Source organism: Colletotrichum godetiae (assembly GCF_030913485.1).
Source record: "Colletotrichum godetiae strain CBS 193.32 chromosome Unknown BDP55scaffold_78, whole genome shotgun sequence".
Taxonomy (NCBI): Eukaryota; Fungi; Ascomycota; class Sordariomycetes; order Glomerellales; family Glomerellaceae; genus Colletotrichum; species Colletotrichum godetiae.
This window is the reverse complement of record NW_026851326.1, coordinates 35087-166171: the sequence shown is the minus strand read 5'-3', so window position 1 is coordinate 166171 and position 131085 is coordinate 35087. Positions and strand designations below refer to the sequence as shown.

At 52.7% G+C, this 131085-nt stretch overlaps 39 protein-coding genes and 1 non-coding gene across 40 annotated transcripts in view; 14 read left to right on the top strand and 26 right to left on the bottom strand.

Moving 5' to 3' along the window:
* Positions 1-390, bottom strand: part of BDP55DRAFT_565846 (uncharacterized protein) — a gene marked incomplete at both ends in the record, with an annotated part of 1435 nt that extends 1045 nt beyond the window's left edge. Inside the window, 2 exons of the mRNA XM_060570456.1 lie at positions 1-48; positions 107-390. The exon at positions 1-48 is cut by the window's left edge and continues 1045 nt beyond it. Coding sequence (XP_060422919.1) covers positions 1-48; positions 107-390 — 332 coding nt within the window. The remainder of the gene's footprint in view (positions 49-106) is intronic.
* Positions 391-3492: 3102 nt separating this feature from the next.
* Positions 3493-4376, top strand: BDP55DRAFT_720925 (uncharacterized protein). The gene has a single exon (XM_060578486.1). It carries the CDS (start codon positions 3913-3915, stop codon positions 4342-4344), a length of 432 nt encoding a protein of 143 aa, XP_060422918.1. The 5' UTR covers positions 3493-3912; the 3' UTR covers positions 4345-4376.
* Positions 4377-5971: 1595 nt separating this feature from the next.
* On the top strand, positions 5972-8183 carry BDP55DRAFT_404479 (uncharacterized protein). The gene is made up of 2 exons (XM_060567321.1): positions 5972-7173; positions 7243-8183. The coding sequence occupies exons 1-2, from the start codon at positions 6211-6213 to the stop codon at positions 8119-8121; spliced, it is 1842 nt and encodes a 613-aa protein (XP_060422917.1). The 5' UTR covers positions 5972-6210; the 3' UTR covers positions 8122-8183.
* Positions 8184-8244: 61 nt separating this feature from the next.
* BDP55DRAFT_698591 (Alpha/Beta hydrolase protein) lies at positions 8245-9984 on the bottom strand (the record flags this gene model as incomplete). Its single annotated transcript, XM_060577789.1, has 2 exons — positions 8245-9896; positions 9936-9984. The coding sequence occupies 2 exons, from the start codon at positions 9982-9984 to the stop codon at positions 8245-8247; spliced, it is 1701 nt and encodes a 566-aa protein (XP_060422916.1).
* A 795-nt stretch (positions 9985-10779) lies between these two features.
* BDP55DRAFT_683623 (uncharacterized protein) lies at positions 10780-12852 on the bottom strand. The gene has a single exon (XM_060576346.1). It carries the CDS (start codon positions 12656-12658, stop codon positions 11219-11221), a length of 1440 nt encoding a protein of 479 aa, XP_060422915.1. The 5' UTR covers positions 12659-12852; the 3' UTR covers positions 10780-11218.
* Positions 12853-14587: 1735 nt separating this feature from the next.
* BDP55DRAFT_734377 (ARP2/3 complex ARPC3 subunit) lies at positions 14588-15232 on the top strand (the record flags this gene model as incomplete). Its single annotated transcript, XM_060580202.1, has 2 exons — positions 14588-14998; positions 15053-15232. 2 exons carry the CDS (start codon positions 14588-14590, stop codon positions 15230-15232), a joined length of 591 nt encoding a protein of 196 aa, XP_060422914.1.
* Positions 15233-15485: 253 nt separating this feature from the next.
* On the bottom strand, positions 15486-17399 carry BDP55DRAFT_698588 (Gcd10p family-domain-containing protein; the record flags this gene model as incomplete). Its single annotated transcript, XM_060577788.1, has 3 exons — positions 15486-16040; positions 16067-17252; positions 17314-17399. 3 exons carry the CDS (start codon positions 17397-17399, stop codon positions 15486-15488), a joined length of 1827 nt encoding a protein of 608 aa, XP_060422913.1.
* Positions 17400-17879: 480 nt separating this feature from the next.
* BDP55DRAFT_565805 (dimethylaniline monooxygenase) lies at positions 17880-20213 on the bottom strand (the record flags this gene model as incomplete). The annotated part of the gene is made up of 6 exons (XM_060570454.1): positions 17880-18046; positions 18112-18534; positions 18593-18973; positions 19032-19275; positions 19375-19881; positions 19998-20213. 6 exons carry the CDS (start codon positions 20211-20213, stop codon positions 17880-17882), a joined length of 1938 nt encoding a protein of 645 aa, XP_060422912.1.
* A 1189-nt stretch (positions 20214-21402) lies between these two features.
* Positions 21403-22847, bottom strand: BDP55DRAFT_565882 (uncharacterized protein; the record flags this gene model as incomplete). Its single annotated transcript, XM_060570461.1, has 2 exons — positions 21403-22662; positions 22713-22847. The coding sequence occupies 2 exons, from the start codon at positions 22845-22847 to the stop codon at positions 21403-21405; spliced, it is 1395 nt and encodes a 464-aa protein (XP_060422911.1).
* Positions 22848-23370: 523 nt separating this feature from the next.
* BDP55DRAFT_565768 (tannase and feruloyl esterase) lies at positions 23371-25159 on the bottom strand (the record flags this gene model as incomplete). The annotated part of the gene is made up of 3 exons (XM_060570451.1): positions 23371-23694; positions 23772-24524; positions 24590-25159. 3 exons carry the CDS (start codon positions 25157-25159, stop codon positions 23371-23373), a joined length of 1647 nt encoding a protein of 548 aa, XP_060422910.1.
* Positions 25160-27738: 2579 nt separating this feature from the next.
* BDP55DRAFT_565889 (phosphate transporter) lies at positions 27739-29722 on the bottom strand (the record flags this gene model as incomplete). Its single annotated transcript, XM_060570463.1, has 3 exons — positions 27739-28022; positions 28076-29530; positions 29644-29722. The coding sequence occupies 3 exons, from the start codon at positions 29720-29722 to the stop codon at positions 27739-27741; spliced, it is 1818 nt and encodes a 605-aa protein (XP_060422909.1).
* A 6398-nt stretch (positions 29723-36120) lies between these two features.
* Positions 36121-38456, top strand: BDP55DRAFT_404300 (glucose/galactose transporter). The gene is made up of 5 exons (XM_060567320.1): positions 36121-36437; positions 36498-36585; positions 36786-37355; positions 37409-37740; positions 37800-38456. Exons 1-5 carry the CDS (start codon positions 36293-36295, stop codon positions 38069-38071), a joined length of 1407 nt encoding a protein of 468 aa, XP_060422908.1. The 5' UTR covers positions 36121-36292; the 3' UTR covers positions 38072-38456.
* Positions 38457-44975: 6519 nt separating this feature from the next.
* BDP55DRAFT_734371 (aldo/keto reductase) lies at positions 44976-45902 on the top strand (the record flags this gene model as incomplete). The annotated part of the gene is made up of 1 exon (XM_060580201.1): positions 44976-45902. The coding sequence occupies one exon, from the start codon at positions 44976-44978 to the stop codon at positions 45900-45902; it is 927 nt and encodes a 308-aa protein (XP_060422907.1).
* Positions 45903-46698: 796 nt separating this feature from the next.
* Positions 46699-49354, bottom strand: BDP55DRAFT_404169 (fungal-specific transcription factor domain-containing protein). Its single transcript, XM_060567319.1, has 6 exons — positions 49185-49354; positions 49108-49122; positions 48970-49003; positions 48822-48895; positions 47769-48737; positions 46699-47708 (listed from the first exon to the last, which is right to left on the bottom strand). Exons 1-6 carry the CDS (start codon positions 49229-49231, stop codon positions 46790-46792), a joined length of 2058 nt encoding a protein of 685 aa, XP_060422906.1. The 5' UTR covers positions 49232-49354; the 3' UTR covers positions 46699-46789.
* Positions 49355-50162: 808 nt separating this feature from the next.
* BDP55DRAFT_759273 (uncharacterized protein) lies at positions 50163-52302 on the top strand (the record flags this gene model as incomplete). Its single annotated transcript, XM_060580825.1, has 6 exons — positions 50163-50349; positions 50418-50968; positions 51018-51294; positions 51344-51769; positions 51863-52069; positions 52137-52302. 6 exons carry the CDS (start codon positions 50163-50165, stop codon positions 52271-52273), a joined length of 1785 nt encoding a protein of 594 aa, XP_060422905.1. The 3' UTR covers positions 52274-52302.
* A 157-nt stretch (positions 52303-52459) lies between these two features.
* Positions 52460-54016, bottom strand: BDP55DRAFT_565870 (L-Aspartase-like protein; the record flags this gene model as incomplete). The annotated part of the gene is made up of 3 exons (XM_060570460.1): positions 52460-53089; positions 53149-53657; positions 53719-54016. The coding sequence occupies 3 exons, from the start codon at positions 54014-54016 to the stop codon at positions 52460-52462; spliced, it is 1437 nt and encodes a 478-aa protein (XP_060422904.1).
* A 230-nt stretch (positions 54017-54246) lies between these two features.
* BDP55DRAFT_708422 (major facilitator superfamily domain-containing protein) lies at positions 54247-56414 on the top strand (the record flags this gene model as incomplete). Its single annotated transcript, XM_060578102.1, has 8 exons — positions 54247-54264; positions 54623-54763; positions 54838-54870; positions 54935-55055; positions 55109-55260; positions 55319-55494; positions 55546-55830; positions 55901-56414. The coding sequence occupies 8 exons, from the start codon at positions 54247-54249 to the stop codon at positions 56412-56414; spliced, it is 1440 nt and encodes a 479-aa protein (XP_060422903.1).
* A 1539-nt stretch (positions 56415-57953) lies between these two features.
* BDP55DRAFT_638125 (pectate lyase) lies at positions 57954-59335 on the top strand (the record flags this gene model as incomplete). Its single annotated transcript, XM_060573071.1, has 4 exons — positions 57954-58093; positions 58154-58475; positions 58549-58572; positions 58631-59335. The coding sequence occupies 4 exons, from the start codon at positions 57954-57956 to the stop codon at positions 59333-59335; spliced, it is 1191 nt and encodes a 396-aa protein (XP_060422902.1).
* Positions 59336-59837: 502 nt separating this feature from the next.
* On the bottom strand, positions 59838-62043 carry BDP55DRAFT_565887 (ankyrin repeat-containing domain protein; the record flags this gene model as incomplete). Its single annotated transcript, XM_060570462.1, has 2 exons — positions 59838-61812; positions 61874-62043. 2 exons carry the CDS (start codon positions 62041-62043, stop codon positions 59838-59840), a joined length of 2145 nt encoding a protein of 714 aa, XP_060422901.1.
* A 4096-nt stretch (positions 62044-66139) lies between these two features.
* Positions 66140-66213, bottom strand: BDP55DRAFT_t322. The gene has a single exon. It is a non-coding gene; the product is annotated as a tRNA-Asn (tRNA).
* A 1397-nt stretch (positions 66214-67610) lies between these two features.
* BDP55DRAFT_638123 (uncharacterized protein) lies at positions 67611-68213 on the top strand (the record flags this gene model as incomplete). Its single annotated transcript, XM_060573070.1, has 1 exon — positions 67611-68213. The coding sequence occupies one exon, from the start codon at positions 67611-67613 to the stop codon at positions 68211-68213; it is 603 nt and encodes a 200-aa protein (XP_060422900.1).
* Positions 68214-68829: 616 nt separating this feature from the next.
* BDP55DRAFT_403996 (uncharacterized protein) lies at positions 68830-70850 on the bottom strand. Its single transcript, XM_060567317.1, has 2 exons — positions 69932-70850; positions 68830-69868 (listed from the first exon to the last, which is right to left on the bottom strand). Exons 1-2 carry the CDS (start codon positions 70697-70699, stop codon positions 69038-69040), a joined length of 1599 nt encoding a protein of 532 aa, XP_060422899.1. The 5' UTR covers positions 70700-70850; the 3' UTR covers positions 68830-69037.
* A 1335-nt stretch (positions 70851-72185) lies between these two features.
* Positions 72186-73325, bottom strand: BDP55DRAFT_404050 (ER lumen protein retaining receptor). The gene is made up of 4 exons (XM_060567318.1): positions 73176-73325; positions 73045-73103; positions 72919-72985; positions 72186-72853 (listed from the first exon to the last, which is right to left on the bottom strand). The coding sequence occupies exons 1-4, from the start codon at positions 73198-73200 to the stop codon at positions 72360-72362; spliced, it is 645 nt and encodes a 214-aa protein (XP_060422898.1). The 5' UTR covers positions 73201-73325; the 3' UTR covers positions 72186-72359.
* An 854-nt stretch (positions 73326-74179) lies between these two features.
* Positions 74180-75220, top strand: BDP55DRAFT_565747 (WLM domain-containing protein; the record flags this gene model as incomplete). The annotated part of the gene is made up of 1 exon (XM_060570449.1): positions 74180-75220. One exon carries the CDS (start codon positions 74180-74182, stop codon positions 75218-75220), a length of 1041 nt encoding a protein of 346 aa, XP_060422897.1.
* A 623-nt stretch (positions 75221-75843) lies between these two features.
* On the bottom strand, positions 75844-76729 carry BDP55DRAFT_565786 (LicD family-domain-containing protein; the record flags this gene model as incomplete). The annotated part of the gene is made up of 2 exons (XM_060570452.1): positions 75844-75892; positions 75999-76729. 2 exons carry the CDS (start codon positions 76727-76729, stop codon positions 75844-75846), a joined length of 780 nt encoding a protein of 259 aa, XP_060422896.1.
* Positions 76730-85242: 8513 nt separating this feature from the next.
* On the bottom strand, positions 85243-85735 carry BDP55DRAFT_698573 (bladder cancer-related protein BC10-domain-containing protein; the record flags this gene model as incomplete). Its single annotated transcript, XM_060577787.1, has 2 exons — positions 85243-85657; positions 85719-85735. 2 exons carry the CDS (start codon positions 85733-85735, stop codon positions 85243-85245), a joined length of 432 nt encoding a protein of 143 aa, XP_060422895.1.
* A 1741-nt stretch (positions 85736-87476) lies between these two features.
* Positions 87477-92303, top strand: BDP55DRAFT_734359 (uncharacterized protein; the record flags this gene model as incomplete). The annotated part of the gene is made up of 2 exons (XM_060580200.1): positions 87477-92069; positions 92121-92303. The coding sequence occupies 2 exons, from the start codon at positions 87477-87479 to the stop codon at positions 92301-92303; spliced, it is 4776 nt and encodes a 1591-aa protein (XP_060422894.1).
* A 1602-nt stretch (positions 92304-93905) lies between these two features.
* On the bottom strand, positions 93906-94484 carry BDP55DRAFT_403825 (uncharacterized protein). The gene has a single exon (XM_060567315.1). It carries the CDS (start codon positions 94364-94366, stop codon positions 94016-94018), a length of 351 nt encoding a protein of 116 aa, XP_060422893.1. The 5' UTR covers positions 94367-94484; the 3' UTR covers positions 93906-94015.
* Positions 94389-97070, top strand: BDP55DRAFT_638117 (WD domain-containing protein; the record flags this gene model as incomplete). The annotated part of the gene is made up of 4 exons (XM_060573069.1): positions 94389-94452; positions 94517-94792; positions 94852-96756; positions 96811-97070. 4 exons carry the CDS (start codon positions 94389-94391, stop codon positions 97068-97070), a joined length of 2505 nt encoding a protein of 834 aa, XP_060422892.1.
* A 520-nt stretch (positions 97071-97590) lies between these two features.
* BDP55DRAFT_403875 (DNA repair protein) lies at positions 97591-99188 on the bottom strand. Its single transcript, XM_060567316.1, has 2 exons — positions 98900-99188; positions 97591-98830 (listed from the first exon to the last, which is right to left on the bottom strand). Exons 1-2 carry the CDS (start codon positions 98987-98989, stop codon positions 97724-97726), a joined length of 1197 nt encoding a protein of 398 aa, XP_060422891.1. The 5' UTR covers positions 98990-99188; the 3' UTR covers positions 97591-97723.
* Positions 99189-99645: 457 nt separating this feature from the next.
* Positions 99646-100393, bottom strand: BDP55DRAFT_698569 (phosphate transporter; the record flags this gene model as incomplete). Its single annotated transcript, XM_060577786.1, has 3 exons — positions 99646-100040; positions 100099-100259; positions 100377-100393. The coding sequence occupies 3 exons, from the start codon at positions 100391-100393 to the stop codon at positions 99646-99648; spliced, it is 573 nt and encodes a 190-aa protein (XP_060422890.1).
* Positions 100394-101892: 1499 nt separating this feature from the next.
* On the bottom strand, positions 101893-103085 carry BDP55DRAFT_565851 (cellulase; the record flags this gene model as incomplete). Its single annotated transcript, XM_060570458.1, has 4 exons — positions 101893-102003; positions 102065-102661; positions 102719-102832; positions 102888-103085. 4 exons carry the CDS (start codon positions 103083-103085, stop codon positions 101893-101895), a joined length of 1020 nt encoding a protein of 339 aa, XP_060422889.1.
* Positions 103086-104824: 1739 nt separating this feature from the next.
* BDP55DRAFT_683533 (37S ribosomal protein S19) lies at positions 104825-105507 on the top strand. Its single transcript, XM_060576345.1, has 4 exons — positions 104825-104970; positions 105036-105051; positions 105123-105302; positions 105361-105507. Exons 1-4 carry the CDS (start codon positions 104928-104930, stop codon positions 105392-105394), a joined length of 273 nt encoding a protein of 90 aa, XP_060422888.1. The 5' UTR covers positions 104825-104927; the 3' UTR covers positions 105395-105507.
* BDP55DRAFT_683530 (transcription initiation factor TFIID 23-30kDa subunit-domain-containing protein) lies at positions 105508-106625 on the bottom strand. Its single transcript, XM_060576344.1, has 2 exons — positions 106206-106625; positions 105508-106143 (listed from the first exon to the last, which is right to left on the bottom strand). Exons 1-2 carry the CDS (start codon positions 106416-106418, stop codon positions 105736-105738), a joined length of 621 nt encoding a protein of 206 aa, XP_060422887.1. The 5' UTR covers positions 106419-106625; the 3' UTR covers positions 105508-105735.
* Positions 106626-108023: 1398 nt separating this feature from the next.
* BDP55DRAFT_759233 (major facilitator superfamily domain-containing protein) lies at positions 108024-110023 on the bottom strand. Its single transcript, XM_060580824.1, has 5 exons — positions 109798-110023; positions 109722-109732; positions 109527-109660; positions 108784-109473; positions 108024-108723 (listed from the first exon to the last, which is right to left on the bottom strand). The coding sequence occupies exons 1-5, from the start codon at positions 110014-110016 to the stop codon at positions 108236-108238; spliced, it is 1542 nt and encodes a 513-aa protein (XP_060422886.1). The 5' UTR covers positions 110017-110023; the 3' UTR covers positions 108024-108235.
* A 570-nt stretch (positions 110024-110593) lies between these two features.
* On the bottom strand, positions 110594-112928 carry BDP55DRAFT_638112 (uncharacterized protein; the record flags this gene model as incomplete). Its single annotated transcript, XM_060573068.1, has 3 exons — positions 110594-111324; positions 111382-112277; positions 112327-112928. The coding sequence occupies 3 exons, from the start codon at positions 112926-112928 to the stop codon at positions 110594-110596; spliced, it is 2229 nt and encodes a 742-aa protein (XP_060422885.1).
* Positions 112929-113673: 745 nt separating this feature from the next.
* On the top strand, positions 113674-114830 carry BDP55DRAFT_565756 (Pyruvate/Phosphoenolpyruvate kinase-like domain-containing protein; the record flags this gene model as incomplete). Its single annotated transcript, XM_060570450.1, has 3 exons — positions 113674-114107; positions 114167-114222; positions 114280-114830. The coding sequence occupies 3 exons, from the start codon at positions 113674-113676 to the stop codon at positions 114828-114830; spliced, it is 1041 nt and encodes a 346-aa protein (XP_060422884.1).
* A 385-nt stretch (positions 114831-115215) lies between these two features.
* BDP55DRAFT_683516 (uncharacterized protein) lies at positions 115216-117306 on the bottom strand. The gene is made up of 2 exons (XM_060576343.1): positions 117108-117306; positions 115216-116889 (listed from the first exon to the last, which is right to left on the bottom strand). The coding sequence occupies exons 1-2, from the start codon at positions 117165-117167 to the stop codon at positions 115234-115236; spliced, it is 1716 nt and encodes a 571-aa protein (XP_060422883.1). The 5' UTR covers positions 117168-117306; the 3' UTR covers positions 115216-115233.
* A 204-nt stretch (positions 117307-117510) lies between these two features.
* BDP55DRAFT_683512 (uncharacterized protein) lies at positions 117511-123608 on the bottom strand. The gene has a single exon (XM_060576342.1). The coding sequence runs from the start codon at positions 123454-123456 to the stop codon at positions 117670-117672; it is 5787 nt and encodes a 1928-aa protein (XP_060422882.1). The 5' UTR covers positions 123457-123608; the 3' UTR covers positions 117511-117669.
* A 133-nt stretch (positions 123609-123741) lies between these two features.
* Positions 123742-127344, bottom strand: BDP55DRAFT_565787 (uncharacterized protein; the record flags this gene model as incomplete). The annotated part of the gene is made up of 1 exon (XM_060570453.1): positions 123742-127344. A coding segment is annotated over one exon (3603 nt), but the record flags the coding sequence as incomplete, so codon positions are not given.
* Positions 127345-131085: the final 3741 nt, after the last annotated feature.

Genomic DNA, 131085 nt, shown 5'->3' with positions numbered 1-131085 from the left:
ACCAGTCGTTGGGCGAAGAAGATGTTGACAGCAAAGAGAAGTGCGGCACTGAGCATTGTGTTAGTAAGGAGTTCATTCCGTCCGCGGCTCGGACCACTTGACTTACCCTCCATTCTCAGTGATCAACGCCAGCAACACAACTCCTCGGGTCGACACAATCGACCACGTGATCCGAAAGATGCAAGTGGCTGTTCGGATCATACAGAAGTCGAAGACAATATCCGAAATCAGGAACTTGTGACCGCGTTTGGCGTTCCTCCGGTAGATGCTCAAGTGCACGTACGCACCAAGCATGAATAGCACCATAAACATGATGGTAACCGGCAAATCAACGTTCTTGTTCGGTATACCACCTGGGAACGCACCATTGGCCGGGTCAGGAGGCCCCATAGGAGGACCACCTGGTGGACCAGTCTGGGCTTGCGGATTGAGGGTCGGATTAGGTATGCCTCCCCTCTCTGGTCCCTGAGCACTCATGATAGGGTTGAGGACTGGCGGCGGTGGCGATGAGTTTGAGATGCTTAGAAGTGTCGTTGCTGGAGGTGCTACTGCTGGTGGAGGCGGCTGCGGTGAAGGTGAAGTAGCTGCCAGCTGTGGCGTCGTCTTCGGTGTTGGTGTTGATGGTAATACTAGTGGTGCGGGTATAACTAACGGGGCGGGGATCACAAGAGGCACTGCATTAGGTGCTTGACTTTTAGCCGCAGGAGGAGGCGGAAATGGAAGTCTCGGTGGTTCTCCTTGTTTTGGTGGCGCTGAAGGTTGAACTTGCTTCGGCGGCGATAGAGGCTGGACCTGCTTTGGGGGTGTAGGAGGTTGAACCTGGTTAGGCGGTAAAGGAGGTTGAACTTGCTTGGGTGGTGATGAAGGCTGGACTTGCTTCGGCGGAGACAGAGGCTGTACTTGCTTAGGAGGAGACGGCGGAAGTGCTTGCTTTGGGGGAGGCGGTGGTCTGACAGGTGGTGGCGGTGGTGGTAGAGGAGGTGACGGCGGTCGTACCGTCTGTGTGACAGTGATATATGACGGCGCAGCAGTTCTGACCTGAGTGTAAACGATGTAATTCGTTTCAACAATTACTTGTGGAGGTTGAAGCTGGCCAGCAACTGACGGTACACCCGCTTTCGCTATCGAGGGGTTTTGGGAAGCCAAAGTTGCTAGTGCTACGGCCGGCGCGGCAGGTCTCCGTGGGTTTGAGATTGGTGTTAATGATAACGGTGTTGCTGCTGGCTTTGGTACGGATGCTGCCACCTGTGCTAGTTGAAGTGCTGGTGATGTAGAAGCCTGTGCCGCCTTGACAACTCCCTCTGCGGCCACGAAGTTGAAAGATATGAGAGGAGCAGCGGCAGACAGAAAACCAACAAGACCGGCCATGACTGCTTTTAGAAGTGAGGCACGCTGCCTCTTTTGCTCGAGCCCTGCCGGGTCAGGGGTACGGACGGGAAGTCGGCTTGTGGAGACAGCCAGCGTTGAGAGATGTTGAGAGGGGGGAACAGGCCAGATAGGAAACAACCAAGTATGGATAGACAGTCTCAGGTGAGTCCCTATGTGTAAGAAACCGTATACGGACTTGAGTCAATGGTCGAGGAGGAAAGACTCCCAGGTTGCATTGCGGCTCATATAGTGACGAACTGCATGTATGTAATAGGCAAGCGGGCCTCTAGTGGTAGTAGACCGACCAAGAGAGTGGGCAGTCTGTGTTAGGAAAGACTGACGACGTGCTGCGGAATTCCGGACTTGAAGAGTGCCGCGATGGGCATGCCCAGATAGGGCAGTAGGGCAGTAAGGCTGATGACGGCCAAAGGCGAGGCGTACGCAGATTGGGGTCGTCAATGAACGAGAGCCCGAGTTTTTCGATTCTTGAGACGTGGTAGTTATGACGAAAGGCTGTGCTGGATGATTAGATTCGATATAGTCATTAGGTGCGCTTCGTCCACCGGGTATTCGACTCTTCAAAAGCAGAAAGCAAGTTGCTGGGGTATCTCGATGCAGTGTAGTGTCCCTTCGTTCAACGATGTAACACTTTTTCACGTTTTCTTTTTCGAAAAAGGAGAACTAAGAATTGGAAGAGATATTTGGCGCCAGCGAGACCCTTATTAGAATCAGCTTCGCCGCAACTCATCCCAACCATACTGCCTCTGCGCTCCATCCTCCTCGCCCCTTTCTCCTCCTCTTCCCTTCTACAGACTCCTCTGCCGAGCACTCACGAATGAATCACTGCGACGTTGGACGAGTTTTCACTAGCGGGCCGGTACTAGGATAGTATTGAGGTGTGTTTGTAGACTTCCCACCCACTTGCCCGAGAGGGTAAGTGGTAGGAGGAAGTTCGTTTCAGGCGCCGTTGGGGAACAGCGAACCATTACCCTTTTGGGACGAGAAGGCGGTGTTCTCATCGCAAAGAGTTGGCCCCAACTAGGCAACTCAGCAGAGAAGATGACCTTTTCATCCCGTCTTTTATACCTGTCTTGCCTGTCGCTGCCTGTCGCTGCTTGTCGCCGCCTGTCTTTTGCTATCTCTTGTACGTGTCCAGCCTGCCTGGGCTGTCTGTTCGCGTCCCAAAACATGCACCCAACTGTGACCCATCCTGATGGGTCTATCAGCCCAATAAGGCAACTGGCTGCCATGAATATCTCTTCCGTTAATCATCCCACCATCTCTCTGCGCCGTTCGAAGATGCGAGCAATGCGAGTCTGACCTGCTGCTGCGGCTGATTTTCCATCTCGAGCTTCCGTGCTGGCTGGAAATAGTGAACCCTTGCCTGGATATCTTGCATGCGCACTATTTTGGTAATTTCAATACAACATAATCTTATCATGACTTCCGGGAGGAACTTCCACGTTTCTTACAACACTTCGTTTCTTCTTGCTGTACGGTCCGTCATTCCGGCGAGCAGTTTCCATGTGTCAGACTGGGGCGAGCTTGGCTCACTCACTTGACAGACACAGAAAATGCAAGCACTGATCAGTCTGTGGATGTAAGAGGAGTTTATTCAGGTAGGTGTCTATCCTGTGGGTGTGCTGTGTCAAGATGTCTGAGCTTGCGAGAGAAGATTTTCTGCTTGACAGCGTCTCCTCTTCCCGCGATGATTGACAGGCGCATCGGCCTCGATGATCTTCCCGCCTCCCGCAAAGCTGTAGCGTTAGATGGTGGTGACCAAGATTCATGGGAGCTTCGGAGGTGTCTGAAATTCCATCTCGGCCGCATGATCGACCATACGGCCGGAGAGTTGGCTTCAAGATTATAAGTCTCAGTAGACAGCATCGGTCTCGGTAACCTAACAACTCTCTACTAGGGCGGAGATCGAGTCCCTGCCCGCTGACAAGAGGATCGCGATACTATGCCTGCGTCGATCTGCCTTGAACCAGCATCAAGCTTAAATCGTGCCGGCTGCAGATCGCGATGTGGTCATTGCACCAACTGCCGGTAAGGAAAACGCTTGCTTGTACACGTGTACTGGCGGAGGCTGCTCAGCTAGGTATATGATCATCCATTGAGTCCCCCTGACCCTGGCAAATGTCGCACGGCAGCCCCTGTTGGTTTCGTACTGCGATACTTTAAAAATGTTTCCAGGGCCGCGGGTAACGGAGTCGGACTTCGGACTTGATAATGCTCACCTCCCTTACCTAACAGTGCTAACAACGTTTTATTCTCAATTCCTTAGCGTATCCGCGGGCAATGACCCCAACTTTTGAAGACTGTGCACATCGGACTCAGCGACATGAGCTGAAATCTGGAGTTGATACGCCTGTTCTGCCGGTGGGAAGCTAATAGTAAAACTCAAGGAAAGGAGAGCCTGCCCCGCGCTGCTCGTTTGCCAGGCATAACCCAGTCCCTCACTCACTTCCCGGACCTTTCTACGTAGGACTCCCCGCGGCTAAATCGCGTCTTTGCTTGGTCATTCCTGGGGAAAACTGCACCATGTCAGTGCTCGACGTCTGCCAGTTGCGTGGGCTGTCGGCCGATCGCAAGTCCGCTCCTCTGATCCGAATTCCGGCTACTTGTAGAGCAGCTACGGCTGAAGCGGCTCACTCTGTCTACCATTCTCTGCGATTCGGGTTTCGAGAATGGGCATCTGATACTCGAGTCAGCGGACGAAATGTGCCGTTACGGGCGGCGTTGAAGATCAGTAAGAGATTCCGACGGAACGACCAGTCTTTTCTGCCGTTTCCTCGACAATTGATCCCTTATGTCTTCTTTCCTTTAGCACAGAGCCCTCGCTTCAACGCCAACATTGTGTATTTGCTTGACTTGACGATCTTCATTTTCTTGTTTCGTGTGTTTTCGTGGAAGTCTGGAGACGTGTACGGAGTAGAGAAAATGGCCATTGCTCCCTGGTCCGTGCGGAACTGAGTCTGGTCTCAAAGGCGGATGATTCCGATTGCGCGTAGCAGCTGGTACAATTAGTGCACAGCCACCTATTTGTGTCTGGCATAGTAGTGGTGCCGCGTTCGGCTGGAATGTCGATGATGGCCTCTCAAGCATGATGAAGAAGATAATTGAGCCCGATGCATCACGTTTCGCGTGCTCAGAGTTCTAGTGATCCCGTCAGTGCATTGTTTTAGTACATGTGTCTTTGTCGAATTACAGCACCAATCATCTCTTTCGTGCAGTACTGGTTGAGACTGGAGATGTTCTGCTATTGTCCTCGTAGAAAGATTCTGGCATCGATGGAAGTGCGTTGGGATGAGAATCCTGAGGCCTGGCAGAACACCACTCCAATAGGTGTTCCACCCATCCGGATTCTCATCAAAGACTCAGTTCGGCAATTACAGAGAGAGATACCGAGACCGAGGATGTTGTGCAAGCTGTCACGTCATGTCAGGAAAGAAACCAGACTCACGGGTGAACGCGTCAGTTCGGTCTATCAGACGACGGCTTCAGCCTGCAAAGACTGGAGTGACTGGGAACTCGCTGCTGGGAGCGAAATGAACACTCTTCTATCCGTCGGGTTTGTACGAGAATGCCGAGAAAAGACCATGACATGTGAGCCGTATTCGGGGCAGCGTGGGCGGCACACAGAGCTTCTGCCCCTCCAAACCATCCGACGGTTTTCTTGTTCGGGGTTATTATCTTCGTCAGATGAGTGGACTTTCCCTTTCTGGAGCAAGCAAGAGCTGAGTTCGAGTTCCAGATCTAACCCTCAAGTTTTCAGACTGAGCTCATTGCTATTGTGGTGTCATTCTGCCAGGCACGTCTTGGGCCATGCTCCATTGAGCCTTGTGAAAGTCGCACGGGTCCACATGATGACAGCGACTGGCAGATTCGGCAAGCAAGAAACAATCAGAGACATAAATAGAATATAATTTTGTAAGTTAATGTGTACCGGCAAAAGATCCCCCAGTCATCTCCATTTGAAGACTTCTTGGCTAGAAGCAGATGCTCTGAGAGCTACCAAGATGGCCTGTCTAAACCGGTAGGCTTCTAGAAGACGGGGACAAGAACGGCGCCAGACCTATTCGGGTACTCTCATGCGTCAAATGATAGGTGACTAGGTTTCAGAAACTCCAGTTGTCTTCGCATGGAGTTCCGGTTTCACTCTTTCAGTTGCAGTGACGCTTGGACTAACCGTTTCGTCTGATATTACTGCTGCGCATCTTGACAACAACAATTCGCACTCGCTCAAGCCGCCGACGGGGAGGCATGCCGACATGTGCTGACAGGTTCTATCCAAGGTTCAACTGTCGGGTTTGACGGTTGGCCGAACAGACTTGTGCAATAGGCCACCCTCCCCCCAGAGCGGCTGACATCTCTTGAAGGAGCATCGTTCTCCGTCTCCCATTCTACGGTAATCCATCCTCCCTTACCCTGACTCGCAACGTCATCTTCTGAGCTAGATGCTTTGTAACTAGCAGCGCTGCTGAATGTCACCAAAGCAAGCGGGGCGGGTTTTAGAGTTGAAACATATCAACTTCCTTGTGCGGCTTCTTCCATCTTGTGTCAACCGTCTGCAGTCTGTTCTCGACGTTCATCAACAGCCGCCCTCGGCCGCGTCTGACACGAGTCCGGTCCTGTCTGTCCATTTTCCTTTTATGTCTTAGGGAGGCACGTCCGCCCCTCTCATTCCTCCTCGGATTTCCTACTTGGATAGGGGGTTTCGACCACATGACACAAACCCCGTCGAAACCTGAACCGTCAACTGGCCGTGGATCGCGCGCATAGGACACACTATTCGAGGAAAGGAAACCAACAGTACTACCGTACCATTAGATCAGCTGCATGTCAACGATGGTCAACACGGGTCACCCGAGCAGGGCATGCAAGCTCTGCCGCGCGAGGAGGATCAAGTGTGACGAGACAAAGCCCTTTTGCCTCAAATGCGCCAAGTCGAAAAGAGTCTGCCCAGGCTATCGAGATGCATTCGAAATCAATCTCCGCGATGAGACTCAGTCAACCATCCGCAAAGCCAAGTCGGCTGCGTTGCGCAAGGCTATCCGAGAGGGTCGCGCGACGGAACAGGATGCGGAAAACGAATGCCAAACCCAACCACAGATGATGGAATGGACACAGCCAGCAGCACCACCTCCGCGAAAACAGCAAATTATTCCAATCACAGAAGACGACTGGTTTGACAGGTACTCAAACTCGTCTTCTTCTGAAGCGTCGCCTTCAATGTCATACGCCTCTTCTTTGTCGTATATCAGCAATCAGGCGCCCGACACCTTCGTATCATTCAAGGACATTGAAGGGGGAACATATGGCATGCCGCACACCTTACAAACACCTCTCGACCAACAAGCAACATGCTACTTCTTGGCAAACTACGTGCTGGCTCCACCGACGGGAGTTGGTAGAGGGATTCTCACATTCGTATTACCACTACTGAATATGCCCAGCTACCAAGCTTCTCCTTTGCAATCGGCCTTCTCAGCAGTATCCATGGCCGCTCTGGCTGGTAGACCAAACTCGCGAAGATTGTCCTCGATGGCTCATCTACACTACAGCAAAGCGCTAGAAGACTTGACTCGAGCTATGCAAGATAAAATAGCTGTAAGGCAGGATACCACGCTTGCCTCGGCAATCCTGTTGGCCTTTTACGAAGGACTGGTCTCAGATGACGTTGAAATGTCTGGGTTCAAGAAGCACATTTCTGGGGCAACTGCGATAGTCAAGCTACGAGGACCGCAACAGACAACATCCGGCGTAGGCTTGAGCATGTTTGAATTCGTTCGGGCGACATCGGTACGTCATTTTCCCTTCATTACAAACAGAATGTTGTGTCAAGAACCGGTGATCTAACGCGCAAAACAGGTCCGGCAGTACACCTTCTTTGCAAACATTTCTTTGGAAGATTTGACTTGGTGGGCACGGCAAGCAGTCTGCGATACGGTTGGCCACCAAGCTTTAGTATTAAATCTCCAGACGACACTCATCCGTGGCGAGGCCGACAGTCTCCTGAAGGGAGCACGGACTACCGACAAGATTGACAAAGCTTTGAAGCTTCTGCAGAGGGCGCGGAAAATGGACGACGACCTTGGTGTGTGGTTCGACAAGTGTCCGCCAGCTTGGAGAAAAGTCATCTCAGGATCCGCTGCAGATGTTCCCGAGGACAAGATCGGCTACGTTTCAGCATTTCCGGGACCCATTTACGACTACCCGAACGTATGGGCAGCTGGAAAGCATATCAATACCCATGTGTCTCGACTTCTCCTCAACCAGGTCATCGTTCGTTGTATCGCGTGGGTATGCGCACCGAGCGATCATACTCTGACGAAGGAGTACATTGACGCCAATCGTATCGGAACTGAGCAAGTGGCGGACATTATCTCGAGCACTCCGTACTTTTTCGGTTGGACTGGTGATGCTCTGAGTACTCCATACTTCCCATGCGGGACATCCGAGATGCCCAAAGGCTTAGCTGGTGTATCTTGCATGTGGCCTTTGTTGGCCACTGGATCGAGTCGTTTCGCGACTAGGAAGCAACGGAGCTACGTGAAAGCCCGGCTCGCAAAGATTGCGGAGGAGATGGGCATCCGTCAAGCTGATGTCTTTTCAAAGGTGAACTATTCATTCCCGCTCAACTCTTACTTCACCACTAACGAAAACTTGAAGCAAATCATGTTAGGGTCGCCGGAGCCAGATCCAGTTAACAGTTATTGTCCAGATACATATCTTCATTTACGTACATAGTTTAGCGTTGGCAATACCCCTTTCACTTTCGATAGAAGAACTCCGTCAAAGAAGAAGAAGAAACAGGCCGACCACCCCTTATGTGTCTTACTACCTGCGGCCTTCGTGTGAATACATTATGTTTCAAAGAGACCACCGCGGTAGTACATCCAAGTCATCCCGGAAGTTCAAAGACTGCATATTGTTGTAGATGAACTTGTAGCTCTCGTTTCGAAAGTCATCTTTGAGGTATTCTGTTCGATCGCTCATAAACCAGAGTAGTCGCTGGTCCTGACTCCATTCCGGCCATTGCGCGTAACCGCCCAATCCAACATTAGGATCCAAGTTGTAGAGGAAGTTGAGATAGTAAGAACGAGTGCTTTGCCGCGCAAAGGTAGGAAAGACCCCGAGAAACACCTGCAGTATATCCGAAGCGTGGAATGTACCGAGCACGGGAGTGCCGTAATTGTAACTGCTCAAATACGACCAAGCTGGGACGTCCGGGTGCTTTTCTTTGGCTACAGATAGAAACGAGCGGCGCGCCAGAGTGAAGACGAGGTCTCCAAGGATGGCAGCCCTACGCTTGAATCCAGGATAGATCTCGAAGATCCCCGTCCGAAAGGGACTTCCTGCCGAATTACGACTGTCATAAGTGCTGACGAGGGTGGTCAACTGGGCTTTTGAGGCGTTGTGGAAGTACAACTCTGACAGATAGTTGACCAGTTGTGACGCTGTCCACACCAAAGGCTGGAAGAGTGCGAATAACGTCCCCTCATCTTCTTGATTGCCGATGATCATAGGCACCGCGGCGTAGCGTCCTTCTTTTGCCTGGATGTCAGGGCTGTCTACCAGTGCTGTGCCGTCTGGTCTAGGAACATAGGACAGAGCAAGAGCTTCGTATGAAAGGATGCCTGGTACCGCCGTTGCGGCACGCATATATGTTTCGTAATCGACGCTGCGCAGGCAATCCAGGGTACTGGCCGATCCTTCACAACCAGCTGACTTCACGACAGCATCATAGACTCTCTGGCCTTTGGGACAGTCAACTGAATCAGCTGGGATAACACTGCCAGAGTTCATGATGGCTCCTCGAAACAGTGGTCGACCCTGGTAAGAGTTGTTGCCGTCATACAGTGCCATCTGGTCGAAAACAGATATCGCGCCCGCTGATTCGCCCCAGATTGTCACTTTGTCAGGGTCGCCTCCAAAGGCAGCGATGTTTTGGGCAACCCATTCTAAAGCCTGACGTTGATCCAACAGTCCCAAGTTGGCTGCGCCATCTTTCAGGATTTCATGGCCAGGCAAGAACCCAAAGCCTCCCAGTCGATAGTTGACGCCAACAAAGATGAAGGGACGGTCCATGTCGGCTCCATCGCGGACAAAACTTGCCCCGCTGTATATAGATGTCGAGCCGAACTCGAAGCCACCCCCAAATATCCAAAACAGGACTGGAAGTTTCGCATCAGATGGTGTGCCGGACGGACGCTGAATTGTCACTGTCAAGCAGTCTTCTTGGCCGGTGATGGGTTGGAAGAACGGTAGTGTAAGGAATGAACCAACAACATCAAGAAGAATGTTCCGGCTGTCGGTGGACAAGAGAAACTGAGGGCATGCGGCTGCGTTCTCTGTGGCATCAAAGTTACCCAAGGAGGAGTTGAGTCTTTGAGGCGGTCTCAACCGAAGCGGGCCGATGGGCGGTTCTGCATAGGGTATGCCAGAGAAAGTCTCGACGGAGCCAACCGATCGTCCGACGAGGATGCCGGCGGGGGCATCTACTGTAGCTGGAGCAGCACGGACTTCGTAGTGGTGATGTTTAGGGTTGCCCGCTGACCGACCAGCTAGGATGAGAACGACAGCCAGAGCTGATTTCAGAGAAGCCTTCATCGTGTGCTAGATCACTATGAGAGAGCGAGGTGAAAGGAGAGAATAGTAGAGCGACACTATGGCCAAGAATGAGAGCTGAAAGAAAACGTAGCCATGTGTAACAATGTGAGTTATACTTATAGGGAAGAGGTCGAGGCAAACTCGGGAGGATATTATCTCGGCCGAAGGAGAGGAGGAAGTCAACTTCTTCTCCCAATCCCTTCCTCATCTCGTACGCGCACAACATGGCCTCGGAGACCGCTCGCATCAAACGGCGCTCCCGTCTTGAATTTCGGCTTTCACACAATACTCCAAGTTGAGTGTGAACAACGACTCGTCCTACCGCGCCCATCTGTGGAGTTTCAAGCACGTGAAGGTGTCAAGGATCCAATAGCTCCAGGCGAATATAGAAGGTGCGGGGGGACTAGCCCGCGGTGACAGGAGGAAAGAAAAGGCATCTGGCTTGGCTCCCGGCAGCATCCGCTACATACCGGGGGGCCGGGGGAGGTTGGCGATGACACATATTTCGAGGCTGTAAGCAGGCACAGACTGTCAGGCTGTGGTACCGAGTGAGACAATGATACCGCTACTCAAGTGGATCGAGTAGGCGTTGCTACCCCCAGTCCTGCGTGAGAACCAAATAGTCGACGCAATGATACGCCTGAAGAGGAGTGATCTTGATTGGATTACATAAATTGATCACAATGGATCTTTTGTAGGATATTAGTTTGATAACGTACCTGACTCTGAAAAATCACGGCTCTTTTCTTGTCACTATTTTAGATAATATCGTGATCGCTGGGCAATGGGGCTTCGTGTGCTCGAAAACTAGTTTTATTGGAAAGCACTGATCGCTGACACTAGCGGAGTCGACTGGACTCTGAGCTCGTGTCGGAGAATCTAACGTTAAGTCTTCTTTCTCAATGCCAAACAACCCATGCAGCCGTTCGAATATATCGCAGACCTACCCCTTCCTACTTGAATCTCCATATGAAAAGGGGTTGAAAAAGAAGAACACCATCATGACTCTGACCGTTGCCGGGTTCACAATGTTTCTCGTCTATCCGTGCCAGGAGTCGGCCATAATTCTCACCGCTGACATCTCATAACTCCATTTACTCGATAAAAAAGAGTGAAATCCATGTTCTCCATGCGGTGGCCGCATCCGCAGCGGCCTCAAAGAAATGCGATGAATGCTTCTCTCAAAAACGCCTCGTGGCTTCGTTATGCAATGATTACGGGCATTGAACTTCCGTCAGACGACCATGCCCACCTGCCCGCTTTCCTCGTCAACTAAACATCTTCGTTTCCCACTGAGAGGCATACCGTCGGCTTGAGCCTCTTCCTCAAAGCTGCCATTAAACACTTCGACGAGAGCCTCACGATCTCTTCTTCTTTTGAGCTTGTCCGGGTTTCGCTCCGCTTCCTCCTCCCATGTCTCGATATTGTCCTCATCGAAGTCTCCCACAACCTCCTTGCCGAGCGCCTTGCCCAGCCTTTCCTTGAGTCCGAGAATTGGCCAGACAGGCACTTTTGTGTATTCGATGCGCATGCCACCCGCATCCGCAACCTCTCCGATTCTCTCAGCGAGTGTCCTCTCGGTCCCTACGCGAGGATTCTTGGTTGGCTCGTGGAACTTGCGGAGCAGATCTGCTGTGACCGTAGCCTTGTAAACGATGAATTCGGAGGTCTCGTTGTCGTTTGTGAGCAGTTGCACCGTCACATCGTGAAACTCGGGCTCTCCTGGCCCAGTAGACATGGGTCGCGAGGGAACCCACTTATTCGCCGACGGCTGTGGCTCGCCGTGGAACCTTCTTTGCGCCATGGCCAACAAGATGCCCACAAGCAACGGGTCATGCGTCGGATTGCTGGGAACGAACATTTTGGAGCGTAGTTGTTGTAGACGTTCGACCGGTCCGTTGTACGATCTGTTGGGTCCTTGAATAACGCGGTACATGTTCTTTCGTGTTGCCGCGATCTGCATCTTGCCAACATACGCGAGGACGGGCTGCGACTGAACGGAGGCTGTTTGTTCGCTGCTCATGTTGCTTGCGCTACCGTTGGAACCCGCCGGCACAATAGTAAAGGATTCGGCCGGGCGGGTTGATGCGGAGTCAAAGGAGGCGATCGAGCCGCTGCGCGAGGGCATTTCATCCCAGGCAACCTGTACGCGGCATGCATCGCGATACACTAGACCGCCAAAGTAGAGGTGCAAATCAAGCTGTGTTCGGGTGCGCGACAGCTTCCCCGGATAGAGGGTAGACATGATTGTGCGGACGGAGTTTGTGTAGAAGGTCCTCGTGGATCCCGGCGCGAGCATGGCCGTAAGTTCTCTGCTTAGTGTCGAGGCCGCGACTGATGGTTTCATGTGACATCTCGACGGGGAGACAGGGGCCCCGCGCGGTGAAGGAGGAGGAACTGGCGTGTCACACGGAGGGAGCTCAACGAACTTGGCGTCGAGGAGTTGTACGTGCAGCTCGGTCCAGCAGATGGGACGAACGAAAAGGGAGAGTCCAGCATAATCCCACATCTTGTCGTAGAGGGAACCTTTGTCTGGCCGAAAGACACGAAGTCTTCTTTTGCGCTTGGCGGGGGAGGGCATAGCAGGAATGGGACTCGAGGTCGGGGGCGTCGCGTGAATGGGCTCGGGCGAGGACATTGACGAAGCCGTCGGGGCGCTGCTGGGGAGATGCATGTCGGCGGTGGAGGAGTCGAAGAAGTTGCGCAGTTGTCGTGCGAAACTGTTGTTATTGAATACTGATCTGTGGTTTTGTCAACATTGTCCGGGTCTTGGTAAAGAGGAATGAAGGTGGAATCTATAATTGGGCAAGAGGGCACGAGGGGGGATGGAATGAAAACAACGAGGTTGTGACAATAAAGGAATAGTGATTGGGGGGTCTCACTCTAAAATGGGCATCGGGTTGTGGCGCTCTCCCTTTCGTTCTTTTAAGTAGTATTTGTTTTTAGGGGGGGCCTTTGCGTTGCGCCGCGGGCCCAGTGTCGGGTTGAATCTTGAGCTTGGAGCCCTGGAGCACCGACGCGACGGCGGGAAGATGGTTTGGCGCCCCTCCTTTCACTTGGGGGTGTGGAATAACGGTGGATGATGGCCGGTGGATTATGATGGACTCGGTGAGGCGGACAGTAGTCGTCGCAACTGGGCGCGCGACGTGGTGTTGAGTGAGAGAAAAGAGGACCCGGATCCGCAGAGAGAGATCGGAGAATATCCGTATGCAGTTTGATGTACGGTCAGAGAAGTGGTGCTCTGTGACTGGGTACCGATATGTCTAGAATCTGTTGAGATCGACAGAGCTTTCAAGGGTTTGAGGCTTAAGCGTCACTGTCGGCACACGAGGCAGAGGAAAAAGAAAGGATATGAGAGGGATGTCGGGATGTTTGGGCTACTGTCTATGAGGACGGTACTCCGTCAAGGAAAAACGGATTTGTTGTTGACGAATATGACGCGCCTGGTGTGGTGGAGAGACACAAGACTTAGAGAGAGAAGAGAGAGCAAGGTGAACAAGGCGGGACGAGGGGATAAGGGAATGAAACGCGGGTGCGCGAGTCAAATATTTCCAACTTTTGTTCATCGATTTTCCTGGCTGTTGCGCTGTCACTTTTCGCCTGTGTGTAAACCCGGAGTGTGTGTGTGTGCCAGACCCCATTCCCGTCTTGTTCAGTGTGTGAGTACTACCTAATGGCTACCGTCGTGTGGCGGCAAAAACTGGGCAGGTGCAGACTTATCGACCCGTCACGACAGTCCTTTTTGTCAGTACCTTCCAGGTTCCCCGTCGCCATCGCGATGGTGCCTTCCAGTGCCTGCGGCCTGCCTGCTCTATGAGTCTACCGACGGCAGGTATTGCCCACCTACAACTCCTCCTTCCTCATCCACCGCGCCGCCGCCAACCTGCAAGCCTCGGCCAACAAAAAAGACCCAGAACACGCGCATCTTTTCGGCTTCACACCTCTTTGGGAGGAAAGAAGGGCGCGACTTGCCACTGCCTGGGACTCTTGGCCCGCTTGCAACCGGGAAACTGCGACACGCGGAGAGTGCGAAGTCATGTGATCCTAGGCACCAGCCCCCATCCAACAGTACGTACTGGGTAGGGCCATGTCAGCGATTCTGTGGCTGCGCATGGGCTCATTGATGCCTGAGTCATCAAAGCTCAAAAGCAAACTCGTGACTTGTTTCCTCGTGACTCCAACTTCTCAAGGTATCTAGGCACGTGCAGCACAGTTGCTGCGCCACAGCTAATCAACCCCACCATTCAACGTGAGGCTGAAGGACCTCGTCAAGCCTCAGGACTCCAGGAGAGTGCTGGAGACTTGGAGAGTGGCAGTGTGAGCCTGTGAGGTGGACGTCAGTGCCTCCCGTCAGCTAAGTGTCGCGCCCCACCATCGGCCGCTTGCTCTCCATCTTCAGTTGACGTCTCTCAACTGCATTGGCGACCAATCCTCATCAAGACCAGCTTCAACCCTACGAGACCAATCGCTTGGCCAGGAATACACTTCAATATGCCGGTATGTCTGTGCAATGCTCCTCACTTGGCTTACTTGAGTTCTTTCTCCGAGGCTCTGGCACAGCCCAACCCAAACTACTCCCCAGCCCGCCTAAACCGAGCTGACGATGCCCTCTACCCAGGCCTACAACTCCATGTTCAATGCCGACCCAAACGTCCCTCGCACAATAGGCAACTTCCCGCTGCTGCCCCTGCGCACGAAGACCCGCGGTCCGGCCTATACTCTGCCCTTCCCCAACCCGCCTCTGCCCGCCAATGAGTCTCCCGATCCAGACAGCGAAAGCTACGACATCCTCGACGAGGTCCTCGCCCTTTTCCGCGCCAACACCTTCTTCCGCAATTTCGAGCTCCAAGGCCCGGCTGACCGCCTGCTGGTCTACGGCATCTGGTTCGTCAGCGATTGTCTGACCAAGATCAAGCCTAGTGCCGGCGTGCGTGATGCTTCCAAGGATGTCATGAACGTGGCCCTCGATACTAACTTTGCCATTCCCGGCGACCCGGCGTGGCCCCTGAACCAGGTACGATCGTCCTCCGAGGTTCAGTGGAAGTTCTAGAGACTGACCAGGACACAGATGTACGAGCCCCCGCGCGACAGACAAGACGCCGAGCAACTCCGCCAGTACATGGCTCAAGTTCGCCAAGAGCTGGCAGCCCGATTACTGGCACGGGTGTATGAAGAAGGCGGCGATGGAAAGCCGAGCAAGTGGTGGTTAAGCTTTACCAAGAGAAAGTTCATGGGCAAGGCGTTGTGATGCGGGTCGTCGAAAAAGAATCGCCAGAGACAAGGGAATACCTTAGTTGGGAAAATGTTTGAGCGAATAAGCCAGGCTAATATGATGATGCCAATTACTCCAATCACAGCCCGACAAGATTCAATGGGAGGATGCTAGGGTATCTATATGCAAACCTTCTGATGCCCGAGGTTTCCTTTTCTCTTCCGTGCTCTCTCTCTCGACTGTCATCCCACGCTGCGTCGGTGTCTAGCTAAAAACACCCTTACTCTATTCATGCTTCAACCTTTCTCCTCTTGAACTTGCCTCTGGCCTCGACCTTGCCCTCCGCCGGCACTGCCTTCCAACCCGTGAAGACGTAGCCATCCGCCCCGCCACGCCCCATCATCATGGGGTGCGTGCGGCCAGGCAGAACTTGCCAGCGCTTTGCGCGGCTCGTCTGCACATTGGCACCCAAGAGCAGAGTCGGGTTGATGGGGAAATCGTCCGATCCCTCCCATCGCTCCAGCTCCTGGACAGACTTGCCAGCCGCCTCGGCCGGAGGATTTGACGACCAGCCTGCGCGGCGGGCAATACTGAAGCAATCGGCAAGTTCCGTCAACGGCTCGATGCTTTGCGAGTAGACGGCAATCGGCGCTCCGCCGGCCAGGAGCGGCAAGGTGTGGCGCAGGATGGACATGGTATCCATCGTGCTGGCGATGACGAGCCCAGAGAAACCACCAGCGCGCGTCGAGTCCACAATGTAGCGGGTTCTCGCCCAACGTCTTCGCTTCCGGTGGTAGTTGCCGCGGCGATTAGCCTTCCATGAGTGCAGCTCTTCGTCCGAGACCTCGGGGGCGGTGTTGAGTATGTGACGTCCTCCTCGGGCTCCAAGAGTTGCAGCCAGGAAATGGGCAAGAGGTTGGTGGCGAGCGGGTGAAGGGGGAAAGGCGGGTTGGGATTTGTGCTGTCAAAGTTGTAGTATTTGAGAAGGGCGAGGTTCGGCTGGCTGTTGGGGTGGATGAGCGTTAGGGTGTTGGTCGGGGCGAACATGGCTTCATAATCGTCGCGACGGGGCGGGTGTCTTCGTCGAGGTGGTTGCGGCTTTGTTGTCTCGCCATTGTTTGCCACTGTGGCATCAGCTGTGATCTCCTCGGGCTTTGTTGTCCAGTCTTGTGCTGTAGCCTCTGTGCTTGTCTCCTGTGCCTGTTCTACCGCAGCATCATCGATGGCGGTGGTAGTGTCCTCTGCTGGCTTGACTCCGTTCGTGTCTTCTTCCATCTCTTCAACGTCCTCGGGGTCCTTGGGGTATAATATGCCCATCCTCTCGGCCATGGCCGCGGTGACGAGACCTCCCGTGTCCTCCACCACAAGCCAGCGACCGCCAATCTCGGACTTGTCCAGCATTCCAGAACCATCGATCGTCACAGTCTCGGGCTTGTCCACAGGAGATGCGCCGCCGAAGTGGACATTGGCCCACGAGTTCAAGAGGCCCATCATCTCCTCCCTCATCTCCAGCACCTTTCCAGCATCCTTCTCTTCCAAGAGCCACTTGCCCAGCGTGAGAGGGTCAAGCGGTTGTATCATGAAGCGTCGAATATACTTCTTGGTCTTGAGCAACTTGTACTTGGCAAGGGAGAAGGCCGTCTTCTGGTCGATTGCGGTATGCGACAGTAGTAGCTTCGCAATGATCTCCTTGCCGGCATCTGTGTTACCCTGCTTCAGCTGCTCAATCTCCTCGGCGGTCAGAGTCTGGCGGGCGGCATCGTCAATAATCTCGCGGCGTGAGTGCGCAACGACATCGCCACTCTCCTGGTCCACCAATTCGAATTCTGCGCCATCGGGGGCAGCGATGACATTCTCGAGGGCGGTGCCCTCCTCCTCGGCGTTTTGGGCGTTCAAATCGGCCAGGGCATCGGCATGAATCTCGCTCGTAGGGACGACGCGCAGTCTGTTGAAGTTCTCGCCATCGCGTCTATCTTGGATCTCGTAGGTGATGTGGAATGGCCGCTCAAGGACGAGGTTGCTGGGGAACGAGCCGAGTTTACCCAGGGAAACCGTCCTTGAAGCAAGGGAAAAAGAGTTAGCTGTCGTCACACCAGACGTTTGCTTCGTGAACATACGTATTGGGAACAATCTGCAGCACCTTCGTATCTTCTGAAAGCAGCTTCAGAGATACCCATTGGTGCGATTGGACGAGGTGGTGCATGGTTGCGACTGGGTAGACTTTGCCGGGGTAAAGATTCGTCCAGGCGAAGCAGTCGCAAGAAAGAAAAAAAGTTTTTTGGGTGAAGCATCAATTGGTCTTATCGTTATCGGAAAAATTAGGCGCGACCAATCAACGGCTTGCAGTTGGTCCCTGAGGAACTGAGAACAACAGGCCGTCCAGGTACCCCGCGCGGGGCACTTGAGATCATCCAGCCGCTGAAACATCTGGTCGGAGCCCCTCCGTGTAAATTCCAGTGTACGAGGGATCAAGACGAGAGGGACTCGATCATCAAATCTGACTTCTTGTGAGCCTCAAAGGTACACAACTAAATTGAGGCAATTTCACATCAATGTCTTCACTTTTTCATTAAACGTCACAAAGCTTCTTCATTGTCCAGTACATCAAGCTTATCTGGTAAGTGCTGGAGATCATTTTAAAGTAGACCCAAGATCTTCACCCAAAATGAATCATTACTCCCATTCATTCTTGGAGGTCATCGCCTTCGCGACGTGGGATATTCCCTGAGCCCAGAACCCTGTTGGCCCGTTCTTTCATTCCCGCCAGTCTCAACATGCCGGCTGTTGCCTGGAGTAGCAGGGTAAGATAGCCAAATAGTAAGAGAGGAAGAAGAGTGTAGGTTGTGAAGACTGAGATCGAAAATTAGCGATGGTTTTCAGTATAATACAATACACAGTCTGAGACGTAGACTTACAAACACCGCCCCCTGTTTGCTTGACAACATCAAACAGCTCGCCGCGCATTATTGGGAGAGCGCCCTTTGTCCATCTCCAAGGTCCGATGAGTCGAAACTTTGTATTGAAATTCGATCCCATTGCCCACGTGTATAATGCTTTGAAGCCCTGACGTCTCATAAAAGAAAAGGTTGGAGCGCTACCCATATCGAGAGCAAGTTGATAAGCATAAGACTCCTGTTCTACGCCGTGCTTACTCTTAAACAAGTCATGTCCGCCTCGAGCCTTGAGGGCATAGTCAACCTCATAGTGAGGGACGGCGTTGTTCGACTCTCCTTTGTCGGAATCAGCGGTAGACAGTGCCATCTCTTGAGGATACTTGTGCCGGAGGAGTTCGAGAACCCACAGTTGGGCTTGCAGTTCAGCGAGAGGTGGAATTGCACCTGATGAAATGTTGTAAGTATGACAGACTCTCACCCATAACAGCCAAGGGGACCCTACCAATGCCGGGGCGTACGAAGCCGATAAATCCCGCAGTCACCTCGCCGCGCCTCCAGATCCCACGTACATCCAACTCGTTGGGTTTCGGGTAGTCGTCTTCTAGGAAGTCGAATCGACGCACGTACCCAGTTGCAGCGATGATCAAGTTGGGCTTGACGACTTGTGACAGCGCCTCAGCGTGCTCACACTCCTTGCTATCTGCAAAAACCGCAGTGCCGTCTTCTCGGAAAGCCGATGGCCAAGGTGCCGTCAATATCTTTCTACCCCCTGTAGGCTTCAACTCAACATTCATCACAAAAGCTCTTATACGAGAGAGTATGTCTTGGGCTCGATTTCCTTCGTTAAGATATGGTAAAGCGCGATCAGATTTGACCAGAAACACTTCGCAAGTCAGCCATAGACTTCTTTGAGCCATTCATACTCATCCATAGGTACTCACAGGAGTCAACATTGTTGCGATCGCCCTTAATCTCTCCGACCCACTGATCCGGGCCAGCCGCCGTTCCGCCGGAGATATAATGCAGGCACTTGAACGTCTTGTCGTACACGGTCCACAGTAGGCTAGAGTGTTGGAGACGCTCTGGAAGATATGCAGTGTCTAGAAAACTCGCAATTGCTGTATCGACCGGCTTTTGCCGAGGGTCCGGCTTCCAAACCTGCAAGACGACTGGTAAAGGCACAACCTATAAATATAGTCAGCGCTGAAGTATGCCAGACCTACCAAATCGTAAGGCCACTTGGCTTTGTTTTTGGTTTTCAGGCTCAGGATATGATTCATTTACCTTCTTTGCGCAGAAGAACCCGCCTTTATGGCACATTACGACTTCCTGGGCTTCCGAGGTTATGGCTAGGTGGGCAATATCCATTGCCGTTTCCCCTGCACCTAGGATCATTATGGATGTATTCGACCCAAACTGTCTCCTTTCCTTAACTTCCGAGGAATGAAGATAACTCATGTTCTCAAGACCTTCGATGGATGGGATGAACGGCACGTTGTTGAGACCGGAGCAGATGGCGATGGCATCACAATCCCATGACTCTTCTTGTTGTTCCCCATCTCGCCTGTCTGCAGCTCTCAGCCTTTCAATACGGCGAAAGAAGACGCGGTGGCCACTACTAGTATGAGAAACTCGAAGAATCTCGGTCTTTGTTTCGATAACACCCCAGAGATCGAAGTGGGTGCAGAAGCCCTTGAGGTAGCGGACGTATTCCTCTGTAGGCAGAAAGTCGGGCAGGTCTTTTGAGACACGAAAGTCTGAGAACGCTGTGAGGTACTTTGATGACACCATCTAGGGGTTGGAACTCTTGTCAGCCATTTCGCGGATTTGGAAATGCTGCATGCAAGGGAACACCCCAGCCCCAAGAATGATATATGGTGGGAAGAAGAATTAATGGACTGCCATACCTCAGCCTCCTCGTAGGCCTTGTACTTGTAAACACCACCCACCCCGTCCTCCTTCTCAAAGACACGGACCTCGACATCGGGTACGCCGAAGTACTGTCTGGCCTGACGGAGGTACTTGGCCGTGACCAGACCAGAAGCACCAGCGCCAATGATGGCAACTCGAATGGCCTTCGTAACTGGGCCCGCTTCTCTCTCAGAGGTGGCAGTCTGGCTCATATTGCAAATTTCTGTATACTCTCGCCGATTTGCTGGGTTTGGTTACTTTTTGGGGCTTCAAGTAATATCTGAGGCGTCTGCTGTTCGTCGAGTGATCGAATTTGGAACTTCAATGCCTGCCGAGATTACCAATGACCTTGAAGGTCTTATAATTTTCGGAAACAAGAAACTGGGTTTTTTACGCCCGACAGAAATACTCAAATTGAGACAGCAGTGCTCGCTATGATGGCCAGTCTATGGTCAAACGATGCTGTTGAGTCTTTCTTGATCTTGACGCAAAGGTAAAGGAGGGAGCAAAAGACACAGCTAATGAGTAGTTAGTGTAACTTTTTAGGAATTACCCAAAGTTACACATCGACTTGGAGGCAGCAAGCTGTTTGAATACGGCACCTCGAACTTCACGAGACAGAGTCTAAGGATCACTGGATGATCTCTCAGATTCATAGATGTACGAAACTCGGATCGAATCAAACTCAAAGCACAGCAGTGCGGAAAACATAAGATTTTAGTTCCAATTTCAAGACAGCACGAACTCGGGGCGCAGAGTCACACTGGTAGTTTCTAATTAGTGATCTTGCCTGAAAGTTGCATGCTTACATGTACATTCAAGACATCCGCCTGTCTGCTCCTGGGGCTTTTGCTCTTTCAGGATTCCAAAGACCCCATTTATCCTCAAAACCAACGCTGACGTCTCACACCATCTCGAGGCAGTCGCCCAATCGAAGGTGACGTTCGGCCGTAGCTGAGTTGGGGGCGCAGTGCCAATGTGGCTCAGTCAGACCCGGAAGGATGTTAGACTCTTCGGTGGATTGAAATATGGAGTGATTGGAGGATTCCAACAGTGCTAAGATGGGCTAAACGTATTTGTCAAGCTGAACTGCTGGAGAAAATAATATGACACCTGTGCCGGGTCGATCCGAGCAGCGGCTTTCATGTAAGGGAATATCAAGTCGTCTTGCAAAGCCCGGCGCTTATACTCCAACTATTGAATTGAGCAGCAAAGTAGGGACTTTCGTCAAATCACGAAGCGGGGCGTCCAAAAGCGTCCTTCAAGTGGGCAGACTTGACCTCGGATCAATTGCCCGCTAACTCATATCAGAATGTGTGCCCGGTCACAAGGTTCTTTTGTAAAAGGAGTAATCCCGCTCCTTGGAAAGATTGAGACCGATTGCAATGCCCCATACTAGCTTTACACTGACTGTCCCTGATTGAGACGGTCCCGATCGTTGCCAAGTCTTTCAATCTCCTCTCTTGGCCATCGTAGATATTGTCTATATTGAGGCCCCAAAATCAGTGCGATGCCGTGAAGAATGTGACTTGCCCATCCCTTTATGTACCACATCCATTCGAGTGATTTGAGCAGCACAACAAAGTGTGCCAGGATGAGAAGTGCAAATGGCCTCTTGTGTTTCACACAAAGTACGAAATCATCCTCGATCCCATAAATGCAACCGATAATGACCTCCATCTTGCCGTTGCAATCAAGTTTTGGCTTCTTCATCGTGCCGAATGTGATCTCAAAACAAGACGAAATACGTTGAACCATTTCTAGATAGACGGAGGCTTCTGGGTCGCCAGAGTTGGATATCAAGTCCGCAAGACTGCTTAACGCAGGCTCCCATTGGACTGGTCGTGTTGTCGGACCCGGCTCTGGGAGTGACTTCTCGTCCTCGTCGGCCGGGAAAGGACCTAAGACCCCGGAGTAAATGGCATCCCATCCCATCGTTGTAACGACGATCCGAACGCCTCTGAGCAATTCGAACCATGCCACTTCTTCTCCGTCTGAAACTATCAAGAGGTGTTCTGGGCTGGGCTTCTTTGCGAATGCATATGCACAAACAAGCGTAGTGGATATGTAAAGTGCTCCAGCGTAGTCTCTATTTGATGTGGGCATGATTGCCATCACTTGGCGAAGCCCTATGTGGTAGTGAACATCCGCGAGTTGCTCGTATCGAGCTGAAACGGCAGAATCCTGGTTCTCTCTGGACAAGTGTAGCGCAGAGACTGCAAGCAGAAGATGTAGAACGTGATGCTGGCTGAAGGCAAGACGGGGGACCTTCTCACGCCAGAGTCGCGAATTCGAATACGTAAGATCGTCAGATGTCATGAAATGGTGTTGCAACTCGAGATCATCTATAGTCCATATCCAAGGTAATTCCGGGGCCATTTGTGCCTGCTGGTCCCCGTTTCGGGTGACTACGAGAGCTGTGTCGGTTGATCTGGATCTCAAGCTATCGGGTGATCCGAAGAGTTCTTGGGGGCTCGGCCCTATGGGTGCTGTGTCCCAAATTTTCCGTGGCCTGCCCCTTCTCCGCGAGGTTGCCTGAGAAGCGTTCTCGACAATTTCATCATGAGTTGGGACGATGTCTGTGATTGAGGATGAAGCAGTAAAGTCGCAGGCTATGGCAGCTTTCAAACATTGCCCACATTGGGGTTTGGCCTCATCACACTGGTGCATGAATTAGTATGAGAATGAAGGATTGTGATCATAGTTCATACCTTTATTCTTCTTCGCTTACAGGTTTTACATCCATTCCGGGACTTCTTATGTGATCGCCTCTTCGTAATATGGCATGTCGTACACGTACAGCCTGGATCTCCGTGTTTTGCGCTTTTCGCGTCCGGTTCGCTCATCACTGTTATTGTATCTCAAATCTAGGTGTGCATCTAGATGGCTGTTACTCCTGAACGTGTCGTGTAGGAAAAAACGGCGTGCTTTGAGGCTTCTTGAAAATTTTCTCTCCTACGAGAGTGAGAAAAGGGGAATATTGAAGTTGGGGAGGTGGACTGATTCAAGGAAGACGAATGGGGAGGGCCACTAATTAAAGCCCTATGGGGCATCGAGCCCCCTGTCTAGCACTGCCTTCGGTGGACCGTATCGCCTCCATCTACGCGGCTTGTCCTCTGGGGAAGTTCACCGCATTGGGCAAACGTGCATATTATTATGACTTGTAGTACCCGCAGGGGCTCACTACTGCCCATTCTCTTCTCGGTATGCTTTAAGTATAAGATTGAATCAGGGAAAAGTACGGGCTCGGGCGAGACAGTTCACAGCCTAGAAGCTGGACACTGGTTTCAAGATATGAAATGCATCTTGTAAGATATTCACATGGACACTTCTACTAAGGTACTTCTGATGAAGTCAGGAAGTTTCCCATCAAACGCAAGACCAGCCTGCTGGGTCTCCAAGTGTCGTCTCACTATAGATTGCCTTCTTTGGGAATGGGCAAACTACCTGCGTCTCATGAGTTCTGTCCGGCTTGGTGATAGTGACTGGTGAGCTTTCGGGGGCTGTTCCATTCTCGACCCAAGACCTCAACTGATCAAACAAGGCAGTCGGTTGGCCACCGCCGGGGCCTCCCCAGCAGTGACCTAGGCCTGGGACGGGGAAATACCTGTAGAAGTCTTGCGCATCATCTTGTTGATTCAGAACGTCCTTGTAGTAGTTCAAGGTGTTGTTCGGTGGAATAAGCGGATCGGCCTGAAGCTGGTGTTAGTTCATTCTGATAGTTACATGGGGTTCGTGAATGTATTTGACGATGGGCAAAAAAAACTCACCAAGCCGTGGAATGTAATCATCTTGCCTCCAGCATTGCGAAAAGACGAAAGGTCTGGGTCATCAGTCCCCAGATATGCGTCATACTGCTGTCTAAAAGAGTGGTATGCTCTCTCCAACTCTTTGAAGGATATCTTTGTAGTAGTAATCGCGGGATCTTTACCGATGAAGTAGGCTAACAACAGCGTGACAGCGGCGTTGGGCACCCCTGTACACTTCCCATCTTCCGTACAGCTAGTTTGAGCACCAAACACTAGATCAGTGCCCATTTCCAAACCATACAGATATGTTGATTCGCCCTCAGCCGTGAACGGGCCTGTCCACATGGCATTCGCTACAGCGGCTGCAGTGGAGCTGATGTTGGCCGACCTCCCTGTTAATGAACAGTAAAACTCTGATCCAATGTATGCGTGAGGATCAAATATGCTCTTGCAGGCATTCGTGTCGGCGATAAGCCCATCCTCAACTCCATCAAGACTGTCGCAAGCAGATACAGCAAGAGCAGTAAGCTGTTGCAGCTCGCATGGCTGAGGATACTGCTCAGTGACGTCCATGTATACCCTGGGCCACATGGTGTTGATAAGGACCCCGGCCCAGTTAATCGCTGGTGCTGCCGCGATGATACCGTCATAGACTGATGGATACCGCTGAGCAAGTGCCGCACCCTGACGACCTCCTTGCGAACACCCATTCCAGTACGAATAAGAAGGCTCTCTGCCGTAGTAAGTCTCAATGAGATGCTTGGCGATGATTGCCTTCAGTCCATACATGTTAGCGAAGCTCAAACCTCAATACAGCTAGGGATGTTTACTTATATTACCTCGTCATACAATGTCTGTGATCCAAGATCCTGCAGTGCGTATAGATTTGAGTTACCAGGACTTATTAGAGCCCACGTACTAGGCCCCATAGCGGCTCCAAGTCCAGAGTCAGTAGTCACAGTGGCATATCCATCCGCGATAGCACCGGCCATAGTGGTATAACTTAGAAGCATCCGGCCAGCGCGCCACCCACCACCACCCACAGCTTGAAGTCTTCCGTTCCAATCCTTGGATGGAAGCCAGGTCTCGACACTGACAAGGTCACTGTGACCAGGGTGGGTGTAGGACACGGTGATATTGCAGAATGAGGTACTGTGTAGTTCGACGGCAGGTTGTGAGAATCTCCACTCTGCGGGTACTGATCCGCTGAAATTTGCGACTAGAGACGCTTCTAAGGAAAGGAAATCTGCTCCTAGCAATGATGGTGCCGAGAACGTCGCGGCAACACATGGGTTGAGATTGATGCTTGTGCTAGAAGCCCCCACCCCTGGATGCGAATTCTCGAGAGGAGCCTGAGAACCTGGTCCTCCCGGAGCAAGGGATAAGAGTTGGGCAATTCCAGCTGGCATTGTTTGAGATTACCCGATTCGGAGCCTAAGGGTAATGAGATGCTCGGTTAGAATGAATTCCTTGAAATTTCTAGGTGCTGCAAGGATTTCGAAAGGGCTCAAAAAGACTATGATTTAATAGTTGCAACGTTGTTGCATCTGGAAAATCTGCCGCAGCAAAAGTTGGACTCGTCACTCATCAGCTGTAGCTGTTTCACAGGTCCCATGCCTCGGCGAAGCTCCCCGCCGAATTCAACTTGTCCGTTGTTGTGGGCGGTCTACACTAGTGGTTTAGTGCGGGGCTGACGGGACTGACTGCCAATAGAATTTCAGCTTCAATCGTATTGAATACGAAATTCACACCCTAAGCAAGGAGGCCCATGTCGCCGCTCCGGGGCATAGACCGGGGCCAGTCCGCTGCACTTCCGCATGAACGCTTGATGACTTTGTTCCTGTGCGCACGAAAGCTTCATGAAGCCCTGCTGGATGCTGCCCGGTCACAAAAGCGACTAATCAACCGGGAAGCTATGCCGGAGTTGAATTTGAGCGAGCTCTTTGACTTCATTGCCAAACCTGGCAACCTGGTCTACCTTATGCTTCGCTCGGCAACAGCACAGGCTCGACTAGTCAAAAGTATTTGCTCTTATCTCGGCACGCAGCAACGTGAGCTTTGAGCAGTGACCTTTACGAATTAATACCAATTAGGTACCTTGTCTGTCATAGTTATATCCGAGAAGCCACAGACGACATGCATAAGATTGCCTTTAAACGTAGTCGATACGGAACTCTCACGTCACTGGACAGTGGGCCACACATTCATTGACATTGTCCTAGACGTGAGCGTATGCACGCACTTAAATGAGCAGCGATTGTTGGCACTTGATTTGATTCTCCGGAGCAAACTTCCCTCCACGAGCTGGGTGATTTTATAGATTCGAGGAGCCGACGGTTTTAAGCGGTTCACTATCTTGGCACCATCCCGTGCCTAACCTACTCTCTACACAGTCGAGGCGCCCATCCATCCAAAACCCAAGTTATAAACGGAAACTTACGGTAAGTTGGCCAGAATTAGACGCGAAGTTATGTATAAGCTTTCCAAACGTAGTATAAGCGTTCGTTCTCAAGACGATCTCCGTACACGATTTGGTGGAGTGCTACCTATGGGATATAGAGACGGTTGAAATGCATTGTGATAGCTTGAAGTCCTCCTCAGCTAGCTTAGGAACTGCTGACTATCACGATGAACCCTACCCAACAAGAGAAAACTTTCCATGGTTCTTATTAAGACTGTGCTGGAGGTCGTGACTCATATTATGAAGCTTCTACGTGTGCTTCAATAAAATTGCATGAAAAATATCACGCATGGCGGATGCTTCATGTTAGAACACGGGTATCATACACCAGACTCCGCTCTGAAGGGGTTATTCGTCAATTTCTTACCGTGGAACTTAGTAACAAACCAATTAAGGATGTTTGCTGAATCCGGGAGCATGCGAGAAAATCGTAGTTTATCCAAAAATAGCTTCGATATTACATTTTCAAGAGGCGAGTTAATCACTTTGGATTTCACCCTTGGCAACCACCTGGCTTGTTTGGCTCGGTTTCTATATTACTGCCATACTACAACATCGTGTCCTGACTTATTATCACGCCACAATTTCAGTCTGCCAAGTATGAGGGGGTAAGCAGATCTCTTAGAAACGGATGGAAAACTCCGTGCATGAAGCTGATGGCTCATTTACCATATCAATATGATTTCAGAAATAGAAAACCACTCTCCGCAGAGACTGTGGCGAGCAGATGGCTAATACAGCCCTTAAGAGAGTGCCAAGCTTAAGCATCATTGTTGATCACACGAGCTATTGCCAACTTCAGTCATCATGCTACCCTTCTTCTTCAGGGCTCTCCCTCACTGTGGCAATGGTGTAATCTTGGCATCCTCATGAGCAGTTAAAGTGATGGGCGATGACACGTTCGCATAGCCACAACGGAAGCTTGGCGTTACCCCACGACGTCTTGACAATTCTTCCCGATATCAAACTGAGCGCCCAATCACAAAGAAATAAGCTGCCCACGTCTTGTCTTCTGTTTCAACGAGCTGACTTTAGGTTTTGCCAAGTTCGTCTGGGATTGATTGAATATCTATCCGTCCCAGTTTACACCGCGGCTGGTCCCTTGCATCGTCCCCAGAGACATCGTGATCTGCCAAAGGGTGATAGCTTGCTCCTGCCAAGAAAGCCCTGAAGGTAAAGGGTACACTTTTAGTTTCTTGTCGTGTGAACATGTCACATGTCTGGCTTGGCTTGGCTTACAGAGTGGGACGGGCCGCAGAAGGGTACCCGCTCCGGCCCCGGTGGTATTCTTCCCCAAAAGTGTCACCGAGACTGCGATTTCGTATATATCACTCAGTCACTTCCAGACTACGCCAAGTCCTTGGCTCAGTTGTGAAGATGCAAGTTGTCATGATTGTGCTCTTAATGCTAATAACAAACCACCCGTCTTTGTATGCCGTGCCAAGCCCCCTTTTTGTTCATGTACATTATGTGTCTAGTCAAGATGGTATCAAATGAAAGTCCCCACCGGGGAAAAATGCGTTGCGCTTAGAAGTGAGGAGCGTTAAGGAACAAGCCCATGAGGACACCGCCAAGAGTGCCCGCGACAGGGATTGTCATGATCCAAGAGAAAACCAAGAGACCAACACGCTGGAAGTTGACAGCCTTGAGAGTACCGTTGCATAGACCTACGCCGACCGTAGCCCCAGTGATGCACATGGAGGTGGAAACTGGAAGAGAGTACTGGGAAAAGACGAGGACAGTAATGGCCGCGCCCATCTCCATGGAAGAACCACGACTGGGGGAGTGGTAGGTAATCTTATTGCCCATGACTGTTGTTTGTTAGTTAAGTGAATACCCAGAATTTGGTTTAGATAAGACTCACCCTTCATAATGTTGTAGCCGTAGGTGATGAGACCAAGAGAAATGGTGGCGGAGAGAACAGCAAGCTGCCAAACAGGAACGGGAGCCTTGGCGGCGGCAGCGTCACCGGTACTCCAGGCAGAGTAAATAACGGCCCAGGGACCAACAGAGTTGCCGATATCGTTGGCGCCGTGGGCGAAGGAAGCAGTGCAAGCGGTAATGATCTGGACAAAAGAGTATGTGTGTTCAACCTCGTTGGGGTACTTCTTAGCACTGGCGTAGACGCGCTTCATGCGCTCACCCTCGGGGGTACCGGCGACGCCGGTCTGAGCAGCGTGAATATCGTAGTGAAGACCGTAGAGAGCACCGACAGTGATCATGGCGGGAATTCGCTTGAGGGCGATCTTCATGTTGTGGAACTCGTAGATCTGACCAGCGCCCATCGGGTTGTCGCGAAGGGTTCGCATGGCCCAGCCAAGAGGACCACGCTTCTTCATCATCTTTGCGTGCAACTTAGCCTCGCCCTCGGCCTGAAGTTGCTTGTAGGTAGGGCCCTGGCCAATCTCGGCAGCAGCCAGAGACCTCTCTTGGGGAACGTGGATCTCCTTCTCATGAGTCTCCTTAAGAGGCTCATCCCCAGACTCGGAAGACTTGACAGACTCGTGGGAAGGAAGGGTTTGCTCGTGCTCATCTTCTTGGACGACCGCGTAGTTGGGAACCTTGGCCTTCTCAGCATCGGCGGGAGCGGGGCGCTTGAATAGAAGAGGGCCGTAGACAAAGTGGTACCACTTGATGGTATAGTCCTTCTTAATGACCTTGGCGTGGACGAAGGGGACGAAGAAGAGACCGGCCAGGAGGCAAAGACCACCGCCAGTTCCCATGGTGACGGCGGCAATGTACCAGCCAGGCTTCTTGCTCAGACCCAGGTTGGGAGAGCCCTTGTAGACAATGGAAAGCGTGCAGATAGTGCCGGCGATGAGGAAGAAGAAGGGCGAAGTCCAAACAGCCCATGGCACGGGATTCTTACGAACGTGAACCACGAACTTGATGAGACTGAAGATGATGGCACCGAAGCAGCCTGAGATGGCAGGGGCCATACCCAGACCAGCGAAGATGGCACCAAGACCCTTCCCGCCGTTCCAACCCCATTGAACTTTATCGGCGCCAGCAACGGCAACACCGACACCAGCAACAGCAGAAACCAGGGAGTATGTCGAGGAGACGTGGGCAGAGTGTCGCGTGCACCACATGACCCAGGAAGAAGCGGCGGCCAGAGCACATGTGAAGGCGAGCATCTGAACGCCAGGGTTGCCGTTGAAGACGCTGTTTGGGATAATGCCGTTCTTGATAGTATCGGCCGTACGCGCACCGACGGTGATGGCGCCCAACATCTCAAAAATGGTACCGAAGACCATGGCTTGTCTGTAGGTGATGGATCTCGATGACACACTGGTCGCCCAGGCGTTTGCAACATCGTCTGAAAGTTGGGCCGAGTCAGTGTCTGATGTCTTGAAGCGCCAAAGTTTATCGGCAACTGCAGACCAAGTATCTTGTCTGCGCCTGTTTGCCCGATATAGGGATTGGACTTACTAGCACCGTTGTTGTATGCATCTAGCATAGCAAAGAACGTGCCAATGGCAAAGACGTAGGTGTATTCGTCGAGCGCCATTGTGACTGATTGCTGCTTGGCTGTGACTTGGCGAGCAGGTTTTGTGGTCTCGAAGAAGGAGGGGAAAAAGTGCTTGCTGGAGAGGACGGGACACACTGAGCATCGACAGATGGGAAAGGTGCGTACGATAAACCTTTTATGTGCTCCCTTGGCGACTTTGACTGACAGAAAGTAGCCGCTGCCTTTCCTGCAACAGATACCAGCTTTGGTCCCGGGTGAGATTGTTGTTGATACACCCCCCCCCCCCCCCCCCCCCCCTCCCCCCATGCTCAGAGGTCTTTCTCTCCTCCTCCTCAATCAAGCGTGGCTCAATGTGTAATCAATGGCCGACTGACTTTCTCTTCGTACATGGACGCCCCCGTCTCGCCCACTTCATCGATTCTCTCTCCCGGTAATGGACGATGGGACCTCGATGGCAGGCCGAACGGGATGCATCAAGGATGGTGTTTACGGCTAGCGTGCCAAGATGTCGGTATCCCTAGCATGCTAGTAGCTTAGTCCGGGTCCACCCAGCAAGCTTTATTTGAGCGTGGAATCTCCTCTGGGGAGGATCTGGAGTTGACGAATCATGCGGCGTCAACCCTCCACGTGTGGCATCTGTTTGCTACAGTCGTTTGACTTGGTCGTTGACCCCCCCTGCTTGTTGAACTTGGCGAACAACATATTAAGACCATGCCAAGCCCTTTAAACCCTTCTTGTTCGTCTCGTCAGTTGCTACGCCGTCTCTTTGCACACAACTTCTTGTCTTGACTTCATGATGGGCCTTTTGGTCTGAGGCGATGTCGCCAATGGGCGATAACCCCACGCACGCCTCCGTCGACCGTCGCCCAACCTACCGATAAAGGTTTGCCTCTCCGGTCTGCCAACATGGACACCGGCATCCTCCTTCTCCACAGGCACCAGGAAGAGTCAGATGTCTCTTGAGTCTCCGCGAACGAGGGGTCTTGGCTCCCAGTCTTCCCCTCGAACTCGCTCAGCCACCAGTCAGCCCAATCCCCACCAGATCAACGCTGGCCCGATGTCTCGACCACCCGGAATGCGCGTTGCCAGCACGTTGCGAAAAGTCTGTTGCGAAACCTTTTGCGGGCAGCTCTTGGCGCTCGGTCCCCATTGTGGTATAGCCCCGTAATCTCACCACCAACTTTCCGATGAGAGACGTGCCAGTCGGCGAATTATAAGCCAGTATTACCTGAATGCTTTCGCATATTTCCATGCATTCCAGCTGAAGCCTACGGGTGCCAACGGTGGCCAGAAGATGCGGACGTATTGCGAGTTTGACAAATGCTCCTGACTATGAGCTGATTCACAAATTCCATCCATCCACTCGGTCTCCCGATTGAGGTACTTCGCCCGATTTGCTTTGGGCCGAACAAGACCAAAGAAACTCTAGCCCGCCGCGGCAAGCCGGAGAGACCCATCTGAGCCGTTCATTTGGGACCGATTCGTTTTTCTCTTACCTTGCTTGGCGAAGGTGTTGCACGTGTTAACCTTGTTGGCTCCAGCGAGTCCAGCCAGTGCCCATAACAGATTTCGAATGATATCGAAAAATAATTGCGTCGAAATGACCACGATGAAGTAATTTAAACCACCAAAACCTTCAACTGGCGTTTTGGAGGCTCACGACATTCTGATCGCCAAGTCGGGTATTCGATGCCAGGATGCGTCCAAGACTTGCCCAACCCGTCGATCGGTATTGAAGGAACATCTTCCATGGCAGTGGTGGGAGATTGGCAAAGCTTGCCATAGAAATCAAGCCTTCTGTCTGCCTGATGAGAAGAGTCTCGGCGCTCCAATCCCACGCCTGATGTGCCGCAAGTGCTGCACGTCACAACATTGGCAAAAGGCTTAAGGGTGCAATTTGAGCTTGACGGGTCATCAGCTCTGGTGAGACAGTTCGAAGTCACCCTCCATAGGCTTGCAGCTACCGGGCCGCGTGAGGAATCTTTAGTGACCCGAGTTTACGGATTCAATAACTTGCAACACTGCAGTTGTGATTTGAGATCCGGCTCTTCAAGGTCCAGCCGTCCCCGCGCCGCTTCCACTGGCCCCCACTTCGGCTGACCCGCCCACAAGTTCGCCGTTCCCGAACCCACGTGCTCGATCCATAGGTCAGGACTGACCGACCTCACACAACACCATACGACAGGCAAAGGATATCTTTTTTCGGCCTGGCAATACTGGGAGATGGAATTCCGGGGGTGCCAACCTGATCATTGGGTGTAATTACAGGAGTGTGCGAGCTACTTGCATACCCGACAACGGCATGCCGTTGCCACTGTCGCATGGAGTGCATGCCGCCTGATTGTATCCGTATGCCCTATTGCATTGTTTTCTGCATTCAATATCATTTTGCTTCGATATGGAAGGTCAGTGGAGCGTTTAGGTCCACGGTTGGGGTGGCTGTTAACACAGGTCATCCTTCTCGGCTGTTACCTTGGCACAGCTGTCCCGCCTTCTCCTTATACTGGCTAAGGCAGGGTGATGCCTCATCTGAACTCGATGAATATGAAGAGGTTTTAGACGTCCACTATCTCCTAGGTTGATGGCTACAAGGATAATCAAGTTTAGCTAGCATTTTGACAGTCAACCTCAGTTTCAGTTGACCTACCGCTATCTATTTAGTTGAATCTTACATGTAATGAATGAACTCCCTCGAGTTTAGTTTGCAATCAAAGTTCAATGAAATTCAGCCTTTCGTCCATATCTCGCTAAGGCAGTAACTCTTGGTTCTCTTCTAGTCTCGTTGTGTTTTTGATAGACTACAGATACGGCCCTGACCATGCCCACCGCGCTGACTTTTACCCTGAGAAGAATTGAAGATCGATGCAAGGGATAACATGGACTACCAGGCTATGACTAGCTTTGGCAGCATGCAGCATGTTGTTGCATCGAGCTAGCATGTCTTCCCGCCGTGCATGAACCAGCATCTCTCTTCGACCAAAACCAGGCGCCTGCTGGCCTGGAGTGGGCCATTGTCGGAGTCTGACCGCTTAAAAGACGCCGTCAGACGGTTTGACGGAGCCTCGACGGCCACTATTCAGCCCCATCAGATTTGAGCAGCCAAATTTGCATGATCTCACGCTGGCGGTCTGTAGGAGTCTCCCGCAGAGAACAGCCTCATGCACCAGAGAAATAAGTAACCCTGAACCATGTAAGGTAGGTACAGGTTGTCGAGTGAATCTAAGACTTGAACTCATCTCATGGTACCAAGTCTAGGCTCTGACTACTAAGCTCTATCCGTCCGGATGTTTGATGGATACTCGCTCATCCAATAGTGCTTGGCTTGCAGAAATCCTTTTGAGAGGATACTGAGCGAGAATATTATAATCGTTCTTTCCGCCAGACAGTAACATCTTTATCTGCTACACAAGGGAATGTATTCAATCTCAGGCCGATAAAATGTTTATGGAGCAAGTTTCTCCGTTGAGCCAGTTCAGTCATGGCCTTCCTTGGTGATTTCAGTCTGGCAGGCGAAGGTGGAGGGTCCTTAAATTTTCCATTGCGGAAGTCTGAAATCAAGATATCTTGACCTAAATGCCGTCTATGACTGAGGTGGCAACCTATGTAGTCTTGTGGATCTTGGTGTTCCAACATGCTGGTTTAGACTAGATCTCTATCGGGTCCGGTTTTGCCTCTTCACTAACCCTATTCAACTTTACCAGGTTATGTTGACAGGCTAAAAACACTACCTAGGTCGCTCAGGGAGACAATGCCAATGCGCCACAATAGTCTCGACTAGTTTTCCAGTCGAATTGCGATTGGATTTCCAAACTAGGAACGTCGTAGGTAATTATACGTCTTTCTGTAGTTCTGAATCGGGTGAGGCACACTGTTACAGCTCGCCCGTGCAAAGATGGTCCCAGTCAAATGACAATGGGAAATGGCCCCCGGGGAGTATTCATAGCGTATGATTGCTTTGTCGACTCGTTATGTTGATCTATCTACCTTATCGTCGGGGAATACCGTTGCTGTCGACGTTGTCGCCAATGCTCTTTGACTTCAAGCTTGTTAGTGAAAGCTTGAGAATGACACCATACTGTCGAGTAGAGACTTGTGTTGATGGTGATTGAAGAAACTGAAAAAGGTGTTGGACTTGGCCCCAGGCTTTCTCGAAAATAGACTGAACCCGGAGCAAGATAGGTTCGTCAGCCGTCAGGTCTCCCATGATTGTGACTGATTAGGATAAAGATACCGCAGATACTCCATTGATTGAATAGTATATGCGTGTCAAACAAGCTTCATGAGAAACTATAGGTCAAGATTATCTTGCTAACAGCCTCACTTCGTGGAGCCATTGATCATGGTATTAAGATGTGGTAGGGCGTTTGGCCACGCGATACTACTTGCCTAATATCGTAGGGTACATATGGCGTGAATTGCTGCCCGCAATTAACGGCGTCGTTTTTGCGACACCTAATCACAGCAAGTCTGCAGCATTTGGTTACCAGTCTTACAGATCCCCAGTTGCTTTACTCAGTCTTATGGATCAAGTAGTTGAGAAGCTCTGGGAAACCACCTCCCGAAGAAACAAAAGTCATGGAATTGCACACGAACGGAAAGGTATCGCGGAGTGCTTGCCCTCCAGTCCAGGAACAATCCGTCCATAGATATTAGATCATAAGATTGTCTTGGCCCTGTATCTAGTCATAGAGGCAAACCTTCGAATGGAGGCGATGGAGATCTGCCGATTCGTGGAAGCGGTTATGGCAAATTTGTATCAGCTTCAGCGAGGGTGGGTGTGCGGCTGGTCTCATATGGCACCAGCTGTGGCTCGTCCTTCTGAACACGGTCGGGAAATGGTTCAATTGCCCGCGGCAGTGTTTTCGGCAGTTGACAACGGCTTTGGCTCACCTCAGGTCACTTGGTTATCCAAGCTCTCTGAGCCTGGCAGAGAAGACGTTCGATTTCTGATCGCAGAAGTTCGGGGGCGCTTCGAGAACGACATGATCTCCCTCTATCTGTGGTGTAAACCAATGGCAAAGTATGACGCCCTCTCGCCTTGTCGTCTTTGATTAGGCCTGCATTTTTCCTGAAGCTGGTGTGGTAGACCTTCTGAACCTCAGCCCTCTCCGGGAATATTAGTACCGATCGTGAACGCTCAGGAATCAGCGATCGGGCCGAAGACAGCTTTTTGCAGTGTGCAATTGAAGGTAGCAAAAACATTTGCGTGGTCCTTCGTTTAACCTATGCAAACTTTTCAGAGACTATTTCAAGGCCTACTATAGTTTTAAGGATTTGGCCGGCGGAGCTAAAGACGCCTTCTCGCCAGCGGCTCAAAGGTCAGTCCGTAACCTCAACTGGCATAGTCAGGAAGCCTCGTTTGGCCACACCCAATCGCCGCTAAGCCGCCCTAAAAGCGACCAAAACCTTATCGAATCGTCGAATGTTTTGGAAAGAAACTCCAGTTGACGGTATTCAGATCTCTGACTTTCAGAAAGGCTACATCGCCGGTGCGACAACAGTTCCTAAGCACCTGGTGATCTGGCAGGCTTTATTCGTCTAACCCCCACGCCATAGATGCAGGCCCGCATTGTTGTTCAGTTCAGGGAGTGTTGGTCGCGACAGCATATCAAAGACATTTCAGTGTAACAAATGCCGATGCGCGAACACTGTGCAGGTGATGTCATATACTCCCCGGCCCCGGCTCTGGTAGAGAAGTCGAAGAAACCAGCCGGCCTTCTCCAGCTTGTCCACCGAACCAATAACCCACCAGCTCACTCCGCAATCTGACCATCATCCTTCGGTCCATCTTTATATCGAACCCCGGATCGTCTACCCCAGACTCGATGGATTGCCGCCCTCTCCAGATCCAATCACCACCACAGAGACTTGAAACAATTCCCTCTCACCCTCGTCTGGCGGCCATCCTTTGAGCTGTTCAATCGGGGGAATCGGGGCCATGTCAAGCAAGAGATGGGCATGCCAAGGCTGCGTCGCAGACTCTCCGAGAGTCCGTACATCCTCTCTGTGCTCTCCAGAGATCCACCTCGTCTTCTTCGACTGGCTGCTCCAACCTTCACCCCGCACCTCGAACGGAGATGGATGGGGCCATATCTGCTTCCCTGGCGACTTAGAGCACGCGATGATCATCCCCGCAATCCTCCCCAAACGCTTGTTACCCCAGATCAGTCCAAAAGACCGCTGCTCCACCCGAACTCTTTGTTCACAGCAAGGACTGGAGTACCTATGTTACTGGCCGTTTGATCGGGGACTGCGAGCCATGTAACCATGGAGAAGCCAAGAAGAAACCAAGGATAGTCATGTCCATCTCGCTTTCGTGCAGGGGAAGATCAGGCTCGAAACGACCGAAAGTACGGCCGGCTTGAGCTCTTATAAGATTTTGTCCGACCCAGCTCTGCTCGTTCCAGAAGAATTCTATTTGCTCTCGGACGCGTCTCACCACATTGCCAGTGCAGTCCAACGGTCCAACGGCTACTGCCACGTCCGCACCCTGAGGCTTTGACCTGCCACCATACCGGTCGCAAACACTTTGACACCTTACACTTTGCATCTCCCAAGTGCTTCAATCAGATCCAACACAGCGCCTGTGGGCTTCGCCAAACCTGCGAGATGGGCGTCAAGGAGTTTTTCCAAAAACGGTCTCTGCGCCAGAAGGACAATGTCCGCACGAATGCTGCCGAATTGACGCTGAAGGAGTCTTTGTTTCCGATCATGCTCGTCACTATCCTCTTCTTCCTTTGGGGCTTCTCTTACGGTACGTCGCGGCAACCTAACGGCATGATCAGAGGCCCAAGTACTGATGTTGCATTGCTAGGCCTCCTCGATACTCTCAACAAGCACTTCCAGGACACACTTCACATTACCAGGGCTAGGTCCTCTGGACTGCAAGCTGCTTATTTCGGGTACGTTCACCTTACCTGTAGATTTCTTTCTCGTAGCAATCGGACCTCACGACACTGGCGATTCTGGTCCTCATCCGCGCGCTAGACTACAGCACGAAGCATGGCAGCGCGCGATGAATTATGGTCATCAGCTGCCGTGCACACGACCTCCTCGCAATCATTACGACCATAAGGCGCGGAGACTGACTTTAACCTGACAGAGCCTATCTCATTGCCAGTCTTGGGCACGCGGCGTGGATCTTGAGACACTGGGGCTATAAAGCCACCTTTGTCTTTGGACTCTTCCTTTACGGCCTCGGAGCTATCATTGCGATCCCATGCATTATCGCCAAGAGCTTCGGCGGCTTCTGTGCCGCCATTTTCATCATCGGTAATGGCCTCGGCTCCCTCGAAACAGCCGCCAACCCGTACATCACCGTGTGCGGTCCTCCCAAGTACAGCGAAATTCGAATCAACATTTCTCAAGCCTTCAACGGTATCGGAACCGTCGTTGCCCCCGTCATGGGATCATATGTCTTCTTCGCCTTTGACGATAAACGTGCTCTGGAGAATGTTCAATGGGTCTACCTTGCCATCGCCGTATTTGTTTGGGGACTCGCGATCGTCTTCTGGCTAGCTCGTATTCCAGAAATCACAGATGCCGACATGGCTTTTCAGGCTTCCGAGACGCATGCCAGCGTGGATGACAAGCCCTTCAAAAAGCAGTACCGCCTGTTCCACGCTTCTTTCGCCCAATTTTGCTACACTGGTGCTCAGGTAGCCATCGCGGGGTTTGTTAAAACTGTGCCTGCATTTAAAAGGTTCAAGAACTAATCGTTCCCAGATTCTTCATCAACTATGTCACAGAGCGTCGCGAGAACACTGATAACGCCCTTGGCTCGAAACTTCTTGCTGGCGCCCAAGGCGCCTTTGCGATTGGTCGTTTCGCCGGAGTTGGCATTATGCACTACATCAAACCCCGTTGGGTGTTCCTAGCATTCCTCTCATCCTGCATCATATTCATTGCCCCTTCCATCACCCAGAAAGGCGATACCGGCATGGCTATGCTATATATTGTCTTATTCTTCGAGTCTATTTGCTTTCCAACAATTGTGGCACTGGGCATGAGAGGTCTGGGCCGGCATTCCAAGCGTGGCAGTGGCTTCATTATTGCAGGTGAGTACTCTATCCTGCAGCCAAGGTCCTTTGTAAGGTCTCTAATGTTTTCGGTACAGGTGTCTCTGGCGGTGCTGTTGTACCTCCTTTGCTCGGTGTTGTTGCTGATCACAAGGGTATGGGCATTGCAATGGTCATCCCTCTTGTCTTTTTTGCCCTGGCATGGACATATGCCTTTGCCGTTAACTTTGTACCGAGGTACCGTAATATCGCCGATGCATTCAGTGAAACTGAGGTTGGTATCAGGCCTGTGGATGGAGAGGAGGAGAAGGGAGGGATCGAGTCTGTTGAAGACAAACACGGCAAGAATGCCATCCCCACTGTGGCATAACCTTAAGCAACTCAGACTGCATGTTGCAAAGCTTCGTTCGAGAAGATTGGAATTGTATTTTCATAAGATACCACTCAGTTTCTTGGTAGTGATGCGTTTGTGAGGGTAATACTGCGCTCCGAAACAACCATACTGTTACGTTACCTTCAACTAGTACCTCAGCTCCATGCGAATTGTTAAAGGTAGCTCAAGTTCTTTGTGGCAATGGGAGAGAGAACTGCATTGTCTTTGGCTTACATGCGGTCTTTCCCTCGCCAGCACTAAAGACAGCCTTGCTAAGCTATCAATGCCTGGATTCTTCATATCATTTTAGTCAAGGCAGTCGGACAGAAACTCTGTATCATTCGCCAGGACTTTCTAATCGCGGTCTAAGCTGAGATCGAGTCTTCATGAGTGTTCGACTTTAACTTCGTATGTCAGCCGGAAAAATTGATTCAAGGCGTACGTGGCTCACGCAAGGGACAAGACTAACCGATCCCATATAACATGAATAGCAATACATTGATATGCTAGGGTTAATTACATCTTGAACCAGACTTAAAGGCAGGTGATTGTTCAAATACCTAGCGATTGGTCTGGAGCTTCCTTCTGCTTCAATGAGCGCCTCACACTACAAGCTTGATTGAGACACGGGTAGATCATGAAGCACGTAATCCGCAGAGGGTGATGTGAGGTTACGAGTCTTAGATAGCATTATTGAGAGTGCCACTTGAGTGGTTCGCAGCGACGCAATTGAGACACACTTTATTGATGAGGGCTAAAGATTCTCATGAGGTGTTTCAACTCTCTAGCCTCTAAGGACCCAACACGAGCACATGATTGTGGTAAGAGAGAGGTGTGGCGATTCCAGAGCAAATTATACACCTCGACCATTCCTCGAGTATTTTACAATGCGTTAAAATGTTGCGGAAGCCTCATAGACTGAATAGACCATGGGGATGCGTAGTAGCTATGAACGCATCCTTTCGCTCCCGCTCATCAATAGCACGCGGCATCGTTCCTTGAAGATCCAAAATCGGTACGCTTGCTTTTTGAGATGACTCGTAGTTATTGCGCTTTAAAGACTTCTGGTTTGCACCTGGTATGTAAAATCAAGTTCCTCTCGCAAAAGCTGAATCGAAGCTAAGCCACGGAGCACGTAGGTTACATGCCTTCTTTGGTTGACGGTATGACTCAGAGGCTGATACAAGGTGTTTACCGTCGTCCTTGAACTCATTAGTCTAACAGCATCCAGTGGCGCAGCGTTCGGAAGATTTAGAGCTCAATATCTGGCATCCAAGGTGGATGTTTTGCTACATGTAGCTGAGAAACGCCCTCAGGGCGGTATTATATCATAGGCCGCGTTGAGTCGCCTACGCACTTCTCAATGCAAAGAGACCACAGTATAATGCAATAATACCGCTGCTGGAAGGTTTCTGAGGTATTCTTAGGAAATGGCCCAAGATCAGAGGTGAATGATGCGGAACTTTGTCATGGTCGCACAGGAGTCTTTTACATCCACACCAGTTTGAAGCCATCTTTTCTTTGACTAGATGCAGCTATGCTCTCAATGCCACCTTCCAGAATTGGAACGTGATGCAGTAAGCGTAAGTATTTTATCATTTGACAAGCTGTATGGACGAGAGAAGTGACGAAAGTAAGGTAGCGTAGCACGCGTAGGCAGCAAAGAGAACCTCGGCACATTGACAACGTCTCGCGCTTCCTACATGGCCCCTGGCATCACACTACGCGGCTCCGGCATTCTAAGACCCCACATCGGTCCCGAACGACTCCAACCAGGCCGTCGCCGACGACAACCTCCCCACTATCGCCGATGACGGTCTCAACAAGACGACGATCTTTCCCATTCCAACTTTCTCGCGGCCCACATCCTGGCCGAGATGCTGCCGCATCCCGTATCATGCGATGAGAGCCACTAAATCTTTTTTCATGTAGCCATCCTGTACGTCTAAAATGCCCTGACGAGTGAGCTATATGCGGCACTACGTTGTACTTGTATCCAACAGCTCTGGCAAGGGCGGCACGCAGCCTTCGTGCAATTAGGATTGTCCTTCGAGCTGCAAAGAAAATTACTAACTCTCTGAAATTGGTTCTGTACAGTTCTCATCGCTCCTGGCTCCTGTTCGGTCGCTCTTCGCTTCGTGTTTCTTACAGGCAAAACGGATGAGTATTACCATCGATATATGAGGGCCTCCGAGCCAGCGACGCCAGTTTATGATACATCCGCTTCTGAAGAAGCCAATTACTACTTTACATGATCTGACAGAGCAATCAATTAAAGTATGGGAACAATTTTTATAGCGTCCAAGCGAGCATCATTGCGCTATTGACCGCATCGTGAGTGCCGTGTTGTTGGCACGACGTTTGCCGTTCAGCCTCATTCCGACGATCGGGTTTCTCCATAAAACCCGCCGTCTGAACATCGTGGGCTAAAAAATGGACCGGTCGTTGGCGACACCTTTGCGGTGGGTTCAAAAATGGGACTTCAAGGTTTTACTTCAACGTCTGTTGCTGACAGTATTGGATCTCGGCAAGGAGAGTATTCGAGTTTATCGATGCAATGTATGGTTAGACCTGCTAGCTTTCGGACTTGATCGTGAAAACCGATTCAATGTTATTCAGCCGCCTCGAATGACTTGTTGATGGAATACAAGGCTTCCATCATGTCTGGTCAGACTGGTCTTGTGGAACTTCAAATCTGCGTCATGCAAATATACCAGCTAAAAGCTGCGCTGTCGCTCAATACATTATTGGGTTTATCAAGCCGCAGCTGGATAGCTTTGATGGCGGGAGTCTAGTGTTCTTTTGGAAACTGCTGTTGCTGAACGACGCTCCAGCCCCGATGGCAACGCCATGACACTTGCGACCTTAGTTCACGGTGTCGGTGTTGAGGCTACATAAGCAAGCGCTCTATTTACCTGCTTCCTCGTACATGATCATAATCCTCGACGAAGATTGGCGAGTTTCGCGGGGTTGGCGGAGACGGTGAGGTTTTATGGTGGTCCTCATCCGGGGTTGAAGTTATCGTGGCATTTGACATTTCTATATGGGGTTGATGTAATTTGATAATTTTGATGGGTTGGGGCGGTTGAAGCATTTTTTCCTTCTGTTGATTCGAACTTGACAATGCACGCCGATGATCTTTCTAAGAATACCAGAATGGGTTCAAGTTGCCATCTTGGCCAGGATCGAGTAACAAAATCATGGAAATTTGAGGCATTTTCTGTTTCTTCGTAAATATGATCTGCCGTGGTTTTGCTTTCCGATTCTGACCGACGATGATGTAGATCAACGTTGCCGTTTTCTGTGCTGTAACATTAGTCGAAGTGATTTACATCTCTTTCCCTGTAGTCATCGAGTTGAGTTTCCCTTGCTGGCGCCATTACTGACTCGTGCGACGTCGAGCATTGATTGACGCAACTCTGTGTTATCTTTGTTTTCTGCATGTGCATAGGAGTGAGAGCTATGACGCCGAGTTACTGCCACGTTTGCAAGATGGCTGGATGAGGCGTAGTTCTGCATGCTTGCTCGCAATGACGGGCGCAGGCACTATCAAACTCGCATAGAGGTAGATTACGGTGATTGGGAAAGTTCTCCCAAGGCACTGTTTCGCTATTATTCTCGGCTACCTCTGCGGGTATCTCTTTTTCCCTAGACCAACCTCTTCAGTCCGCTGTCCGGACGCAAACCGGCCTCATTGCTTGATCCCGATGCATTAAGACGTAATCTTACCGCAGTCGTAGGCTACTACCTGCGGCATTGGGCGTGAAATCCCTCATGAAACCAAGTTTGACTGTGCAGCCTCGCCAGGGTTCAGCGTCCAGCAAAGGTTTGAAATTTAGATCATCATCCAATGAAGATGGCCGTCATAGCAACCAAGACTCGAAAGCGAAATCCATTATCAATGTCATGCCGGTGTGGTGGAGCTTTGGCCCCATTCATCGGTGTGAAGGTCAACTTCACCGCCAATAACACGGGTTTCTATCGGGAATTTTGGTCTTCCTGCTTGACTGCTTCATGCACCGTGCCGAGAGCTGAGGGCGATATTTTCCACCTTGCAGCCCTTCTCCACCAGGGATCGTCTGTCTGCCTAGCTTGCGATTTGCCTGCGTGCCTACTGATGTTCTGCGAGTTGATACTTGATACCCCTATCATATCTTCTCACGGTGAGACGGGGGGTTCCTCTTGTTGTTAGTGCAGCCTATATCCACTTTACGAGGCATTTTGTCCAGTGAGAAAGTCTGTATTTTAGTCCACAATCACGCCAGGCTGGGAAAAAGTGCTCGTCGCCTTGGTTGGGATAAAAGATAAACTGGAGCCTCGCGTGGGTCACTGATAGGGCCTTGTCTCAGGGCGCGAAATAGATAGGGGGGTCGCGTCGTCCGGCATGCATCGACGTTCATCGACATTCCCGAAGTTCTGAACAGGGATTGTGGAAGGCTTTTTTGGCGCGGCTTCGCTAGCTGTTCTCTCTCGTGTGTGTCTGTGTCGGGTCAGAGGACAATCCGGGCGTCTCCTGCCGATCTACTGCCGGGTGTGTAGTAGGCGCTTCCAACTTGCCGGGCTGTTTTGCTGTCAGCTTGGCATACATGTGAAAATCTTCTTTGGACAAGCCGTTGATCGCTGGGCCCTACCGCCTTAGCCTTCGGAGCCGACTTTGCCATTGGATTGTCTTGGGAAGTCGGTGTACCTCCGTTTTCTGTCTTTCTACTCCGTACCTTGCGGACAATTATTGCCCATAGCAAAGACTTTGAGAAAAGTCTGCCCGCCAATCCTGAGTTCACATACCACCGTTGTCGACACTGACACCGAGCACTCAACTATGATACATTGAGCCGCCCCAGTCGATATCGGACAGATGGGCTTCCTCCCGATAAGACAAGGCGCAGAATCCAATGGCTATCAAGCTGTTGCAAACGCACAGAACTTCTGAAGAGGCAACCCATTGATACAGACCTTGACATTGGTTGCTCAGGCTGAAGAAAGAGCGGGCCCTTCCGAACACTCCCGATAGGGGTCCTGCAGGCAACATGCCTCCATCTGCTTTCATCTCTTGTCTCCATCTGCTTCCCGGAGTGCCTCCATCTCACCCTACCACACTACGGAGTACATCAGGACCCTCCAATGACATCAGCGAAAAGTCTGAAACCACGTTCCTGAGTCTTGATGGGAGGCAGGGCCAATCATCGATGTGTGGCAGGGATGGGTGAGTTTGTCCCAAATGGCCCAAGCGACAAGACGCTAGAACAACTTTTCCAGTCTTTGCCCTTCAACAATGCGAGATACATTGCCCATGTACATGCGAAATGGCAAAATTTGCGACTCGCATTTCGCCTGGCACACCCCATCTCAACAACCATGCTGTTTGATGCCATCCCGTCCTTTGTACCTAGTATATCCGTAGTCCCGTTCCACGACTCCAACGCTCGTTCAACGGGGTGGACTCCGGTGTCCTGGACTCGTACCTGCACCACGCATCTCACACTCAACATGAACTTTTGCGGGAACTTCTCGGGCTTCAGAGATCCATCTTCTGATGGGGCATAAGCAGCACCACGTTTTGGAATGGCCCACTTCCACCGTGATGCCGTCGGCAGCTTGACGTCATAACGGGCGAAGTTGCGTCTGTCGCTTAGTGCGGCTTTTCCATTCTACACAATACACCTTACCCAGGATATTGTACGTACTGGCGTGTTGAGTCCTGAGAACTGACCCAGCGTGTACGTGGAAACGTCGTCTTCCGAAGCCTCTCAAGGCCCCTCCTACCGTTCAGCTCGATTATCGATACCGATTGCTGTGCCTCGTCGATACTTCGCGTGTCTCTCCGGCCGCGGCTGAAACGGCGCCCAGTGGACGGATAGTTTGTCCTCGGGAATAATTGACCGAACATAGTACCTTGGTTCCTTGAGGCTTGGCTCACAGGCTTTTGGGATCACTGCAGCGATTCCTGCAGTGGGCTCCATTTTTTTTTACTCTCTTGCGTCGTAAAATTTCTCACTTTGAGTGTAAGATTTGCGCTAATGGTAAAGTCGATATTCGCCACAGCCGCCGAAAATCTTGAGGCTCAACAATCCGATCTAGTTGGTCCTATAGTTGAACCTCATACCAGAAGGTTCAGAACAGACACTTCATCTGATACCTCGCTTATCCCGCTAGACACGTACCGCATGAGTCGAGTTTAGCAGCCAGAGGTCGGGGATTTGGCACTGGGAACTGCGAACTGAGGCCTGCCCTACAATAGATACCGTATTACCGTCAGAGAGACACTGAGGACACACTGACTCGGACGTCGCCCATCGGCGCAGCATCGGCGGAGACACGGCACGTCATCGGCCCATTCACCGGCGGAGCAACGGCCCAGCATCGGCGGAGAACTTCTACGTCATTGGCTCCAGTACCAGCGGGTCAAAGGCCCAGAGATAACGGGGCATCAACCTGGTACCGTCGAGACAACGGACGAATACCGACTGGGAACCGCCGGCACCAACTCGAAATCGACATCGAGATACCGACTCAACACCAAGTAACACCAAGGAGGCACCGACCCTCAATAATCTGTACGGAGTACGGGGCAGTATGTTGGAGAACGGGTCTCCATCCAAGACGGGGGCATCAACCCAGCACAGACGGGACATTCACGGCGGGTCCGCGGCTGGCGACAACAGAGGACGCCATCGGTCCGAGAATGGTAATCAGAATCAACTGGTTGTAGTTGCAGAGAGCGAGACTGTCGAAAAGGATAAAAAGGAATAGATAACTCGGCAACATCTGCTGTTTCCTTTTCGAAGCATCACTCACACATCAAACACATTCAACGGCCTCAAACAATCCTTCAATCTCTTCTCTTGATACCCAAACAACTCTACACTCTTCAACAATAAAAACAACATCTACAACATTCAAAATGGCCGCCCAATTCGCTACCCGTCAGCCTGAGCTCGGCATGGAGAAGGTTATGCCTACTCGCCAGGACTCTGGATACGCCTCTCCCTGCGACTCTCCTCGCCTCACCGTCCGCCTCAACGACGGCAACGAAATTCCCCAGATTGCCCTCGGTGTCTACAAGGCCCCCAACGGCCAGGAAACTGAGGACGCCGTCATCGCCGCTCTCGATGCCGGCTACCGTCACATCGACTCCGCCGCCAGATACGCCAACGAGGAAGCTTGCGGCCGTGCTCTGAAGCAGTGGTTCGAGAAGACCAACACCCCTAGATCTGAGGTCTTCGTCACCACCAAGCTTTGGGACGCTGACCACGGATACGAGGCCACTTTCAAGGCTCTCTGCGACTCCCTTGAGAAGTTCCAGCTCGAGTACTTCGACCTCTACCTCATCCACTCCCCCTCAGACGACAAGGAGAAGCGCCTTGCTTCCTGGAGAGCTCTCGAGACTGCCCAGCGCCTCGGCAAGGTCCGCTCCATCGGTGTCTCCAACTTTAGCTCTCACCACATTGAGGAGCTTCTCCAGGAGACCACCGTCGTCCCCGCCGTCAACCAGATCGAGGTTCACCCCTTCTGCCAGCGCCAGGACCTCGTCGACACCTGCCGCAAGCACGGCATCGCCATCGAGGCCTACTCTCCCCTTGCCCGCGGCAACAAGCTCGAGGATCCTACTATTGGCAAGATCGCCGAGAAGTACGGCAAGAGCCCTGCTCAGATCCTTCTCAACTGGAACGCTACCCGCGGCAACATCGTTCTCCCCAAGTCTCTGACTGCTCACCGCATCCAGTCGAACTTCGAGTCGTTCGACTTCGAACTCTCCCAGGAAGATATGGCTGTCATCGATGCCCTCGGTGCTGAGAACTACGTCACCGGCTCTCTGCACAAGGAGTAAATGATGTCTTATCAAGACAATTTGGCCTGAGGGCACTCCAGTTCGGCAGCATTCACCGCTGGATCTTCCAGTAAACAACTGAGCTTTCCTCCATCCTGAGAGCATTGGAACAGCCACTTGCATTGCCGGCGTGACGAAATCCGCACGTCGTCCATCCAGGACATTAGGAGTTGATTGCCACCGACGCCACTTGGCGTTCTATTCCCCCCGTCGAAGTATTTGGATAGGAGTTTGGGTTCTTTTTGGGAGGACATATAGAGATAGACATTTCATCTAGACAAGCGAGCTAGACTGCAAGCTGGGCTTGGCCTGGTACGAATCTTACGCCCCATATTTCAACTTTACTTCCAACATTCCTTGTGATGTTTTCAACGTGCCGCGATCAATAGACAGGTGTAAAGCCGGGTGTCCCTCGGGTTTGCGACAACTATCTTGGAGACATCATTCCGTCAGCGATAAGTAGGATCGATACGCAGATCGTGAGCCCCCCACACCTTGATCGAATCAACCTCAACATCCCGGGGTGTGGGCACCGTGGGTTCACGATGCAGGTGCCAGATCTTTGGGACGGCGAACGCATCTTTCCGCGTGAGATTGGAGAAAAAGAGGGGCTGGTGCTAAAATGCCGATTGAGGCTACCAAGTCTACATTTGATGAAAAGAGGACGAACACATTGTGAGTTTTGTTGCTATCCGGACCATCCATAACTCATCGATTCCAAAGCCCCCAATACGGCCGCTATGACGACTGAAAAATGGGTTCTTCAACATGATTCGCACTTAGCAATGTGTTGGTAGGCTGGGTCCCACTTACGCAGGTCATCCACCACTTCGTGATGGTACACCAAGATACTTTGCCAACTCACAGCTGAGGTTGATAGCAAAGTCTTATAACCCCATGCTTGGTTCGAATTGAAGATCCAGCGGCATTGCATCCAAGGTGTTGGCGAGCTCCAGCGCTGACGCCATGGGCCAATCCCAGACATTCCATTGCAGCTGGTCAAGAGCGGGCTGTTGGGTTTCTCTAGCTGAAAATGTCTTTATGCGGAGCATGTCGAGAACCTCGGCACATTGCGTGATGTACATATTGGAGTCATCAGCTCTCAAATGACGCAACGTCGAAGCGCATGTCTTGACCAGGTTTTCGTCTTCCTCGTCGCCAGCAAGGGTTTGACCTTTCCATCTGGCAAACAATATCGTCAGACCTGCCTGCCACAACATATGCAACCCGTTTGGGTAGAGATGTGCGATGATGATCGAGTCAATTCTTGGAGTTGCCATCTCCACGACTGAATCTGACACAATCGCAGCAGTCAGTCTAATAAGCTCACCCGAAGCACGACCGCAGGCCAGCAGAGAAATGTGAAACTGAGGGTCAGCGGTTGTGAAAGCAAGCGCAGGCCGGTGGACGTGCACCGTGGCATTGTAGAATGCAGCGCGTAGGAAAGCTACCTCGAAGGTGTCGATCGTGACCGCCGGCGGTAAGTCTGCGCCCTCGTCCTCCAAGTCTGCGACCTTGTCCGTTGGTAACATTCGCTCCCACATTGAGAGTTCGGCTTGCAGTTGTGTGATTTTTACGATCCCGCCGCGCCGTCTAGTTGTCGAATACAATTTCTCTAGGGCTTCTCCTACAATGACTGCGAGTTTGAACATGCAGAGAGCCGTGTCAACTTGGGACCGTTCGCCGGGTAAGGGGAAAGCCACGCTCTCACGCGATACTTGGTCGTGGTCAACACGGGAGGGTAGGTCTGTATCCACATCCTGGTCGCGTATCAACCTTGGCATCCCATGGTAGGCGCTGGAGAATCTGATGGAAATATATTAGTCGAGACACGCAAGAAGGGGGGCGGACAAACAAAAGACCTACGCGTCGAGAGAGTATTGACACCACCATACGCGCCGCCGAAGTTCTGTCTCCAAAGGATCGAATTTGAACCTCTGGGAGTGTCGGTGGAGTCCAAGATTCTGTGCCATTCTTGTAGCCATCCCTCCAAGCTGCGAAGCAGCTGAGTAGCGAGATGATAGCTGGAGATAGATCTGGGCAATCTCCAACCCTTGAAGCGTCGGTAACGACGGTCGCTCTTGAAGCTGATTCGTCAACGCAGCGGACATTGCGTAGTATTTCTCGGAATGGCAAAGAAAATGATGATGACTCTGGACACAGGGGCCTGAATGTCCCAATGTTCCCAGAGCAAGTAAACCTAGAATCTGGTACAGCAAACTGATATCGCCGTGTTCAGGATCCCCGATCAAGCGACGTAGAGCCTCTACGGTAGAATGTTTATGTACAATTGGGTAAAGTGGTGTCCAATGGTCGATGGTCGTTTCGAGTATACCAGCGGCGTCAAGCGGAAGTTGGGATATCATAGCGGCGACAACCTGCGACTCGGTATCCTTGGGTGGCGGACCCCATACGTTGTGTAGATAGAGACTATAGATGCTGCTCGGGAATGTTTCGGTATGGATTCGTAGCATTTGCAACTGCTGCTCAGCCTGGCTGATGAAGTGCACGCCCGTTGACGAGCCCGCGAACATAGCTGTCTGGTCGTCATTGGATACCAGCCGGCCCATGTGGCCGACCACAGGTTCTGGCAATGATTTCGTTTTTGCACTTGAAGAGGCTTCTGTGCGGCGCTGCCAAGATGATAGAGGTCTTGGGCCGCCATTACTTGTGAGTGCAGTCAGATGTGAGTGCTCCGAAGCGATTGGTTGCGACTTCCTTAGATCTTGAGTGAGAGAAAAGGAAGCCGAGCCAACAGTGCCGCCATGAGCTTCAGGAGTCTTTGAAGCCGCGGAATCGTCATGTATTTCCTCAACTCCCTCATTTTCGTAGTAGCTGGAAATGTGCGGTCAGTAAAGGGGACATTGACCGCGTCAGTCTCATATTTTGCTGGTTCTTGGACTTCCCAATCTAGCGTACCTCTTCCTCTTTCTGTTACGCTTCAACTTCGTTGACACAACACAGGCCACGCCTCCAGTGATACATGGTGTGCACTGCCAATCAGAATGAGCATGAGTTCCAAAAGCTTGAATCTGAGCATGTTGCACAGTAGGGATGGCCAACTTACCTTTTCGCCATCGCCATGACATCGGATTTTTCTCCTAGAACAAATAGACAAAGTCAGTTTTGGGCATTGGACCCAAAGAGATCGGTGGAACAGATTTGTTATGAAACTAGCAGAAAGCTTTGTTTGACGACTACTTACCGCCGACAGCGGTCGCTATTGAGCTTATTAGCCGCCTGATCATCCAGTGCGATTCTTCTCAGGCCGAGTCGGCATACCAAACTTGTCCAGATTGCCCTCCGGAAGAGTTTTCCTGTCCATTCATCCTCCCGCTCCGTTCAGCATCATCGAGAGCGTTGCTGGTACCTTTGCCAAGAGAATAGTTGACTCGAAGACCGAATAGAGCTCACGCGCGCTCAAGTTGCGATGATGTGTGTGGTGTTGTGGAGAAAGTGATGAACGCGGATCTGCTTGGCTATCAAAAGCCGGACCTATTGCACATTAGTCACATTTATCTGATAGTTGCATAATCCCACATCATTTCCGCATATTCACCATCTTAGTCGCACTCTGAAAACCTAGTTGGTACTAGTGATCTCCGTATAACACTATTCCGCTACTCCGACCAGCGGAAAGTCAAGTTCTACTATTCAGTCCCGTCCAAAGCTGAGAAATGATTGTGGCGGGGAGGGAGTTCAGCGTGACGCGGGTTCCTTTCAATTGAAGAGGCACTGATATTGCTAAGTTTTGGGGCGCTTGGGGGAGACGGTCTTGGATTTGTCATACTTGGTCTTCGTGAGGAACCCAACACAGGTTGTATGCTGCATACACAGACAAGGGCATGGGATAAGCATACAGATAGAAGTCTCGGTATCTGAGGAGAAGATATAGGTAAGCCTAGAAGCAATTGGATTCTACGCAAAGGTCTCATGAAAGACAGCAGTCTAAGGTAAGCAATGCTTAGAAGGGCCGCACCCTTGCGTCTCTGCTGGTGGCTCTGATGCCACAGTGCTGTGTGAGTGAGTGGGTGTGTTTGCGACGGCGTGTGCTCAGAGAGGTAAAATTGCTCCGATCTTAGGTGGGGGATCGGAGCCAAACTGCCCTTTGTGTCATCGGCCCCACCTGCCCTTCTGGCCTGTTGTTGGCCCCAAAGTCAATAGGCTCTCCTCAACACCGCCTACATGTTTCTTGCAGGGAGCAATTTCAACCACGTCCAGAGGGGTTTGTGCCATTACTTTCCGGTCTCTATAGATAACATGTCCATCAGTTCACCTGATATTCGAGTAGGGGCCTATGAATCAGACCAGCGTAACCAGACGCCGCCAAGAGAATTCAGCCGTTCCAAACGGCAGTCGTGGTATGTTCAAGCGTCAGCTCCTTTCGCGTCTGAAGATGAGTCTAACATCCCCTCGAGTGTACGATGTATCCGACTTCATCTGAAATGTTAGTCGGAGAAAGTTTTGGCAGGTCTGAAATTATGGAGTTATAAATGCTGAAGACCATTGGACCAGGCGATACGCCAACCCCTACCTGCTCCCCTTGCGGAAAGGCTGCCAAGTCGTGTACTTATATAGCAACAACCCGAGTAACTTTTCGACATCATCATAATCCGTCTATTGAAGGTTTCCAAGAGTCATTGGAGGATAATCGAGCTGTTCCGTTCCCAGCCCACCAAGTCTGGCTATCAACGCCACCCACCCGTGAGATTATCACTTGTCACGATAGGGCCCTCTGGGTAGCATATGTCCAACTAACTAAAGCTCGTGTAGTTATATTCTCAGACGACAGCATCGCTCTGGAACCCAATGAATCATCACAAGAGACTACTGCTGTCGAAAAGCCCTCAACGCTCCCAAGCATTGCCAATCTCCTGATTACCGCATCCGCCGAGTCACCTCGGGCACGAGATGTAGTGCAAATACCAGAGCCACCCCAGCAAGATGTTTCTGAGACGCTTTACCCTTGCGATGTTGAAGAACCTTCATCTAATCCTCTATGGCCTTTGAGAGACAAAAGAGAAGTCTTCCTGCTTCAGCATTTCATCAATCATCTCTCTCTTTGGGTACTGCTAGTCGACATTTGGCAACGGTTCTTATCTGACGCTCGTCTAGTTTGACTATTGCGATAAAGATCGACACTTCAGGATGACCATCGTACAAACGGCCTCGACACACTTTGTCCTTCTCAACGCCCTTTTAGCTATCTCATGCAAGCACTTAAGTCAGACACAGCCAGAGAAATGGGTTGCTGGAGAAGCCGACGACTACCAAGCTAGATGTTTGCAATCATACATCCCTGCTCTAGCACACCCGGCGGCGGCACGAGGATTTACGACTGGAGTTCTGTGCGCCATCACTATGATACTACGACTCTACGAGGAAATGACAGGTACGAACTATTTGTTCACTCTCATATGATTCTAACTGTGTCGAGTTAGTTCCGTCTGTCGATGATCGGCCGTATGGGCACATCTTAGACACGAACATTTTCACTTTGCCAGACTCTTCAGAAGACCCAAACTACAGTCTATGTCGCGCATGTCTGCTAGTTGCTATCCGTCAGGAAATCTTCATCTCTTTTGTAGCACGTACTCCTCCGCCCCGACTTGCACACAGATGCGGCATCACTCAAACCCTTGAGCCCACAAGCGACTTCAATTGGGCTTGGCGCATCATCACTTTTACTGAAGAAGTTTTGACTTTTGCATACAGCCCAGACACGCGCTCTACTACGTCTTGGGAAGATCTACGTACATATCTGCATCAGTGGATGGAGAAGAGACCGGCATCTTTCAATCCTCTGTGGCAAGCGGGCTCTGACCGCGAGGCCTTCCCTGAGATAATATTCGCCAACGACTTCCATAGTAAGCCCCGGTGCTCTCTATTTCTTTTGAGGCTGGCATAGGTACATGCGCTTAAGTCAAAGTATCATTGCTGACGTTTTCTTGTCTACTAAGTTGCTGGTCAGCAACATGCCATTATCTGCCAGATAATGTTACTAACTCACGACCCTCGTATACCTGTCCTCGGCCTTGACAGGGCTATGGCTTCGAAAGCTGTTGAAGTAGAGGTCCGGCGCTTGACGCGTCAAATTTGTGGTATTGCATACTCGGCAGGCGAATGGCAGCCGGCAACCATAGCCGCGGGGATGACGGTCGCCATGTGTAAGTTTGGCTCTGATTGTAAGATGACTTTAGCACAACATCTTATCGCTGACCACTCGCTGACCAGGTGGCCATTTGTTCCACAATCCTGAGGAACAGGAGAAGCTCCTTGATATTCTCGCAAAGTCTGAAGCGCACATGGGCTGGTCACTGTTGAGGCAAGAAGAGAGGTTGAAGGCCTTTTGGGAACGTAACGCAGAGTAATGCGCAAGCTACTTCTACCCTCGAGAATAATACGGGTTGGTCTATCTCTTTGATAAGCTGAAGTTCAAGACTTGGGCATTGTGACTTGACAGATTGGTCAACTTGGTCGCATCAATAACCTCACCCTCTCAACTGTACCTATCGTGAGAAAGCAAGAAGACTATATTCTACTAGTTTTTCGTTAGCTCAATGGCTGCCATTGGTAGTTCCATTACAACTCGCAACCTCTTTACTGCCGTTCAGGTCCTTTCTGTTTCCGCTGGCATGTCCCGCTCCCTGTCCTAACAGCTCATCCAGCATCAATTGACAGCATCCCAGATATCTTGTAGGATCGCACAATTTTGCCAGGTCTGGCGAAGCAAGATGAGACGTCACCTGTGATGATTCTTCCAAAGCTTCCTGTAGTGACATGCTGTTCTCATGTGCCTTAACGCACGCCTTGTAGACAATCTCGTGTGCCTCCTGGCGACCGGTGTACTTTGCCAGGTCCATCATGACAGCCTCCGCAACGATCAAGCCCCTTGTTGACTTGAGATTCACCATCATGGCATCTTTATTGACCTGGAGCCCTGATAGGGCAAACTCGGCTTGGTGGAGGGACCCAACAATGGAAATGAAGGCCGTTGGGATAGCAGCCCACTCCAGGTGCCACGGGCCGGAGGCTCGTTCGAAGTCAGAGACCATGCCATCTAGTACAAGGCCGGCCTGTGCACGTAGAATCTTTGATTGAGCAAGTATCACTTCGCTGGAAATGGGGTTGCGCTTTTGGGGCATGGTTGAAGAGGCGCCACGGTGAGGAACATAAGGCTCGGCGACCTGTGAAATGCGCGTTAGCATTGATCATCTCATTCGAGAGCCAGTGATTGTAGGCTGACCTCGTTCAGCTCATTTGATGACATGATGATCAAGTCGAGCGCGATCTTGCCCAAGCTACCGCCAACCAGTGCAAGGTAGTTGATAATCTCAGCGACAGTATCGCGTGCTACGTGCCAGGTGATGACGGGGTCTTGCAGGCCAAGGATAGTTGCGAGGCGCTTGCGCACACGGATGCCGCTGTCGCTTGTACCTAGAGAAGCGAGGGTACCAGCAGCACCGCCAAATTGGACCAGCAAGCAGCTTTCTTTGATCTGTTCGATTCGCTTCACATGTCTACGGAAACCAGCCAGCCAGACTGCGCATTTGTATCCGAAAGTGATGGGGAGAGCGTGTTGTAGATGCGTCCTGCCGGCCATGGGTACGTCTCTGTAGGCGGCGGACATTCTCTCCAGGGTCGAGGTGACTTTGCGCAGAAGGCGCTCGACGATCTCGAGGCCAGTCTTCATCTGTAGAACCGAAGCGAGGTCCATAATGTCTTGCGTAGTGGCGCCCCAGTGAATGTACCCAGCTAGAGGTTCCAATTTCAGCAAGTTGGGTTATTATGAGTTGGACTGACAGTCCAGACTTACAAGTCTCTTCGGGGACCCATTTTGACATCTGTTCTACCAGAGGCAGTACTGGGTATCCTACAATCTCCGTGCGGGCTGCAAGGAGTTGCCAGTCGATCTTCGAGACGTCGCAATGGTCTCTCAGTACAGCAGCGGTGCCACTGGGCACAATGCCTTCGGCTTCTTCAGCCTCGGCCAGGGCGCACTCGGCCTTAATTAGATTGGCAACATAAGATCGTTCCGAGAAGGCCTGGCGGGCCTCCTCTGTGCCGAAGATGTTGCCAAAGAGCGTCGAGTCGAAAACTGTGGCGGCAGACATGGTGGATGGAATGCGCGTAGGGATAGCGGTTCGGACGAGAAAGAGCAGGCGCAAGCTTCTTCCAAAACCAAGCTTTCCAAATACATCGCCTCGTTCTCCTCGGTCTGTTTTATTCCTTGACTTGGGTGGACAATTCTCCGGCTAACGTCCGGTCTTACACCGAGAACCCCGCGGTGGGGGGCACGGAATAACGCAGTAGCGGGGGCCAACTCGCGGGATAAGAACGGAGTATGGCCGTGTTGAGCGGCGTAACGGCGTAACGGCGTATCGGTATAGCACAGACCAAGTGACGGTTCGCCGGGTCTTGGCCCCATTTCCCCGTATCCTCAACGCCGGGTCATGAGTTTAACATGGGATTAGCGCTTGCGGGGAACGTGTATTTTCTGGGGTTGAGTCGAACCAGACCCCGCAAAGCCGGGTATAGCCAAGTGATAGACAGCCGTCATGTATAAATCAGACGACGTCTTGTATGTTTCCTCGTGGATCCAAAGGCATCGAGAGATTATCTCGTGTACGACTTTGCTCTCTTACTCTCTACAGCACCACTTTTAACTTGTTTCCTCCTCTCTGCTGATGATGGCAGTTACACTTGACACCGACTCCAAGAAAGGCGGCCCGCTTGAGGTTGAGCATGATGAAAAGTCGGTCAAGGGCAAGGCCGTTGTCTCTGGCGATTACTCCGGCGCTCAAGAAAAGACAGACCCAGCTGAAATTGCCCTCGTCCGGAAGCTAGATCGCAAGATTATGGTAATCTCCTGACGTTCAATTTACCTATCTACCTAGTGATAACGATGCTAATGCGGTGTCTCCTTGTACCTTAGCCGATCCTCTGGGCAATGTATTTCATGAACTACGTGCGTTGAGCCTTGCCCCGATTACATGCCCCCATTCAAGGCCTGGCCCTGACGAAGAACTTAGCTCGACCGGAATGCTCTCCCACAAGCTCGATTGAATACGCTGGAAGAGGATCTGAGACTCAAAGGAGTTGAATACAATACTGCCATCTCTATCCTATTCGTTGGATACCTTCTGATGCAAGGTCAGTCTACTTCAGGGCAGGGTTCGAGCTGCGTTTAGTCTGACGACGTCTAGTACCCTCAAATATGTTTCTTACACGTACGAGACCATCAATCTACATGTCAACATGTATGATTGGTTGGGCCGCTATCTCTGCTGCCACTGCGGGCGTCAAGAACTACAGTGGTTTGGTCGCCTGCCGATTTTTCCTTGGATTTGTGGAAGCAGTGAGTTGCATAACAGATGTCAATGATGGATCGTAAGCTAATCGAATGGCTTTTCTAGCCCTTTTACCCAGGTGCCCTTTATCTTCTGTCGATCTTCTACACGCGGAAAGAGCTTGCAACTAGGATCTCCGTCCTTTACACCGGTCAAGTTGTCAGTACCGGCTGCTCAGGTCTGATTGCTGCTGCGACTTTCAGTACTTTGGATCAAGTCAAGGGAATTGCAGGTTGGAAATGGTAAGAGCTTCTTCTATTTGTCTGTTCCCGATGATGATCTAACAGTGTTAGGCTTTTCATCATTGAGGGCTCGGTCACCGCATTAATTGCCGTCTTCGGCTTCTTTTTGCTTCCTGACGACCCCTCTGTTACCCGATGGCTTACCGAGGATGAGAGACAGCTCGCTGTTGAACGCATTCGTCGTGACACTGTTGGTAGACAAGAGCGTGGCTCTACCATGGATGGTCTCAAGCAGGCTTTGAAAGATCCCAAAACTTGGCTGTTCTGCGCCTGCCAGAATTTCCACATTTCTGCGGTCAGCTTCAATGCATACTTCCCGACCCTTGTGCGTACTATGTAAGTTATCAAATCGCGGAACCTACCATAGTAGGACTTGAGGAGTGACGAGATGCTAATGTTTGGCTAGGGGCTTCAAGTCGACTACGGCTCTTCTCCTAACGGCTCCTCCCTACTTCGTCTCCGGTTTTCTTGGTATTCCATTCGCATGGTCGAGCGGAAGATTAAACGAGAGAACCTGGCACATCACAGCTGGTCTATCTCTTGCAGTCGTCGGATTCGCCATGACGATTGGGACTACTAACAACGCCGTCAGATACGCAGCGACTTTCTTATATGCGACAGGTGCCTACTCCGTAGGATCTCCCATCTTGGGGTGGGTCAGCGATACCTTGTCGCAGACGCCTGAGAAGAAAGCTGTTGCATACTCTTTAGTCAACGTCACAGCCAATTTGGCGTACATCTATTGCGCCTACCTTTGGCCCACGTCGGATGGGCCCAGGTACATAATCGGCTTCTCGTGCATGATTGGCTTTGCCGTTGCAAGCATCATATGTGCGTGGGCGATGAGGTTCTGGTTGATGAGCATCAACAGGAAGCTCAGGGAGAGTGAGGATGAGAACGTGAAGCTCTATGCTTACTGATGCACGTCAGTATGGAAGCAGGTATTCTGTCGCCTTCTTATCACACGGTTCTGAGGGCCTTTGATCAGCACTTCTCTCGGGGCAAACTGCATGTATCGAATGAAGCTTAGCTTAGATAACCAGGCGTGAACTTGTGCAGCTTCCACATCGGCTGTTTTGAGTGCTTTTTCCTCTTGCTACTGGTGTGGTAGTCTTGTTGGCTCTTCTACGTCCAGCCGAGCGACGCAGAGTAAGATCGAAACATCAAAGAGCCCGGAAATCTCAGACCGTAGACGATACTACTCTGAAAATAGTGGATAGCTGTTGTTTGAATGATGCCTTCACATAGGTTCATTCCTCAAAAAAAGCATTAGCAACACCACGCGAAGCCGCGTCTTACCGAGAAATGCTTTAAATGCATGGTTACGTCCGACGGAGCAACATTTCTCATCTGGCACTAGACCGAGTTACCCCTATAAAGTATTGTATTCATACGGATAATTATCCTTCTTTTCCGCAGTTAGACATTCACATTTCGAGTATAGAATCGAGACACATCACTCTTGCCTCTTGCAGGATGAGAAATCGTAATGCGACCTCACATCGCGGGATGATGCGCCGTAGGGAAACCGAAAGCGAGCCAACCTGGTCCTCCAAGTCTCCAGTTTACGAGTCCCTCGTACGGAATCCCGACAAGTCGGCTGAGAGGCCCACAAACCTTAACTTTCATTCGCAGAATGTGGTTTGTGACGATGTGTTTGCCCAACATGGTATGGGACGGGAAGATGAGTCCGAATTTTAGACGCGTTCATCCACTCACTTGCATCGGCGACTTTCAGCCAACCTCCTGGCTGTGGCCCTTTCATCTGCTTAGGCCCCTGTCACTGGCCTGGATTTGGTCGAGAAGCGGAGCGGAGGACCCCCGTCCATGTAGCATCTTGATGACATTGACAGACCTGTCCCACTCGACATTGCCCTTTCCAGCATGCTCCCCAGCTACCAGCTCCCGCATCAGGAAACGTCTGCCGGGCCCGAATGACCACGGACTTGCCAATTGGTGTCTTCGTCGGCGCGGAGCAGCGGCCTCCTCCGCGCCAGTATGGTCAAGGCGAGAGATTTCCCATCACACGGAGAGTTTTAAGATTCAGGGACCGCTGCATCCATCAAGATGCAGCGGCGATGGTGTGCGTACGGAATGAGTTCACATGCTCTATTGCCCTTGCTGTTAGGTGGAAATGGATTGATGAAAACCTCGCCGCCTCTAAGATGCCGGCCCAGCCCTATAGCGCCGCTTGGCATAAACCGTTACACCCGGGCGAGGGATGTGCAATATGGGAACGTCATTAGTCTGAAAATAAGTCGAGGCCTCCTCGTGTCGCCTCGCTGTCACTGCGTCTTGGCATGGCTGTACTTCCATAGGAGTTTAGACTTGTTTTTAACCTTGTGCAGTTCCTGATGCCATAGCCTTGGTTCGACCCCAAGCTCCTCCTCGACCTTCATATTCTTTCGTACTATAGTTCTTACTTCAACTGCACTCGCTTTATTTCTCGGCCCTTCACGATGAAGATCTCTCTTCTCTCACTCGTCGCCGCTCTTGCGAGCACGGCCACTGCACAGGTGCAGGGCAAAGCCTTTGGCTTCGCAGCTGGCACCACTGGTGGTGGCTCAGCTGCTCCCCAGACTCCTTCTAGCATTGCTCAGTGAGTTGAATATTCACCATAGACGAGAAATCGCAGTGTCCAGAAACTAAGACCTGGCAGACTTAAGGAATGGCTTACCGACAGCACGGCCCGAACCATCATGATCGATCGCACCTGGGACTTCCGCAATACTGAGGGAACGACCAGCGGCAAATGCTGTAGTGACAACCGCACGACCAAGTGTCCCGGCGGCACTTCCAAGGGCCAGGCCTGGATCCAGGATACCTGTGATGCTGCTAGCGGCACCTGGGTTGACTGCACTTACGACAACGCTGCCAAGACCCCCATTGATATCAACAGCAACAAGAGTCTTGTGGGTGTTGGCACCAAGGGTGTCATCATCGGCAAGGGATTCCGTGTCCGTGGTGGAAAGAGCAATGTCGTGAGTCTACTCTGTCAAGCTACTAGCCAGTATCTAGTTTTGAGAGAGAAGATATTAACTGAGGACTCCATAGATCATCCAGAACGTTCACATTACAGTGCGTCTATAACCTTTCACCGCGATGTTGATATTGCGGTACAACTGACTGTCTGCAGAATCTCAACCCTCAGTACGTCTGGGGAGGCGATGCCATCACTCTTGACGGTGCCGACAATGTCTGGATTGACCACGTCAAGATCTCCCTCATCGGCCGCCAGTTCATCGTCTCCGGTTGGGGCGCCGCCGGCAAGGTAACCATCTCCAACACTGAGTTTGACGGCAAGACGGAGTGGTCTGCCGGCTGCAATGGCAAGCACTACTGGACCGCCCTCCTCATCGGCGCCAAGGACTACTACACCTTCTCCGGCAACTGGCTGCACGACGTCTCTGGTCGATCCCCTCACATGGGAACTACGAACACTGCCGGAAGCGAGAACCTCTTCCACGGCGTTAACAACTACTTCCAAAACGTGGGCGGCCACGCCTTTGACATTGACGGCAACACTTGGGTCCTTCTCGAGGGCAACTACTTCGATGCTGTCACCACTCCCATAACCCCTGCCAGCTTGACCAACGGAGGCAACATCTACATCGTGAACACCGTCGATGAAGCCTCTCGCTGCACTTCCTATTTGGGCTACATCTGCGAGTGGAACCGTGCCCGTGACTCTGGCGTCGTCAGCAGCCTCACCAGCACCACCGCTCTCACCAAGCTTGGTGGCTTCAAGTCTTCGCTCATTGGTCACGTTGGCGTTGCCGATGTTCCTGCCAAGGTCAAGGCCAACGCTGGTGTTGGCAAGACTACGAGCACCAATGCCTAGAGGCTTGCATTTGCATGATTTCCCCTTAGGAGTAGCTAGAGGTTACTCACTGGCTTTACTACTCACTCGCAGTTTCACAGTCCGTTGGACTTGAGGCCTTATCTTTATACAGTTTCCTGTATATACTTTTCACGTACATATATCTCCCCTGGCTTCGGCCTCGAACACAGCGGTCCTTCTCATCAAAGAAGGAGACATTTACGAGTGCTTCCATGATATCACATGGGTCGGAAGGTCGTTTAGTTGTCAAATTTGATAGATTCAGTTAGGCTTTGACAATCAATGCAAATATGGACTCGGGTATCTAATGATGTTCTGTCATAATCATCTTACACTCCCACATACCACCTCTCATTCGTTTCTATATCAACCAAGGCAACAAAAACGCCAAACGCCACAAACTCCTATGCAACGATAGAAGACAAATCCGGAACAGTAATCTTCGAACTTTTGTGTATCCCCATCTTTCCACTGACCAACCACCTTCCCTCTCCCAACATCCTCATGAGTCTCGCAGTTCCCATTCTTGGGGTATTGTAGGGTATTGAACTGCCTTCGCTTGCCCTGAGAGCCAAGCATGGCAAGCCTCGTAATGTGAGAAGTGAGGGTTCTGCTTATAAGACGTCACCATTCGGTCGGCGACATCAAGCACACTCCGACCCTCCACGTCACGGGCTTGTACGTTTGCGTTGTGTTGTTGAAGTGTACGCATGGCCAGCTTTTTGCCTCTACGAACTGCGACATGAAGCGCGGTCTCGCCATTCTTGTTACGGGCGTTGACGTCGGCACCCGCTTCGATGAGAGCCTCCAAGATGTTGACGGGCTTCTTATAGTCGTCGTCTTCGGGGAGCTGAGCCACGAAAGCCATCAGCACCGTGTTGCCGTATTTGTCGTAGTGGTTTGCGTCAACGCCGAAGTCGATGAGGTCTCTGACGACCTTCTCCCTGGCAGTAAGCCTCTCCTTTGAGGAGTCTGTGAGCGATTTGCTAGGCTTGTTGTGTTTGCGCTTGCGGCTGCTGCCGCCGCCTGACTGCTCTGTGGGAGCTGCTTGTGCAAGATGTTGTGGGAACTTGGCGAATAATGACTCCTGACTGAGGATAGCATCGGCAAGACAGTGCAGACCGTTGCGACCTTGTGTATCTTGCACTCGGGCGTTGGTGTGTGCTTCGTTAACAAGCTTCAGAAGTTGGGCTTGTTCCTCAATCGGAGTTGGGGCCCTGCGCAACGTATGAGAATCCCAGGTCGAGGACATCTCTTGCCCGACAGCAGCGGTATAGGCTCTCCGAATTGGCAGTGCGATAGGAGCACACTCGGGGATATTGCCAAATGCGTCGCGACAGCAATAAGCCATAGGGTTAAATTGGTTAAGAAGGGTGTTTTTCATCTCTAGGCTCAAAACATTCGGCTTCTTTGAGTGGATAATGTGACAGAAGTTGCGTCCGTAGACATCACGGGCATACAGGTCGAAATCGGATCGCTTCAAATAGGCGATGAGTTGGAAGAGAGAATCGGCGTGTTTTGTAAACCAGCTGTCGTTGAGCAGATGCAAAAATGTCTGGCCGGCGCTATTGGTTGCCGATGGGTTAGGGGACGACTCGATTGCTTTAAACAAGAGGGCGTGGTGGGCGTTCCCAGCTGCAAGAAGGTGTAAGATGCTATGGCCAAAGGGATCGCGAGCATTCCAATCCTTGTTCGGAGGCTCTCCACATTGCAGGACGTGTTGCGCGTACGGGGTTGGGCCTGAGTCGGTGACCCAAGAGCCGTTCGGGAGCTCGTCTCGGATGTGGCAGAAGCAAGATCGCGAATCATGCTCCGGAAGCCCTTCAGAGCAAAAGCCTTGTTGAAGGAGGTGAGATGGCAGGTTGAGATAGTCGCCGGGAAGGGGTGTGGCTTGTGATTCCGAGTTTCTTTGCGGCGCGTTATACTCGAATATCCACGATGCTGGGTTGGAGTTGGCAGTGCCAGGTCGGTCTTCGTTCGTCGGTGATTGATTCATCATCGTGTTGCTGGGCATCGTGTAACGCTTCAACAACCTACTGACTTGATGACGGAATCCAGTTGAATACTGTGAAAGCACGTCTTGCAGAGTCTGTGTCGTAGTCTGCCGGTGTATCCCGGTTTCGGGTGGCGGCACGGACGCAATATCGGCGGTCACCAAGGTCGGAAGCGGCCCCGGGGCCGGCGGGCCCCATCCGGCAGAAGAGGAGCGTGAATGGTAAAAGGGTTGAAAGTCGTTGACTGTTGGGCTATTGCTGGCTTCGTATTTGAAATCGGGATGTGCGCTTAGATGCGATCGGGCGCCAGAGGAAATCGAACGGGAGTAATTTGGCGAAAATGCGTTCTCGGGCGTGTTCTGGCGAGTTGGAGAGTTATCAAGGGCGCTTATCCGCCGATCCATGTCTGTTCGGGTTCGCGGGTGAAGCCATCGTGGCTCTTTGTCGAGAATCGAATTGAGCTTCTTGTTGGCGGAATCCTTCCTGGTAAGCGCTGGTGTCAGCAATCGCATTTGCGCCGGCGCAACCCAATCTCTAAGCTTACCCTGGGCAGTCTCGGTTCCCCGGAGTCGCTTTGTGAACGACTTCGACGATCTTGGTGAGAGGTAGAGTCGTGTAGACATAGAGTCTAGCCAGTCTGCGCTCGGCCGAGTCACTCCATAGCGAAGGGCGACCGGTCTGGGTCGCGTGCGAACTTGAAGGTGAAGCTGACATGAAGCTCAAATTGGAGGCTGGCCGCCACAGCCTTACCACGTATAGCGTCGTAGAAGGTGTAAGTGAGGTAGAGAAGGAGAGTAGACTCTACTGATAGCGAGTACTACTACGGACCAAGTGCCTGACGAGAAATTGAGGCAAAAGACTCAGGCTGAAGCGAGAGACATGATGAACAACGGGGAGGATGGACTTGTACTTTTGGCCATGAAGTGAGGGGGACGGCCAGGCTATCAATGAGCTGAAAGTTGGTGCATTTCGCCGTGGCGCCGCCGTGGTGCTGCTGCGAGAGAGAGGGAGGGAGGAGAATAGGCGGCCCCAGAGAATACACGGGAGTCGGCACGGAGCCAGGGTCAACAAGCAGCTAACGCCAACGATCTAAGCGTGGGAACGTGATAAGACTGGGCCCCCAGCAGCCAGGGTTCGGTAGCACAGCAAACTGGCAGCCTGGAGGAGGAGGTCTCGAAGGTGGTCTGGCGGAGCCAATGGCTACGAAGTAGAAGAATGATGGTGGTGCGCCAGTCGGCTGGGTTGCAGGGGACAGAGGCTCAGCTGTGAGCCTAGGGGGGCACGGGTGGGCAGCTGGGCTTCATCAGACTGGACTGTATGAGGCCGACTTTTGTTGTGACGGGTGAGAAGGATTCTCGATATCCATGTGGTATACGAATACCTTAGTGAAAGATTTGATGTTTCGTGCCATGTCTTGACGGGCAAAGATTGTTTGTGAGAAGGCTTCCACCAGCTCAAAGATGGTTCTCTCAATAAAACGTTGGATTTAGGCACCGGAATTACTGGCGCTCTGAGTTGCTCGGCTACTTCGTACAGACACTTTGGGAGTGAATCCTAGTAAAAGTAAGCGCCCACTCGCAACGATCCCCGTCCTCCGTCCTCGGCGTCAGCGGTTACAATGGCGCCAGAAGCCGCATCCGCGACTTTCTTCTCTTGTTCCACGGGGGAAGCACAATCGCGCGCAGTGAGATGGAGATGACTTCATTCCAAAGTAACCGGGCCGCACAATGACGGATGGTATATTGGTAGTGAACAGGGACTCGGACGGGCCGCAGTGGATTCGAGTTGTTGCCGTGAACCGCAGCAGCAAACACTGTAAGTGAACGAGTGTGTGTGAGCGAATGAGTGAGTGAGTGAGTGGGGGGATGGGAAAATGCCCTGTCAGGCAGAGTTGTGAGGGAGGGACTGGCTGTGTGGCTGAGCCAAGTTGGTTTAGCCCTCGTGCACCCCATGCCAGCAGCACTTGAGAATGACGTGCGAAGAATGAGATGCGAGTGCTGCTTCTTCGGAGCCCTACGAATACGGATAGCATTTTGACTGAATCTGAATTCAGTCTGGGGTGTGGTATGTGAGACTCGAGAGAGATTCCCGACTCGAGCTTCGCCCAAGTTGAGTTGTTTCAACACTCGGCGAGAACTTGCAGTATGTGAACGATAAGTAATTGAACTGACATTTGGTAGCAATTACAGCCGACTCTCTTATGCTGCCTCACTCAGCGCCTGTCTCTTTCTTTCCCTTCACAGTTTGCGACAACTGACTTGACGAATCTAGCGGGCACTGAGCCCCTCACTCAAATATATGGCTCGTGAGGCATTGAATCGGAAAGACAATGATGAGAGCAGTTGTCATTCCCTCCTTCGTATCAAAAAAGGAAGTGTGCCATGAGCTGTTACAACACAGATATGCTTCAATCTTCACTTGGCCAGACAACTCTCGGCCCAATGAAAGCTTCTCAGTGTGTTAAGCCTCTCGGTTGTGCTTCTTCCTTCCGCGAAGCACCGCCCGGGAACCCAGCCACATCCATATACCTTGCTTGGTGTCGATGAGGTGGGTGTGGTGTGCATCAGGTTGAACGCCAATTGTAATGTAACTCAACACCAACAGTCGCTGCAGATGGACAACTCATCGGCGGCCTCGACGATTCCAGTCTTCTCTTTTGCGGTGTGATGAGTTTCGAGTGATCTTGATCTCGACAGTAATTGCAACTAAGCCACAGAGTCAATTTGGACATTGTGAGTCTCCGTCATTGGTAGCTCCGGATGCCTCCCCGCTTACCTCTCTCGCTCCCAGTCTCATCGTCTTCCTTCCTGTCCCCTTTCCACGTCAGTACTGCTAGCCAGCCAAACCGCTTCATCAACTGGCTTTTATCTCCGACACGCCTATCGTTGCCTACCTGCTGTGTGCCATAGTGCCCCGCCTCCAAACGGCGAGGCGAAGAGGTTTGGAGTTGAGGAGTTGATGGTGGCGATCGCCCCGGCGGTCCTCCTGCAAATCACCATCCACGCTCGCCAAGCTATTCGTCAAGTGAAGCTTCGATCCCGTTCACCGCGCCTCTGCAATCTACACTACCGTGGCCCTTGACCAGGCTCTTGCGGCACGCAAAGCTCTCCCAGCCCTGACTAGCCTCCGTGCCTCCATACCCTTCTCCGAATGTTCCACGAACACGACAACATAGCGCGGACCCTCTTGCTCGCATCTATCCAGTGCTGGGCCTCTCTGTCTTAGCCTGGATCTCCCGCCCGCCCAATCCCGGCCGCAAATGTTCCATTCATACGGAGTACACTTCCTTCATCAAAGTCTTTCAGTTCTGACTTGACAGCCACGGAAGGTAGTCCCGCCCGCCAACATCTGCCCTCCCCAGCCAGCCCGGATACCCTTGAAAGAGCGGGCGTCTATCTCATCGATGCACCCCTCTCCCGGAAGCTATCCAAGATCCACGCGAGTGCCAATCCCACTTGGCTATGCGACGGAAGCTTCGAAAAAGTTAGACAAGCACCCAAGGCCCCAAGCTCCCTCCGTCCATGTACTGTTCTAGCTAGTGCCAACCGGGATCACCCCTCCCCTTGTTCTTCATCCACCGGCTTTTTCCAATTGCGTTTATTCTTTTCGACTTCACTCTCCAACATTGTTGTCAAGAGTCATCGCTGGTTGTCTAATCATTCTTTAGGTCGGGAAGGGAGGCCGTCGCCCAATGCCAGCCAATGCCTCATCGTTTACGTTCCTAATCCAATGTTCCCATGACAGTCTCTGCCGTCAAGTGACTGCGAAGCTAGACAACTTCCCTGTCGATCATCTTCAATATCCTCCGTAGCATCATAGCCATACTCTACGGCTGCTTCTTTTTTTCCGATTGTAATTCCTAACCATTCCCCTTTCAATCCTAATTCCACCATGGAGTCGCATGCCCCTGGGTTCGACTCATTCACAAACCAGCTTGACTAATTTCAAAGTCGATTAAGTATGATGTTTTTTTTTTTTTTTTTTTTTTTTTTACAATTCTTCGCGGTTTGTATTTGCAATGGGCGGTACAGCTGCCTATTCCCATGTTCAAGTTGAACCATCTCTCACTTGTATCCTTTCATATATAAATGGTGAAGCCTGACCCGTTGGTATGAAGTACGGTTTGAGGCCAGGCCAAACCAACATCATCACAACAATCCAAACATCCAACATCTACTGCCTATCTTGCACTTTCGTCACCACCCTCATCATACCCGCCCCTCCACAGCGCAATATGTCAGGATCTAGCTACTACCAGCGTCCCGCCGCTCCGAGGTACGACGGCTGGTCCCTTCCCCTCTCCTCTGATACCTTGTAAACCCGGTCCTAATATCTGCTAGTTACTCTCAATATTCCACATCTGCAAACACCGGCGGGCAGAGGCGCGATGCAGCTACCAATCAGACGTCATATACTACCGCGAGCTACTCACGCTCATCCGACCCGATGGACAAATTCTGGGTCACGGGCCAGTCTTCGACCAGACCAAATCGTGTAGCCGGGCAGATGGAGCAATGGGACAGACAATGGAGTTCGGCGAGTCGTCGTTAATGGGACCAGTTGGCTCAGCGAGAGTGCCTCCCGGCCAGCCCTTCTCATGTATACAATCCCCCCCACCCCCTGTATGAATAGTTTGCCCGATACCCACATAGCATAGCATCTTACATTGATTCACAAAACATTCGTTCCCCATAAAACATACACTGTCCTTTGTTCCCACCTCACGATATCGCATCGTCGCCAACAAAGGCTGTCGCAACGCCCCGGGGAAGCGCAAAAGCAAAAGCAAGCACTCACGGGAGTGATCGTGCTCCTCCACCTGGGCTCGAACCAGGGATCTCCCGATTAACAGTCGGACGCCTTAGCCAACTTGGCCATGGAGGATTGAGGTTGTCGAATGAGGCTCGTCAGCCGAGGTGCGATGCCTGACGAGACAGGCGTTTGTTTGCTAAGATCTCATGCTCAGTATACATGCCGTGGCCTGAGCATTCGGGTGATGGCCTGTGTTTTTTTTGACGATAGAAGAGACGAGGTGGCCGAGATCACCTAGCCGACTGTTGGGCGAGAAACTTGGTGGCAATCGGTTGACGGAGTTGACAGATTGATGACGAAGAACCACAGCATGATCTATAGCCAGCTTAGTATTATATGCAAAGAGTTCTACGCGGGCAATAGCATCACAAACATTGCATCAATGACCGAGAGTTCAGGCCTAGCGTTTTGACAGATCGGGCCTGTCGTCCGGTGATCATACCCATATGAGACGGTATAGGATGTGGTCTAGCGACGAATGCATTGCTCAAATAATCCTGCGTATAGACAACATTGAACACCCTCGACCCTCCAGTCGGAATGCCTGCAGTTTCGGTAGGCAAGAAAGACAAAGTCTCTCAGTAGCACAGATCATCCTAGAGCCGACATTCTCAGGTTCCCAGCGACTGGGAGCGAAGTTGTATGCCGCATGTTTCATACCGAGTGGACTTACGTAGGGCTACTATTGTCGGGTTTTGACCCGAGCTTACAAAATCATCGCGCCGGATCGTAGTCCACCTCGCGGGGTCATCCCGTCTTCACACCGTGACCGGGCATGGTGTAAGCTCTGGCTGGGCGTGCTAGGGTGAAGACGGGACAAAAGCCCGCCGGCAGTTACAGTCTCATCTGCAGTGCGAAATCTTGGCGAACCGACTGAAACTTCCACTCGCGACAGGAAAGATGGGACGAGGCACTGACGACTCCAGTCCCTCCTCATAACGATTGTGGATGTGTAATGATATGGGAAAAGAGGGAACTATACCAGAACGCTTCCGAAGAGACCGAGATGACAGGTCTCATCTTTTTTCCGGACCCAACTTCATGTTGCGTACCATAGATCCGAGAAATCATGCGAAGTGGTCACGATGGGCCCTTGGAGGCTAGATGGGGTTGTGGAATGGATATCTTTGTTTCCCTGGGAGAAACCATTTAGCTCGATCCGGAACGTGAAGCTCGCGCCAGGCGGCGGACTGTCGATTTTACCCCGCCAGCGCACGAACCGGCGGCGAGACACAGCTTCATTCACGGTCTCATCACCTCATTTCACTCCATCTCACCTCTCCAACTCCACAATTAGACGTGTTCATTTGAGGCTCTAGCATCGTTACACCAGATCGTTACTTAGTTTCGCGGGATTTACAAGCTCGAAGATTGGCTGTTCAGCTTTGAAATACCTGAATCTCAGAGTCGCCGCCTCCAGCCAACAGAGAACATCGAAATTGAGGACCCCGGCCCTTGCATGAACCATCATGACCCAAACAAGCCAGCGAAGAAAACGCCAGGCTGAAGAGGATGAAGAGGAATATCCAGCGACGCCTATCAAGAGAAGTCGCGGAGATGATGGTTCATACTTCCAGTGGCTATGGACACCACCTCGACCGCCATCACGGAAAACCTCCTCGTCAGGTCTATGGAGCAACTCCGTCCCAGACGGCCTATTCCTCACCCGTCATGACGCGCCCCGTTCCTTTTCTTTACCCCCGGAACCCACGTCAAGACGGCCCCGTCGCCGGGGCGCCATCTCAGTAACGTCCCCATCACCCAACGAGGTGGATCGACATCTCGCGCGGCAACTCCAGCAGCAGATCGCCGTCATCCGGCTCAAGGTAGCTGAGAGCCAGCATCAAGCACAAGACGATGATTGCTGCGAAGATGACGGCGATGGAGACAATGTCCACAACGAAAGGGACGTTGATCATCTACGACGTGAACTAGAGGCCGTGCAGATCGACGCTTCCCTACCGTCCATCCTGGGCATCGCGATAGACTTTGACCAAAAGCTTTGCCTCAGTTCCTCCGGTTGTTCGTCAGATATCACCTCTGAGCATCGAGGTAAGCGACCAGGCGTTTGAGCGAAACCCAAAGGACGGCGCCAACACACGTGTACACACGCACGCACGCACGCACAAAACCAGGGAAAATCCGAGAGAATCGAGGTGGCACAGGTGAGAGGATGCAAAAGAGGGAGAAAATACAGAGTCATGTCCACCTGTCAACCGTCGATCAAACACAGCGGAGAGGGGGAACCAGTTCTCTAACAGAGTTGCATAGAAACCGGTTCGCCCGCGGGCGCGGATGCCGCAACCCCCTCCTCTTCCATCTCTTCGTCCTCCTTTCCCACGTGCTGCCGGCTCTGGGCATCGAATAAAGCCAACTCAACAACCAGCGGAGATACGAGCCCGACCACTCGGCAACCCACCCTCGTCAACATTTGCGGTAAAAGTAGTCGAGGCAGAAAAGGTGTCGGCAACGGTAGTCTAATGTGGAGGCGGCCTCGAACTTGAGACCAAACTCTCTGTTGCCAAGCTTTGATCCAACACACACCAGGCACGACACACAGACACCACACTCTACTCACTCACTTACTTATCGTAAGAGGCGGGCGATTACTGACAACCTCCGTCTCTCGTCTCGCATGAATGTCAGACTGTAATAATACAATCGTGTATTATATTTCAGACAAGTAAAAATATGAAAGTTCGGGTATCATGACCCTGAAGAATAGTTAATAGAACAATGTAATAATGAACGTTACCCAGAAAAGTCTGAGCGCATTAAAAGTTTCCGTTTCTTTTCTGATACCTGTCATTCGATAGTTTGAGAACCACCATCTGTGACTCTCCTTCCCTTGACTGCTCTTGTTGCCAAACCCCGCGTGCCTTTCAGCCCGTCACTCTCACCTCGCGGGCGGAGGCGGCGAATTAGACCTCGCAAACGGCCAGTTCGGATCCTTCTCCCCTGTCGGAGTGTCGGCCAGGTCCCCAAACGGACTCACAGTCTGCGTCCGTCTCAGCCAGTTCTTCGTGCCCTCCCCAAATTCGTCGCCCTCCTCATCAACCCTGTCCAGCTTTTCATTGTTTGCTGGAGGCGGTGGTGCTTGTGCTTGTACCGATGCAGGTGGTGGGCCTGTCCCTGAGCCTATCGTGAGAGGAGGAGGTCTCTCCTTCTCTCGATCTCGCGCAGGGGCCGGGGTAGCAGGCAAGGCCGTCGCCGGCGGGCCATCCCTAGATCTTGGCGGGAACAGAGAATACGGCGGCTTCTTGGGCGAAGGCGGCACCGGCCTCCTCGACACCGACTGTTCCCTCTGTATCGTACCCATGCCCATCTGCGGCGCGGTACTGCTCACAAAGGTCGTCTGCCGAGAAAAGTTGGGTTGCCCGTCGCCAAAATCACTGACCGCGTAGCCCATACCCCCAGATGACCCCGTCGTGCGTGCTGTTTCTGGCCGGGTCGGTGATATTGGACGTTTAACGTCTTGCGGATAGCCATTATTCATAGCCAGCGCGTTGGTCGTCATGAGAGTGTTCTGCTTTGGGTAGCTGATCTCACGACGGAATTCCCGTGCCGTTTGGTCCTTGCGTTTGTTACGCCGGTAACGAGTGAAGATGTAGAAGCCCAGTATGGTGAGGAGAGATGAACCGATGATGGCTCCCACGACAGCGAGGGCCGCCTGTGTGACCGATACTGCGGCACCTTGCGCTTGTGATACTCGCAGATTTGCATCGTCCTACGTATAATGTTAGATGGTGTGATTGTAACACGACCGCTTGAACATGAAATAGCCACGTACCCTCGCAGCTTGAATCTGCTGCTGTGCTTGCTGCTGAGCATTTGATATAGCCGCACTAGCGGATTGCGTTGCAACAGCAATCGCTTGCGCAGCACTATTACTGGCACTAGCTTGGATGCTCGCGATTTGAGAAGCAAGCTGTGTCTGCGCACTCGCTGTGACCATAGCAAGGTTGTCCGCGATCTGCTTGCTCGCAGTCTCCTTGGCCGCGTTCTGGGCATTGAGGATACCCTCCTTAGCGCTCGCTTGTGCCTGGACAACGGCGTTGTTGGCCGATATCGAGGCCCGGGTGGCCGCATCGTTGGCCTGCCTCGCCTGTTCCTCTGCCTGCCTCTGTCGGTCTCCGGCCTGTCTTACTTGATCGTTTGCTTGTTGAATAGCCTCCCGAGCAGACTGAGATGCCGAAGCAATGGCCTGCTGTGCTGATCGAGACGCCGAGTTGATGGCGTCAATGGGGTTGCCGATTACTTGTCGTCCGAATAGAGCCGGTAGTGTTGGTACCGCTAATACGACGCGGTCCTCGAGACGGGCCGGTTTGTTGTCGTCTGTCGATGCCGTGGGCGGCAACACCCGCTTGCCCAATAAGTCCTCGACCAGATCATGACCTGCTCTCCTCCTCCGTTGAGGTTCCGCCGGCGACCTGTGACCTCCTCCGTTCATCCATCTTGCTCTTCGCCCACTTCCTTCATCCGCCGCCGCGACTGCCGCCAACAGAAGGGAGGCCAGAACAAAGAGCAGTAATATTCGTGGGAGGCGAGCCTTCACCATGATTTCATTGTCGTCAGATTATGTGTTCCTCCTCTTCACTGCATTCATATTATCCGTAGTAGTCCCAAACGAAAGAACCAAACCTCGATCACCATTAACAGAAGAAGACTAATCAGCAAGAGTGCTCCGAAACGAACTGAAAAGGAATAACACAAGAAAAAGACCAAACCAGGAAAGGACAGGCTTCAGGCGGACCGGTCAGCGGCCCTCGCCCATGTTATGGCCCATGAGCCCGCTTCATCCTAACCCGTCGAACAATAAGAGCCCCACGGCTTTCAGCCTACCTGGGCAACGCCGGCGCGGGTCGAGACTCGTTGGTCCATCTCCTCGCCAATATTACATCCCAGGTAATCCAGTCGGCCTCATTGTAGTAGGACCTTGGGGGAGGGTGGTTGCGGGACGGGGCCACACGGCGGCTTCTTTCGTCACGATAGTAGCAGCCGCCGACTGGGGGAGATCAGATTAGCGCGCCACCGTCCCATCTTCTCATTCGGTCAGACGCCCAGAGCCCAGTTGGCTGTAATGCATGCATGGTTTCACAAGTGAATTTGGAAACAGCACGCTGACAGAAACGACAGAAAAGTTTATGCCTGCCGCTGGGAGGTGTTTGTTGCGTCCAGCGGCATCAACCTTCGGCTGCGTTCCGAGCTTGGTGGTGTCTCAAAAGCCAAAGTTGGACTGGATCCCTGGTCTGTTGAGGCTCCCAAGGCTCCCAGGGCGGAGAGGAGAATTACAATTGCGGGATCGTCTTCCAACAGCGTCGATCCTCAAGCTCCTTGGTGTCGCATATCCCTGTCCAGGGTCACTTGACTCGGACCCGGGAGAAAGTCTAGTTCGAGGTCGGGGTGGCCGGGGGAACCAAAAGGAACCGATGGCGACATCCATTACCTTGAATCGTCAGCCGACTGCCCACCACACCCGATTGCCCTTGTTCAGGGTCTGGTTCCCCTCCAAGTTAGGCAAAGGCAACGAAAACCTATAGGCCCAGCAGGGACCGACCTTCACTCAACGTCCCAAGAACCGCAACAAGATTTCGGAAGCCGGCGAACTAACCGAAAAGAACGAGTCATCCACGCGTGCCATAGCGGCTGAATAGTGTGCGCGCAGGTTGCGTGTTCGTGTTTGTGAGAGTGTGAGTAAGGTGAGTGTGGATGGGTGGGGGAAACATGTTGCGTGAGTTGAGCGTGAGGGTCGTGGGAATTTGGAAACGTTCTTCACATTGACCATCTATATACCATTGGGTGTCCCGGTCTTCTTTCCCTTCGTTCTCGATCATGTCGATCTGTGGGCACTTTGTGAGCAGCTCAACCAACACATCCATCCGTGCGTGGACTACTGGCTGTCTGGCCGTCCATGCAAAAAACTAACCATATCTCCCAACGCCAGCCATGCATCCGTCCGCCATCACGGAGGATATTCCCTATCCTTCAGCCTGAGGCCAACCCTTTGTTTGTTTTTGGTTTTGCGTAGTGTCTAAGAAAATCTCAACATTTGTTGAGAGACTGGACGAAAAAGATGAACAAGGTCATGGTCCGCCATTTGGCTCCAGCGCTTGTTCGTAGCTTTTGTTGTTACAACCCATGACTCTGTTCCGCGACGCCCGCAACCTAGCGGATGTTACCAGGGCGGTAGCCCAACGAAACCTCGTGGGAAGACGACTTTACACGGGCAGCTTGAACTTCTTGCCCTTCATCACTTTGGTGTAGTAGATCCAGAAGAAGTCACTGTAAAGGATGGTTTGGACGATACCGGCGGTGATAGCAATCCAGTCAACCTTGTGGTTCGCCTCTGTGAAATAACGGTAGATCCAGTTGGGGATGTAGAGGGCACGGTAGATGCCGAGGGCGAAGAGGTAGTGGGTAGTGATGGTCTCGGCCTCGCCAGTGCGCTGAAGCATGAAGAGCTGAGGCAGGATGGCGACGGCCTCGAGCCAGATTGAGAAGGACCAGGAGATCTCCCAGAAGCTGTAGGAGTAGGGGAAGATGATGGCCAGGGCGAGAGCTCCACCGAGCAGGTACTGAACGCGGAAAGTATCCTGATTGGGGTCGTTGGTTGGCTTGTAGGCGGTCGTCATGAGGTATACGATGTACCCTTGTGCGCTGATGAAGAGGATCTTGAAGATAAGGTTCCATAGACTGGAAGTCGTAAACAAGTCTGGTGGATAGGCACCGGTCAGCTCAGGTCGATTGGGGGGGAGGAGGCGAGGCAAACAGGCTTACCAAGGTACCTGGTGATGTAGACCAGGAAGTAAAGGGCTTGGGATTTGAAGGAAATTCCAGAACAGCTCTGAGAAGGGATTAGATAAGGGTCCTGGGTGACGACATTGTGGGAGTCGCAAAGCTCACGTTCAGCTGCACCATCTTGTGGAGGAGGATGCCGATACTGGCAAGGTGGGACAAGTCCCCTGCAATCCCGTCATGTTAGTCCCCGAAGCACGGCGAATGATCGCATATTCGAGGGTTCTGGCGACACGTACCGGCAATACGAAAGAGATTGAGCATCGTGATATGTTGGTTGCGGCGAGGCGATCAATCGCGATTGACGATTTTGGGGCGGGAGGGAGCTTCAACGCGGAGGGAGCTTGGAGCTGCCAGTGACAGCGCGGCTTATCGGATGGTTGTAATCAAGCAAGTGCAGGTCCTCTTGCACGCCGGCGGTGTTCTTCGTCGTCGTCGTCGTCGAGTGTCTTCGTGACGTGTCGTATCGTGTGGTTTGGTCTGGGGGTATTTTGACGTCGTGAGGTTGGAATTGATGGGTTGCCGGGGGGAGGGAGCTTCAAAATGGCGTTTGACACAGCTGGCAGCTTTTTTTTGGGTTTCCAGGAGGTCGAAAGGACACGAACGCGATTGCAAGCTCATTGGAAGCTGGAACCGACACTCGAGCCACACACTCCAGGGCGAGCTGCTACGGTTGGCTGCTTCCGTTATCCGCCTTACCTAATATGAGACAGATTGACAGGCTTAGGTAAGGCACGGCAATGAATATGAGACACCTCGCTCTTCCATAGTTTTGTTCCTGGAGACTAAGGCACCTATACGCTGTGGGGTCCTTCAGCGCTGCAAGGTGCCCCGACCACGGCTGAGGTAATCATGCAAGCCGGGGCGGAAACCCCGAATATGCGCTACGGGAATCGCGGACTCCACTTTCAAGTCTAAGCCGCTGCCCCGAATGCGACGGAGGTCGGGGAGTTCCCAGGTGCGCCAAGCCGTGACGTATTACAAAGCTGCCTGAATGACAAACCTCCGAGAGTCCCATCACGGGGTGGCCATCTGTGCCTCAACCCGCACTCGCTGTGTTTCCCAACATTTCCATGAGCGCCACCCATTCTGTATATAGACGCACAGCTTGGCGCTACGATTACCAGTCTTTGGAACACTGCACATATCTTACCTAGTACTTACGTACTAGCAAAACACCTTGGCCATTCTCCAAGCTCTATCCATACACCAAATCCGACGATCACCAATTCGAGCCTCCACCATGACCGAAACACACTCGTGCGAGTCCGACTACGACGACTCCGCCGATGAAGCCATCACCATCACTCTCACCCACCGCAACATACCACACACTTTCAAATTCCCCTCGGACGGAACAATCACCCACCTCTCCGAAGATGTCGAAGACACCCTCTCAATCCCCGCCTCAAATCAAAAGTTCATCATCCCGAAAGTCGGCCTCCTGAAACCCCCCTTTAAAGACCCCGACATGTCCCTCCTCGACCTACAAAATAAAAAGATCATGCTCATGGGCGTCGAGGCCAAGGAGGTCGCCTCCCTCCAAGCCGCATCCGAGTTCGCCGCAAAGCGAAACGCCGCACGCAGCGCCGCCCGCAGACAGAACCGGCCCTCGAGGAGGAGAGACCAAGGGCGCGCGCAGGCGGACAGCACCTACACCTTCCTCTCCGTCCGGCCACTCGCAGGTCTCCCGCGTCCGGAGCGATCCCTAGCTCTTCTCGAGAGACTCAAGGAGGACCCAGGCATCCGCGCCTCCATGCGCAAGCACAAATTTAGCGTCGGTCTCTTGACGGAGATGGAGCCCCTGTCCAACACGCAGTCCAACCACGAGGGGACGACTCGACTCCTTGGCTTGAACCGCAATAACGGAGAAGCGATCGAGCTGAGGCTAAGGACGGATGCGCACGATGGATACAGAGACTACAAGACGATTCGCAAGACCTTGTGCCACGAGCTGGCGCATAACGAACACAGCGACCACGATCGCAACTTTTGGGATCTTTGTCATCAGATCGAGCGTGAAGTTGACTCGGCGGACTGGAAGCATGGCGGCAACACGGTCGGAGAGGGGTCTTCGTATTATGCGCCAGGACAAGATGAGGAGGATGTTGAGGACCATGGCGGTTGGGAAGGCGGCGATTTCGTCGTGGGAGGAGGTGGTGGTGGTGGTAACGCTGGTCTGAGCCGACGAGAGATTCTGGCAAAGGCTGCAGAGGAGAGAGCCAAGAAGATGAACATGGAAAGGAGGGATGGAGGAAAGCCCGACTCTGGCCCATCGTCATAAGGGACTACGTGGGGTTATGGGGCAACGTTGAAGCGTTCGTTTAGTGTTTCTCTATCCCTGCTTTCTGATTTCAGCATTGCGCAGGCGTTGGTGGTTTGAACTTGGAATATAAATCAGCCTCGCTGGTCCTGGTTGCTGGATTAGCTATCATCTCAATCACGATGAACGTCTGCTCGCAGATGTTTTTTGACTAGGTGCCCGACTAGGTACCATGTTTGTGATTCGTATCATACTTTTTAGCATGATCGTCTAAACCCTCAATCCGATGGTTCATCTAAGGTAGTGACATCTTTCTACCCAATGGGTGAGGAATGCTGATACTCGTACAAAATGCCACCTTCTTCATGAATGCTGTGAAAAGAAAAAAGAAAAGAGAGTGACCTCGTCCGAGTGTCCTCCCGGTATGATATTCCTTTCCTAGAACGCCTTGATGCCATGCCTATGCCATGTCCGGAAACACCGCCAATGAATATGGGCGTACGGCGACGCCGAATGCTGCCGCCCAAATGCCCATGATGTTTGCTTCAAAAGGGAACGAAAAAGAAAAGCCGTATGCCGAATTGCAACTCGGAAAAGTCATCGCTTGAACTGATCCAAATTGATCATGCCGATTTCGTTTTCGGCTACTGCTGCGTCTTGAGCCACTCCTTTTGCTCGGGCTCCCACTTGTGTCTGTATCTCGTGTTAGTCGTGAAAATAAGAGTCGGAATTCCGCCGCCAGGATCAAAGCTTTTTTGGGGGTAAAAGCATGGATCCCAACGCAGATCGCTAAACTTACCCTTGCCATTCGGTAGTCACCAAGCTCTTGGTACCATACTCCTCGGAAAGAATGCGCTCAAAGCTGTAGGGAATGGTGGCGGGAACGCCCTCAAACTCGGTCTCACGCATGGGGAACAGGTCGGTGGTGCGGTAGCGGTGGTAGTTCTTACAACTCCAGACACCAGGCATTCCGGAGGGATCGCGCTCGGCAAGGCCAGTAATGTCGATAAAGGCACCGTTGGCCATGTTGATCCAGCGGGCGTCAATGATGTTCTGGCCGTCGCCGCGGTCCTTGTCAGTGCCGTGCGGGTTGACGTCGAGGAGGTAGCGCTCCTTTCTAGCGTTGCCATCCTTGTCGGTCCAGTCGAAGTCGTGCTCGGTGCGGTTCAGGTTCTGGCCCATCCAGTACAGAGTCGCCGTCGAGACCTGGACATCGAGGTCGTAGTCCCACGGCATGATCTTGCCGTTCCACCACCAACCCAGAAGTGTGCCGTGGGCAAGCCATGTCTCAACCTTGAGCTTCTTGGTGATGGTCAGGTAAGAGCGGACGAGGTTGCGGAGAACAACGCGGTGGTCGTCGTAGCCCACCGCTTGCTTGAAGTAACGGATATCGTAGTGGCCAAGCTCTTCACCGCAGCAGGGCTCGTGGAAGTACTTGGTGTCCTCGCGTTTTTCTATGGCTGGTGACGAGGATTGGCTGACGTCTCTGGCCGCTTGAGGTGCCGCAAGAACGGTTGATGTGAGGCCCATCACGGCGAGAGGGAGAATGAGGTCGAAGCGCATATTGGCTAGATGCGTTGTTGTGTCACTTGAGCGGGGTTCTTGATATCGAAATCCAGAAGGAGGAATTGTTAGTCAGTAGCAATGACGGCAAAACAATCCCAAGTTCCAAAACAAAATCAAAAAAAAATAGGGGAGTGCAGTTGTTTGTCGAGTTTGCTGGAGGCCTCGTAATGCCAAGATTTCGTCTTCGGGAGGTGGCCGATGCGAGGCAGGAAGGAGGTGAAGGTGGGTATGACAGGTGCCAGAGGCGCCGATGAAGGTAGTTCGGTTCTTAACTGCCTCAAATCAAGGTTGATGAGGACTAGTAGCGACTGGAATAGGTGAGAGCGTAGAATAAACCCTTTGGTTTCTGGAGGTTGGTCAAAATTGAAGAGTGGGCGGCTTGTGGGTATCGTTAAAGCTGATCAGGCAACGGCGACGTGGTGTATAAGACGAGTTAAGACGAGCTCCAAAGAGGGAGACCGAGGGCGAAGACGAGTAACGAGCCGAACCACTCTTGAAGGCAGAGGATGAAATGGCGAAATGCGTTGCTGCAGGTGTTCAGACCGTGATGTCGTGGTCAGGTCTATGTCTATGATACCGAAGGATGTCAAAACACGCAGATGCCAAGAAGTAAGAGGTAAGAGAAGAAGACCGGAGCGGACATTAGGGATGCGCGGCAGGGCAGGAGGAGGTGATATCTAAGTACATGGAAATGGATGTGTGGGAGGTGGATGGAGTGGGATTCGTGTATTCGTACGGGTACATGGGCCCAGAGGAGAGAGAGGCGTGTGGTGACGAGAGAGAGCGAGACGGGAGACGGCTGAGGGTGTGGGAGTGGGCTTGTGGAGGGTGTGTGGTGATCCTGGTCATGGTGTTAGTGCAGCATCCCGAGTCCCGCCATGGCAAAGAATCCCCACGCATCCCATGGAGCACCTATGGAACTGGATCTTCTTGGAGACTTTTTTTTTTTTTTTTTTTGCAGCTTTCGGTTTCTTTGCCAAGATGATAATGCTGTTCCCAGCTCCAGTCTTTCCAAGGGGCCTCCTTTCTTGCATTTGAGTGTCCCTTGTTGTTGAATATTATCCAACAGAGCCAAGGAGACAAGAACAACAACGAAGAGAGACACAACAGGCACTCCTCCTCCCTCCCCGGGGACCATTGGGCACCTCATGTCTCGCCTCCAGCCGTTCCGCTGTCTAAGCCGCCTAGGTCGCACATAACGGTAGTAGCACTGCCTTACGGAGTATAGACAAGCTCTACGTACTACGTATCCGTAGAGGGCGTACGTACGACGGTGGTACTGATACTCTGTAGAGGCATACTCCCACATTCCTTTGCAAGAGACGGGAGTCGGAAAGAGACTGAGACTGGCGGGTTTGCGCGTATGCGCCATGTTTGAGCAGCATACGTAATCCCGCGTCGAAAGGAGTTGATGGAGGCAGGGCGGCCAAGGCCCGGGCTGTCGCCGGTGGCCGGGAGCGGGTGACAGGCCGCGTCCTACGGTGGTACTGACACTGCTGCGCCTGCGATTGTATTCGTAGCCAGACGAGGGCCCATCGGGTCCATTGAAAGGTTAATCAAACCAAATAAATCAACACAGACTGGCGAGGTTCGTTCAAGGAGCATTCCGCCGGAGGGACAATCTCAAAAAAGAAGCTTGAGCAAAATGGGATCCGGTGGGTGTGGTCCGGGAAAGACGGGGGTCAAGGAACCAAGGAAAGGTCGGGTGGCAGCAGGGGTGAGAGAAAGGAGACGTTGGAGTTGGAGCGTGGGCGGAATATCAGAATCTGCAGTTGGCAGTTGCACTTGCCCTCTGACTCTCCAAGCTCGGAACGGCAGGGGTGGAGACGGGGGTCCTGCCATTGGGTGTTTGGGTCCTTCCGTTAGGATTCTGGGAGTTTACAAAGGGGAGGAAGAGGGAGGGAGGGGTCGAGTGTCGTGTGCTCCTGCTGTTGCTCGCGTTCTGCTCTCGTGCTCCTTCCCCTTCCTTGGTGAATTTTCTTGCAAGTCTCTCCCAATTTGAGTGCAAGGCAAATGCAGGTGGTCCCAGACTTCCCAGACTTGCCAGTCGCCGCATAAGCCGCTAACGGGCTTGGCACAATTTGGGGGTGGCTCCAGCGTCAAGGTCAGCTCCGGCGCCACTTGCGCGGAGCTAGGGGATATAGTCGCCTAGCCGATATCTGCCTTGGTCTCTTCTCTCCTCGATATCGTCCTTGATTGAGGTGTCACATTGTGTGTGTGCGACTAAATCCATCCTCTGCTATGCACCGCCGTTTGCTCGGTGCTAGGCTTAGTGCCGAGTGTGCCGACAGGCCGGGTAACTTGTAACTAAGGACAGCCCTGGAATAGGTTGTCTCGACAATCTGATATCAGCAGCATAGTCCGAAGTGGCAGTCGGTCAGCCGCAGAGTCAATTGCAGTCATCTCAATACTCAAGTCATCTCATGAATGATGAGGGATGCGAATGCACTTAAGAAAAGGGGATGCATCTAGACGAATTCGTTTAAGCAAATGCCGAGGTGGAGTTGTTGAGTGTTGATCCATCGCCGTTTGGCCGAAACGGCAAGAGGGCACCTGACGACGGGACTGTGATCCTTCCTTATCGGAGCTGCCAGCGTCACAATGGGACCTCCCCAAGTCCCCATGGACCCATCCAGATGGAAGGTGCCCCTGTCCGCTGCTCCCCAATTCCTACTACGTAGGTACTTCGCAGTGTAGTTCCTGCCCGGGGGCACACATCCAGATTCTGGGCGGTTCCTTCCATGATACCCCAAATCACCAATTTCGCGGGACTGAAATATCGATGACGGGACGATTTGGTGCACAGCGAATAAGGCAAATCCCGGGCCAAGTTACTCGAGTGTCGCGTGCCCATTGGCGAGTGCGAGCATCGAGAAATTCCCATCAGAGATTCCCGTCTCCCAGTCATCCTTGAACTCATCCGACGTTGAATCCCCCGAAATCTGCATATTCGCCTTAAACCCATGGAAGCAGCCCAGGTCACTCGCTGCTGCGCCCGACGGACACGGACACACATACCTAGCCCAAGGTAATCGGCATCGGATCAAACAGCTTGGAACAAAACTGAACACCAAGGCACACACCGCACAGCACAGGCACGAGAAGCTACCTTTACCCCATTTCCTACCCGCGGACCATGGCTTGCATGGGCAGATTGGCGCGGCTTTGGTTCCTTAGGAGTCTCACCCTCACTCTCAAGTCTCAACACGCCCCCTTGGCGCCAGTCAGCTTCCCTCCTCCCGTCCAATGGCGTGTAGCCGCTCCGTCGGGGCGTCACCTTGGCCGTCTCTGGGCTTCTGTCGATATGCGCGCCGGCGACACAATGAACCCCGTTCCGCTACTTGGCATATAGGATCCTGCCAGACCGTATCGTGTACGGGGTACGGATACAGCCTACGGAATACGGATTCTGGTCTCAGGAGCCAAGACCATTCAACTAGGGAACCAGCAGCGTCACTATCAACTATCAACCTCTGGCTATCAGGCGCAAATATAGAATCAATCCGCTCTGCGTATGGCGATCAGCGGCTCTGCCTCAGCGTAACGTCTGATGTTGACACGACTGACACAGAAAGACACGATGAACGACTCGAGTCGTCCATCCGAACCCACAGGTCGATCAAACCAGACATCCAACCAGATTGTGCCCAGAGTTTAGTGGAATGGCTTGAAAGCTGAAATATCCAGGGCCCAAAAACCACCCCTTTCCCCTTCCAGAAGCCAAACGTCCCGGCACCAGCAACCTCAACATTCCACTTTACCCGTTCCGCTGCCGCCTCTCACTTCAAAGCTCACGCCCTCACGCCCTCTCAGTCTCGACTCTCGGCTGGTCAATCAACCTCAGTCCGCTCCAATTGGCACTTGGCGCCGGTGGCCCCACAGCGACGCGTGGCCCAGCTCCAAGACACCCCTGCCACTTATCCCTTTTGGCGACAACGGCTGTCTTCAACTCAACTCTTGTCTCCCAGTCGAATCGGCGAAAGAGACTGTCCATTTTTTCTGCCCATTGATGATTTTTTAGATGCATAATTCAGCATCAGGACCACGAATCTGCAGATACACACACTGGCATGCCCTGGCACGAATGCTGAGAGCCGTGGCGTAAGTGCCCGCTCTTTGTGGCTCAATGACTTCCGCTCCGCCCATCGTCCGCCTCCCTCCCGTCCTCGCGTCAGGCTTCAGCTTGTCCGATGTTGTCGGACCCAGAGCTGTGTGACCAAACCAACAGTGACCCTTTCTCTCTTAACGGGCCACGGCACGCCCAAGGAGTCGTCGCTAGTCAACACAAGTTTGGCGGCTAGCAACAGAAGCTTTCGCGGCCCCCCGGTTTCAGGTTTCTCCTGTCAACTATGGCAACTCGTCACTGGCCGCGTGGTTGGCGTCGACAACCGGCACCCTTTGCCGAGGGGGACAACAACTTGCGGTCGGAGGCAGCAGTGGCTTTCAGGCTGGGAAGCATCGCTCAGAACTTACCAGCAGAAAGGGAGGCGGCAATCATATCGAAATGAGAAAGCAATCCGATGTTCGCCCTCGTGTCTGCAGTCAATTGTGGCTGCATGCTTCGGCGCCGAAACGGCCAAACAAGATCAACAACAAATCACCTTGGTACGGATTGCCATGTCCCATCCTTATACATAATTACAGATACAGATTATAGTTACGGATACGTAGTGATGCTGTGATACTTTGGTACGGTTGGTCTCCTCTACATACAGCGTCAGCAAGACGACCCTGTCTCTCTCCAGACAAAAAAGGCTGGGGATCTCGCAAAGCGTTATGGTTGGTGGTGGGAGAATTGGCATTGTCTTGGCCGTCTGCCGGCGCTCCCGACTGAACACACGCCCTCGAATTGTCTCAATTTTCCAACCGTCGGGCGAAGAGAAGGAATGCCTGAATCAAACTGACGGAATCTATCGAGATGCTCTCTCCCAAACTGTTTCTATTTCCGCCGCAACTGGAGAATGCTCTTCATCAACCGTTTCTTCCACTGACCAGGACTTTGGAGTCTGGACATGGTCCAAGATGCTGAGCTACGAATAGACCTTGGACATTGCTGAAAGTGGAGAGATTTTGGGTATGCGTACCTACGAATACATACTGCGTCCTCTGCCTCTGCACTCGCACTCATCGCATCTGCCCCACCGCTCCTGCAAGGTTCGCCTCCAAATGCAGATGAGCATCATAGTAAGAGGGCGAGGGTCAAGTAGAGGCTCTCGGCCGGGGTCCATTATTCAAGGATGAGCCTGGACTAGGTATCATTGACTGACAAGAAGACTAAAAAGTCATTCTCCTCAAACGGGTGGTCACTCACACGACATACAACCTGGGCAGCAATGGCGAAAAGCTGACGCCAAGCATCCACTCACTGAGAGGGATCGCGCCACAACCCGATGCAAGCTTGCACATCACCATGATCGATATTAATTGCCCGGTGTTGCCGTTGACGTGTGCGCCGTGATGTGGGCAGGGCTGGGTCCCGGGACTCGTCGGCGGCACCGCCCCCGCGACGAAAACATCCAGGTCCGCCCCGCCCTACCGGCCTTCCGCGCCTCTTACGGCGACCGCGCAAGCTCCTCCGGCCTCTTGATCCATGATGATCCCCGTTTGCCCGTTCCCAAGACGGCCGGTCGATCGGTCCTCGTTCCCTGACCCGGAAACGCGGTAAACCTTAATTGAGAACTCGTCAGTGCCTCCAAGTCCGGGATACTAAGCCTCGGGACTGGTGATCATGCTTGTCCAAAGTTTATTCCTGGCCCCCAAATCGGTACGACAAATCACGCTGGCACCACGCCGCCCGAATTCGACTGCCGGCTTGGCTCTACTATCTACAACGGTGAACATCTGCTCCAGTTGGTTTGACTGAAGTATTCGTAGGCATGTACCGATCACTAACTAAGCACTGCCTCATCGCCAGCCGTCCACGTCAGTGTGAAGCTTGTTTGGCAAAGCCTTGAGGCTTGCTAAAGGTGCCAAGTGGAATGCCCTTGGCTTCTCAGCTTACAGTTATTATAGCTAGTAAGTCTCTTTCGGAACTTTGTAGAGCTTCGTGTGATCGAGAGAAAAGTTCGCCAACAAGTGATCAATACCTCGAATCTTCACGAGGCTTAGTTGCAAACGGCTGTGTATCCGCACGTGGGTCGCCATGTTGTCTGCTCGGCACTTTGATCCGTGACAAAGGCAGACATCCCGCAGTTGCCGCTCATCCGTGAACGTAGACTACCTTATGTAGCCCAGGGCCTCAGGCGAGGGTTCTCCAGTCTATTAGTGTTAACCGCTGCTGGCATTGGATGACCGTGTCCGTGGGGTCTTGCATAAGCATAAATTGGCAGACAATTACAATATAGACTCGTCTTCCAATCGACAAGTACTGAAGTATATCTCGGTCACGATAAAAGGTATCCATCGTCCTTGAAAAATCACATTGAGCTTAGGTTGTCTTGCCTGCGAACCAAAGAAGTTGAAATGCTCCTCATAGCCTCCAAAATCTCCCTCATGCATTTATTCCACGGTCTGCCTCGCAGCGGTGGAACCAAAGTCTCTTAACGGGTCCGCATGTCCATCTAGATTTCAATGCCAAACTCGAAGGTGACGTGGACTTCGTCGCAAAGAAATAGCTTCAGTTGTACTCTATTTAGAGCTTCCAAGGTTTGGATTGCATACATGTAAGACGAATATCGGAGGAATGTGATGAAGGCTTTTCTACTCAACATTCAGACAATTTTCAGCGGAGTCTCGGGCTCACACCAATGATCCGTCTATCAGTAGCTTTGCTGAGAAGTAGTCATGTTATGATCTCACCATCGAGCAGTCTCAACAAGATATGCGGGCATGCTGGGGGCAGGCTGCCTGGGTACCACCACATCCCATGGTGCCCCTTCCAACCTTCTTCCATTAGATAGGATGTGTCAATTGCAAACAAGGGTGAGCAATAAAAAATTATTTCTAAGCCTTTTATGGTGGGGATATTTCACTCTTCCTCGCCCACATATGAAGTCGCTTATCCCCAAGCTCGATAATTGAACCCACCCTACCTTGACTTGTGGCCTTAATATGACATTTTCATCTCGATGAGTCTGAAATTTCCATTCCAGAAACGTATTGAACTTACTAGTCAGTTCTTAACTGGGGCTGCCTCATGGCGATGTCTCTTGAATCCAGTACCGCGAAGACTGGCCTTGGTGTGCAGCATAGCTAGCCACTTCATTCAGCATGCTGGCAGCTAGTAATACAGAAGCTCTTCTTGAGAAGGCTCTCATTCTCCTAACATAAAATATGTATGGAATTATATTGAAGCAGCGCAAATGTATCTCGTTCTATCCCTAAATTTTTATGGAGGCTCGTCTAGATTCAATTCTGTCAGTATTTCCCGGAGGCAAGTGGCCCCCATGGTATTTGACATCCCAGTCCATGCTTTTCAGAGAGTGTAGATCTCGGCCAATGTCAGACGGTTTGGTCAAACGCACATCATCATCACCATCATCATGGTAGAGGTAACGTATCGCTTGGATGCGGACATCAGCTTCGAGCTTGATCTCACAGAGACGCTATCGTCGAGCTGGATTCGTTGAACTGGAGTCGTCGAAATGGCTTTGATGTGAAATGACTGACGTCTAAATACATTCACGAGCGATCATACAGATCGTGTTCTGAGTCCCTGCTTAGACGAGCCACATTTGTTTACCACACTGGCTTTCAACACCACGAGAAGTGCTCAAATGTATCGCTAACGTCTAGTCAGAGGTGAACATCATTATCAGCATGACCTTCATCTCCTATCTTTATACCTTGTATCTTCTCCCAACACCGAGCAAGATTGAAACGGACGCTGTTAGACAGGCGGTCATCCGCAGTGCGAGAGACTAAGGGTATCTTGATAACACAGGCGTAAGGCACTAAGTAAATCGGTACTATCTACCCCCTATCACACGACGATACTGAATACAAGATACTTCATGCAATAGAAGTCTCCCATCTGCCGCGCTTGCACTTGACTTCGTGTTTGCTGCCCCGGTTAAGGTACACCGAGGTTAGAGATGGGAGGAGACGAACAACACGAGCAAGCTGTCCGGACGAAGTACCGCCGACTGTCTGGATGTGGCTTTCAAGACGTAAGTGGTAAGCTTCTGCAGACAGGTCAAGCTAGAGAGTGGCGCAGAGTTCGGGTTTGCTTGGTATCGTGTTGAATACATTTATATACTCAGTGCTGAAAGGAATGACCCTACGGAGCACAATCGTTCTGTTCTATACGGGCAAAACAAGCCCCTCGGAAAGCCTAGTGTCCAATATGCCCGGTGCTCTATCTCACACGGCACGCACCATGTTCAATATAAAAACGCCCTGGAATGCACCTGGGAACCACTGTGGTACACCGCCTGTCCATTTTCCTGCCCTATTATCGTGCCGTCTTTTCCCAACATCGCAAGCAGTCGTTACTCATGAACACTCATTCCCTTCGCACAGCCTGACGGCAACATCGCCTACAAGCGGATGTTGATGTCAAGGCAATCGACCCGCCATTCCCTCCGGCCCAGCAGACTACGCAGCCACTCGATGCCCAAGCCCGTCCACTCCTGTCTCTGCCGCGCGAGTTCTTCAGCCGCAGCCCCGGCTAGAGCGCTGGCTGTTGAGTTGATGACTTCCACCACGGAGGCGTTGAAGCTGGTATTCGGATCGAGCTCGGGAAGCGGGAGGGAGGTCGGCGGACGGGGTTGGAACCAGTTGCTGCTGAAGTCGAAGAAGCAGCGGTCGGACCAGTTGCACGAGGTGAGGAAGAGGATCAAGAGCAGGAAGCTGCAGTAGACGCAGGGCCGGTTGAGGAAATAGGTGCAGATGAAGAATAGGAAGATGAAGGCCGGCGAGGCGTTGGTCGGGATGAAGAGGAGGGGGAGCCAGCTGTGGAAGTCGTCAGTAGGGACAATCACGATGGCTCAAGGTATTGCTTCTTGACTCTCACCTCCGTAAACAGAACATGGTGCCGGTTACGCGAAAGGGCCGTGACGTAGATGAAGGCGACGTGGGATCCCTGAAAGGTTGCTGGCGTTGGGGAGGGGGGGGAGGGGGGTTCCCCAGGCTGAGTGCTTCTTTCAACGCGCCGTCGGGTCAGTGGACGTTGCCAGCGTTCCGAGAGTCCAAGTGCTGGTTCAACAGGTTCGCGAACAGCGCAGAGTTGCGAGATGTTGTGCGTGGAGTTTTGTGTACCTAAGGTAAGGTAATCGCAAACGACTTGGAAGGGTTCAGTTGGGCCAAGGTATCGTCTCAGTACTCTGTACACTGCACGCGATTCGGCAAGGGGTCCAGTGCAAGGAATGATCTCGTGATTCGGTTGGAAGCTGATTGCAGCGAAAAGGTTATTGGGTCCAGCAGCCAGTGACTGGGTTGATCGAACCTGGCAATGTCGTGGAATGCAAGGCAAGGCGGGATGGCGTCGAAATAGACGGGAAAATAAAAAAAGGGACGTTCACTGGTTTCGTGCAGATCTGGTGCAGTCGACAACCTCTCTCTCTCTCTCTCTCTGTCAGACTGGGGGTCTCAGGACAGGCGTTTGGAGATTTGCTTACGTCAGGAAATGTACGAACCCGATTCTGCAAGCAGCTCAATTACCGGGGAGCTCTTCTCTTGGACTGCCGTCGCTGCCCTCCACTGAGGGAAGCATCAGGTCTTCCATGGGCGGCACGGCGGTTGGTGATTAGGTAAATCAGCCAAAATCCGTACTTGTGGGAGCCGTGGGAGCACTGGGAGCGGGGAGGAAAGACCACCAGTGGCACGTCCCCACGTCGTCCGCCACGTAGCGCACAGACCAGCTGCATCCTGCCGGTCTGCCCAAGCAGTAGCACCCAAGCACCCATGGCCGCCGCCTGGCCATTAACAGTACCTTTACGGATACCTAGAAGCACTATCCGTACCTAGGTAATAAGCACCCACGGCACCCAAGCTCTTCTGCAAGCCCAGGGCAAAGAAAGGTATGTACCTCCGTTACCTAAGCTTCCCCGACCAGGAACAGGAACCTCTCACCTCTCACCTCCACCCCCAATTGCCTCAAACAGCACCCGCGCTGGCACTAAAGCACCACCGATTGAAGGACCCCAAGACACGCCCGGGCCCAAATTTGCGCTAAATCGAGTGGCCGCAGGCAAATCGCACCTTCCAAGTTCCTTCCCGCACCGCCTCAGACACCTCCAGCAGTCCAGGCTGTCTTACCTTTGGTACCTTACTTGGGCTAGGTACCTTCCATAGCTGCAAAGACGCGCCGGGCCTTTGTTGCTTCCGTCCAGACCACCTGGGAAAAGCACAGAAAGTACTTTGTAAGGTACACCAAGCCTCAGAAGGCGTTCCTTCCTCTCAAAATTCAACCACGTCACCCCCCTGCTCTTTGCTCCTTGCTCTCTTTCTGCGCGCTACAGGGTTGTGCCGCCTTTAGGTTGGGCTCTCAGGAATTCCAGCGCTGCCAGCCTCTCCCATCCTTCCATTCTCCGTCCCAAAATTTATTTTCGATATCCCATACCTACCTTCACCTTCACCTCACCGTTCCCCTTCCCTCCTCCTCCTCCTCCCTCAAAACCTCAATTCGCAAGAAAACCAACACATTTTCGTGTAACGACGGAAGGGCCTGCTCGTCAATTGTCCTTCGTTTCCCTCGTCGGATCACGTCCTTGCCTCTCTTCTCTGCATCCTCTTTTCCTTCCCCAAATCTCTCACACCTCCGGGCGCCATCATGGTGTCTCCCATGCCCCCAGCACCGACACCCCCTGGTGGCAGTATGCCCTCAAACGGCGATCGCAGCAACAATTTGCTGAATTTGCTCAAGTTCAGCGGTGTCGGAAGTGCGTCGGCTGCGCAGGCTCGCCAGGAAGGCTATCAGCAGCAGCAGCAGCAGCAGCAACAGTCTCCCCAGCAGCAGCAGGCCCAGCAGCACCACTACCAACAATCACCGCAGCAGCAGCATCACCAGCATCAACAGTTGCAGCATCAGCCCCACCAGTCACAGCCTCAGCCTCAGCCTCATCAGCAAGGCCGTGACTCGTCGATGCCTTCGTCTATTCCGACGCAGATCGTCGCACCCGCCCGCGCCCCGGCCGACCCTACCGGCCTGCTCGCCGCTCTGATGAAAGGAGCTCACGATGGCGAGGAGTCGCGTCCCGAGCCGCCTCAAAACGGCTCCTTCTCGACTTTTGGCGCATCGTCGCCCCCCGACGATACGCGCGCCTATCTCTTGAACTTGCTGAACCGCCCGAAGCCTAGTCAGAATGACTTGCTTCTGTCCGAGTCCACCCGTTCCAACCCCCCTCAGGCGGGCGAAAACATCCTTCACAGGGTGCTTGCTGAAGCTGGACAAGCTCCCAACTTGTCCCAAATGGCTTCCAACTCATTCGAGTACGACCCCAACAGCTACGCTCAATCGAGCGGCAACTATGGCACCTACTCGTTCCCTCCCACCCAAGATTCGAATCTCCACGTCGCCCAGCACCAGCAGCAGTATGGCTATAATGCCAACCACAACGGCAGCAGCTTCGACGACTCTCAAATCACTTCGCCGCACAACCGAACCCCTAAGACTGGTTCCATCTCGGGAATCGCCCCACCTCAGTCGTCTGGCCAGTCACCTGCTGGTCCGGCTTTCCAGATCCTCAAAAAGGCTCACGACTCGCCGAGCTCTCACCACTCCCACCACTCCCATCATGGAAGCGAGTCTAAGCGCATCGTCAACGAGCATCGCAGCCCCCTCGCCAGCCCCGAGCGCCTTCGTCACAGCTTCGGACACGGTTCTTCCCCTGCAGACAAGCTAGCCAACCCTACGCCTGGCTCAACTGCCTCGTATGCGAGCATCTCTGCCGAGAAGAACAAGGAGACAGTCTCTGAAGCAATTCACGATATTGCACAGCAAGCCGACTACGAGGCCCAGCAAGCTCTGGCCCGCGCTGAGGAAGAGCAGTCGCGGCCAGAGTACATGCAGGATCTTGAAGACATGGAGGCCGCTCGTACCGAGAGGGAGTTTGAGGAGAGCGCCCACCATGCTGCTCAAGCCATTAAGAAGGAGCTCGAACGCGAGGAGAATAGAGACCTCCTCGAAAAGGTTGTCTCTGCCGAGGTGGCTGAGGAGGTTCGCGAGATCATCGAGGAGGCTGCGAGCCATGCTGTTGCAGACAGCTGGGAGAGCGCCGACCAGGACGAGATTGTGGTGATCGAGGAGGAAACTCCCGCTCCCGTCAAGGTTTTCAACTTCCCCATGAAGCCTTGGATCTCAATTGCTCTGCAGGACAGCGCTACCGAGCCTCGACCTCAGTTCAGAGACGAAGCCATCATGGATATTGCTCGTCTCAAGAAAGAGTTTGACCAGATCGACCGCAACCTCTACACCGCTACGGAGAACTACATGGCCTACGGCATGTCCAAGGCTGGCGGTCTCCGCGTCATTAGGCAAGACGACGGCAAGGACGCTAAGATCTTCACCGACACTAAGGACCGCATCTTCAATGTCGCCATGTCCGTCACTCCCACTGACCACACGGGCATCCATCGCGAGGCCATCATTGGCACTGGCATCACTGGAACTGTCTACTGGGTCCAGATTAAGAGTGGCGAAAAGGACCACATCGAAGACGCCCATCCTGAGCAGTACGGCTTCGCTCTGCCTCCTATGGCTTCCCACGAAGGTGGCGATGCCCCTGGCGGTGTTCTCAAGACCCGTGCTCGCACCTCGACCATCCACCCCGAGTTCTTCGCCGTTGGCCGCGGCAAGTCCATCAACATCATCTGGCCCACATACATCATGCAGAACAACCTGTTCAAGCCTGGCCACGACCGCGTCGTCGACACGGAGAGATTGGCTAAGCAGTGTTCGTTGAAGATCAATACTGGTAAGGCCGGTAAAGACTTCACGTTCAGTCAGGACGATAGCGTGATAGTGTCTCTTGACAAGTCTGGACGTGTCAAATTCTGGGACGTTCGTGACCTGACCGCCGCCAAGGAGGGCAGCGACCCGCGTGCGCCCATTCCCGCCCACACTTCACTTGAGGTGAAGGAGCCTCTCATGACTCTCACCAGCACTCCCGAGGGCGAAAAGGCGTGGCCTACATCCGTCCTCCTTGTTGACAAGCTTCGCCCGTACCAGAAGCGCTGCGCTCTGCGCTACATGATCATTGGAATGAAGCAGAATCACACTCTGCAACTCTGGGATCTCGCGCTCGGCAAACCTGTACAGGAGTTCAACCTTCCCCACACCAAGGAGTCTGACGCCGTCTGCAGCGTCATGTACCACCCCCCCACTGGTATGCTCGTAATCGGACACCCTACCCGCAACTCCATCTACTTTGCGCACCTTTCGGCTCCTAAGTACAACCTGAAGAGCGTCTCGCAGGTGGAGTACATCCAGCGTCTGGTTGCCCAGGACACCACCATCCCCGCGCCCGACTCGACTGCCGTTATCAGCGGTGTTCGTGAGTACTCGTTTGCGAACCGTGGCATCCTGCGCAGTCTCGACATTCTCTGCAACCCCGCCATGGCTCAGGAGACCGACGAGCCGACTCTATTTGAGCTCTACGCCATGCACTCTAAGGGAGTAGCATGTCTTTTGATCAAGCAAGCCGAGCTCGGCTGGACCAAGGACAACAAGGTCCTGGCACCCGTTGATGCTGTTGACGCCGGGGTCGTTACTATTTCGAAGCTGAAGCCCCCTGCCAGCCAGCCCGCTGAGCCCAACCACCAGAATGCCGAAGGTGCCCACCCTTCGGCTCGCAACATTGCGAAGGACTCCCTTCTGCAGACCACGCCTTCTCACGATGACAATGCTCCTCGCCGCGGTCCCGAGTCTGTCACGCCAGTCAAGATCGCCAAGGCGGAGTCAAAGGAGGAGGAGACGCCCGTTCCCGCTCCCGCCCCTGTCAAAGAAGAGAAGCAGGAGCGCAAGAGCCGCAAGAAGAAGGCTGCAGCTGCAGCTGCTGCCGCAGCGGCTGCCGCGGCTGCCGCCGGCAACGAGCAGACCAATGGCTCACCCCGTGTTGGTCCTTCCAGCAACAATAACAACAACAACTCCAAGGACTCCGGCAAGTCTTCCGGCCACAACTCTAGCTCAAACTCCATCACCCAAGAGTCTGTCGAATCAGCAATCAGCAGCATGGAGACTCGCCTCCAGAACGGATTCAACAACTTGCTCAATTCGTCGTTCAAGACGCTCCACGGCCGCATTGACGAGGGTTTGCGTGCCCGCGAGGCCGACTTTGACGACCGCCAGCTCAAGCTCCTCAACATGGTCTCGGAGGTCCTCAACGAGAACACCCAGAAGGTCCTCGAGGCCCTCATCCAGGAACAGTTCAGCAATGCGGTCATCCCCGCTATTGCTGACGTTGCCGGCAAGGCTGTTTCTGACCAGTTCACCAAGAGTATGAACAACCAAGTTTCGCACTCTGTTCAGAAGGAAATTCACAAGGCCCTTCCTTCCGCGACCCAGCACGCGCTGCAGAACGGCGACTTTGTGAAGGCCATCTCAGACAGAGTCGGGGCTACGGTGGCGGCCAACGTCCAGCAAGAGGTCGTGAGCACTCTGACCTCTCGCCTGGGCCCCTCCTTCACCAACATGGCAACCCAGGCCTGCCAGCGCGTGGCCGGCGAACTCCAGAAACAGCACCGCACTGAAATGGAGACTCTCAACGCTCAGCGCCTCGCCGAAAGCAACAAGGTTGATCAGCTGTCCGCCATCGTGACTCGTCTTACTGGCACGATCTCCAGCATGGCGGCGTCCCAGGAGCAGTTCCAGAATGAGTTCCTCAAGTTCCAGCAGCAGATGATTCGTGTGCAGGCCCAGGCCCAGCAGCAGCAACAGCAGCAACAGCAGCCTCAACAGGTGCCGCATCACCAGCAAGCTCCTTCCTACGCTCCTTCTGTTGTCAGCCAAGTTCCCAGTCAGGTTCCCAGCCACATGCAGAGCCAGGCTTACAGCAACCTGCAGAGTCCCGACAGGGCATCGCAGCATTCCATGAGCTACAGCGGCCATTCTCAGGCTCTCACGGTGGCCAAGTCCAACAACGAGTACGATGCCGACCTCCAAGCTCGCATTGCTGTCGTCAACCAGCCGATGAAGGAGGGCAGAGCCGAGGAGGCCGTCGTCCGCTGGATGCAGTCTGGCCGTGAGCAAGAAGTGTTCGAAAAGTACATGTCCAAGTACAGCCCTGAGTTTGTGCGCAACCTGCCGCATCTCGTTCTCCTGACCGTAACTGCTACGGTCAGTCTGAACCTGGAGTCATACACTCGCGAGAGAATCGCCTGGCTCGAGATGGTTGTGCACAGCCTTCAGGTCTCGCTCGGCGAAATGGTTAGTAATTCTAATGCTAGTTTCCATGATTTGCTGCTAACATATGTTTAGGATGGCGATGCTCGTGCGGTTACACCAAAAATTATGGGTATGCTGGTGGCCCGCGTCGAGGGTCTCTTCGTTCGCATTAGCAGCACTTCGGGCAACGACCCAGTTCTCAAGAATCTTTCGCAGATCATTGTTAACGCGAAGCGGGTGATTGACGCCTGCCAGGACGAGCAGCAGTACGCTTAGGAAGCAGACAGTTGAAAGTGAAAATCTCTCACACCTGGCCCGATGACGACATGACGATATCAAGTACATAAGACATTTCGACAGCATACACGTTTGCAGGATGGCCTTGCTACGAGGCATGGGTACGATGTGGAGGAGATGCGTCTTTTGAAGAATGGGTGGGCAAGATAGCCGACGGTCGATACCTCAGTGCACATATGGCTGCGTTTTCTTTGGCATTTGGAAGAATGGGGACTGTGAATACGTTTTTCAATGGGAGGCGTATTTTCAGGCATGCGAAGGGAGTAGTTTGGGCTCCAATGGATCTGCGTGTGGATGGTGGACAAGATTCCCAAAACTTTTCTTTTCTCTTTTTTCCTTCCGTTGTAATAAGGGGTACGCTTGGGTGTTGGGACGAACCAAAAAGAAAACAAGGCTTGGGAGCGAGGGCGTTTGGACGTCGACCCAGAGTCTGTAGTATTCTTGGGGTTGGATGATTCCATTGGGACGTTACCTCGTTGTCTTAGACAGGAATATCGAAGGCGTGATCTAGCTTGGTGTGTTGGTTGTGTGACTGTGTACATGATATGAGGTGAAATGGAATGTGAGGGTGCTTGCCTGCCATGATGCGGAGACTGGTCTGTCTTAGATATTGAATCAGTCCAAACACACCGGCGTCTTCAACCCAAGTCCATCGGACACCTAGACTTTGAGGATGCGAGGAGTCAAGCTTGTCCTTCTCGTCTCTGCCTACCTTATGGAAGCAATGGGAGCATACGGTACTAGCAGATTACCTTATCCGCACCTCAGATAAGAAGGCGTATCAGGACCAGATTCAATGTGTTACATAATCCTCAAGATATAGCAATGTGGCCTGTGCCCCTGAAGAGGCGGCAGAACCTTGCATGTTTGCAGGGCTTGATGCCTGACAGCCTCACACCCTCTTGGACGATGTCTGATTGGACAAGTGGTTGGCGGCAAGAGCAGGACACCTGTGCTCAAGTTTTTTTTGGGGGGGAAAGCTCGAGTCACACAGCACAGCACAGCGCCTGCCCTGTGGCCGCAGGAGCCAGTAAAGTCAGGTACGTACCCGCCTACCTTGAAGTTTGAACAGAGGAAGGAACCTCAAAGCCAGACAGGACAGGCAGGTCACAGGTTACAGGTGACGGGAGAGCGAAGCACCTGAGGTGGGCAGCGGCTGCTGGCTCTTGCTCTTGCTGTTGGTGCTTAGGTTCCATTGTCTTTCAGAGAAAAGCAACTAGAACCAACCTTTGGTACCTTAACCCACCTCAACAGCGCGAATTTATTTCAAGTGAAGTGAAGTGACGCCGAAATCTTTGCTGCCACTTCTATAGCCAAAGTGCCTATTTTCATCATACCAAAGTTTCCATATTCTTGGGGGAATAACTCCTACTGCATCAAAACATAGCCATCCAACACGTAGTTTCTCCGCCCCTTCGACTCGGCCAATTGCGTTTGACAAAGTGTACTTCCCACTCCCAGCGAGGTACATCGACTCTTTCACTCCAAAGTACCTTACCTCAGCATTCTCAGGTACACCCGACCGTCCAGAGTACAGATACGGACAGACGCCGACGCGACAGACGGGCAGAGAGCTCCAATTGAATTGACCAGGGGTGCCAACGCCAACGCCAACAGCACAAGCACAGCTCCGACCACCGCTTTAGGGGCTTTGGACCTGGATTTGGATTAACGACCACCTTTTCCACACCTCACGACGACACGACACGACGACCACGACGGCAAAGACCGCTGCGCCAGCTCCTCGACGAGTCGCCGCTGATACCTTTGGCCTTTTCTCGTCTGATGTAACGACGACGCACCGTCATCACCTCGAGACGACACAAAGGCGCGCAGACTGCTGCACCTAGCGGGACGACCCGAGAGAAAGAACCCATCCCGACAGTTTGACGACTACCGACGAGACGATTCCTGCACCTCACATCAACCTCCTCCCACATTTGACAGCAGTGCTGAGCTGCCCGTTGGGGACCAGTCCCCCCTTGCGCGCGTATGAGCTGGCAGGTGGTTCCGGGTATGGGGTCGAACGTAGGCAACGGCATGGGCGGGCCCGGAGGAAACGAAATGGGCGGCGCGTTGCAGGGCAACGGTGGCAATCAGCCTCATGCGACCGAGTATACGCTGCAGGGTATGTTGCTTTACGCAATCGTGGAATACCTTCATTCTTTCGTACTAACTACGCTGCGTCTCAGGTGTTATGCGCTTCCTCCAAACCGAATGGCACCGTCACGAGCGGGACAGGAATGCTTGGGAGATTGACCGCCAGGAGATGAAGGCGAGGATAGCTTCCCTTGAAGGTCAGGCGAGAAGGGCCGACGCAACTCAAAAGGCACTTAAGAAATACGTCGCCATTCTCGAGAAGAAGGTTAAAGACCAGGCTACACAGCTGAAGGGAGGTTCCAAAGCAGGCGACGACGCTGTAAAGGCCGAGAAGGATCGCGCTGCCCTGGTCCAGGAGAAGCTTCGACGTGAGTTTTGAGTCCTCGCCTCAATCCGTGATGGAGCATCAGCTAACAGTATCATGCAGCTTCCTCCAAGAAGCCATACGATGCCCATGGTGGCGAACTCGACGTGGATAAAGCCGACGATGAATCGCAACGGGCCGACCTCAAGTCTTTCCTGGACCAGTGCCAGGCTGAGTTCACCTATCTGATGATTACCCCGGCGAATCCTCTACCCCCACGGGATTCACCCCCTCTCCCGATACTGGAAGACTTGCGCGAAGGCGAGCCGTTTGGCGTACCTGGCGGTAAGCCATTCCAGGAGCCGCCCTTCCCCTTTGCTTCATCGTCTCTTGTGCCGCAAAACCACGTCCGTGAAGCCAACCGCCCCCCTCCCGCTCCCAACCATGCACCCCCGATGCAGCGAAGTCAACCAACGAGTTTCCAAGTCAAACCTGTCGAACAGCAACAACAACAGCAGCAGCAGCATCATCAACCACAGCAACAGCACCACCAACAGCAAATTCCGCCCCCGGCCCAGGAGCCTGCACCTCCTGTCATGTACGCCGCTGGTACCGAATGGCCTCAGCCAATGTCGGCGACTGGCCGTATGCTCGACGACAACATGCAACGGCCTAGCCATGCCGTTGAGTCCATCAGTAGCGTTGAACCAACGGAAGAATCTCAACCTAGCCGACCTGCTCCTGAGACCGACGGTTGGGATTTCTCCGACGGATCATTCGCTGATGGCAACTCGTCACAATCTCTACAACACATCACCAACAGGCCCGATACCGACGCATTTCCCACTGCAGACAGCCTTCCAAAGTCGCCCAACCGTGGACCGAGCTCTCATCGCCGCAAAGGATCAATGTCGCGTAGACGCAGTGCGGACCATGAGCTGTCGTTGAACTCGGCTGCTCAAAAGGCCGAGACGGGCAACTTCAAATTGCGCTTCGGACTGCGAGGCCATCTGGACACCGTGCGCACCGTTATCTTCTCCGGCGGTGGCAGTCCTGGAGAACCCGAGATCTGCACAGCAGGCGATGATGGCATGATCAAGCGGTTCCACATTCCCCGTGCCGACAACCACGGCCAGACCAATGCTGCGTCAGATCTCGATGTGACAGCTAACTTTTCTCATCGTGGCCATGCCGGAGGCGTGCTCTGTTTGACATCCTGGTCGCCCTCGCCAAACTTCTCCACCGGTGGCCGCGCGCAAGGTGACGGCTGGATCTTTTCCGGTGGTCAGGATGCCACCATCAGGGTATGGGAACGTGGAAGAGTCGACCCCAAGGCTACCCTCGAGGGCCACACTGACGCCGTCTGGGCGTTGTGCGTGCTGCCGACCACGCTTGGTGCTGTCTTCGGTCAGAACAGCCAGTATGGAAGCCCCGATCGCATCCTGCTCGTATCTGGCGGTGCCGATGGATCTGTCCGTTTGTGGTCCGTTAGTGCACCACCTCAGTTGACCTCGCCTCAGCCGGGAACGAATAGAGCCGGTCCAACGGGCAGCAGAGGCCGCGTCCGCGGTAATTCGATGAGCTCTGGAAGTGCTTTCTCGAGTACTCCGCAGCCCAATATGGCATCGAGCTCTCCCTTCAACCACACGCTCGTTCACAACATCAAGAGGCCGGATGGCTCTGATGCTAGCCCTACATGCATCACTTCCCTCAGCCCTAGCGGTGACACGTTTGTCGTGTCTTACTCCGACGCAGCCATACTCGTCTACGATACCCGGACAGGTGAACAAACCGGTACAATGGACAGCTCTGAGACATACGACGGTTCAATCAACACCAGTGTCAATGCTGTCGTTGCGACAACTGTCGGTTTGGAACAGTCCCAGGGCGGATTGTCCGAAGATGATAGCAGTGCCGGCGGTGGGCCAACCGGTGGCGGAGGCAGATCCATGGCAGGATCTGGAGTTGAGGGCGTCATTATCTCTGGACACGAGGACCGGTTCGTCCGCTTCTTCGATGCCAACAGCGGTAAGTCACGAAAGTCGAATGCGTGCGAAAATGAAATGCTGATTGAATGCCCAGGCCAATGTACCTACAACATGCTGGCACATCCGGCATCGATTTCGGGCCTTTCACTCAGTCCAGACGGCCGTGAGCTTGTCAGCGCAGGGCACGATGCCTCGTTGCGATTCTGGAGTCTCGAGAAGCGATCCTGCACGCAGGAGATTACGAGTCACCGCATCATGCGCGGCGAAGGCGTCTGCTCTGTCGTTTGGAGTCAAGACGGCAAGTGGGTCGTCAGCGGTGGTGGAGATGGCGTGGTCAAGGTATTTGCGCGGTAGACGGCGGAGGTTTGGGCCGAAAGAGAGAAAGAGAGAGGAGGAAAGAAAAATATACAACAACAGCAGCAGCATAGCGTCCGTTGAAATGGCGTCGTCTTTGGGTCATTACTTGCTATGGGATGGATGTCTGAAAAGATGGCCTGCTCTCCGAGCTGATTGTGTCCAGGCATGAGAGAAGAAGAAGTGGGTGTTTTGGGACGTTTTTCTTTTCAACTTCTTTTTTTTGGGCATGAAGTATAAGACTATCGGGGCATTTTGGCTGCAGCAGTGGGCTCTCGGGCCGAATAGGGAAGAAACAGAAAACGAGGGGATGAATGGAATAGGATAAGGGGCGCGGACTGGCGCGGCCGATCCGCGTCCTGTTGTAATACTGTACTTGGGGCATCATTATTGTTCATCACACGTCGATACCCTCATTCACACTTCACCAAACCGAACCGAACCAAATCAACCCCCCCCTTTTCCTTGCCTGTTGTCTAGTGGACTCTGGACAGCGGTCTCGGTTTTCTTCGTATATAGCTTTTAAGGGGTGAAGAGAATAGATGATTGTATGATTTTGGGTATTAGGATTCATTGTCATGGAAATCAACGTTTGCCGTCGCCGCTTTGAAGGAAGAAAGAAGGTCTTGCTACATGACACCAAGCACGTTGTGCTAGAATTCCAACTCCTCGACTTCCATGCCGCATCCGTTGCATTTCTTCACCGTCATGCCCTCCTCGTTCTCAACCGCTCGACCCCAATCGTGAACGTGCTTCCCGCCGCCGACAGAGTCTCCAAACTTTCTCGGCCCCGCGCCGGCGGCTGTGGTCGCCTGCTGTCTGCGAATGGCCTCGGTCCTGGTCTTGCGCTTGAGATCGTTGAGTTTATCCCTAAACTTGGCTTCCTTGCGCCTCTTCTTGTCGGCTTCGCGCTTGGCGAACTCTGCGTCAAGTTTCTCTGCGGACCCCCATTTCGTGGTGAAGGCATATTCTTCCACTTGTAAGCGGAGGAACAGCATCATGTCGTGCCAGTGCGACTTGTGCGGGTTGGGTCGCGAGAGGTGTGGGAGGAGGTCGGCGTCTTTGAGTTCCTCGTCGGTGAGGAGGTAGTCCTCTTTACACTCCGTCTTTGTGAGGAGCGAGTACTTTTCGGGAAGCTTGTCCTTGCAGACGTTGCAGACCTGGATGCCGAAGATCTCGTCCCAGACAAAATCGATTTCGTACGAGGAGCAGTCGGCGCATTTCTTGCGCATGGTGGCGTCGGCGAGGACGCTGAGGCCCGGCTCAAAAGGTCCAGCTTTCTGGCGGCGGAGTTTCTTGAGGAGTTGAAGACGTTCCCATTCTTGCGAGGTCATGCCTTTTGGTTTCTCCTCCTGGGGTGGGCCGCCGGGTTTTACTTTGGGCACGAGGGCCGTGTTGTGCGGATCGTCTTCTGCGGTGAGGAAGCCGCCTTTTGTGTCTGTCATGGCGGACATGTTGTAATCGACGAATTTGGCAAAGTTGCGCGCCGGGCGCGGGGCGGCGTTTGTGTCGCGAGCATCGCGATTCGTTGACGGATGTGATTCTGCGCCTGTGGCTGCCGCAGGATTTGTCGTTAAGATGGACGAGTGCGGGCGTTTGCGGGAGAGGTCTGTCGCTTGGGAGGCACCTGCGTTGGTGATGTGGACGTCGTTGGTGGCTACGAAGCCCGATGCGGTTTTGGGCGTAGGGATTGCGCCTGAAGCGGCGAGTTCGGCATCGCGGCGGTCGCGGATTGCTTTTGCTTTGAGGCGAGATTCTTCCTGCGGAGGGCAATTCGTTTAGTCTTGGGAGTCCAAGGAAAGTTGAGGCCCGAGGAAGCGTTCACTCACCATGCGACGGATTGCTGCTGGTGTTGGAGGGGTTCTGGCGGGCAGCGGCGCCATTGCCGGGTTCGGCGGTGGTGTTGACGGGCGGACCATGGCGATTGTCGGTCTGTAAGCAATTCGGGATATCTAGAGCGTCTAGTGGTGTAGATGGAAAGTTGGGCATGAAGGTTGTAAGTGGGAGACGTGAAGATGCGTGCGCGCGCGGAGGGGCAACTTTTTGGAGGAAACGATTATGTCACTACTAAGAAAGTACTTAACGGAGTCGCGAACGCACGTGCCTTGCCGCTGCGACCGAGCGAGCCACACCGAAGTGGCAGGAGAGGGACTGGAGGCGGAAGTGGCGGAGCTGGAGCTGTCGGGCACGAAATGGAGCTAAGATGGGGAGATAATATGGAGTTTGATGTCGGATTAAAGTGAAGTTGTCGTGATGGAAATGGTGCGAAAACGAACAGAGTGCGGATTACTGAACTGTATCTTGACGAGACTAAGCATCTACGACAACGAATTTGCCACTCCAATTTCGAGATGATCGCATGGTGTTGGAAATCTACTTTCCACTCGTGCCAGCGCATCCTCCTATTGCCTCCAGGTAGGTACGGGAAGATACGACCGCCCCTTGACTGCAACCGAAAACATCTCCTGTAACCAATGATGCCCTCCTTTTTGATTTTATAATTTGTTCACTGTCCGACTGTCCGGTTCCCCCCCCAAAATACCAACTACGACGGGCGACGAGAGCGAGCAGACATTTACTCCTCCTTGGCACCACCACGGCCGGCACGCTCGGCAGTCTCAATGGCCTTCTTGTCGCTGGCAGCAGGGCCGCTCTGGAGACCCTGCATGAAGCTGGCGGGAGCTTTGAAGGGGCGCTTGAGGTCACCGGCGGCGGGCTGGCCAAAGACGTGGATCTTGACGAGGTTGCTCTCGAGAGCACTCTTGAGGGGGATGATGGACTGGATCAGGAGGGGGTTGGTGTACTTCATGTAGATGTGCATGAATGCCATCATGGCGATACCCATGGCCTGGGAACGGAAGGCCTGGCGGAGCTGGGTGGTGTCGTAGGCGTGGATAGTGGTGGTGACGAGCTTGCCCTCCTCAGCGGAGCCCATCGCTGGGGGCTCGACGTACTTGAGCGTGGTGAGGTCTGCTATCTGTCAGCGACTGCTCCAGCAACCTTCAAGGAAGATGATATAGCAACGCACCCTTCTTCTTGTTAATCTGGGCCTGGACGTAAAGGTAGATGATGGCGATGATGATGTTGCTGGCAATGTAACCGGCGCGGCACATGTTCAGGACATTGGGGTCTTCGAAGGGGACCTTGCGGGAGACCTGCACCATGCCGAGCATGATGATCAGGTTGGTGCTGCAGCATTGTCAGTTGACATTCGTCTTTTGTTCTAGTCGCGGAAGAAAACATTGAAATCAGAGATTTGCAATGCGATTCGATGCGACTAAAACAAACGAAGGATAGGTAACGTACATCTGAGGGCTGACCATTTTGGCGGTTTGCGAGTTTAATTGGGAGGAATTGGAGAGGAGGACGAGAACGGCGAAGAACCTCGAGGTTGCGAGAGAGAGAGAGAGAGAGAGAGAGAGGGCTGAATAGTTTATTAAGAGGATAACAGGAAGAGGAGGCTGGCAGGATGTAGAGGAGCGGACGGCGCGGCGTGGAGTTGGCGAGTTTTTGTATGGTCTAGCGCGTGAGGGCGAGGGCGTCTTTTGGGGGGGCGATGGGGAAGAAACTCGGAGAGGGTGAGGTGGTCGAAACGGGGCCCGTCCGGTGGGTTGGTTGGTTCCTTTGGGCCTGGCTGGGGGTGGAGGTGGAGGTGGAGGCACCTGGGCGAGGTACCTTTTTAGCTGTGCACCACTGCAGTGAACGTGGGTGTCTCCTCAGTAGGTACCTAGGTGGTCAGTGGACTTAGCGGTCCGATTCGGGGTCCAGCGGCCCAGTGTATGGGATGGCGAATTGCAAAATGGCACAATTTCTTAGTCCAAAGCTCTCTCGGTTTCTGTAGCATTCCGCTGCACTCTTTTTGGTCTTCGTTTTGGGATCATGCATGGGTGCCTCATGCGTGTGCTGCCTGTATTCATAGCATATACGAATAGGTGAGCCTCATGGAACTCTATCACATGGCTTGATATCTCTTTCTCCCACAATATTGTCCTAGTGACATCAATCTGTCTATTAGTGTTGTATCTCTATTGTCTCCGTCGAGGCACATGATGCCAGACGGCGTATTGCAACTTTTGAGTTGTCTGCAGCTAAGCAAAGGTGCTTAGACTAACACAACATACTGCCCAAGGCAACATGCCACGCATCCAGTGGCTGGGAACTTGGAGAAAACGCCACTGAGTCTTGAGAGTAGCAAGTCCAACTCCCCGCATCCGCTCTTGGATTCTCATCAAAATCGGAGGCTTTTGCAAGTTGCGTGCTCTTGCTGGAGACTCGGACTGAGAGACTTGCAAGTTGCGACACCAACAGAGGACACGTTCGTAAATTGCAACGTGGGGAATCCTGTCAGATATATCCACCACCTGCCTAATCGAGACAGCTACCATTTTGCCTCATCTTACAGCTGAGATTTGGTCATGCATCGCTGATAGACCAACACTAGCGTCAGATGTATCTCACCTATCGCTTTGCGGTTGACAATCAACCGACTCTAAATGGTTGCAATTATCAGTTGTCTTGGCATTCAGCACAAATCCACAAATGCACCCGGATCACCACAATTGCAATAGCAAAGACGAAAGAAAACTGGGCTTTTCATATTCCAGATATGTACGACAGGGGCCAGGATACCCACGATCAATATCTACAATTGAGAATACAATCATCAGACAGCAGTACCCCCATGTCCACAGACAGGTCCCTAGCTGAGTCTTCCGGCAACAGTACCCCCATGGAAATCACGTGGCGCCGGTCGCACGTTCCACTTCCGCCGATGCGCACTCCATCGGGGGGCACGTATCCACCCCGAAGCCCGGGAATAGCCTCAGATGAAGCTCTTGAGGATCGGGAGGTATGTTCCGTACGCCTTTCCAGTCGTAGGCTCCATGGAGTACATGTAGTCCGCCCACCACGGTCCAGCCGCCCACCAGAGAACCTAGAATTTCGATGTTAGCGGTGTTCAAACCATGAGAAACCTTTGAGAATAAAATACTTACACCTCTCCACTGCTCAGAGTTGTCCGCGAGGTGCTGGAGGGCACCCTTGACAGCAGTCTCGCACTGAGTGTTGACACCGGCGCCAATCTCGCCGAGAACGCCCTGCTTGTTGTTATCCTTGAGCCACTGGGTGGCGACCGCCAGACGCTCGGCGCCAATGGTGCTGCTGACGCAGGCCTCGTTGGTGCCGGAGCCGTCCGTGTCGAGGTACTGGTGCATCTCGTAGAAGAGAAGCTTGCCGGTCGAGTCGGACGGATCCGTGAGGTTCTTGAGAGCATCGCCGGAGCCGCTCTCGATCCAGTGCCACGCGCCAGAGTACGAGTTGCCCTCGATGAAGATGTTCTGCTTCGTGGCGCCCGCCGCGCGAATGTTGGTAATGGCGGCCTGGTTCAGGTCGTGGACGAGCGTGTTGTCCATGTCGTGGTACTCGTTGTTGGTGTCAAAGATGACCTTGTCGTTGTCCTTAAAACGGGCGGCGACCGTCTTCCACCATGCACCAAAGTCGGCGGAGCTGGTGATGATGTTGCCATAGTAGCGGCCATAGTTGTGGGGGTCGATGACGGCGTAGGAGCCCTTGGAGGTGACGTCCTTGACGAGCTGCCGTCGAAAGGGTTAGCATGCGTACTTCTATCATCTACGGGCATCACGACTTACATCCTCAAGGCCAGAGAAGTAGGTCTCGTTGATCGTGCCGGTCAACTTGTCGGGAATGATACGCTCCATCATCGTTCCGATACGGAAAGTGTTGAGGCCCTGGGCTCTCAGAGTCTACCAACCCACAGTCAGCTGCCATACCGCTTCATCGTTTCGACATCAGTCTTACATCAATGGCAGTCTTGTTGGGCCATGTGTACTCCTTGCCCAGCTGTCCAGGAAGGGTACCCTGACCGAACTCGCCGCCGCTCTCGTTGACACCAGTGAATAGAAACTTGCCGGCGCGCTTCTCCTTGGCGCCGTCGATGGGGGCCGCCAGGACCGATGCGACGGACGCAGCTCCGAGAGCAATGTTGGAAAACTTCATGATTTTTGATCGAAGAAAGGAATGAAAAGGGTTAGACTAGAAAAGAAGGTAAAAAGGTCGGATGCAGTCCAAGCAAAAGCCAAGACCAACCCCAGAGTGGCTCCGAGGCATGGCAGACTTTATATCCTCGTGGCCCGGACCCTCTATCTCTCCTCTCTTTCGTCTCCTCTTTCTTCCGTCTCTCGCTTACAGTTCAGGGGGGTGGAATGGGATGGCAAAGAACGGTACCGACGCATAGTGGACTGTCGAAAGGAAAAGTTGCCTGTTGCGAACCTTTGGAGGAGAATCACCAGGTCACCCCCCTACAATATTATGACGGAGTCCCTTGCTCCGTCCCATGTATACAACCAAAATACCACACGATTTGCGGGAAAAGAGGGAACGCAATCAACAAAGGGGGCCGGTCACTTTGCTTCTCAAAGTCTAGTCTGGACATTCTGGAGCCCGTGGAAGCGGCGAGCCTCACCATACTAAGCTTGCTTGGCATGGATGATGTGCCGTGTGGGGTAGTCCCGGCAGGGAAGAGCACGATCTCGGGACCTGGCCCTCCTAGTGCTGGACCTCCTTGGACCTTGCAGATGCCAGACTGTGGTTCGTGGTTACGTTGATGCCGAGAATGCCGAAAAATGCGGCTGCTTCGTACTGTCGTAGAGTTGGGGGAGGGGGGCTTTTGTTTGCCGCCTGGGTTAGATTGCGTGCAGGTTTAGTCTGACCTGTTTGGATATACGGCATCATCATCGAGAGGGATCTAGGACAATCTGGCAGGCAGTTGAGTGGCGGAGGGTGACATGCTCCGGTATTTGCGCAAATTTCCCGCGGGTGACAAGTGCCGGCATGAGAGACAAGAAAAGCAAAGTGCGACACAACAGGCTAACAGCAGACAGAAAGAGACTGACAGTGACTGGCAACTCGGACTCGCGGCTAGCTAACAGGCTTTGAGGTGTCGTTGGTCCCAAAGGGGGGAAATAAAGTTGGCTGTTTCAAGTCGCCGGGGGAATACCCTCCGCGTGGTCACTGGTGTACATAGCACCTGGAATTAAGGGATCGCCAAACCCCACAATGATCATCAAGATGGGACTTGAGAGCTGCGAGGGGGCCAAACTGAGCCGCGAACTCGGGACGACGGCGCGAGAAGGTTACGAATAGAGGACGTGACTATCCAAGGAGACGGCTGGCAGAAAAAGGAGACTGCTCCAAGTGCAATGACGTGATATAAGAGGCATGAGATCAGGGGAACAAGCTGTTTAGCTTAGACTTGTGGCCTGCGGACCCTCTCTCAGTAGACTTTGGGAATTGTCGGCCAACAGGGAGATCCTTGGGTGCTGCAATACCGACAAACCTTGGACTGAGTCGTTTCAACAGAGTTTGCTGTTGAAGAAACAAGTTGACTGATAGCTCTGACCTGCTTTACCGTCACCGTTGCCGTCTGAAACAATGTGGAACGGCCGTCCGAGAATGCGCTGAGGGCAGCGCTAAATGATGCGAAGACTAAAACTCGAGAATACTCACTAATTTTGACAGATGAACACAAGACTTGAGTAATTTGTGGAGGTCATGTAGAAGGAAGACGGAATCGGATTTAGTAACTTTTCGGTGCAGTTAAGCCGTTGTAGATTGTTCGCCGAGAATCGAATTACGACTGAGTGATGTGAGCCGTGATTAGTTAAGCCAGCAATCCGGGAGATAGAGTCGGATCCGAAGCACGGAGCACCGGCTTTCCACGTGACCCAGCAAGTTCTGGAAGCTCGGAAATTCTTCCCGTGCAGCATCGCGACAGCCCAGCCCAGGAGTGACTTGGAGGAAGTAGCTACCAATCCCAGACAAGCAAAAGGAGTTGCGACGATGCAGCCAACACGACACCTTCTGAAGCGATCCGTGTGGAAGGGTGAGCAATCCATCTATTGCGCATACTGTTGAAATTGAAGAGATGAACTGACAGCTCGTTTGTAGGGCCTCACATCGTCCCGTAAGGAATCCCTCCCCTCACGACACCCCTCAATCGAACCCCCGAGTCTGACCCTGCTTTAACGCGAACAGTCTCCCGATCGTACGCCCCGTACCCGGACAGAAGGTTGTGCCCATCCGGACGCAGGCCCGTTCCGCGACGATCCTGCCCAACTTTGTCGGCCTCAAGTTCCAGGTCTACAATGGCAAGGCGTACATTGACGTGACGATTACGGAAGACATGGTCGGTCACAAGCTGGGAGAATTCTCACCGTACGTCGAATCGGCGCCTGCATAACATATCAAGGTTCTTGGAGCTAACTACTGGCAGGACGAGAAAGCCCTTCATCTGGTCCAGGATGTAAGAGGGGGCGTCATTGGGATTTTCCAAGGTTTAGCAGCATCCGGACGGCGTCTCTGTCAAGGTGTGGAGGAACATTTGTACAACACTGTCAAGATACCAGCGATACACTGTAGCATAAGAATTTGGGGCCTTGTGCCGTTGACGACCCTCTGCTAGGTTTATGGATATCCATATCGTGTAACCTTTCGAGCACCTCTACGTAGTGCTCGTTCAAAGCCGAAGCTCCCGGTCATGTAAAACCCCGTAGACGCCATACCCAAGCCCGTCCAACGCCGTGATATATGTACACCAGCCCAAATTTTTTTTTTTTGGCAGCTCCCGGCTGCTTTGATAATTCCCCCCTTATCGATAAAACTCACTTCTCTTGACATTGACTCCATACTCGCCGACGGCCATGCCGAGGTCCTCCATGGTGAGAACGGTCCTGTTTTGGCTGCCGCCCTGTCCACCGCCGCCATAGCCAGGTCTCTGGATACCGAGGGGTCCTCCGCGACTTTGGTCCTTTGCGCCGGCTGGACCTGTGGGTTGGCCCGGGATGGGGAATCCCGCCGCGGCACCGAGGTTGCCCATGGGGTTATTCGCGTTGGAGTTGGAGGCGCGGATGCGGCTGTACTGATATGCGTCTGCGGAGATATCGGCGATGAACTTTTGCGTTGCTAGAGCGAGCAGGCGCGCCAGGCGCGGGTCGGTCTGCGGTGGTGGGGGGAGGCCGGCCTTGGTCATGTAGTAGTTTGTGACTGCGTCGGGGATCTAAGCAAGTGAGAGCTGTCAGTCCATGTTCGTTCCCTCACGAATCTTTTTCCAAGACATACAATGGGCGCATAGTCGTCCATCTTGGTCAAGAACTCGCGGAGAGACATGTCTTTGCGGGTGATGGCCTTAGGCTCTGGGCCGGGCGCGACTGCCTCGGGGACAGCCGCGGCGTCAGCTGGGGCAGCGGCGGCATCGCTTGTCGTCTCTTGCGTGTTGGGCGCCGTGGGCGCCGTGGGCGCTTGTTCAGCGGTCTCCGGTGCGGTAGTTGACATTTTGATCGCGGCGCGTGAAGAACAGAGGTGATGGTGATAACGCCGGATGGGAGGAAATCGAGTCAAAGGCACGCGATTCCACAAGGCTGATGAGGCTGATGATGTAAGGTGAAGTCGCCTTGCGCGACATGCGGCAGTGGCGTCAGTGTCACGTGCAAGAGAACTGAGCCACCTCTACAGGTGTGTGCCTGCCTTCCAGGTTCTTTTCGGTAATACCTTACCTTACCTATGAGGGGTCTCACCTTCTCACCTTCTCCACATTCAAGGTCAGCAACCTGTCTGGCCTGTGCATTTAGGTTCAAGCATCTTATTTAAGCTTCAACAGGGGATCAAGGTGCAACAGGCCTCAAAGTGGCCGTCACGGAGCCATCCGTACTACAGGCGAATGGCTAGCATAATTGTAATTCAATTTTGGCGCCCTAATCATCCGTCTACGAACTGCCAAGACGGGGATATCTGTACGCAGAGTACTAGGCTACAGACTCCAATTTTGCAACTGGTAAAAATGTAACGAACGCATCTCACTGATATATTGGCCTACCTTCATCATTTCGCGGATTATCATTTCCTGCTGTATGAACTGTCGACTCCCCACTCGAGCCATGGAAGATTGCAACCACTAGATCTGAAAGATTTCGCAGCATGCCAATTACTGTGGTCCCGTTTTTAAGTCGCATGTGAGTTACGCTTCCTTCAAACACCGAGAAACATAGCCCAAGGTATGCGTCAAACTATGTGTGTATTCGTATGGGTAATCGTACAGAGAGCCATCTGAGAAATCGCTGTACAAGTGGACTGCCAAGATTGAGTCGTGGTTGGGCCATGCTGCCAACGTCAGCAATATGGGGTCGCTATGACTCGCTGACCCAGCCGACCTGCAATCTCATATAAGAAGCTTTGTCAGATATATGAAGCGCAACCTGGTATCAGCTATTGGAATAGAAAGCATGAAACTGGGCGCAGTAATTCGGGCGTTGGCCTTGACATTGAGACCGAAGCTCGGCCATCGGGAGGTGTAAGTTGGCCGTGATTTCTACGAAGCTGATCATTAATCGGGTTCTTGGCACATGGACTTCTCCATCGGTGACGGGATGAAAGACCCATCCTCCTGTGAATCGGGGAGTTATGTTGCTTCCTCTGACGTGTTCATAAAGACTATAAATGCCCAATCGCTCTTCTCACTTGAGGTCGATAGCTCCGCAGTTCATCCCAACCCAACAAAGCAGTTCAACATCCCAAACCTCTCGCACCTCTCAGAATGCAGCTCCCTTCATCTACTGTCGTTCTGGCTGTTTTCGGCCTTCTTGCCTCCCAGGCAGTTGCCCAGCAGGTTGTAAGTGAAAATTCAATGCTAAGGTCATACTTGACTGAAGGGGAAGCCGCTAACACCCGGCGTTCAATAGGAATGCGACTGTTCGTGACTGACTTGATATTTTCCTACCTGAGACCTTACTGACATTATATAGCTTGCATTGCGGCATGCCAAAGGAGGCCTGGCGTATGCTGGGGCGGAGACAACGTTGGATATTGCAGGAACCTATGCGGTCCCAACTGCCCTTGCACGTTCTAGACGTCGGAGGAATCGGTAGCATGGTGGATGATCATGTCATTTAAGCTTTACAAGATTCTACAAAAATCAACGATCTAGCATACAGCAACTCTTTGATAAAGGCAACATTGGGTCCATGTTCCTTGCATCTTCATACTGAGCGGTCGATACGGCCACGTTCCAGGGAGTCGAGAGTAGTACTTTTCGACGTACAGCAATTTCCCGTCGAAACAATGAGTGATATCCCATCAAAACTGTTTTCTGAACTTCAGTAACTGTATAGAAGAGTGCTATGATTACCTGAACGCGATATCCTCCGGTTCTCCTTAATCAGCATCCGTTTCAATACCCACGCCATAATCGCGGCTGCCACTGAGAAGGCAGCGCTAGATAGCATAGCTGTGGTATATCTAGGTGCATCCGATTCAGGCCAGAGATACTTCAACAAGTCAGATTTCTTGCCGGGGAAATATTCGAGTTTCAATAGAAGACCGTAACTTACTGGGGTGTATATTGACCCAATGGTGGCAATTGTGTTGACTAACGCGAGAGAAACGGCCTTTTTCTCCCTCGTTTGTCCACAGGTACTCGAGACCCAGCCGAGAATGATAGAATTACAAGCATAGACACCGCTGGCAAAGGTACACATGGCAAAGTACCTCGCACCGACATTCAGGGTGCTGCAGGCCAATACGAAGCCAAAGAGCGCGACGGCTTTGGCAATAGTAATGTGCCAGACTCTTTCGTTGAAGTGACCTGAAAATATGTCAAGGGTCAGTGGGAGGGACCTATGCAAGATCGATCAAAAGTCTTCACCTGAGCTGGCAGCCCATGCGATCGTTGCAATGCCGGATATGATGTAAGGGGGGCATGTTAAGGCGAGCGTGACGTTTCGGCCGAAACCCAGTGTTTCGACAATGGTTGGAAAGAAGTTCTTGTATCCCGATGCGCTGAGGTGTAAATGCTGCATCGCCACCAGAACCCAAAGATGTGGATCCCGAGAAGCTTCAGAGAGACCGGCCCAGATGCTGGTGTTCGCCTGGAGTTGAACCGTATCAACCGCAACTCGGGAGTGCGCAAGCCTCCTTTCCTCCTCACTGAGCCAGCGAGTGTCGAGCGGCTGGTCAGGCAACAGAAAGGCCGATGAAACCGAAATGAAGAAGCTGATGATACCCTGGAGTATGAACAGCCATCGCCATCCGCTAAGACCAGCCATTTGGTCCATTTGGAATACCCCGATGGCTATGAGACCAGCGAAAGCAGTGCCACAGATGTTAGCCGTGAAGAGTATGGATATTCGTGTCGCAATCTCCTTTCTGGTGTAGAAAATTCCAAGCAAATACAGGGCACCGGGGTAAAACGGCGCTTCGGTAATGCCAAGAAAGAATCGAGTTAGAAGTAGTCCTTTGAAGTCTTTTGTTACACCTGTCATGGCACTGACAATTGACCAAAGGGCCATAGTTGATGCCATAAACCAGGATGGCCTGATTCTTGTTATCAACATGTCTGTTGATCTTTGTCAGATTTTGCTGGAGACAAAAGGGTACATCAGAACGCACTACTCGGAATTTGTCCTAGTATATATCCAACAAAGAGTATGGAGACGCAGGTCTGGTACTCAGTCGAGGTCAGGTTGAGCTCGTTCTCGATGCCATCTAAGCGAGCTACGGTGATAGCGTTTCGATCAAGGTAACTGTCGCAAAGATAGTCAGGAAGTATTTATGCTTGAGCACATTGCCCCTTGGAATGCTTACTTGAACCAATACTGATAGAAAAGCATAGCAGTTAGCATTCGTCACAGGCTTGGTTGATTGGACTATGAGTACAGACCATAACCCAAAGGACTGGCAAGATAATCCAATCCAACTTCCGGACCAACTTGATCTCAGCCGGGCTCGCGCCCTCGCAAACTTCCATAGTCTCTGGTGTGTTTGTATAGGATTTCGGCACCACCCTCGTCTCCAGGTGTTGGCATACTGCAACTTCATCTGCTTTCGGTGCAGTTGAAGAGTTGTGCGCCTCAAGACCAGGGTGATCGGCAGTGACCATCTCGAATATTCCTCAATAAAAGAGAAAACGCACTGTAATGGAAAGTGGGAGATTTTGGAAGCTCATTGAAATCACTACCGAATTTGAGGAGTTGCCAAAGAATTCCTGCTTCCCCTTCTTATACAGGACGCGTCTCAAAGAGGTAGCTGCACCCCAGATTATCTCACGGATAGCCCAGGTTTCCCCGCATTATCCTGCACACACCCGCTCGGTAGTGCATACATGTATGATTATTTTCGTGGCAGACTTGAGTAGATCTATGGAACATCTGGCCGGAAACGTGTAAGCCAGTCAGTTCAATGTTAGGGTATTTGAGGTGATCTAAGGTCTACGATGGATGGACGGATCTCAGCGGACTGAGACGGGCGGAAGAAACGTGCGTTACCAACAAGGGACTGGAGAAGGTTGAACATTCTTCGCACAACTAAACCGACTTCAACGGACTGACGCGGCTTGAAACGGGCAGTCACGGATGCCAACAAGAGGCTGACACTAGAGGTTATGCCGAAACCTGGATCAGTTTCTCAATCAAAAATTCTCAAACACTCAAGAATCTTTTTGACTGCGTAAAGCATTTCTAAGTATTATCTGGGAGGTTCCATAGGAAGTTAAGTGAGTCAATGTCGAAACCCTGGTAAAGTTGATCTGTGTTATTACTGAAAGGCGCAATGCTTGAGTCGAATTGCAGAGCCCGCCAGATCCCGGTTTGATCCGAAGACATATCATCATTGACATTTTGATCAGCTGGAAGAATCGGCAGGGAGATATCGAATCCGCTTAGGTTGTTGTGATTATAACTGGGCGTATAAGACTGCACTGCGCTTCTTCCATGAGCCTCAGACGCAGAGAAGTGATTGAACTTCAGGAATTGGGTATGTTTCTCAATGAGATGGGCGTATCTGAGTGCGAAATCCATGTCGTCGGGCGGGTATCTTCCCAACGCTGTAACACATCGATCCAACGTTCGCAAGGCTGTGGAAACATCTGTTGCTGGTGATCCAAGACTAAGGGCCTTTAGCAAGAAAACAGATGCAGATATCACGCTGATTCTGATGCTTGCTGGCGCATATGCAAGATGTGACTGGAAGGACGTCTGAGTTGCAATGCGCAGCACTTCGCTGCTATCCGAAACAACTTCTTGCAGAAATCTAGCATCCTGGGTAGTCATATAACCAGCGAGACTGTCCTTTTCAACTCCATCAAGATTGGCTGTTGCAGCTCGTCGTACGACTGCCTGTATAGATATGGCACCTACACAAGCTCTGAGATGAAAATACTCGATAGATAGTGAGGTCCTTAGAAGCCCGGCTACAATTGCGCATCCGTGTTAGTCATGTGAAGTGATAGGACTACTACGAAACAAACCTTTGCATTTCGAATCAAGTGAGGCCTTCCAGTTGAAAAGAGAGCTTAGGAAGTGATCTAATAGATCTGGATAGCCATCGATTCGAAGTAAACCTTCCAAGTGGTCCACAGATTGGAAGAACATAGACGAAGCTACTTTTGAGAGACGGATAAACTCTAAGTAGACCTCAATGTATGAGGTCCATGAAGCCTGTGAAGAATCGCCCATGTCTTGCATCGAAGATCGCGATGATGCAATGGACACAGTCTCGGGAAAGACGGAACTATACCCCAGTCTCGTGGCGGTTTGTGTCATGTAGGCATAAAGAAGCCTCTGAGCTCGAAATTTGCGACAAACAGCAACACTAGATGCTGAGTAGTTTGCGCGCTGGTCGGTTGATAATATGCCAAGTTCATAAGCAAGATTCGTAGCAAGGCCAAGGAGCATCCAAGACATCCTGCTTGCCCTTTTCGCGGGCTCGAAGACATCTTTGCGCCACCGAAGTAGGGGCTCCTCATCGTTGGTTCGCTTCCGATTCTCTCGGTCGTAATTCAAGTCGATAAGCAAAGCATCCCAGCCTTCTGTATCTGGGGGAAAATGGATGGCTCGAGGATGCCAGTCCGAGATGAGCAGCAAACTCTCGATTGTGCCGATTATCCTCATCTTAGCGGAGGAAATCTTCTCTTGACCCAGGATAATGCGTTTGATCATAAGCTCGCAGAATTGCCAAAGTCGATTATGTATTAGGTGGCTCCTGGAAATGCCACCTGCTCCCGGCAACAGGAAAAATCGAGATGAGATCATCAGGATAGTGCAGCATAACATCGACTCTTCGTGAACGAGGCTTGAGTGGGCATCGTGGTTCCGAAATTGGTCAACCGTGACGGGAGATAGTGGTGAGAGATATTTGAAGAAGCTGGTCGATGTCAGTGAGAAATGGCTGGGACTGAAGTGTTGAACCTTACAGATCAATGTATGTGACAGCTTCTTGCGAGGTGAACCAACCCTGTCTGACGAACCTGCACTTGTCCCACATATCTAGAGTCTCGTCGACTGGTTCAGATAGAGCCTGAATGATGAAACCTACCCCAATTTGGCCGCCTGGCTGTTCTCTAGCAGGCACGGCAAAGGGGACGTCTTGCACGGGGTGTGTTGGCTGTGCTGAAGAGGGGCCCGAGGATGGAGATACTGTAGCATGATGAAGTAGATTTGCGGCGTCGGACAGCACATCGAGAGCGTCATTGGAACCCGTCACAAAACTAGAGACAACCCGTCCCGAAAGTGAACTATCATGAAGAGAACTTCGACGCCATCTCGTTCCAAGTTCTTGGGTGAGCACCCTAGAAGGAGGTGCCGCTGGTGACAAGTCTTCCTGTACCAGTGTATCAACATCTTGCGGCGACCTGGACTGGGTGGTGCTGGCAGGCTGTGGTCTAGTAGCATGCTCAGTCGCCCTGATCCTATTCCAATTCGGCGGATCCCTATGTTTTGAGGTTCTCGAACGACGATCGAATCGGCAATCGCGATGCTCACGTCTGCATTTGGCGCAAGGAGGTTCATCTCCCATGATGCATCTCACTTTCCGAGACCTACAGGTGTCGCAAGCAACATATGTGCGCTTGAATCGTGGTGATCCGACAGAGGGCGGTCCTGTGGCAGACTTATTCCCTGGTTCGTCGCTCATATTGAGTCAAGTCAAGCAACAACCACTGAGTTGGAACACAAGATTCGACTAGATACTGGACATGTCAGCCCCGGAAATCTCAATCATTCATGAAGCCTTGTTTGTCATTTCTCTTACCCCTATGAGCCTACTGGAATGAGAACGTGTGTTTCCTCTTGATGCTGAAGGTCTGAAGGGTTGACGAAGCGAGGAAAACCATTGCCGAAGAACCCCGCTACAATCCGCTACATAGCGCGAAAGCCCGTGACAGTCCGCGAGAGTCCGCGACTACCCGCTTCGGTCCGTGGTCGCTGTCTGCGCTGTCATCATCTCAACTTTGCTCCCCTCACCTTTCACAGGCATGGTCCCATCCTGCCTCAATTCGAGATGAATTCGAAAATCAATAAGCGTATCCGCTATTGACAAAACTTCACAACTCGCTTCGATGGAGTGTACCACGAGTAGGTGACTCCGAGGACCGGAGCTCACGGAGATGTTGCATAGATTCCGGTGAAGCCTGGAACTTCGTGTATATAAGTCAGGGAAATCGCTTGATGGAAAGGGTCGTGCAAGCTTCACAACGATATCAATATTGAGAACCTGTCAGCTACAAAAGACCCCCACATCAAGCGATTCCAAATAGTCGATCATGTCCAAGTCTATCGTCAACACCACTTCCTATCCTTTCCACTTTGACGCAAGCAATGGCCCAGCTATCGAGAGACGCGACAAAAAAGCGATAGTGGAATTGGAAAATTGTCGTGGAAGAATTCCCTCCCTCCAGGCAACCAAGATTCGAGCCATGATGCAAGAGGCGCACGAAGACCCTTCCAAGATCCTTGCTCATGTCTGCAGTTACGATGCCTTGAGTTCGCGACTTTGCGAGGAGGCTGGCTTCCCTCTGGTCTTCCTTGCCGGATATGCCATGGCTTCAGCGTTTGGTCTTCCTGACACTGGATACATCGCTTTCCAGGAAGTTGCTGCTAAGGTCCAAGAAGTTGTCAGGGCAGTCAGAGTTCCCGTCCTCGTTGATGGCGATACTGGATATGGCGGCCCGATGAACGTGAAAAGAACAGTTGAGGGGTAAGGTTGACCTTTGCTCAGACACAAAGCTGGTGATCGCGCTGACCCGTTGTGCGTAGCTTTGCGGCCGCGGGAGCTGCCGGCATCATGATAGAGGATCAGTCTTGGCCGAAGAGTATGACAAAGAAATGACCCGTTCTGAAGAAACAAACTAGATCTAACAATACTTCAGGATGCGGCCACACTGCTGGCAAGAGCGTTGTTCCTAGAAGTGAAGCTTATGCCCGATGGCAGGCCGCAGTTGATGCTAGAGACGAAGGAGTGGACATGTGGATCATGGCCCGGACCGACAGTCTCATCCATGGATACGACGAGGCTCTCACTAGAGCCCGCAAGGCGATTGAGATTGGGGTGGATGCCGTGTTTGTCGAAGCACTCCCCGATCGCGAGACCATGGAACGACTTAGGAAGGATCTCGATTTCCCCGTCTTTGCCAACATCATCGAGGGTGGTAAGACGGAGAACTTGTCAGCCCAAGACCTGGGCAAGCTTGGGTACTGCGGGGTTGCGTATCCGTGGACTTTGGTTGCCGCGAAATTAAAGAGTATCCGCGAGGCTTTAGAGGCACTGAAGGGGTCCTTCACTGTTGGAAAGCCCCCGACAATTTTGTCCTATGCCGAGGTTTGTGAGGGGGTCGGTTTTAACAAGTACTTCCAACTCGAGGAACGCTACGAGTACGAGGGACGCACGAACGGAGCGAATGGATATCAGTGGAAGGAGTGAAAGAAGCTGTCGACTTCCATGATCCACGGTCGGAAACTTGTGTACGAGAGTTAGCAAACTTCATCCAGTTCTGTCTTAACACCGTTTTCAGTTGGGAAAGTGACCTACGAGAGTGAGGTCTGTATAACTCGCGCTTCTCGGCAGATAGCCTTGTGTTGCATTGCCGCAACGTTGGCGATTACCATTCAGAATTGGTCTGCTATTGACACAAGTGATGTAAAGTAACCGCCTATTGTGGGAGACGGTGGAGATCGCAACGTCTTCCGCCGCTGCTCAGCCGGGCACATGATAGAGTAGTCGTAGATATAACACTGTCGATACCGGGCTGCCACCGTGGTGATTGACAAGAGACCCCAGACATAATAGTACTGGAGTCAACTCTATGTGTACTTCCAATCGATGTTTATCTGGTGTGTGTGTGAGTTGTGTTATTCACCACTCGATACTGGAAACGAAACAGGCCTTCATGGGTTTTATCCAAGAAGATACATATAAAACCTGGGCGAGAACTCAACAAGAATGGTCCGAGCAGTGTGACACAAGAGACAATTACTGACCAGTCTGCCTGAAGGCCCATCATTGTATTTGCTACCGCAATCGGCCGTGGAACACGGCCATCGCGGCTCAGCCGGTCCAAGCAATCAAGAGCGAAGCGTCGGGCATCTGGGGGCGTTATGGGAATCTCAGCAATGACTGACAATGGCCAGATCAAGCATCTTGCTGTAACAGAGAACCGGTCTTCGGTGGCTTCTAGGTATTCGCCGCAACTAGCGAGAACCTCGATCACCAGAGTTGACATTTTCCGCGTCGCGTGCTTCTGCATTGTAAGGTAGCCCGCGTTGGCTGATGTCGGTCCCTGCACAAGTATCAAAGATGTCTGCATCCAGATAAGGTCGTTGAGAAACATGCGAATGATTCTCAAGGAGTTCCAGTACCGCAATGCTCGAAGGGAAGGATAGCGAAAAGACACCCCCTTGTATGTCATCGGTGCCCTCTCATCTGGGCCCCTTGCCGTGAACCTCCATTCTGCCGAGACCTCTTGCCCAAGCTTCGCTGTGGCTGTGTCCAAGTCTAGAGCTTCAACAAGGACCTCATGTCTTTCTGAGTCCTGCAGATCCGCTATTCTTGACCGTAGAGTGGCGACCCGGTCAAGGACAGGGGTGACCTTGAGGAAAGGATCGTTGTGATCAAGATACGGCTGTGCATTATCGTAGAGTTCTATGAAACGGGTCGGGACAGGCGTTTTGCTATGTGCGCAGCTCGTGCGGATGTTGTTTGCAGAGTGAACAAAAAGCTTGCGGCCAAGGGCAGTCTCGAATTGCTGACTTCCACGTAGGCGCAATAACTCTACAGATCCAAGCGTGTGCTGGTTCCAGCTATCCATAGATTGCTGCCCGGAAAAGACGATGGCTTCGAATAATCCCAGGAGAAGCACGGCGGCCAGAGTACTATCCTCGACGGCAAGTCTCGATGAGCTCAGGGCTTGGTTCGTTTGACATAACGCGCTGGCGTATTGGACTCTAGCCTGCTTCATGAGTTTTGAGTCCGATATCTTTAGTGATAGGCTGGCAAAGCTGGCAGCCAGTATGGAGGCCGACATGGCATCGTTTCCTGTTAGCCCATTGGGGCAGAGCTTAGGTAGGTAATCAAATGGCGAGGTCGCTATGTAGTCAGTCATGAAATATGTGCGCGCTAAGTCCTCGATAGGCGACGAGAGTGACCGGTAGCGAACCACTTCACCGTCTGACGGTGGAGTTGAGGACGAGGAGCTTGACGGAGACCCGCGATGGACCAAAGTCCCAACGGCGTGCCCTGGTGTGGCCGCCACTATTGGAGTGCCGCTCGAGCTCGTATGTTGCTTCTGTGCATCTGCTCCCGCCACTGATTGCGTTTGCAGCTTCGTTTTGGCGGGCAGACGCCTCCTGGGTTTCCTATTCTGGACCTTAAAAGCAGCGTTGGCGGTCTCGTCTCTAAAGTAGAATTCCGAAGGATCCCTGTAGCCAGGGCAAACTATCTGTTTTCGGGAGCACTGGGTACATCCGGGCTGCAGGCGATCACACTGCAGAACAAGAACGGAAAGAGACAAATGTCAGCCTTGGCTCATGTCCGAAGAGTGTGGTTCATGTTGGTTCTTATTACACGCTCGACAACAGCAAAGAAGTGTGCGTGCTATGGTGTCGTACAGACCGCCAAAGAGACTTACGGGTCGAGGCTCGGGGCTGAAGATACGAGCGGACCAGTCGGAAGGGGGGTCTGGAAACAAGATGGAGTACGAACCCTGAGTCTTCCCTTGCGACAGGGGTAACACGCCTCTGACGGCCGGCCCAAGAAGACCATTGTTAGTTTCCGACTGGACTGGGGAAAACGAATCGTGTCGGATGGTGGTGCGTAGGGGCCGAGACACACTGCAGCAGCCCTCGAGACAGAGCGATATCTTGAGGCAAATGGAGATGTGATGTCGATTCTTTCCTGATTGTGGCTGTGTTTGGGGGCCATCATTAACGTTGAAAGACTGTCGGGAAACGACCGGAAAAGCGGCCTAAAGCCGTACATCTTGGCATTATCGAAACACGATCCCCATTTGGTATGGTCGCGCTTTATGAACAAGCACAACTCCACATTTTAAGGCTTGTTTTTGGATGGTGCAACGGATAATTCGACTGGAACGCGAAGTTGCGGGGTTAAAAGATGTTTAATAAAGAATCAAATTTACGCCAATCTCCTCTCTAAAGCACATGCCTCCGGACGCCATTCTAGCAGTCAACTACTGTTGACTGGGGACATTCTAAACAAACTTGACAGACAAACAAGGAAAACATGATAGCTACAGGTTCAAAACTCAGAAGCCCAAAGAAGTCAGCAAGCTTGCTTGCGATTCCATCGTTGGGTGCTGAAGCAATTGCTCGAGATCGAGGAAAACGTCCAGGCTCTCATATATGCCCTTCAAAGCCACAGCGACGAGGTTGTCATTCCACACGTCGAACATGGAGGTAGGTATTCCTTCTGACGATGTGTCTCGGGAATGTGCCTTTTGCAACAAGCTCCAGGCCTGATTGACTACCGCGCGGGCCTGTTCATCAGGACTTTGCGCGTCGGAAGTCACGACAGACTCAGCGACATCGCCAACTGATCCGCCAGGCAAGAGTGGCGCGTTGTTGGACTTGGTTTTCTGGCTTCGGGTGTCGGGAAGCGGTGCTTCCGAGTCCCAGTGGTGACCGAAATGCTCAATGGCGACACAAAGTGCCTGCAAAAGAGTCTCGGCGGTGTTGTGATTGATCGTGTTGAGGGTGTGAGTAAGCTCAATACTCAAAAGGCCCTCCGAAGGACGGGAAGTAGTAATGATCCAAATAGCAGCAGCATTCGAGGTGCCTCCCTTGGCGCTCAGCTCAAAAGGCAAGTCAGGTGTCGTTTCGTTGAGCTCAGCGGCCAGAGGGATGTTTTGGTGCTGCACGATGGACGCGCCCGCGAAAGAAGTTCGAGCTGGCCAAGACGTGGCTCCCGTGATGATGCGACGGAATCCAACGTGCTCATGCTCCATGCTCTTGGTATGTTGAGCGTGAACGGCTTGCAGGAAAGAGCGCGTGCTAGTGTCCTTCAAGATGTTTCTGACGCGGACAGGAGATAGATTAACGCAAGGTCCTACCACGGACTCGATGCCAGCGACCGGAGCGAATCGACCGGACACCAGGCAGCCAAAGACAACGTCGGAGAGACTTGAGTGTTGGGCAAGGACGATGGCCCAGGCGGCCTTGAGAACGCTGGCGAAGGTCACACTGGCTTGAGAAAGATTGGGCAATGTCACAAGCCGAGTAATGTGACCCTCAATTCCGTCGTTGGCGGTGATGGCAGCAGGAGTGATGACTGGAGTCATCTGCGAGTTCTCAAGGAGGTGTTGCCAGTATGACATGGAATGCCGAGAAGGAAGAGCCTGGATACTGGAAGAAAATTTGGCGAAGGAGACTTCAGGAGCAAGTTCACTCCGCTTCAAAGCCTGGGAAAGCGTTTGGAGAAGAAGCGGGAAGGACAGGCCGTCATAGTGCGTATGAGCAAGCCTCATGACAAGTTGAGTTTGCGAGGCGGACTCGACGATGAAGAACTTGGTAGGAATCTCATCGGAACCTAAGCGACGCGCCTCATCAGTCTCGATCAAGCGCGTGGTGAAAGAGACGACGTCATCCGAAGTGACGCGGAAGAACTCAAAAGCGGGCTGGAAAGAGGTCACGGACGCAGCAAGCTGCCAGAGTCGGCTGTTGGCAAGCTTGAGCTTGGTGCGAAGGATAGAGTGGTGCTGAACCAGTTGCGTGCAGGCATTGCGGATGCGTTCATGACTGAAGCGATCGAGGAAGCGGAGGACGAAGTAGTTGACAAAGCCGCGGTTCCGGAGCTGAGAGAACTCGAATGCCAGAGCTTGGAAGTCTGACGCCGGTGTGATATGGTACTCGGCTGGACTGCTTGGAGAAGCTTGTGCCACTGAAGACAATTCGGTACCAATGGCGATGTTTTCAGCAGCAGCAACTTGCAGGGCCTCTTCATCGATATGCTCAGCGTCGGGAGTGAGATCTTGACTGCCGCCAAGATCCGACCACTCTTCTGTCGAGGAAGACCCATCTGTGCGGTCTTCGTCCCCTTGGAGATGGCGACATAAACTGGCCAAGACCGGGTACTTGAAGACATCAGAGACACGGAGCGTCAGACCACCCTCGGCCAAAATTGGGACCAGGCGCATAGCTGTGATAGAATCGCCTCCAAGACGGAAGAAACTGTCCCGGATGCCAATCTTGCCGGTGTCAAGTCCAAGGACCTGTGCCCAGGCAGACACCATGCTCTTCTCCAGAGACGAGCGTGGAGCTTCTTTCACACCTTGAACACCACGGAGAAGCTCTAGTTGCTCGGCAGTGACGTCTGCAACAACAGCCTGTAGTCTGCGGCGATCGACCTTGCTCGACGAGGTGAGCGGGATTGAGTCGAGAGGGATATAGAGCGTGGGAACCATGTAAAGCGGCACTGCATGAGACATCTCCACTGTTGCCTTCGCCCAAGATTGAGCAAAGGCCTTGACTGCTCCGCTGTCGAGCGGAAGCATGGATCCGAGGGAGTTGCCCGATGCGTTGCTGCTCGAAGGTACGACAAAGGCGACCAAGGCCATGGAGTCGTTCTTCTGCTGAGGGAAGCTGACGATATCGGCAACGACGTGGCACTCAGGCAGAGCACGACGCATATGATGTTCAACTTCGCTGAGTTCAATGCGCTGACCCCTGAGCTTGGCTTGGTTGTCCTTTCGGCCGATGAACAAGATGCCACCGTCTGAGTCGTACCTGACAATGTCGCCGGTCTTATAGAAACGTCTGGACCTGCTGCTAGCACTGGGGAAACCTTGAGTCCAGGCAAGATCCTGTACGAAGGCGGCCCGGGTTTTCTCTTCTTGATGAAGGTATCCGCGAGCCAGACATGGTCCCTCGACGAGAAGCTCTCCAGGCGCACCAACAGGTGCCAGCTTGTTGGGATCTTCAGGGTCCACGATCCAGCAGATACAGCCAACACCTCTTCCGATGCGTCCAGGCTTGTGGTTGCTAGACTCCAAGACACACACAACGGTGCACTCGGTCGGGCCGTAACCGTTACTCACACGACGGCCCTCCCATCGCTGGATATCTGAGCTCGTCACAACCTCAGCACCCAGTGCAATAGCCTTGATGGCCGGGACCTCCTTAGGACGAAGGAGAGAAGCGACTCGAGGTGAAAGAGCAGCAAAGTTAACACCATACTTGCGGACTGCTGCGTTCAGGTCCTCGGTAGCTTCCTCCGGTGATGGGATGCAGACACAAGCCCCAGCGAGCAGTGTGCCAAGTACCTCAAGCACACAGGCGTCGAAAGTGTAAGAAGCAAATTGCAAGACTCGACTCTCGGAAGTAATTCCCATGGCGGAGCCGTGGGCCAAAGTGCTGGAGGCCGCAGCGGAATGAGACACCATCACTCCCTTTGGCACACCCGTGCTGCCAGACGTAAAGACAACATATGCCAGGGAGTCAGGTAGAGAGACACTGTGAGCAGGTGGCGGCGTAGTCTCCTTCTCCTCGATCGAGTACTCGAGCGACTCTGGGAAGACTGGAGTGACAGGGAGATTCGCCAATGAGGGCGATTTTGCCAGCTCAGGTGAAGTGAGAAGGACGCCGATCCTAGCTTCTTCGACAATGAATTTGAGACGGCTTTCAGGCTGAGCAGCATCCAAAGCAACGAACGCACCACCTGCCTTGAGGATACCAAGCATGATGACTGGAACCCATTTAGACTTCCCGTGGCTGAAGGCGACCACAGTCTCGGCGCCGACGCCGACTCCCATGCCGCGGAGGCGATGGGCCAAGCCATTAGAGAGCCTGGTTAAGTCGGCATATGTCAAGTCACCATCCCACGCACTGACAGCGGGCGCCGAAGAGGGATTGCGACTGATGATGGTGTACACAGCCTCTCGCACTCCTGCTGGAGGACCTTGGGCGTTCCATGCCTGGATCTGAGACAAGTCTGATTTGCCGGCCAAGTTCAATGCTGAGATGGGAAGATTGGGGTTCTGGTCGAGGAGCGAGGCGGCATGCCCGACCTGATGCAAGATGCGGCGCATCTCAGGGGGATCAATGATGCGACTGTCATAGGTGGCAGATAGTTCAAGCTCATTGCCCTCGACCGTCGCCTCAATACCTAGCGGGTAAGTCTGAGGAGAAGTAGTATCCTCGCTGCTGGAGGCATTGCTCAGTTGGTCACCAAAGAGACTCTCGCACGCAGCACTGTCGTCATCTTTCTCAGGCTGGACGACGAAAATGCTCTGGAACTGACAAGATCTCTTGGCTGATTCGCTGATCTTTGCAATGTTGACTAGACCCATCTGCTCGAAAGGCATCATCGTGGTGGCCTGGCGCTGGGCGTTCTGCAGCAGTTCCTGTGCGGTCATATTGGCGTCCCAAGACAGACGGACTGGCACAGTCGTGATAGTTGGGCCAACGATAGTCTCGACGCGAGGTACAGGAACGTTGCGGCCACTCAATGTCGTGCCAAAGACAACATCAGAGGAACCGGTGTATGTGCCGACAACGATGGCGTATGCTGCACGGAGGAGAGTCGATACGGTGACTCCATCACGTTGTCGGGACTTCCAAGACAGGTTTACCCTTTCGGACCTGTCGGCTCGGAACTCCAGAGAAGCTCCGTGTGGAACAGCAGGGAAAGGAGAAGCACCTGCTTCGTCAAAGTAAGACTTCCAGAATGACTGAGCGGCGGTTGCATCGACTCCCTGGATGTGCTTGATGAATGTGTTGAACGCAGGAGCCTCAGGGAGCATCACTTCCATGTACGCTGTAGCAACAGCCTCCTTTATGATGGGCATCGACCAACCATCGTACATGGCGTGATGGGCAGTCCAGATGAAGATGGCGTCGTCCGCTGGGTTGGCCGGCAACACAAGACCATACCTGCTGAGGGGTGTGCCTAAGCCCATGGTCTCTTTCTCGTCTTGGGCAAGATACTCCTCCAGAGAGGAAGCCGTGCGCCACCGCATTGCCTGTTTGGTGCTGATCACGGCCTGAAGAGTTCCGTAGGTGTCCAGATGTACGAGTTGGGTGCGAAGAATAGGGTGAATGTTCGCGACGTACTCCCAAGCCTTCTGGAATCGGCTCACGCGCACACTGCGGAGGCGGAAGGTCTCGCGAACGATGTAAGATCCCTCTTCCTTGACCGAGAGCGAGATCAGACCCTGTTGAAGTGGGGTGCAAGGATACAAGTCCTCGAGGGCTTCAGGAACTACACCGCACTGTCGGGCAGCCTCTTGATGCATCAGGGTGTCGTATGCTGGAATGAGAGAAAACGGCGGAACGACTTCAATTTCATCGCTCTCGTTGCTACTGCACCGACAAAGGTTGGCCAAGATGGGCGTCTGGAAGATGTCGGACACGGTGATGGAGATGCCGACTGATCGCGCAGCTGTGACAAGCTTCATCGCAGAGATGGAGTCTCCACCGAGACGGAAGAAACTGTCATTGATGCCGATGCTCTCGGGACCCAGCTGTAGGACGGTTGACCAGGCGGATTGCATGCGCTTTTCGACATCGTTGCGAGGTGCAACCTTGGGTCCGTCGCCTATTACTCCGCGTTGAAGGGCTCGCAAGGTATCGAGGTGCTTGTGGGGGATCTTGGCTGCGATGGCCTTGAGCCTTTGACGATCCGTCTTTCCAGAGACGGTGAGAGGCATCTTGGAAATGGGGATGAAGATTGAAGGGACCATGTAAGGTGGCACCGAGCGACCCAGCTCAGCAACAGCAGTAGAGGCAGCTTCACCAACCTGCTTGAGTGAACCAGCGCTTATACCAGCGTTACTCTCGATGTTTACGTCGACACCATCAAGGACGACAAAGGCAGCAAGTGCCTTGAGCATGCCGCTGCCAGCCTTTTGCTGCTGAAGATCAACGATATCTGAACGTACAGTCGCCGACGGGAGAGCACGGCGAATGTGGAAGTCGATCTCCCCAAGCTCAATCCTCTGACCGCGGAGCTTGACCTGGGTATCCTTGCGTCCGAGGTAAATGAATGAGCCGTTGCTTGTCTGCCGCACCAAGTCACCTGTCCTGTAGAAACGGCGCATTGCCGAAGGCTCGTCGCCGAGTGCCCAAACGGGATTGAAGATGAATGACTCTGACGTTCGCTGCGCATCATTCAGGTATCCGATGGCGAGACTGGGTCCTTCAATGAGAAGCTCACCAGCGCATCCGATCGGCACCAGCTTGTCGATGTTATCGGCATCAACAACCCACGCACGACAACCGACAGCGTGACCAATGCGACCACCGTCCCGAAGATCGGGATTGACGACGCAAACGACAGTACACTCTGTAGGCCCGTAACCATTCTGAATGCGACATTGGCTAGACCAGCGTGAGATATCATTATCAGTAACTTGCTCAGCGATGAAAATGATGGAGCGAAGTGAAGGTGTATCCTCTGGTGATAGCAGCGCCAGAACGGACGGCGTCAACATGACGGTGTTGATGGAATAGGAGTTGATAGCTGCCGCGAGATCATCCACACGCTGGGCATCTGAAGGCATACAGATACAGCCGCCGGTGGCAAGCGTTGTGAAGATCTCAAAGATGCAAGCATCGAACGTCAGGGATGAGAATTGCAGCGTACGACTGGAAGAGTCGACCCCAAAGCGCTCAGCATGAGCCATCATACTCGAAGAAGCCGCGCGATGACTGATCATGACACCCTTGGGTACACCAGTACTGCCAGAGGTGAAGATGACGTAGGCAAGATCTTCAGGTGATGAGATGACTCCTTTGACGAGGGCATCACTACCGGAAGCTCTGTGCCGCCTGACGAAGGGAGTGGTGGTGTCTGCCAAAGCAACAAGCTCCGAGGTGCATACGACGTTGGGTGTTTTCTTGGAGAGGCGTGTCAAGCGCTCCTCCAAGCCCTTGGACGTCAAGACGAGACGAGCTTTTGAAAGCTTCATAATCGTCGCGAGTCTATCATCCGGCTGGGCTGGGTCAAGAGCAACAAATGCCGCGCCAGCCTTGAGAATCGCGAGTGCTGAGACGATAGCCCACCGAGACTTCTCGAAGCACAACAAGACCATCTCACCCTGACCACTGCTGCCAACGCCAACGCTGCGAAGTCGACCAGCAACTTGCGAAGATGCTGACTCAAGTTCCGCGTACGTCATTTCGCCGTCCCAGGCGCTGATAGCAGGACGTGTCGCATTGTACACGGCGGCAGCGCCCACGAGGTCGTGCATGGTCTTGTGAATGGGATTGACCCGTCCTTCATTCCACTTCATGACCTGCTCATGATCGGCTGGGTTGATGAGATGAATGTCTCCGACGGGCTTGTCGAGGTTTTCCATCTCGACCAGCTGTGACAGAATGTGCTTGAACTGCTGCGCCATCCCAGAAACCAGAAAAGAATCCAGCAATTTCGGGTCGTAACTCATCCGAAGGGAGACGGTTCTCGATAATGCCTCCATCACACACTCAACTAGCAATGGCTGGGTGGTGAACTGGGCTGAAGTGTCCTCTGACGCGTCGTAGAGCTCCATGATGTTGGCTACGGCTTCATCTTCCTCGCTGTCATCCTGCTGAACAACGAAAAGAGTCCCAAATTGACAAGCAGCTTGAGCGTCCTCGTGTAGACGAGAGATGTGTTGCAGGCCCGTCTGCTCGAACGGAATCATAGCTGTGGCATCCAGCTGCACCGACTCGAGCAAAGAACGGATGGTGGTGCTCCCCTTGGAATCCCAACGGACACGAACAGGAACAGTGGCAATAGTCGGGCCACTCATCCGATCGATGCCGAAAACAGGTGCGTTGCGGCCATTGACTGTCATGCCAAAGACCACATCCGAATCGCCGGTGTAGCTTCGCGTGAGTAGAGCCCAAGCAGTGCGGAGAATGGTCGATGAAGTGATACCATCAATGGCGTTGACAGAGAAACCAATATTCTCGTCATGGGTTGCACTGGGCTGGGCAGTCTGGTTCGGGAGTAGTGAAGCAGGGAATGTGGTACTCGGGCCCTCGAGGTAGGATGACCAGAAGGTGTCTGATTCGGTCTTATTCAGCCCATTCAGGTGCTTGATGAAGGCATTGAACCCCGGAATTTCCGACTCTCCGCACGAGGTCTTGTTGTAGGCCTTGGAGAAGTCACTGAGGAGGAGTGGGAGTGACCAGCCATCGTAGATGCAGTGGTGCAGCGTCCAAACGAAAAAGAACCTATCGTAGTAGGGGATGATTGCGTATCGGCTGAGAGGTGTTCCAAACTCAACCTCCCGAGAGTCGTCGTGCGCGATGTAGTGGTCAAGGTCAATGCTGGTGTCCCATGACAGTGACCGAGTGGTGATGGCTTGATACATGTTGGAGCCCACACTGACAATCCGCGTCTGCAAGATCGGGTGCGCCTGAACAACCTGTTCCCAAGCCTGGTGGAAATCGGCCATGCGGATGTCAGTCGATAGCACCAGGACTTGACGCATGATGTACGAGCCATGCTGCTTTGCGGAAAGCGACATTAGTCCCTCTTGAAGAGGCGTGCAAGGATAGACATCCTCCACTTCCTCAGGTCGTACACCGCATTGCTTGGCTACCTCGACGACGATTGATTCCTTCTCACTTTGGTCAATGAGAGAAAATGCAGGAATATGCTCAACCTGAGACGGTTGATCACTTGCGGCAGCTTGAGAAGCGAGATCTCTCAAGATTGGAGTGCGGAAAACGTCGGCAACTGAGATATGAAGACCGAGTTGTCGTGCGGCAGGGACCATCTTCATGGCAGTAATCGAATCTCCGCCGATTCGGAAGAAATTATCGTCGAGACCGATGGTCTCAGTCTTGACCCCGAGAACTCCAGCCCACACAGCCTGCATATTGACTTCAGCTTGGGATTGTGGCTGCTCCTTGACATCCGAGGTTCCCTGCAGCAGAGCGAGGTCTTCGGGACTCAACCCTTGAGCGAGGGCACGAAGCTTTCGGCGATCTGCCTTGGCTGAGATTGTCAAGGGCATTCTGTTCATGGGAACGAACAGAGTTGGGACCATATAGGCCGGCAAAGACCGCGAGAGATCCGCGATGAGCTTGGGCCTGATGGAGGCTAGCTTCTCGACAATCGCAGCATCCAGGCATGTGGTGACTTCAGCAGACTGCTCCTCATCGTTGGGGAAAACAATGAATCCAACGAGGGTATCTGGAGCTTGACTATTAGCCTGCATCGTCGCGATCTCGGCAGACACATCGAATTCCGGGAGTGCCTGAGCTAGCTGATGCTCAATTTCGCCAAGCTCCACGCGCTGACCTCGAAGCTTGATCTGCGTATCTTTACGACCATGATAGAAAACAGCACCCTCCTCATTGGCGTGCACAAGATCACCAGTCTTGTAGAAGCGGCGCTTTCTTCCGGATCCGTCATTGGCCCAAGCCGGGTCGAAGATGAAGGACTTTGCGGTGCGCTCGGGGTCCCCGAGATATCCACGAGCAAGGCCCGGCCCCTCAATTAGAAGCTCACCGGGTGCACCAACAGGGACGAGCGTGTCGTGGTTGTCAGGATCAACGACCCAGAGGTTACAGCCGACACCTTTGCCGATAGGAGGCTCCTCGTTGCTCCGTCTGTTAAGAGGGATGAGGGTAGATGTAACGGATGCCTCGGTGCAACCATACGAGTTGAGGAGATTGGTGCTCTCGGGCCATCGGCTGACATCGCTTCCATGGGATCGATCACCTCCAAGAATGATGGTCTTGAGAGAAGGAACTTCTTCGGGAGTGAGGAGCGAAGCAACCTTGGGGTTGAGCTCGGCCCAGTTGGTCTTTGTCCGACGGATCTCACCGGCCAGGTCATTGATACGTGATGCTTCCGAAGGGATGTGAAGGGTAGCACCCGCAAAGAGCGTGCAGAAGATCTCTTCTGAGCTGGTATCGAAGCTGTAGGATGCGAATTGTAGGACTTGACCGTCGGATCGCAAGCCGCTATCACGGCCAAACTCGTACATGGCCGAGCAGAAGGCCCAATGCTCAGTCACACATCCTTTCGGAGTGCCCGTAGAGCCAGACGTGAAGATGACATACATGGCGTTGTCTGGGCTGCCATTCGGCAAGGGTCTTCTTGGAAGCGGCAGCTTCAGGATTGAAGCGTCACAGACGACGAGGGTATTTACACACCCGGATGGGAACAGTCCCTCGGTCGAAGGCGCTACGACAGCGACCTTGGCGCCGAGCTGCCGAACAATGACCTCTTTTCTGTCAAGAGGATGGGAAGGCTCAACGACAGCAAAAGCGCCACCGGCCTTCAAGACACTCAGCATCGCGACCACCGCCCACAGGGATTTTTCGAAGCAGATGGGAACCAAGACATCCGGCCCAACTCCGAGGGCATGGAGGTGACCCGCAAGGCGATCCGACGCATCGTCAAGCTGAGAGTATGTCATCACACCGTCCCAGGAGCTGAGGGCAGTGTGAGTTGAACGCAGCCTGGCTTGGTGGCGGAAGAGGTCGTGTGCCTGTCTCCGGACAACTGTCGGCGGTATCGCGTTCCACTCTTGGATCTGGTAAATATCTGCATCGGTGACTAGGTTCAGGGAGGAAATCTGGGACTGAGAGTTGCTGCTCAGATAAAAGACCGTCTGCTGGAAAAGGGTGACGATTCTCTCCAGTCGTTCCTCGTGCAGAACGCGGCTGTCGAAGGAGGCAATGACGCGTAGTTGATGCTGATCCATCTCACACTCGATGGAGAGAGGATGGTCATCGTATTCTGAAGACTTGTCGCGATTCTCGACGCCAAAGACTTCTCTCAGTTGAGCCTGGTCGACAGTGGCAGGAGGCTGTACCAAGAAAAGACTGGAGAATTGGCATGCTCCTCGAGCATCTGAGCTGATGCGCGAAATGTTTTGCAGGCCCGTTTGCTCAAAGTGCCGCATATCGGACTCTTGGCGCTGAACCGCCTCGAGAAGTTCCATGATTGTCATCTTAGGCTCCCAGCGAATACGAATCGGGACAGTCGCTATCGTAGGGCCAGTAATGACATCGAGGCCAGGAATGGGCACGGGAGTATTCCTGCCACTCAAAGTGTTTCCAAAGATGACGTCCCGAGAGCCAGAGTATTTGCCCGCAACTATAGCCCACGCAGTCTTCAAGAGTGTAGATGCGTTGAGACCATTCGTCGGTTTCCAAGTCCAAGGGAATACACGCACCACGGTCGAGTCGGGCTTAGGTGTGGAGATCGAAGATGGGACTGAAGGGAAAAAGGACAGGTCTGGCCCATCTAGATACGACTTCCAGAAACTCTGGGAAGCATTGACATCGATATCATTGACAAACTTGATGAAGTTGCCGAATGGAGGAGAAGGGGCGACGCTCTGGCCATTGTAAGCCCTCCAGAAAGCGTCCTGAATGATGGCTATCGACAATCCGTCGTAGATGCAATGATGAATGGTCCAGACGAAGACGGGAGTCCTCGGTGACACTGACTCAACGTCGATCAAGGCATATCGGCAGAGTGGCGTACCGAAAGTCATCGGTTGTTGCGCATCTCCAGTCAAGTATCCATTCAGATCGCTTTCAAAGCTCCAAGGCAAAGGACCTCTGACCACGGCCTGGAGCATCCCCCGGTCAGCGGCGTTGACAAGTCTGGTTCGGAGAATGGGGTGGGCTTGAGCGGTGATATTCCATGCTTCCTCGAACTGAAACATGTTGATGTGACTGGGCAAGTTGAAGACCTTCCTGCTGATGTACGCTTCTGAGGTGTCGTGCTTAGACGAAAGTGAGATCAGACCTTCCTGAAGAGGGGTGCAAGGGTAGAGGTCTTCGAGGTCCGCGGGAGAGGTGTTGCATTGCTGAGCAGCTTCCCGGCGTAGTTCAAGAGCAGCATCAAGTGGAATGAGCGAAAATGGTGCTACCTGATCCTCTACTACTCCAGTTGATGCTTCTGATGCAAACTTGGCTAGGTCGGAAAGCTTCGGGTACCTGAAGAATTCTGACAGGCCCAAAGGTAGACCGATAGCTCTAGCCGCGCTGGCCGCCTTCATTGCAGCGATGGAATCTGCACCAAGCTCGAAGAAGGACGTGTTCTTTCCAATCATGATGGGATCGACGTCAAGGGTCGAAGACCAGACTGATTGTAACTGCAGCTCAGCCTGAGTCTCCGGCGTCTCAATAGATCCCTGAGCACCACGAAGAATTGTAAGTTGGCCCGATGAAAGTCGTTGCGCTACCAGTCTAAGCACACGGCGATCGGTCTTCCCAGACACCGTAAGTGGAACCGAGGAGATGGGTATGAAAACGGCTGGAATCATGTAGGCGGGCAAGAAACGGGAGAGCTCAGCTGTGACTCGCGTCCTGACTTTAGCCGCGACAGCGAGTTGCTGTTCGCTGGGCTGTTCCGCATCAGATTCCGGAAACACAACAAACGCCACCAGAGTCGCCGACCCCCTGGATGATGCCAAGTCCTTGACGACTTCAACAACAGGTTCTTGGCCAGGAAGACTCTTGCCGAGGTGGTGCTCGACTTCACCCAGCTCGATGCGGTGGCCTCTCAGCTTCACCTGTGTGTCTTTTCGGCCGAGTAGAATCAGAGTTCCGTCGGCTTCATACTGTCCCAGATCTCCTGAGAGGTAGAACCGAGCTGTATTGCGGTTGGGAAATCTTCCACGCCACTTGGGCTCGTCGATGAATGCTCGTCTATCGACCGGTCGGTAGTAGCCTCTGGCAAGTGCAATGCTCTCGACGAGAACCTCGCCGGGCATACCGATGGGAAGGAGGATGTCGTGATTGTGAGGGTGGACAATCCAGATCTTGGCACCAACGGTATGGCCTACATTTCGGTTGTCACTCTCAGGTGTTAACGAAAGTGTGGAGGTCTCCCAGATACCCATCTCAGTGCCGCCATAGGTATTGATGAGATTCAACTTCGGGCTCAGCGAGACCACCTCCGACCTCCGTAGAGGCTCACCTCCAACGATGAGATATTTGAGAGAGGAAGCAACTGTCGGCTCGGCCTGCGCGGCGACAGTCGGCGTGAGGAAAGCATGCGTAACTTGAAGCTTCGCCATGCTTGCATTGATGTCATCAACAACTTCCTGGTTGTTGGGAATGCAGATGCAGCCTCCAGCGTAAAGAATTGTCAACGTCTCCGACATTGTGACGTCAAAGGCGGGAGAAGCGAACTGCAAGCATCGGGTATGTTGGTCTATGTGGAAGGGTTGCAGAACGTCTCTGATGCCGTTGCAAATGGCTTGATGCTCGTGAAGAACGCCCTTGGGAACGCCTGTACTTCCCGAGGTGAAGAATGCAGTGGCGAGCGCGGTGGCGGCCACTTGAGGGAGTGGCTCCGAGTCGATTGTGCTGGTCTCGGCCACTTGCGGAAGGTTCTCCATGATCACAACATCATTTCCAAGGTTTGGCAGGGCCTCGTCGACAAAGTTGGTGATAAGGCACTTGACGGAGACCTCACTGGCAATTGCAGCCACACGGTCTGCGGGAGCCCGAGGGTCCACGGGGACAAAGACGCAGCCAGCTTTGAGAATAGCTAGCATAGCAACCATGCTCCATCGCGATTTCAGCATCTTGGAGATGATAAAGCCGCCTTGGCCCCATCCCTTGGCGACAAGGTGGCGGGCCACTACCTCGGAGTAGTAATCTAACTCGGCATAGGTGAAGCTGCCGTCCCAGGCACAGATTGCCAGATCTCTGGGTCGATGAAAAGCGTGAGCGGTGACGATGGTGTGAATACACTCTTG

Excerpts from the sequence above, each read along its gene's own strand:
- BDP55DRAFT_720925 (XM_060578486.1), top strand. The coding sequence starts at position 3,913 with ATGTCAGTGCTCGACGTCTGCCAGTTGCGTGGGCTGTCGGCCGATCGC.
- BDP55DRAFT_404479 (XM_060567321.1), top strand. The coding sequence starts at position 6,211 with ATGTCAACGATGGTCAACACGGGTCACCCGAGCAGGGCATGCAAGCTC. Across the intron at positions 7,174-7,242 it reads AATTCGTTCGGGCGACATCG|GTCCGGCAGTACACCTTCTT; the intron begins GTACGTCATTTT and ends CGCGCAAAACAG.
- BDP55DRAFT_683623 (XM_060576346.1), bottom strand. The coding sequence starts at position 12,658 with ATGCATCTCCCCAGCAGCGCCCCGACGGCTTCGTCAATGTCCTCGCCC.
- BDP55DRAFT_404300 (XM_060567320.1), top strand. The coding sequence starts at position 36,293 with ATGGGCGTCAAGGAGTTTTTCCAAAAACGGTCTCTGCGCCAGAAGGAC. Across the intron at positions 36,438-36,497 it reads CCTTTGGGGCTTCTCTTACG|GCCTCCTCGATACTCTCAAC; the intron begins GTACGTCGCGGC and ends TTGCATTGCTAG. Across the intron at positions 37,741-37,799 it reads CAGTGGCTTCATTATTGCAG|GTGTCTCTGGCGGTGCTGTT; the intron begins GTGAGTACTCTA and ends TTTTCGGTACAG.
- BDP55DRAFT_404169 (XM_060567319.1), bottom strand. The coding sequence starts at position 49,231 with ATGAATGGACAGGAAAACTCTTCCGGAGGGCAATCTGGACAAGTTTG. Across the intron at positions 48,738-48,821 it reads CGTAACAGAAAGAGGAAGAG|CTACTACGAAAATGAGGGAG; the intron begins GTACGCTAGATT and ends GCACATTTCCAG. Across the intron at positions 47,709-47,768 it reads TGTCAATACTCTCTCGACGC|ATTCTCCAGCGCCTACCATG; the intron begins GTAGGTCTTTTG and ends TATTTCCATCAG.
- BDP55DRAFT_403996 (XM_060567317.1), bottom strand. The coding sequence starts at position 70,699 with ATGGTGAAGGCTCGCCTCCCACGAATATTACTGCTCTTTGTTCTGGCC. Across the intron at positions 69,869-69,931 it reads AGCAGATTCAAGCTGCGAGG|GACGATGCAAATCTGCGAGT; the intron begins GTACGTGGCTAT and ends CATTATACGTAG.
- BDP55DRAFT_404050 (XM_060567318.1), bottom strand. The coding sequence starts at position 73,200 with ATGCTCAATCTCTTTCGTATTGCCG. Across the intron at positions 73,104-73,175 it reads CAATCTCTTTCGTATTGCCG|GGGACTTGTCCCACCTTGCC; the intron begins GTACGTGTCGCC and ends ACGGGATTGCAG. Across the intron at positions 72,854-72,918 it reads CTACATCACCAGGTACCTTG|ACTTGTTTACGACTTCCAGT; the intron begins GTAAGCCTGTTT and ends CCTATCCACCAG.
- BDP55DRAFT_403825 (XM_060567315.1), bottom strand. The coding sequence starts at position 94,366 with ATGCCGTTGCCTACGTTCGACCCCATACCCGGAACCACCTGCCAGCTC.
- BDP55DRAFT_403875 (XM_060567316.1), bottom strand. The coding sequence starts at position 98,989 with ATGGTCCGCCCGTCAACACCACCGCCGAACCCGGCAATGGCGCCGCTG. Across the intron at positions 98,831-98,899 it reads CAGCAGCAATCCGTCGCATG|GAAGAATCTCGCCTCAAAGC; the intron begins GTGAGTGAACGC and ends TGCCCTCCGCAG.
- BDP55DRAFT_683533 (XM_060576345.1), top strand. The coding sequence starts at position 104,928 with ATGCAGCCAACACGACACCTTCTGAAGCGATCCGTGTGGAAGG. Across the intron at positions 105,303-105,360 it reads AAGCTGGGAGAATTCTCACC|GACGAGAAAGCCCTTCATCT; the intron begins GTACGTCGAATC and ends AACTACTGGCAG.
- BDP55DRAFT_683530 (XM_060576344.1), bottom strand. The coding sequence starts at position 106,418 with ATGTCAACTACCGCACCGGAGACCGCTGAACAAGCGCCCACGGCGCCC. Across the intron at positions 106,144-106,205 it reads TGGACGACTATGCGCCCATT|ATCCCCGACGCAGTCACAAA; the intron begins GTATGTCTTGGA and ends TCACTTGCTTAG.
- BDP55DRAFT_759233 (XM_060580824.1), bottom strand. The coding sequence starts at position 110,016 with ATGGTCACTGCCGATCACCCTGGTCTTGAGGCGCACAACTCTTCAACT. Across the intron at positions 109,474-109,526 it reads ACTAGGACAAATTCCGAGTA|ACATGTTGATAACAAGAATC; the intron begins GTGCGTTCTGAT and ends AAAGATCAACAG. Across the intron at positions 108,724-108,783 it reads CGCATGGGCTGCCAGCTCAG|GTCACTTCAACGAAAGAGTC; the intron begins GTGAAGACTTTT and ends ACATATTTTCAG.
- BDP55DRAFT_683516 (XM_060576343.1), bottom strand. The coding sequence starts at position 117,167 with ATGGTCTTCTTGGGCCGGCCGTCAGAGGCGTGTTACCCCTGTCGCAAG. Across the intron at positions 116,890-117,107 it reads GTCGCAAGGGAAGACTCAGG|TGTGATCGCCTGCAGCCCGG; the intron begins GTTCGTACTCCA and ends CTTGTTCTGCAG.
- BDP55DRAFT_683512 (XM_060576342.1), bottom strand. The coding sequence starts at position 123,456 with ATGCGCCGTTTCTACAGGACAGGTGACTTGGTGCGGCAGACAAGCAAC.